Source organism: Pongo pygmaeus, chromosome 13, assembly GCF_028885625.2.
Source record: "Pongo pygmaeus isolate AG05252 chromosome 13, NHGRI_mPonPyg2-v2.0_pri, whole genome shotgun sequence".
NCBI classification, from domain to species: Eukaryota; Metazoa; Chordata; class Mammalia; order Primates; family Hominidae; genus Pongo; species Pongo pygmaeus.
In genome coordinates this window covers 103,419,430-103,563,608 of record NC_072386.2, presented here as the reverse complement: position 1 = coordinate 103,563,608, position 144,179 = coordinate 103,419,430, and the positions used below count along the sequence as shown (strand labels likewise).

General features: G+C 45.9%; 2 protein-coding genes across 7 annotated transcripts; both read left to right on the top strand.

Annotated features, from left to right (window-relative positions):
- The first annotated feature begins 50,067 nt into the window (after positions 1 to 50,067).
- Positions 50,068 to 65,164, top strand: ZFP37 (ZFP37 zinc finger protein). 5 transcript variants are annotated; one of them, XM_054500886.2, is made up of 4 exons: positions 50,068 to 50,347; positions 57,037 to 57,121; positions 57,416 to 57,550; positions 62,564 to 65,164. In XM_054500886.2, exons 1-4 carry the CDS (start codon positions 50,216 to 50,218, stop codon positions 64,111 to 64,113), a joined length of 1,902 nt encoding a protein of 633 aa, XP_054356861.1. In that variant the 5' UTR covers positions 50,068 to 50,215; the 3' UTR covers positions 64,114 to 65,164. The 5 variants fall into 5 exon arrangements, with proteins under 5 accessions (XP_054356861.1, XP_054356862.1, XP_054356860.1 ...); XM_054500887.2 differs by having other exon boundaries at positions 50,097 to 50,347; positions 57,040 to 57,121; XM_054500885.2 differs by having other exon boundaries at positions 50,140 to 50,347; positions 56,995 to 57,121.
- Positions 57,444 to 118,768, top strand: ZNF883 (zinc finger protein 883). Of its 2 annotated transcripts, XM_063649801.1 has the most exons (8): positions 57,444 to 57,550; positions 70,370 to 70,478; positions 75,001 to 75,067; positions 79,454 to 79,539; positions 93,883 to 94,103; positions 94,982 to 95,068; positions 105,731 to 105,797; positions 108,655 to 118,768. In XM_063649801.1, the coding sequence occupies exon 8, from the start codon at positions 109,534 to 109,536 to the stop codon at positions 110,569 to 110,571; it is 1,038 nt and encodes a 345-aa protein (XP_063505871.1). In that variant the 5' UTR covers positions 57,444 to 57,550; positions 70,370 to 70,478; positions 75,001 to 75,067; positions 79,454 to 79,539; positions 93,883 to 94,103; positions 94,982 to 95,068; positions 105,731 to 105,797; positions 108,655 to 109,533; the 3' UTR covers positions 110,572 to 118,768. The 2 variants fall into 2 exon arrangements, with proteins under 2 accessions (XP_063505871.1, XP_054356864.1); XM_054500889.2 differs by lacking the exons at positions 70,370 to 70,478; positions 79,454 to 79,539 and having other exon boundaries at positions 57,453 to 57,550; positions 105,690 to 105,797.
- The last annotated feature ends 25,411 nt before the right edge of the window (positions 118,769 to 144,179 follow it).

Genomic DNA, 144,179 nt, shown 5'->3' with positions numbered 1-144,179 from the left:
TGCGCCCAACCCGCCATTTCCCCGCTTGCGCTGCTCAGGCTGCCAGAGGGTAGAGCCTCCTCGCCGGGAACACAGAGCTCTTTCCTGGATGGGGAACCTGCCCTTTGAAGAGAAGGGAGAAGACAGACCTCCCTGTGGAAAGCAGGGGAAGATGGAGACCCGCGAGAACCGGGAGGGCTGTGAGAGAGGACGAGGTGAGTGAGGGTCGAGTGTCTTGTCTGCGCGGATTGGTGTGCGGAGGGGGTGGCAGGGGGCCAGGGGGGCAGGAGAGTTAGAGCTGGGGTGACAAAGGCAGCGGCCCCCGCCCCGCGGGCCCTGATGCGGCAGGTGGTGGGGAAACGTAAGGTCAAAGAAAGGCAGACTTTTTGTGCGGTGGGTGGCTCCGCCAGCCGGGCCACCCTCTGGGTGCGCCCGCGCAGGAGGGTTTGCTGGAGGGTGCTAGGCAGCTGGGGAACAGCCAGAGTCAGGAGACAGGAAGGGACCTGCGGTGTGGGGACTGCAGGTCTTGGGCAGCTGCAGAAAGAGGAGGGGGTGGGGGGCACCTGGGAGCAGAGCCATTCCTGCCTTGAAGTCACTCTGGGAGCTTGGCCCTTGCAACCCTCCCGCAGCCGTCTACGGACGGGGTCATGGCCCACTCACTGTCGACCTCCTCTTCCCCCGCAGCTTTCAGCGGGCACAGCCGGGAGGCCTCTGCGTCCAGGCACAAACGGTGGAGAAGCCCGGATGGCTCCCCTCGCAGTCCCGGCAGAGAAACCGGAAACCGAGGGCGGAAGGTCAAGCCACGACCAGCCCCAGCCCCAGCCGGAGAGAGAGGCCACGACAAGCCCGAGTCCAGCAGAGCGCGACGGCCCCACGAGCGCAGAGGAGGCAGGTTTAGGTGCTGGGAGCTTGGAGGGGTGGGGAGGAGGGCGCAGGGCCCCGGGAAGGGGAGCGGGGAGTGGGGGGCCCCGAGGGGGCCGAGGAAGCCCTCAGTGCGCCAGGAAGCCGGGCCCCCGGTGGCCCCAGATGAGACGTGCTTCAAGTTTGAAAGGGCGGAGAGGAAGGCACCCCGGACGGGGCCCCGGAGTCCCCAGGATGCAGGAAGGGGCCAAGAGGATGGGGCGCGGAGGCCAGCTGCGGAGGGGTGGGGGATGGAGGGCAGGGGGAGGCGGGGTCGGGAGGGGCTTTGGGACCTTGGAAATGGGTCCCCTAGCGCTGCGCGCAGTCCCTCTGACACCTCCCGCTCTGTGTCCCGCGCAGGTTCTGTTCCCAGCCCGAGGCGCCTGGAGGAGCCAAAGCACCGGCCTAGATCGCCAGGGACGACGAGCGGCCCGCAACGCCGCGTTGACCTCCGGGAGGAGCGACCCACTTCCCCAAAGCGCCGCCGACGCCACTCCCCAGAAGCCTGGCTCTCCCTCCCGTGCCCGCTCTCGCGAGTCGTCAACCACCTGGGCGGGCTGGAGGTGGCCCTGGGCGAGCTTCGGGCCCCGGGGGGCGCCTTCCTCCCGGGGCCCGCCGGCGGCACGCAGCCCAGCGCCTCGCAGCGCGCCTGGCTCACCTGGCAGCTGGCGCACGCCGGGGCCGCCCTGCACTGGGCGCTGGCCACGCTCGACCACCTGCTGGCTGCGGGGCCCTGGCCCGCGGGCCCGCCGCCCTTTGCGCCCGCGGGCCCGCCGCCCTTTGCGCCCGCGGGCCCGCCGCCCTTTGCGCCCACTCCTGGGCGGCCTTAGGTGCGCACGGGAGCCAGCACCCTCGCCTTGGAAAAGCTCGAACCCTCTGCCCCAGAGACGATCCCGGACTCTGCCCCGCAAACTCTACGGCGCCCTGCAGGACGGCGGCCTCCTGCGCTTGGACGCCGGGAGCTCCCCGGCAGCAGCAGAGCAGAAAGAAGCACGGCTCCGCCCCAGTTCCCCTCCCGGCAGTCTCCCTCCCGCCGGCTCACGGAGATAGATGGCTGCCTAGCTCCGGAAGCCTAGCTCTTGTTCCGGGCATCCTAAGGAAGACACGGTTTTTCCTTCCGGGGGCTCACCACATCTGGGACTTTGACCACTCGGGACCTCTCTCCCATTGAATGTTTGCGCGTTTTCTGGGAAAGTGAAATGCCTAACCTTCTTTTTGCTCTAACTCGCCACTTTGAATCTTCCCTGTTCGTCTCTTTAATCACCTAGCCTTGCTTCTCGTGTAAATAAGGCTCTCTCTAGCTGGGAATGCTGGACAAACTCCAATTGACCCCTTAATTTACAAGACACTGAGGGCTCCTTACCCAACCCCCTTCCGCAAGGAGTTGACCTGTGTAAGCAGCTACTCAGCATTTCAAGGGAGCCCAATCAACTGATAAGGTACTGGCACAAACAGTGTATCAAGTTCCCAGGATTTTTCTCAAAGAGATAACAACGTAAAGCCTTGAGTTGGTGTCCGGCATAGCACCTATATCTAAGTGTAATGAAGGATTTAGAGCCCTGCGCCTGGTACAAAGAACGGTTACATTTTGTAACCATTTGTCTTTTAAATTGTTTATCTCTCTGGAACCATTTGCTTCTTTTGATTCCTGCATGTTTTTACTTCTGTAGAATCCCTGCATTTGGGTTCCCCTCCCCTTCCTAAACCAAGCTATAAAAGTTAATCAAGCCCCTTCCTCGGGGCCGAGAGAATTTTGAGCGTTAGCCATTTCTTTGGCCGCCGGCTTAAATAAAGGACTCTTAATTTGTCTCAAAGTATGGCGTTTTCTCTAACTTCTGTGGGTATAACAAAAGGAAGGGGTGTGGGCTTTGGGGTCGGACCTGTGATTGTCCTTCTTTGAGCCGAGAGCGTTGAGAAGCCTACCCGGAGTGACACCCGGATAGAGGCCGAGCCATGTCGATTCGCGGAAGTGGGGGTGGGGGCTTGGGGAGGTACCTCGCCATAGGTGATTTGCAGGGGAAAGTGAAATGCCCCCGCCATGGGTCATTCGCGGTGGAAAGGAAAATGCCTGGTCCGTCAGCTTCTTCGTGTGTCCCAAGAAATGTCCTCAATGTTTCCAACCTCCGCCCCCAGGGTCAGGAAAATATTCCTGAGAGGGTTTGGTGAGCCTCTGGGATCTCTCCACCATTCCGTGTTTGCACCCTCGGCTTTGGCATGGATGAACTGCATCCACGTTTTTGGAAAACAGTCGTCAAGTGTTTAATGACACTTGTGGCTACCTCTTCGAGTGGGGTGTGTGTGTGTGTGTGTGTGTGTGCGCGCGGGCGCGCCTGTGTCTCTGTGTGTGAGTGCCCGCGCGCACGTTGTTGTGTGTGTGTGTGTGTGTGTGTGTGTGTGTGTGTGTGTGTGTTCATGCCAGCGTCCTATGCCTTGTAACTGAAACCCGGGAGCTTCTCTCCCTAACCTGTGATGAACACCTGGGCAACTCTGGAGAAGGAGGTGGAAGGGGAATGTCCCACTGGGTGTCTTGGAACGGTGGCTTGTTTCTTGGGAAGAGGGGGGATGGAGAGAATCCACCCGAGCTCTTCAGAAAGGCCCTGCACCGATGGGTGATAGGCAGCATGGGCTCAGGAGAGCAGGGAGAGTTAGGGGAGACACCCACGTGCCTGGAATAGTGGAGGGCCATTTGGAGCAAGCCTCAGATGGAGAGCGACGTATCCTGGTGTTCGGTCAATCCTTGTGAACCCGAGAGCGTTCCTACGGACGTTAGACTCTCTTAGAAGTGATCTCTCCTTGAAGTTCTGTCTTGCGATTTAATATTTCCTTCCCCCGCCGGTGCCTTCAAGCATGAATGACAATAAATAGGATACACATTTACCGTGTGTGACGTCTTCATTAGGGAATTCACTAGAATCGGCCGAATTCACACACTTATCGCCCCACAGGCGTCCCCTGTCCCTGTCGGGAGAATTTTCAGCTCTACTCCCGTGGGTGTATTCAAGAGAACCTTACATTCTGCTCCACCGTACTCACGTTGCCCTGCCATGGATATCCAGGAAGCACTCCACCTGTCTCTCGGAAACTTTGTGCCCTTTGACCCACGTCTCGCATTGGCATCGTTTCCCCGCCCCTACACCTGCCCCTACCCCGGCCCCAGGCCCAGACACCCACCTTTCTCCTCTCTACTTTCGTGATCCTCACCGCTTCCCATCCCACATCCCAAGGAGATCATGCAATACGGGTCGGATGGGCCTGGCTGATTTCACTGGGTACCATGACTTTTGGGTCCATGCATGACGTCTCAGATGACAGGCTTTCCTTTCCTTTCCCTGACGTGTTTCTTCTGCGAACCCTACTCCTTTGTCCTTCTCTAGTCATCTGCTGATGGGTACTTAGGTCGATTCCACGTCTTGGTTACATGCAGCGTGCCGACAACCAACGCGGCAGGACACACATTGGCTCCACACCCCGATTTTGTGTCCTTAGGCGATACGTCCAGAAGTGGGATGGCTGGATCCCAGTTCCAGCGGCGATTTCTTGAGCAACCCCCGTATCGCTCTCTGCCACCCCTTGACCAGCCCTTACTGTGCTGGCGCCTCCCACACCCAGCTGGCCACGCAGCCCTGTCCTCAGGCCTCACTCCTCTCTGCGCCAGGTCCAAGGTGGAGAGAGAGCGAGCCCTAGATGTCCATGAAAGCCGTCAGGGCGAGACCGGATCCCATGGCACCGGCCCTGCGGACATCCCATTTGCTTTCGCCTGCTTCCTTTCTGGCGGACTTCTCCGCGCGCACGGTTTCTAAGACTCGCCCGGGACAGCCTGCGCCTGGCACGTCTGACTCTCCCTGTCTTCTCTTACCGAGTTGCTCCTCCCCACACCCCGCCGGGTCCCGCCTAGAGTTGTGCCCCTTCCTTCATTCGCGTGCTCACCGAGCGAGCGAGCGAGCGAGCGAGGCGGAGGGCTGCGGCGACACACACACGATGATCCCATCCGCAGCCCGCTGGGATGGATGGTCCTGATCTCGGAGCAACACCCGTCGGGTACAGAAAGGGGAGGAGAAAATCAGACCGTGAGGCCTAGGAGGAACGAACTCAAACCTGGCTGGTCGTGGGCAAAATGTGGCCCTCCGGCCCACTCTCCTCTGCTGCCTCTTTCTCCATAGAAAAATCTAATTTGGGACGAAAGCACACCCTGTCCTTTCCTAACGTCCGTAGATGGATTCCTGCCGCCCTGGCAGAAAGGAGTTTTTCCTCCGCAGACTGCAGGAGCAAGGGAACCTGCGGGACGCGGTCTCCCTTCACTCGAAATTTGCCCGACTCTCGGCATAGTGTGCACACACCCAAACACACGCACGCGGGCACGCACGCTCACGCACACACGCAGGTGCACACCAGGAAGTGGAGAAATCGCCCAACGCACAGGTAGAGAGGACTTCGAAATGGGCAACGAAGTAGGGCACTTTCTTTGAAATTACCGTGAAGCCCACAGCTACCTTTGTCTCTGTTCCGCCACTCCGCAAAATTGCTCATCACTTGCTGGAGAGAGCGTGGCAGGGACCCAGGGAGAAAGCAGAACTCCTCCAACCCGCCTAACCTAATCAAGGTAGCCTGCCACTGTGGGCGTGTCCGCAGCCAACCCTCCTGGGCCCACCCAGCAGGGGGTCCTGGCTCCCTATAAAAGCCCGCGGGATGCGCCCAACCCGCCATTTCCCCGCTTGCGCTGCTCAGGCTGCCAGAGGGTAGAGCCTCCTCGCCGGGAACACAGAGCTCTTTCCTGGATGGGGAACCTGCCCTTTGAAGAGAAGGGAGAAGACAGACCTCCCTGTGGAAAGCAGGGGAAGATGGAGACCCGCGAGAACCGGGAGGGCTGTGAGAGAGGACGAGGTGAGTGAGGGTCGAGTGTCTTGTCTGCGCGGATTGGTGTGCGGAGGGGGTGGCAGGGGGCCAGGGGGGCAGGAGAGTTAGAGCTGGGGTGACAAAGGCAGCGGCCCCCGCCCCGCGGGCCCTGATGCGGCAGGTGGTGGGGAAACGTAAGGTCAAAGAAAGGCAGACTTTTTGTGCGGTGGGTGGCTCCGCCAGCCGGGCCACCCTCTGGGTGCGCCCGCGCAGGAGGGTTTGCTGGAGGGTGCTAGGCAGCTGGGGAACAGCCAGAGTCAGGAGACAGGAAGGGACCTGCGGTGTGGGGACTGCAGGTCTTGGGCAGCTGCAGAAAGAGGAGGGGGTGGGGGGCACCTGGGAGCAGAGCCATTCCTGCCTTGAAGTCACTCTGGGAGCTTGGCCCTTGCAACCCTCCCGCAGCCGTCTACGGACGGGGTCATGGCCCACTCACTGTCGACCTCCTCTTCCTCCGCAGCTTTCAGCGGGCACAGCCGGGAGGCCTCTGCGTCCAGGCACAAACGGTGGAGAAGCCCGGATGGCTCCCCTCGCAGTCCCGGCAGAGAAACCGGAAACCGAGGGCGGAAGGTCAAGCCACGACCAGCCCCAGCCCCAGCCGGAGAGAGAGGCCACGACAAGCCCGAGTCCAGCAGAGCGCGACGGCCCCACGAGCGCAGAGGAGGCAGGTTTAGGTGCTGGGAGCTTGGAGGGGTGGGGAGGAGGGCGCAGGGCCCCGGGAAGGGGAGCGGGGAGTGGGGGGCCCCGAGGGGGCCGAGGAAGCCCTCAGTGCGCCAGGAAGCCGGGCCCCCGGTGGCCCCAGATGAGACGTGCTTCAAGTTTGAAAGGGCGGAGAGGAAGGCACCCCGGACGGGGCCCCGGAGTCCCCAGGATGCAGGAAGGGGCCCAGAGGATGGGGCGCGGAGGCCAGCTGCAGAGGGGTGGGGGATGGAGGGCAGGGGGAGGCGGGGTCGGGAGGGGCTTTGGGACCTTGGAAATGGGTCCCCTAGCGCTGCGCGCAGTCCCTCTGACACCTCCCGCTCTGTGTCCCGCGCAGGTTCTGTTCCCAGCCCGAGGCGCCTGGAGGAGCCAAAGCACCGGCCTAGATCGCCAGGGACGACGAGCGGCCCGCAACGCCGCGTTGACCTCCGGGAGGAGCGACCCACTTCCCCAAAGCGCCGCCGACGCCACTCCCCAGAAGCCTGGCTCTCCCTCCCGTGCCCGCTCTCGCGAGTCGTCAACCACCTGGGCGGGCTGGAGGTGGCCCTGGGCGAGCTTCGGGCCCCGGGGGGCGCCTTCCTCCCGGGGCCCGCCGGCGGCACGCAGCCCAGCGCCTCGCAGCGCGCCTGGCTCACCTGGCAGCTGGCGCACGCCGGGGCCGCCCTGCACTGGGCGCTGGCCACGCTCGACCACCTGCTGGCTGCGGGGCCCTGGCCCGCGGGCCCGCCGCCCTTTGCGCCCGCGGGCCCGCCGCCCTTTGCGCCCGCTCCTGGGCGGCCTTAGGTGCGCACGGGAGCCAGCACCCTCGCCTTGGAAAAGCTCGAACCCTCTGCCCCAGAGACGATCCCGGACTCTGCCCCGCAAACTCTACGGCGCCCTGCAGGACGGCGGCCTCCTGCGCTTGGACGCCGGGAGCTCCCCGGCAGCAGCAGAGCAGAAAGAAGCACGGCTCCGCCCCAGTTCCCCTCCCGGCAGTCTCCCTCCCGCCGGCTCACGGAGATAGATGGCTGCCTAGCTCCGGAAGCCTAGCTCTTGTTCCGGGCATCCTAAGGAAGACACGGTTTTTCCTTCCGGGGGCTCACCACATCTGGGACTTTGACCACTCGGGACCTCTCTCCCATTGAATGTTTGCGCGTTTTCTGGGAAAGTGAAATGCCTAACCTTCTTTTTGCTCTAACTCGCCACTTTGAATCTTCCCTGTTCGTCTCTTTAATCACCTAGCCTTGCTTCTCGTGTAAATAAGGCTCTCTCTAGCTGGGAATGCTGGACAAACTCCAATTGACCCCTTAATTTACAAGACACTGAGGGCTCCTTACCCAACCCCCTTCCGCAAGGAGTTGACCTGTGTAAGCAGCTACTCAGCATTTCAAGGGAGCCCAATCAACTGATAAGGTACTGGCACAAACAGTGTATCAAGTTCCCAGGATTTTTCTCAAAGAGATAACAACGTAAAGCCTTGAGTTGGTGTCCGGCATAGCACCTATATCTAAGTGTAATGAAGGATTTAGAGCCCTGCGCCTGGTACAAAGAACGGTTACATTTTGTAACCATTTGTCTTTTAAATTGTTTATCTCTCTGGAACCATTTGCTTCTTTTGATTCCTGCATGTTTTTACTTCTGTAGAATCCCTGCATTTGGGTTCCCCTCCCCTTCCTAAACCAAGCTATAAAAGTTAATCAAGCCCCTTCCTCGGGGCCGAGAGAATTTTGAGCGTTAGCCATTTCTTTGGCCGCCGGCTTAAATAAAGGACTCTTAATTTGTCTCAAAGTGTGGCGTTTTCTCTAACTTCTGTGGGTATAACAAAAGGAAGGGGTGTGGGCTTTGGGGTCGGACCTGTGATTGTCCTTCTTTGAGCCGAGAGCGTTGAGAAGCCTACCCGGAGTGACACCCGGATAGAGGCCGAGCCATGTCGATTCGCGGAAGTGGGGGTGGGGGCTTGGGGAGGTACCTCGCCATAGGTGATTTGCAGGGGAAAGTGAAATGCCCCCGCCATGGGTCATTCGCGGTGGAAAGGAAAATGCCTGGTCCGTCAGCTTCTTCGTGTGTCCCAAGAAATGTCCTCAATGTTTCCAACCTCCGCCCCCAGGGTCAGGAAAATATTCCTGAGAGGGTTTGGTGAGCCTCTGGGATCTCTCCACCATTCCGTGTTTGCACCCTCGGCTTTGGCATGGATGAACTGCATCCACGTTTTTGGAAAACAGTCGTCAAGTGTTTAATGACACTTGTGGCTACCTCTTCGAGTGGGGTGTGTGTGTGTGTGTGTGTGTGTGCGCGCGGGCGCGCCTGTGTCTCTGTGTGTGAGTGCCCGCGCGCGCGTTGTTGTGTGTGTGTGTGTGTGTGTGTGTGTGTGTGTGTGTGTGTGTGTGTTCATGCCAGCGTCCTATGCCTTGTAACTGAAACCCGGGAGCTTCTCTCCCTAACCTGTGATGAACACCTGGGCAACTCTGGAGAAGGAGGTGGAAGGGGAATGTCCCACTGGGTGTCTTGGAACGGTGGCTTGTTTCTTGGGAAGAGGGGGGATGGAGAGAATCCACCCGAGCTCTTCAGAAAGGCCCTGCACCGATGGGTGATAGGCAGCATGGGCTCAGGAGAGCAGGGAGAGTTAGGGGAGACACCCACGTGCCTGGAATAGTGGAGGGCCATTTGGAGCAAGCCTCAGATGGAGAGCGACGTATCCTGGTGTTCGGTCAATCCTTGTGAACCCGAGAGCGTTCCTACGGACGTTAGACTCTCTTAGAAGTGATCTCTCCTTGAAGTTCTGTCTTGCGATTTAATATTTCCTTCCCCCGCCGGTGCCTTCAAGCATGAATGACAATAAATAGGATACACATTTACCGTGTGTGACGTCTTCATTAGGGAATTCACTAGAATCGGCCGAATTCACACACTTATCGCCCCACAGGCGTCCCCTGTCCCTGTCGGGAGAATTTTCAGCTCTACTCCCGTGGGTGTATTCAAGAGAACCTTACATTCTGCTCCACCGTACTCACGTTGCCCTGCCATGGATATCCAGGAAGCACTCCACCTGTCTCTCGGAAACTTTGTGCCCTTTGACCCACGTCTCGCATTGGCATCGTTTCCCCGCCCCTACACCTGCCCCTACCCCGGCCCCAGGCCCAGACACCCACCTTTCTCCTCTCTACTTTCGTGATCCTCACCGCTTCCCATCCCACATCCCAAGGAGATCATGCAATACGGGTCGGATGGGCCTGGCTGATTTCACTGGGTACCATGACTTTTGGGTCCATGCATGACGTCTCAGATGACAGGCTTTCCTTTCCTTTCCCTGACGTGTTTCTTCTGCGAACCCTACTCCTTTGTCCTTCTCTAGTCATCTGCTGATGGGTACTTAGGTCGATTCCACGTCTTGGTTACATGCAGCGTGCCGACAACCAACGCGGCAGGACACACATTGGCTCCACACCCCGATTTTGTGTCCTTAGGCGATACGTCCAGAAGTGGGATGGCTGGATCCCAGTTCCAGCGGCGATTTCTTGAGCAACCCCCGTATCGCTCTCTGCCACCCCTTGACCAGCCCTTACTGTGCTGGCGCCTCCCACACCCAGCTGGCCACGCAGCCCTGTCCTCAGGCCTCACTCCTCTCTGCGCCAGGTCCAAGGTGGAGAGAGAGCGAGCCCTAGATGTCCATGAAAGCCGTCAGGGCGAGACCGGATCCCATGGCACCGGCCCTGCGGACATCCCATTTGCTTTCGCCTGCTTCCTTTCTGGCGGACTTCTCCGCGCGCACGGTTTCTAAGACTCGCCCGGGACAGCCTGCGCCTGGCACGTCTGACTCTCCCTGTCTTCTCTTACCGAGTTGCTCCTCCCCACACCCCGCCGGGTCCCGCCTAGAGTTGTGCCCCTTCCTTCATTCGCGTGCTCACCGAGCGAGCGAGCGAGCGAGCGAGGCGGAGGGCTGCGGCGACACACACACGATGATCCCATCCGCAGCCCGCTGGGATGGATGGTCCTGATCTCGGAGCAACACCCGTCGGGTACAGAAAGGGGAGGAGAAAATCAGACCGTGAGGCCTAGGAGGAACGAACTCAAACCTGGCTGGTCGTGGGCAAAATGTGGCCCTCCGGCCCACTCTCCTCTGCTGCCTCTTTCTCCATAGAAAAATCTAATTTGGGACGAAAGCACACCCTGTCCTTTCCTAACGTCCGTAGATGGATTCCTGCCGCCCTGGCAGAAAGGAGTTTTTCCTCCGCAGACTGCAGGAGCAAGGGAACCTGCGGGACGCGGTCTCCCTTCACTCGAAATTTGCCCGACTCTCGGCATAGTGTGCACACACCCAAACACACGCACGCGGGCACGCACGCTCACGCACACACGCAGGTGCACACCAGGAAGTGGAGAAATCGCCCAACGCACAGGTAGAGAGGACTTCGAAATGGGCAACGAAGTAGGGCACTTTCTTTGAAATTACCGTGAAGCCCACAGCTACCTTTGTCTCTGTTCCGCCACTCCGCAAAATTGCTCATCACTTGCTGGAGAGAGCGTGGCAGGGACCCAGGGAGAAAGCAGAACTCCTCCAACCCGCCTAACCTAATCAAGGTAGCCTGCCACTGTGGGCGTGTCCGCAGCCAACCCTCCTGGGCCCACCCAGCAGGGGGTCCTGGCTCCCTATAAAAGCCCGCGGGCTGCGCCCAACCCGCCATTTCCCCGCTTGCGCTGCTCAGGCTGCCAGAGGGTAGAGCCTCCTCGCCGGGAACACAGAGCTCTTTCCTGGATGGGGAACCTGCCCTTTGAAGAGAAGGGAGAAGACAGACCTCCCTGTGGAAAGCAGGGGAAGATGGAGACCCGCGAGAACCGGGAGGGCTGTGAGAGAGGACGAGGTGAGTGAGGGTCGAGTGTCTTGTCTGCGCGGATTGGTGTGCGGAGGGGGTGGCAGGGGGCCAGGGGGGCAGGAGAGTTAGAGCTGGGGTGACAAAGGCAGCGGCCCCCGCCCCGCGGGCCCTGATGCGGCAGGTGGTGGGGAAACGTAAGGTCAAAGAAAGGCAGACTTTTTGTGCGGTGGGTGGCTCCGCCAGCCGGGCCACCCTCTGGGTGCGCCCGCGCAGGAGGGTTTGCTGGAGGGTGCTAGGCAGCTGGGGAACAGCCAGAGTCAGGAGACAGGAAGGGACCTGCGGTGTGGGGACTGCAGGTCTTGGGCAGCTGCAGAAAGAGGAGGGGGTGGGGAGCACCTGGGAGCAGAGCCATTCCTGCCTTGAAGTCACTCTGGGAGCTTGGCCCTTGCAACCCTCCCGCAGCCGTCTACGGACGGGGTCATGGCCCACTCACTGTCGACCTCCTCTTCCCCCGCAGCTTTCAGCGGGCACAGCCGGGAGGCCTCTGCGTCCAGGCACAAACGGTGGAGAAGCCCGGATGGCTCCCCTCGCAGTCCCGGCAGAGAAACCGGAAACCGAGGGCGGAAGGTCAAGCCACGACCAGCCCCAGCCCCAGCCGGAGAGAGAGGCCACGACAAGCCCGAGTCCAGCAGAGCGCGACGGCCCCACGAGCGCAGAGGAGGCAGGTTTAGGTGCTGGGAGCTTGGAGGGGTGGGGAGGAGGGCGCAGGGCCCCGGGAAGGGGAGCGGGGAGTGGGGGGCCCCGAGGGGGCCGAGGAAGCCCTCAGTGCGCCAGGAAGCCGGGCCCCCGGTGGCCCCAGATGAGACATGCTTCAAGTTTGAAAGGGCGGAGAGGAAGGCACCCCGGACGGGGCCCCGGAGTCCCCAGGATGCAGGAAGGGGCCAAGAGGATGGGGCGCGGAGGCCAGCTGCGGAGGGGTGGGGGATGGAGGGCAGGGGGAGGCGGGGTCGGGAGGGGCTTTGGGACCTTGGAAATGGGTCCCCTAGCGCTGCGCGCAGTCCCTCTGACACCTCCCGCTCTGTGTCCCGCGCAGGTTCTGTTCCCAGCCCGAGGCGCCTGGAGGAGCCAAAGCACCGGCCTAGATCGCCAGGGACGACGAGCGGCCCGCAACGCCGCGTTGACCTCCGGGAGGAGCGACCCACTTCCCCAAAGCGCCGCCGACGCCACTCCCCAGAAGCCTGGCTCTCCCTCCCGTGCCCGCTCTCGCGAGTCGTCAACCACCTGGGCGGGCTGGAGGTGGCCCTGGGCGAGCTTCGGGCCCCGGGGGGCGCCTTCCTCCCGGGGCCCGCCGGCGGCACGCAGCCCAGCGCCTCGCAGCGCGCCTGGCTCACCTGGCAGCTGGCGCACGCCGGGGCCGCCCTGCACTGGGCGCTGGCCACGCTCGACCACCTGCTGGCTGCGGGGCCCTGGCCCGCGGGCCCGCCGCCCTTTGCGCCCGCGGGCCCGCCGCCCTTTGCGCCCGCTCCTGGGCGGCCTTAGGTGCGCACCGGAGCCAGCACCCTCGCCTTGGAAAAGCTCGAACCCTCTGCCCCAGAGACGATCCCGGACTCTGCCCCGCAAACTCTACGGCGCCCTGCAGGACGGCGGCCTCCTGCGCTTGGACGCCGGGAGCTCCCCGGCAGCAGCAGAGCAGAAAGAAGCACGGCTCCGCCCCAGTTCCCCTCCCGGCAGTCTCCCTCCCGCCGGCTCACGGAGATAGATGGCTGCCTAGCTCCGGAAGCCTAGCTCTTGTTCCGGGCATCCTAAGGAAGACACGGTTTTTCCTTCCGGGGGCTCACCACATCTGGGACTTTGACCACTCGGGACCTCTCTCCCATTGAATGTTTGCGCGTTTTCTGGGAAAGTGAAATGCCTAACCTTCTTTTTGCTCTAACTCGCCACTTTGAATCTTCCCTGTTCGTCTCTTTAATCACCTAGCCTTGCTTCTCGTGTAAATAAGGCTCTCTCTAGCTGGGAATGCTGGACAAACTCCAATTGACCCCTTAATTTACAAGACACTGAGGGCTCCTTACCCAACCCCCTTCCGCAAGGAGTTGACCTGTGTAAGCAGCTACTCAGCATTTCAAGGGAGCCCAATCAACTGATAAGGTACTGGCACAAACAGTGTATCAAGTTCCCAGGATTTTTCTCAAAGAGATAACAACGTAAAGCCTTGAGTTGGTGTCCGGCATAGCACCTATATCTAAGTGTAATGAAGGATTTAGAGCCCTGCGCCTGGTACAAAGAACGGTTACATTTTGTAACCATTTGTCTTTTAAATTGTTTATCTCTCTGGAACCATTTGCTTCTTTTGATTCCTGCATGTTTTTACTTCTGTAGAATCCCTGCATTTGGGTTCCCCTCCCCTTCCTAAACCAAGCTATAAAAGTTAATCAAGCCCCTTCCTCGGGGCCGAGAGAATTTTGAGCGTTAGCCATTTCTTTGGCCGCCGGCTTAAATAAAGGACTCTTAATTTGTCTCAAAGTATGGCGTTTTCTCTAACTTCTGTGGGTATAACAAAAGGAAGGGGTGTGGGCTTTGGGGTCGGACCTGTGATTGTCCTTCTTTGAGCCGAGAGCGTTGAGAAGCCTACCCGGAGTGACACCCGGATAGAGGCCGAGCCATGTCGATTCGCGGAAGTGGGGGTGGGGGCTTGGGGAGGTACCTCGCCATAGGTGATTTGCAGGGGAAAGTGAAATGCCCCCGCCATGGGTCATTCGCGGTGGAAAGGAAAATGCCTGGTCCGTCAGCTTCTTCGTGTGTCCCAAGAAATGTCCTCAATGTTTCCAACCTCCGCCCCCAGGGTCAGGAAAATATTCCTGAGAGGGTTTGGTGAGCCTCTGGGATCTCTCCACCATTCCGTGTTTGCACCCTCGGCTTTGGCATGGATGAACTGCATCCACGTTTTTGGAAAACAGTCGTCAAGTGTTTAATGACACTTGTGGCTACCTCTTCGAGTGGGGTGTGTGTGTGTGTGTGTGTGTGTGCGCGCGGGCGCGCCTGTGTCTCTGTGTGTGAGTGCCCGCGCGCGCGTTGTTGTGTGTGTGTGTGTGTGTGTGTGTGTGTGTGTGTGTGTGTGTGTGTTCATGCCAGCGTCCTATGCCTTGTAACTGAAACCCGGGAGCTTCTCTCCCTAACCTGTGATGAACACCTGGGCAACTCTGGAGAAGGAGGTGGAAGGGGAATGTCCCACTGGGTGTCTTGGAACGGTGGCTTGTTTCTTGGGAAGAGGGGGGATGGAGAGAATCCACCCGAGCTCTTCAGAAAGGCCCTGCACCGATGGGTGATAGGCAGCATGGGCTCAGGAGAGCAGGGAGAGTTAGGGGAGACACCCACGTGCCTGGAATAGTGGAGGGCCATTTGGAGCAAGCCTCAGATGGAGAGCGACGTATCCTGGTGTTCGGTCAATCCTTGTGAACCCGAGAGCGTTCCTACGGACGTTAGACTCTCTTAGAAGTGATCTCTCCTTGAAGTTCTGTCTTGCGATTTAATATTTCCTTCCCCCGCCGGTGCCTTCAAGCATGAATGACAATAAATAGGATACACATTTACCGTGTGTGACGTCTTCATTAGGGAATTCACTAGAATCGGCCGAATTCACACACTTATCGCCCCACAGGCGTCCCCTGTCCCTGTCGGGAGAATTTTCAGCTCTACTCCCGTGGGTGTATTCAAGAGAACCTTACATTCTGCTCCACCGTACTCACGTTGCCCTGCCATGGATATCCAGGAAGCACTCCACCTGTCTCTCGGAAACTTTGTGCCCTTTGACCCACGTCTCGCATTGGCATCGTTTCCCCGCCCCTACACCTGCCCCTACCCCGGCCCCAGGCCCAGACACCCACCTTTCTCCTCTCTACTTTCGTGATCCTCACCGCTTCCCATCCCACATCCCAAGGAGATCATGCAATACGGGTCGGATGGGCCTGGCTGATTTCACTGGGTACCATGACTTTTGGGTCCATGCATGACGTCTCAGATGACAGGCTTTCCTTTCCTTTCCCTGACGTGTTTCTTCTGCGAACCCTACTCCTTTGTCCTTCTCTAGTCATCTGCTGATGGGTACTTAGGTCGATTCCACGTCTTGGTTACATGCAGCGTGCCGACAACCAACGCGGCAGGACACACATTGGCTCCACACCCCGATTTTGTGTCCTTAGGCGATACGTCCAGAAGTGGGATGGCTGGATCCCAGTTCCAGCGGCGATTTCTTGAGCAACCCCCGTATCGCTCTCTGCCACCCCTTGACCAGCCCTTACTGTGCTGGCGCCTCCCACACCCAGCTGGCCACGCAGCCCTGTCCTCAGGCCTCACTCCTCTCTGCGCCAGGTCCAAGGTGGAGAGAGAGCGAGCCCTAGATGTCCATGAAAGCCGTCAGGGCGAGACCGGATCCCATGGCACCGGCCCTGCGGACATCCCATTTGCTTTCGCCTGCTTCCTTTCTGGCGGACTTCTCCGCGCGCACGGTTTCTAAGACTCGCCCGGGACAGCCTGCGCCTGGCACGTCTGACTCTCCCTGTCTTCTCTTACCGAGTTGCTCCTCCCCACACCCCGCCGGGTCCCGCCTAGAGTTGTGCCCCTTCCTTCATTCGCGTGCTCACCGAGCGAGCGAGCGAGCGAGCGAGGCGGAGGGCTGCGGCGACACACACACGATGATCCCATCCGCAGCCCGCTGGGATGGATGGTCCTGATCTCGGAGCAACACCCGTCGGGTACAGAAAGGGGAGGAGAAAATCAGACCGTGAGGCCTAGGAGGAACGAACTCAAACCTGGCTGGTCGTGGGCAAAATGTGGCCCTCCGGCCCACTCTCCTCTGCTGCCTCTTTCTCCATAGAAAAATCTAATTTGGGACGAAAGCACACCCTGTCCTTTCCTAACGTCCGTAGATGGATTCCTGCCGCCCTGGCAGAAAGGAGTTTTTCCTCCGCAGACTGCAGGAGCAAGGGAACCTGCGGGACGCGGTCTCCCTTCACTCGAAATTTGCCCGACTCTCGGCATAGTGTGCACACACCCAAACACACGCGCGCGGGCACGCACGCTCACGCACACACGCAGGTGCACACCAGGAAGTGGAGAAATCGCCCAACGCACAGGTAGAGAGGACTTCGAAATGGGCAACGAAGTAGGGCACTTTCTTTGAAATTACCGTGAAGCCCACAGCTACCTTTGTCTCTGTTCCGCCACTCCGCAAAATTGCTCATCACTTGCTGGAGAGAGCGTGGCAGGGACCCAGGGAGAAAGCAGAACTCCTCCAACCCGCCTAACCTAATCAAGGTAGCCTGCCACTGTGGGCGTGTCCGCAGCCAACCCTCCTGGGCCCACCCAGCAGGGGGTCCTGGCTCCCTATAAAAGCCCGCGGGCTGCGCCCAACCCGCCATTTCCCCGCTTGCGCTGCTCAGGCTGCCAGAGGGTAGAGCCTCCTCGCCGGGAACACAGAGCTCTTTCCTGGATGGGGAACCTGCCCTTTGAAGAGAAGGGAGAAGACAGACCTCCCTGTGGAAAGCAGGGGAAGATGGAGACCCGCGAGAACCGGGAGGGCTGTGAGAGAGGACGAGGTGAGTGAGGGTCGAGTGTCTTGTCTGCGCGGATTGGTGTGCGGAGGGGGTGGCAGGGGGCCAGGGGGGCAGGAGAGTTAGAGCTGGGGTGACAAAGGCAGCGGCCCCCGCCCCGCGGGCCCTGATGCGGCAGGTGGTGGGGAAACGTAAGGTCAAAGAAAGGCAGACTTTTTGTGCGGTGGGTGGCTCCGCCAGCCGGGCCACCCTCTGGGTGCGCCCGCGCAGGAGGGTTTGCTGGAGGGTGCTAGGCAGCTGGGGAACAGCCAGAGTCAGGAGACAGGAAGGGACCTGCGGTGTGGGGACTGCAGGTCTTGGGCAGCTGCAGAAAGAGGAGGGGGTGGGGGGCACCTGGGAGCAGAGCCATTCCTGCCTTGAAGTCACTCTGGGAGCTTGGCCCTTGCAACCCTCCCGCAGCCGTCTACGGACGGGGTCATGGCCCACTCACTGTCGACCTCCTCTTCCTCCGCAGCTTTCAGCGGGCACAGCCGGGAGGCCTCTGCGTCCAGGCACAAACGGTGGAGAAGCCCGGATGGCTCCCCTCGCAGTCCCGGCAGAGAAACCGGAAACCGAGGGCGGAAGGTCAAGCCACGACCAGCCCCAGCCCCAGCCGGAGAGAGAGGCCACGACAAGCCCGAGTCCAGCAGAGCGCGACGGCCCCACGAGCGCAGAGGAGGCAGGTTTAGGTGCTGGGAGCTTGGAGGGGTGGGGAGGAGGGCGCAGGGCCCCGGGAAGGGGAGCGGGGAGTGGGGGGCCCCGAGGGGGCCGAGGAAGCCCTCAGTGCGCCAGGAAGCCGGGCCCCCGGTGGCCCCAGATGAGACGTGCTTCAAGTTTGAAAGGGCGGAGAGGAAGGCACCCCGGACGGGGCCCCGGAGTCCCCAGGATGCAGGAAGGGGCCCAGAGGATGGGGCGCGGAGGCCAGCTGCAGAGGGGTGGGGGATGGAGGGCAGGGGGAGGCGGGGTCGGGAGGGGCTTTGGGACCTTGGAAATGGGTCCCCTAGCGCTGCGCGCAGTCCCTCTGACACCTCCCGCTCTGTGTCCCGCGCAGGTTCTGTTCCCAGCCCGAGGCGCCTGGAGGAGCCAAAGCACCGGCCTAGATCGCCAGGGACGACGAGCGGCCCGCAACGCCGCGTTGACCTCCGGGAGGAGCGACCCACTTCCCCAAAGCGCCGCCGACGCCACTCCCCAGAAGCCTGGCTCTCCCTCCCGTGCCCGCTCTCGCGAGTCGTCAACCACCTGGGCGGGCTGGAGGTGGCCCTGGGCGAGCTTCGGGCCCCGGGGGGCGCCTTCCTCCCGGGGCCCGCCGGCGGCACGCAGCCCAGCGCCTCGCAGCGCGCCTGGCTCACCTGGCAGCTGGCGCACGCCGGGGCCGCCCTGCACTGGGCGCTGGCCACGCTCGACCACCTGCTGGCTGCGGGGCCCTGGCCCGCGGGCCCGCCGCCCTTTGCGCCCGCGGGCCCGCCGCCCTTTGCGCCCGCTCCTGGGCGGCCTTAGGTGCGCACGGGAGCCAGCACCCTCGCCTTGGAAAAGCTCGAACCCTCTGCCCCAGAGACGATCCCGGACTCTGCCCCGCAAACTCTACGGCGCCCTGCAGGACGGCGGCCTCCTGCGCTTGGACGCCGGGAGCTCCCCGGCAGCAGCAGAGCAGAAAGAAGCACGGCTCCGCCCCAGTTCCCCTCCCGGCAGTCTCCCTCCCGCCGGCTCACGGAGATAGATGGCTGCCTAGCTCCGGAAGCCTAGCTCTTGTTCCGGGCATCCTAAGGAAGACACGGTTTTTCCTTCCGGGGGCTCACCACATCTGGGACTTTGACCACTCGGGACCTCTCTCCCATTGAATGTTTGCGCGTTTTCTGGGAAAGTGAAATGCCTAACCTTCTTTTTGCTCTAACTCGCCACTTTGAATCTTCCCTGTTCGTCTCTTTAATCACCTAGCCTTGCTTCTCGTGTAAATAAGGCTCTCTCTAGCTGGGAATGCTGGACAAACTCCAATTGACCCCTTAATTTACAAGACACTGAGGGCTCCTTACCCAACCCCCTTCCGCAAGGAGTTGACCTGTGTAAGCAGCTACTCAGCATTTCAAGGGAGCCCAATCAACTGATAAGGTACTGGCACAAACAGTGTATCAAGTTCCCAGGATTTTTCTCAAAGAGATAACAACGTAAAGCCTTGAGTTGGTGTCCGGCATAGCACCTATATCTAAGTGTAATGAAGGATTTAGAGCCCTGCGCCTGGTACAAAGAACGGTTACATTTTGTAACCATTTGTCTTTTAAATTGTTTATCTCTCTGGAACCATTTGCTTCTTTTGATTCCTGCATGTTTTTACTTCTGTAGAATCCCTGCATTTGGGTTCCCCTCCCCTTCCTAAACCAAGCTATAAAAGTTAATCAAGCCCCTTCCTCGGGGCCGAGAGAATTTTGAGCGTTAGCCATTTCTTTGGCCGCCGGCTTAAATAAAGGACTCTTAATTTGTCTCAAAGTGTGGCGTTTTCTCTAACTTCTGTGGGTATAACAAAAGGAAGGGGTGTGGGCTTTGGGGTCGGACCTGTGATTGTCCTTCTTTGAGCCGAGAGCGTTGAGAAGCCTACCCGGAGTGACACCCGGATAGAGGCCGAGCCATGTCGATTCGCGGAAGTGGGGGTGGGGGCTTGGGGAGGTACCTCGCCATAGGTGATTTGCAGGGGAAAGTGAAATGCCCCCGCCATGGGTCATTCGCGGTGGAAAGGAAAATGCCTGGTCCGTCAGCTTCTTCGTGTGTCCCAAGAAATGTCCTCAATGTTTCCAACCTCCGCCCCCAGGGTCAGGAAAATATTCCTGAGAGGGTTTGGTGAGCCTCTGGGATCTCTCCACCATTCCGTGTTTGCACCCTCGGCTTTGGCATGGATGAACTGCATCCACGTTTTTGGAAAACAGTCGTCAAGTGTTTAATGACACTTGTGGCTACCTCTTCGAGTGGGGTGTGTGTGTGTGTGTGTGTGTGTGCGCGCGGGCGCGCCTGTGTCTCTGTGTGTGAGTGCCCGCGCGCGCGTTGTTGTGTGTGTGTGTGTGTGTGTGTGTGTGTGTGTGTGTGTTCATGCCAGCGTCCTATGCCTTGTAACTGAAACCCGGGAGCTTCTCTCCCTAACCTGTGATGAACACCTGGGCAACTCTGGAGAAGGAGGTGGAAGGGGAATGTCCCACTGGGTGTCTTGGAACGGTGGCTTGTTTCTTGGGAAGAGGGGGGATGGAGAGAATCCACCCGAGCTCTTCAGAAAGGCCCTGCACCGATGGGTGATAGGCAGCATGGGCTCAGGAGAGCAGGGAGAGTTAGGGGAGACACCCACGTGCCTGGAATAGTGGAGGGCCATTTGGAGCAAGCCTCAGATGGAGAGCGACGTATCCTGGTGTTCGGTCAATCCTTGTGAACCCGAGAGCGTTCCTACGGACGTTAGACTCTCTTAGAAGTGATCTCTCCTTGAAGTTCTGTCTTGCGATTTAATATTTCCTTCCCCCGCCGGTGCCTTCAAGCATGAATGACAATAAATAGGATACACATTTACCGTGTGTGACGTCTTCATTAGGGAATTCACTAGAATCGGCCGAATTCACACACTTATCGCCCCACAGGCGTCCCCTGTCCCTGTCGGGAGAATTTTCAGCTCTACTCCCGTGGGTGTATTCAAGAGAACCTTACATTCTGCTCCACCGTACTCACGTTGCCCTGCCATGGATATCCAGGAAGCACTCCACCTGTCTCTCGGAAACTTTGTGCCCTTTGACCCACGTCTCGCATTGGCATCGTTTCCCCGCCCCTACACCTGCCCCTACCCCGGCCCCAGGCCCAGACACCCACCTTTCTCCTCTCTACTTTCGTGATCCTCACCGCTTCCCATCCCACATCCCAAGGAGATCATGCAATACGGGTCGGATGGGCCTGGCTGATTTCACTGGGTACCATGACTTTTGGGTCCATGCATGACGTCTCAGATGACAGGCTTTCCTTTCCTTTCCCTGACGTGTTTCTTCTGCGAACCCTACTCCTTTGTCCTTCTCTAGTCATCTGCTGATGGGTACTTAGGTCGATTCCACGTCTTGGTTACATGCAGCGTGCCGACAACCAACGCGGCAGGACACACATTGGCTCCACACCCCGATTTTGTGTCCTTAGGCGATACGTCCAGAAGTGGGATGGCTGGATCCCAGTTCCAGCGGCGATTTCTTGAGCAACCCCCGTATCGCTCTCTGCCACCCCTTGACCAGCCCTTACTGTGCTGGCGCCTCCCACACCCAGCTGGCCACGCAGCCCTGTCCTCAGGCCTCACTCCTCTCTGCGCCAGGTCCAAGGTGGAGAGAGAGCGAGCCCTAGATGTCCATGAAAGCCGTCAGGGCGAGACCGGATCCCATGGCACCGGCCCTGCGGACATCCCATTTGCTTTCGCCTGCTTCCTTTCTGGCGGACTTCTCCGCGCGCACGGTTTCTAAGACTCGCCCGGGACAGCCTGCGCCTGGCACGTCTGACTCTCCCTGTCTTCTCTTACCGAGTTGCTCCTCCCCACACCCCGCCGGGTCCCGCCTAGAGTTGTGCCCCTTCCTTCATTCGCGTGCTCACCGAGCGAGCGAGCGAGCGAGCGAGGCGGAGGGCTGCGGCGACACACACACGATGATCCCATCCGCAGCCCGCTGGGATGGATGGTCCTGATCTCGGAGCAACACCCGTCGGGTACAGAAAGGGGAGGAGAAAATCAGACCGTGAGGCCTAGGAGGAACGAACTCAAACCTGGCTGGTCGTGGGCAAAATGTGGCCCTCCGGCCCACTCTCCTCTGCTGCCTCTTTCTCCATAGAAAAATCTAATTTGGGACGAAAGCACACCCTGTCCTTTCCTAACGTCCGTAGATGGATTCCTGCCGCCCTGGCAGAAAGGAGTTTTTCCTCCGCAGACTGCAGGAGCAAGGGAACCTGCGGGACGCGGTCTCCCTTCACTCGAAATTTGCCCGACTCTCGGCATAGTGTGCACACACCCAAACACACGCGCGCGGGCACGCACGCTCACGCACACACGCAGGTGCACACCAGGAAGTGGAGAAATCGCCCAACGCACAGGTAGAGAGGACTTCGAAATGGGCAACGAAGTAGGGCACTTTCTTTGAAATTACCGTGAAGCCCACAGCTACCTTTGTCTCTGTTCCGCCACTCCGCAAAATTGCTCATCACTTGCTGGAGAGAGCGTGGCAGGGACCCAGGGAGAAAGCAGAACTCCTCCAACCCGCCTAACCTAATCAAGGTAGCCTGCCACTGTGGGCGTGTCCGCAGCCAACCCTCCTGGGCCCACCCAGCAGGGGGTCCTGGCTCCCTATAAAAGCCCGCGGGCTGCGCCCAACCCGCCATTTCCCCGCTTGCGCTGCTCAGGCTGCCAGAGGGTAGAGCCTCCTCGCCGGGAACACAGAGCTCTTTCCTGGATGGGGAACCTGCCCTTTGAAGAGAAGGGAGAAGACAGACCTCCCTGTGGAAAGCAGGGGAAGATGGAGACCCGCGAGAACCGGGAGGGCTGTGAGAGAGGACGAGGTGAGTGAGGGTCGAGTGTCTTGTCTGCGCGGATTGGTGTGCGGAGGGGGTGGCAGGGGGCCAGGGGGGCAGGAGAGTTAGAGCTGGGGTGACAAAGGCAGCGGCCCCCGCCCCGCGGGCCCTGATGCGGCAGGTGGTGGGGAAACGTAAGGTCAAAGAAAGGCAGACTTTTTGTGCGGTGGGTGGCTCCGCCAGCCAGGCCACCCTCTGGGTGCGCCCGCGCAGGAGGGTTTGCTGGAGGGTGCTAGGCAGCTGGGGAACAGCCAGAGTCAGGAGACAGGAAGGGACCTGCGGTGTGGGGACTGCAGGTCTTGGGCAGCTGCAGAAAGAGGAGGGGGTGGGGGGCACCTGGGAGCAGAGCCATTCCTGCCTTGAAGTCACTCTGGGAGCTTGGCCCTTGCAACCCTCCCGCAGCCGTCTACGGACGGGGTCATGGCCCACTCACTGTCGACCTCCTCTTCCCCCGCAGCTTTCAGCGGGCACAGCCGGGAGGCCTCTGCGTCCAGGCACAAACGGTGGAGAAGCCCGGATGGCTCCCCTCGCAGTCCCGGCAGAGAAACCGGAAACCGAGGGCGGAAGGTCAAGCCACGACCAGCCCCAGCCCCAGCCGGAGAGAGAGGCCACGACAAGCCCGAGTCCAGCAGAGCGCGACGGCCCCACGAGCGCAGAGGAGGCAGGTTTAGGTGCTGGGAGCTTGGAGGGGTGGGGAGGAGGGCGCAGGGCCCCGGGAAGGGGAGCGGGGAGTGGGGGGCCCCGAGGGGGCCGAGGAAGCCCTCAGTGCGCCAGGAAGCCGGGCCCCCGGTGGCCCCAGATGAGACGTGCTTCAAGTTTGAAAGGGCGGAGAGGAAGGCACCCCGGACGGGGCCCCGGAGTCCCCAGGATGCAGGAAGGGGCCAAGAGGATGGGGCGCGGAGGCCAGCTGCGGAGGGGTGGGGGATGGAGGGCAGGGGGAGGCGGGGTCGGGAGGGGCTTTGGGACCTTGGAAATGGGTCCCCTAGCGCTGCGCGCAGTCCCTCTGACACCTCCCGCTCTGTGTCCCGCGCAGGTTCTGTTCCCAGCCCGAGGCGCCTGGAGGAGCCAAAGCACCGGCCTAGATCGCCAGGGACGACGAGCGGCCCGCAACGCCGCGTTGACCTCCGGGAGGAGCGACCCACTTCCCCAAAGCGCCGCCGACGCCACTCCCCAGAAGCCTGGCTCTCCCTCCCGTGCCCGCTCTCGCGAGTCGTCAACCACCTGGGCGGGCTGGAGGTGGCCCTGGGCGAGCTTCGGGCCCCGGGGGGCGCCTTCCTCCCGGGGCCCGCCGGCGGCACGCAGCCCAGCGCCTCGCAGCGCGCCTGGCTCACCTGGCAGCTGGCGCACGCCGGGGCCGCCCTGCACTGGGCGCTGGCCACGCTCGACCACCTGCTGGCTGCGGGGCCCTGGCCCGCGGGCCCGCCGCCCTTTGCGCCCGCGGGCCCGCCGCCCTTTGCGCCCGCGGGCCCGCCGCCCTTTGCGCCCGCGGGCCCGCCGCCCTTTGCGCCCGCTCCTGGGCGGCCTTAGGTGCGCACGGGAGCCAGCACCCTCGCCTTGGAAAAGCTCGAACCCTCTGCCCCAGAGACGATCCCGGACTCTGCCCCGCAAACTCTACGGCGCCCTGCAGGACGGCGGCCTCCTGCGCTTGGACGCCGGGAGCTCCCCGGCAGCAGCAGAGCAGAAAGAAGCACGGCTCCGCCCCAGTTCCCCTCCCGGCAGTCTCCCTCCCGCCGGCTCACGGAGATAGATGGCTGCCTAGCTCCGGAAGCCTAGCTCTTGTTCCGGGCATCCTAAGGAAGACACGGTTTTTCCTTCCGGGGGCTCACCACATCTGGGACTTTGACCACTCGGGACCTCTCTCCCATTGAATGTTTGCGCGTTTTCTGGGAAAGTGAAATGCCTAACCTTCTTTTTGCTCTAACTCGCCACTTTGAATCTTCCCTGTTCGTCTCTTTAATCACCTAGCCTTGCTTCTCGTGTAAATAAGGCTCTCTCTAGCTGGGAATGCTGGACAAACTCCAATTGACCCCTTAATTTACAAGACACTGAGGGCTCCTTACCCAACCCCCTTCCGCAAGGAGTTGACCTGTGTAAGCAGCTACTCAGCATTTCAAGGGAGCCCAATCAACTGATAAGGTACTGGCACAAACAGTGTATCAAGTTCCCAGGATTTTTCTCAAAGAGATAACAACGTAAAGCCTTGAGTTGGTGTCCGGCATAGCACCTATATCTAAGTGTAATGAAGGATTTAGAGCCCTGCGCCTGGTACAAAGAACGGTTACATTTTGTAACCATTTGTCTTTTAAATTGTTTATCTCTCTGGAACCATTTGCTTCTTTTGATTCCTGCATGTTTTTACTTCTGTAGAATCCCTGCATTTGGGTTCCCCTCCCCTTCCTAAACCAAGCTATAAAAGTTAATCAAGCCCCTTCCTCGGGGCCGAGAGAATTTTGAGCGTTAGCCATTTCTTTGGCCGCCGGCTTAAATAAAGGACTCTTAATTTGTCTCAAAGTGTGGCGTTTTCTCTAACTTCTGTGGGTATAACAAAAGGAAGGGGTGTGGGCTTTGGGGTCGGACCTGTGATTGTCCTTCTTTGAGCCGAGAGCGTTGAGAAGCCTACCCGGAGTGACACCCGGATAGAGGCCGAGCCATGTCGATTCGCGGAAGTGGGGGTGGGGGCTTGGGGAGGTACCTCGCCATAGGTGATTTGCAGGGGAAAGTGAAATGCCCCCGCCATGGGTCATTCGCGGTGGAAAGGAAAATGCCTGGTCCGTCAGCTTCTTCGTGTGTCCCAAGAAATGTCCTCAATGTTTCCAACCTCCGCCCCCAGGGTCAGGAAAATATTCCTGAGAGGGTTTGGTGAGCCTCTGGGATCTCTCCACCATTCCGTGTTTGCACCCTCGGCTTTGGCATGGATGAACTGCATCCACGTTTTTGGAAAACAGTCGTCAAGTGTTTAATGACACTTGTGGCTACCTCTTCGAGTGGGGTGTGTGTGTGTGTGTGTGTGTGTGCGCGCGGGCGCGCCTGTGTCTCTGTGTGTGAGTGCCCGCGCGCGCGTTGTTGTGTGTGTGTGTGTGTGTGTGTGTGTGTGTGTGTGTGTGTGTGTGTGTTCATGCCAGCGTCCTATGCCTTGTAACTGAAACCCGGGAGCTTCTCTCCCTAACCTGTGATGAACACCTGGGCAACTCTGGAGAAGGAGGTGGAAGGGGAATGTCCCACTGGGTGTCTTGGAACGGTGGCTTGTTTCTTGGGAAGAGGGGGGATGGAGAGAATCCACCCGAGCTCTTCAGAAAGGCCCTGCACCGATGGGTGATAGGCAGCATGGGCTCAGGAGAGCAGGGAGAGTTAGGGGAGACACCCACGTGCCTGGAATAGTGGAGGGCCATTTGGAGCAAGCCTCAGATGGAGAGCGACGTATCCTGGTGTTCGGTCAATCCTTGTGAACCCGAGAGCGTTCCTACGGACGTTAGACTCTCTTAGAAGTGATCTCTCCTTGAAGTTCTGTCTTGCGATTTAATATTTCCTTCCCCCGCCGGTGCCTTCAAGCATGAATGACAATAAATAGGATACACATTTACCGTGTGTGACGTCTTCATTAGGGAATTCACTAGAATCGGCCGAATTCACACACTTATCGCCCCACAGGCGTCCCCTGTCCCTGTCGGGAGAATTTTCAGCTCTACTCCCGTGGGTGTATTCAAGAGAACCTTACATTCTGCTCCACCGTACTCACGTTGCCCTGCCATGGATATCCAGGAAGCACTCCACCTGTCTCTCGGAAACTTTGTGCCCTTTGACCCACGTCTCGCATTGGCATCGTTTCCCCGCCCCTACACCTGCCCCTACCCCGGCCCCAGGCCCAGACACCCACCTTTCTCCTCTCTACTTTCGTGATCCTCACCGCTTCCCATCCCACATCCCAAGGAGATCATGCAATACGGGTCGGATGGGCCTGGCTGATTTCACTGGGTACCATGACTTTTGGGTCCATGCATGACGTCTCAGATGACAGGCTTTCCTTTCCTTTCCCTGACGTGTTTCTTCTGCGAACCCTACTCCTTTGTCCTTCTCTAGTCATCTGCTGATGGGTACTTAGGTCGATTCCACGTCTTGGTTACATGCAGCGTGCCGACAACCAACGCGGCAGGACACACATTGGCTCCACACCCCGATTTTGTGTCCTTAGGCGATACGTCCAGAAGTGGGATGGCTGGATCCCAGTTCCAGCGGCGATTTCTTGAGCAACCCCCGTATCGCTCTCTGCCACCCCTTGACCAGCCCTTACTGTGCTGGCGCCTCCCACACCCAGCTGGCCACGCAGCCCTGTCCTCAGGCCTCACTCCTCTCTGCGCCAGGTCCAAGGTGAAGAGAGAGCGAGCCCTAGATGTCCATGAAAGCCGTCAGGGCGAGACCGGATCCCATGGCACCGGCCCTGCGGACATCCCATTTGCTTTCGCCTGCTTCCTTTCTGGCGGACTTCTCCGCGCGCACGGTTTCTAAGACTCGCCCGGGACAGCCTGCGCCTGGCACGTCTGACTCTCCCTGTCTTCTCTTACCGAGTTGCTCCTCCCCACACCCCGCCGGGTCCCGCCTAGAGTTGTGCCCCTTCCTTCATTCGCGTGCTCACCGAGCGAGCGAGCGAGCGAGCGAGGCGGAGGGCTGCGGCGACACACACACGATGATCCCATCCGCAGCCCGCTGGGATGGATGGTCCTGATCTCGGAGCAACACCCGTCGGGTACAGAAAGGGGAGGAGAAAATCAGACCGTGAGGCCTAGGAGGAACGAACTCAAACCTGGCTGGTCGTGGGCAAAATGTGGCCCTCCGGCCCACTCTCCTCTGCTGCCTCTTTCTCCATAGAAAAATCTAATTTGGGACGAAAGCACACCCTGTCCTTTCCTAACGTCCGTAGATGGATTCCTGCCGCCCTGGCAGAAAGGAGTTTTTCCTCCGCAGACTGCAGGAGCAAGGGAACCTGCGGGACGCGGTCTCCCTTCACTCGAAATTTGCCCGACTCTCGGCATAGTGTGCACACACCCAAACACACGCGCGCGGGCACGCACGCTCACGCACACACGCAGGTGCACACCAGGAAGTGGAGAAATCGCCCAACGCACAGGTAGAGAGGACTTCGAAATGGGCAACGAAGTAGGGCACTTTCTTTGAAATTACCGTGAAGCCCACAGCTACCTTTGTCTCTGTTCCGCCACTCCGCAAAATTGCTCATCACTTGCTGGAGAGAGCGTGGCAGGGACCCAGGGAGAAAGCAGAACTCCTCCAACCCGCCTAACCTAATCAAGGTAGCCTGCCACTGTGGGCGTGTCCGCAGCCAACCCTCCTGGGCCCACCCAGCAGGGGGTCCTGGCTCCCTATAAAAGCCCGCGGGCTGCGCCCAACCCGCCATTTCCCCGCTTGCGCTGCTCAGGCTGCCAGAGGGTAGAGCCTCCTCGCCGGGAACACAGAGCTCTTTCCTGGATGGGGAACCTGCCCTTTGAAGAGAAGGGAGAAGACAGACCTCCCTGTGGAAAGCAGGGGAAGATGGAGACCCGCGAGAACCGGGAGGGCTGTGAGAGAGGACGAGGTGAGTGAGGGTCGAGTGTCTTGTCTGCGCGGATTGGTGTGCGGAGGGGGTGGCAGGGGGCCAGGGGGGCAGGAGAGTTAGAGCTGGGGTGACAAAGGCAGCGGCCCCCGCCCCGCGGGCCCTGATGCGGCAGGTGGTGGGGAAACGTAAGGTCAAAGAAAGGCAGACTTTTTGTGCGGTGGGTGGCTCCGCCAGCCGGGCCACCCTCTGGGTGCGCCCGCGCAGGAGGGTTTGCTGGAGGGTGCTAGGCAGCTGGGGAACAGCCAGAGTCAGGAGACAGGAAGGGACCTGCGGTGTGGGGACTGCAGGTCTTGGGCAGCTGCAGAAAGAGGAGGGGGTGGGGGGCACCTGGGAGCAGAGCCATTCCTGCCTTGAAGTCACTCTGGGAGCTTGGCCCTTGCAACCCTCCCGCAGCCGTCTACGGACGGGGTCATGGCCCACTCACTGTCGACCTCCTCTTCCCCCGCAGCTTTCAGCGGGCACAGCCGGGAGGCCTCTGCGTCCAGGCACAAACGGTGGAGAAGCCCGGATGGCTCCCCTCGCAGTCCCGGCAGAGAAACCGGAAACCGAGGGCGGAAGGTCAAGCCACGACCAGCCCCAGCCCCAGCCGGAGAGAGAGGCCACGACAAGCCCGAGTCCAGCAGAGCGCGACGGCCCCACGAGCGCAGAGGAGGCAGGTTTAGGTGCTGGGAGCTTGGAGGGGTGGGGAGGAGGGCGCAGGGCCCCGGGAAGGGGAGCGGGGAGTGGGGGGCCCCGAGGGGGCCGAGGAAGCCCTCAGTGCGCCAGGAAGCCGGGCCCCCGGTGGCCCCAGATGAGACGTGCTTCAAGTTTGAAAGGGCGGAGAGGAAGGCACCCCGGACGGGGCCCCGGAGTCCCCAGGATGCAGGAAGGGGCCAAGAGGATGGGGCGCGGAGGCCAGCTGCGGAGGGGTGGGGGATGGAGGGCAGGGGGAGGCGGGGTCGGGAGGGGCTTTGGGACCTTGGAAATGGGTCCCCTAGCGCTGCGCGCAGTCCCTCTGACACCTCCCGCTCTGTGTCCCGCGCAGGTTCTGTTCCCAGCCCGAGGCGCCTGGAGGAGCCAAAGCACCGGCCTAGATCGCCAGGGACGACGAGCGGCCCGCAACGCCGCGTTGACCTCCGGGAGGAGCGACCCACTTCCCCAAAGCGCCGCCGACGCCACTCCCCAGAAGCCTGGCTCTCCCTCCCGTGCCCGCTCTCGCGAGTCGTCAACCACCTGGGCGGGCTGGAGGTGGCCCTGGGCGAGCTTCGGGCCCCGGGGGGCGCCTTCCTCCCGGGGCCCGCCGGCGGCACGCAGCCCAGCGCCTCGCAGCGCGCCTGGCTCACCTGGCAGCTGGCGCACGCCGGGGCCGCCCTGCACTGGGCGCTGGCCACGCTCGACCACCTGCTGGCTGCGGGGCCCTGGCCCGCGGGCCCGCCGCCCTTTGCGCCCGCGGGCCCGCCGCCCTTTGCGCCCGCGGGCCCGCCGCCCTTTGCGCCCGCGGGCCCGCCGCCCTTTGCGCCCGCGGGCCCGCCGCCCTTTGCGCCCGCTCCTGGGCGGCCTTAGGTGCGCACGGGAGCCAGCACCCTCGCCTTGGAAAAGCTCGAACCCTCTGCCCCAGAGACGATCCCGGACTCTGCCCCGCAAACTCTACGGCGCCCTGCAGGACGGCGGCCTCCTGCGCTTGGACGCCGGGAGCTCCCCGGCAGCAGCAGAGCAGAAAGAAGCACGGCTCCGCCCCAGTTCCCCTCCCGGCAGTCTCCCTCCCGCCGGCTCACGGAGATAGATGGCTGCCTAGCTCCGGAAGCCTAGCTCTTGTTCCGGGCATCCTAAGGAAGACACGGTTTTTCCTTCCGGGGGCTCACCACATCTGGGACTTTGACCACTCGGGACCTCTCTCCCATTGAATGTTTGCGCGTTTTCTGGGAAAGTGAAATGCCTAACCTTCTTTTTGCTCTAACTCGCCACTTTGAATCTTCCCTGTTCGTCTCTTTAATCACCTAGCCTTGCTTCTCGTGTAAATAAGGCTCTCTCTAGCTGGGAATGCTGGACAAACTCCAATTGACCCCTTAATTTACAAGACACTGAGGGCTCCTTACCCAACCCCCTTCCGCAAGGAGTTGACCTGTGTAAGCAGCTACTCAGCATTTCAAGGGAGCCCAATCAACTGATAAGGTACTGGCACAAACAGTGTATCAAGTTCCCAGGATTTTTCTCAAAGAGATAACAACGTAAAGCCTTGAGTTGGTGTCCGGCATAGCACCTATATCTAAGTGTAATGAAGGATTTAGAGCCCTGCGCCTGGTACAAAGAACGGTTACATTTTGTAACCATTTGTCTTTTAAATTGTTTATCTCTCTGGAACCATTTGCTTCTTTTGATTCCTGCATGTTTTTACTTCTGTAGAATCCCTGCATTTGGGTTCCCCTCCCCTTCCTAAACCAAGCTATAAAAGTTAATCAAGCCCCTTCCTCGGGGCCGAGAGAATTTTGAGCGTTAGCCATTTCTTTGGCCGCCGGCTTAAATAAAGGACTCTTAATTTGTCTCAAAGTGTGGCGTTTTCTCTAACTTCTGTGGGTATAACAAAAGGAAGGGGTGTGGGCTTTGGGGTCGGACCTGTGATTGTCCTTCTTTGAGCCGAGAGCGTTGAGAAGCCTACCCGGAGTGACACCCGGATAGAGGCCGAGCCATGTCGATTCGCGGAAGTGGGGGTGGGGGCTTGGGGAGGTACCTCGCCATAGGTGATTTGCAGGGGAAAGTGAAATGCCCCCGCCATGGGTCATTCGCGGTGGAAAGGAAAATGCCTGGTCCGTCAGCTTCTTCGTGTGTCCCAAGAAATGTCCTCAATGTTTCCAACCTCCGCCCCCAGGGTCAGGAAAATATTCCTGAGAGGGTTTGGTGAGCCTCTGGGATCTCTCCACCATTCCGTGTTTGCACCCTCGGCTTTGGCATGGATGAACTGCATCCACGTTTTTGGAAAACAGTCGTCAAGTGTTTAATGACACTTGTGGCTACCTCTTCGAGTGGGGTGTGTGTGTGTGTGTGTGTGTGTGCGCGCGGGCGCGCCTGTGTCTCTGTGTGTGAGTGCCCGCGCGCGCGTTGTTGTGTGTGTGTGTGTGTGTGTGTGTGTGTGTGTGTGTGTGTGTGTGTGTTCATGCCAGCGTCCTATGCCTTGTAACTGAAACCCGGGAGCTTCTCTCCCTAACCTGTGATGAACACCTGGGCAACTCTGGAGAAGGAGGTGGAAGGGGAATGTCCCACTGGGTGTCTTGGAACGGTGGCTTGTTTCTTGGGAAGAGGGGGGATGGAGAGAATCCACCCGAGCTCTTCAGAAAGGCCCTGCACCGATGGGTGATAGGCAGCATGGGCTCAGGAGAGCAGGGAGAGTTAGGGGAGACACCCACGTGCCTGGAATAGTGGAGGGCCATTTGGAGCAAGCCTCAGATGGAGAGCGACGTATCCTGGTGTTCGGTCAATCCTTGTGAACCCGAGAGCGTTCCTACGGACGTTAGACTCTCTTAGAAGTGATCTCTCCTTGAAGTTCTGTCTTGCGATTTAATATTTCCTTCCCCCGCCGGTGCCTTCAAGCATGAATGACAATAAATAGGATACACATTTACCGTGTGTGACGTCTTCATTAGGGAATTCACTAGAATCGGCCGAATTCACACACTTATCGCCCCACAGGCGTCCCCTGTCCCTGTCGGGAGAATTTTCAGCTCTACTCCCGTGGGTGTATTCAAGAGAACCTTACATTCTGCTCCACCGTACTCACGTTGCCCTGCCATGGATATCCAGGAAGCACTCCACCTGTCTCTCGGAAACTTTGTGCCCTTTGACCCACGTCTCGCATTGGCATCGTTTCCCCGCCCCTACACCTGCCCCTACCCCGGCCCCAGGCCCAGACACCCACCTTTCTCCTCTCTACTTTCGTGATCCTCACCGCTTCCCATCCCACATCCCAAGGAGATCATGCAATACGGGTCGGATGGGCCTGGCTGATTTCACTGGGTACCATGACTTTTGGGTCCATGCATGACGTCTCAGATGACAGGCTTTCCTTTCCTTTCCCTGACGTGTTTCTTCTGCGAACCCTACTCCTTTGTCCTTCTCTAGTCATCTGCTGATGGGTACTTAGGTCGATTCCACGTCTTGGTTACATGCAGCGTGCCGACAACCAACGCGGCAGGACACACATTGGCTCCACACCCCGATTTTGTGTCCTTAGGCGATACGTCCAGAAGTGGGATGGCTGGATCCCAGTTCCAGCGGCGATTTCTTGAGCAACCCCCGTATCGCTCTCTGCCACCCCTTGACCAGCCCTTACTGTGCTGGCGCCTCCCACACCCAGCTGGCCACGCAGCCCTGTCCTCAGGCCTCACTCCTCTCTGCGCCAGGTCCAAGGTGGAGAGAGAGCGAGCCCTAGATGTCCATGAAAGCCGTCAGGGCGAGACCGGATCCCATGGCACCGGCCCTGCGGACATCCCATTTGCTTTCGCCTGCTTCCTTTCTGGCGGACTTCTCCGCGCGCACGGTTTCTAAGACTCGCCCGGGACAGCCTGCGCCTGGCACGTCTGACTCTCCCTGTCTTCTCTTACCGAGTTGCTCCTCCCCACACCCCGCCGGGTCCCGCCTAGAGTTGTGCCCCTTCCTTCATTCGCGTGCTCACCGAGCGAGCGAGCGAGCGAGGCGGAGGGCTGCGGCGACACACACACGATGATCCCATCCGCAGCCCGCTGGGATGGATGGTCCTGATCTCGGAGCAACACCCGTCGGGTACAGAAAGGGGAGGAGAAAATCAGACCGTGAGGCCTAGGAGGAACGAACTCAAACCTGGCTGGTCGTGGGCAAAATGTGGCCCTCCGGCCCACTCTCCTCTGCTGCCTCTTTCTCCATAGAAAAATCTAATTTGGGACGAAAGCACACCCTGTCCTTTCCTAACGTCCGTAGATGGATTCCTGCCGCCCTGGCAGAAAGGAGTTTTTCCTCCGCAGACTGCAGGAGCAAGGGAACCTGCGGGACGCGGTCTCCCTTCACTCGAAATTTGCCCGACTCTCGGCATAGTGTGCACACACCCAAACACACGCGCGCGGGCACGCACGCTCACGCACACACGCAGGTGCACACCAGGAAGTGGAGAAATCGCCCAACGCACAGGTAGAGAGGACTTCGAAATGGGCAACGAAGTAGGGCACTTTCTTTGAAATTACCGTGAAGCCCACAGCTACCTTTGTCTCTGTTCCGCCACTCCGCAAAATTGCTCATCACTTGCTGGAGAGAGCGTGGCAGGGACCCAGGGAGAAAGCAGAACTCCTCCAACCCGCCTAACCTAATCAAGGTAGCCTGCCACTGTGGGCGTGTCCGCAGCCAACCCTCCTGGGCCCACCCAGCAGGGGGTCCTGGCTCCCTATAAAAGCCCGCGGGCTGCGCCCAACCCGCCATTTCCCCGCTTGCGCTGCTCAGGCTGCCAGAGGGTAGAGCCTCCTCGCCGGGAACACAGAGCTCTTTCCTGGATGGGGAACCTGCCCTTTGAAGAGAAGGGAGAAGACAGACCTCCCTGTGGAAAGCAGGGGAAGATGGAGACCCGCGAGAACCGGGAGGGCTGTGAGAGAGGACGAGGTGAGTGAGGGTCGAGTGTCTTGTCTGCGCGGATTGGTGTGCGGAGGGGGTGGCAGGGGGCCAGGGGGGCAGGAGAGTTAGAGCTGGGGTGACAAAGGCAGCGGCCCCCGCCCCGCGGGCCCTGATGCGGCAGGTGGTGGGGAAACGTAAGGTCAAAGAAAGGCAGACTTTTTGTGCGGTGGGTGGCTCCGCCAGCCGGGCCACCCTCTGGGTGCGCCCGCGCAGGAGGGTTTGCTGGAGGGTGCTAGGCAGCTGGGGAACAGCCAGAGTCAGGAGACAGGAAGGGACCTGCGGTGTGGGGACTGCAGGTCTTGGGCAGCTGCAGAAAGAGGAGGGGGTGGGGGGCACCTGGGAGCAGAGCCATTCCTGCCTTGAAGTCACTCTGGGAGCTTGGCCCTTGCAACCCTCCCGCAGCCGTCTACGGACGGGGTCATGGCCCACTCACTGTCGACCTCCTCTTCCCCCGCAGCTTTCAGCGGGCACAGCCGGGAGGCCTCTGCGTCCAGGCACAAACGGTGGAGAAGCCCGGATGGCTCCCCTCGCAGTCCCGGCAGAGAAACCGGAAACCGAGGGCGGAAGGTCAAGCCACGACCAGCCCCAGCCCCAGCCGGAGAGAGAGGCCACGACAAGCCCGAGTCCAGCAGAGCGCGACGGCCCCACGAGCGCAGAGGAGGCAGGTTTAGGTGCTGGGAGCTTGGAGGGGTGGGGAGGAGGGCGCAGGGCCCCGGGAAGGGGAGCGGGGAGTGGGGGGCCCCGAGGGGGCCGAGGAAGCCCTCAGTGCGCCAGGAAGCCGGGCCCCCGGTGGCCCCAGATGAGACGTGCTTCAAGTTTGAAAGGGCGGAGAGGAAGGCACCCCGGACGGGGCCCCGGAGTCCCCAGGATGCAGGAAGGGGCCAAGAGGATGGGGCGCGGAGGCCAGCTGCGGAGGGGTGGGGGATGGAGGGCAGGGGGAGGCGGGGTCGGGAGGGGCTTTGGGACCTTGGAAATGGGTCCCCTAGCGCTGCGCGCAGTCCCTCTGACACCTCCCGCTCTGTGTCCCGCGCAGGTTCTGTTCCCAGCCCGAGGCGCCTGGAGGAGCCAAAGCACCGGCCTAGATCGCCAGGGACGACGAGCGGCCCGCAACGCCGCGTTGACCTCCGGGAGGAGCGACCCACTTCCCCAAAGCGCCGCCGACGCCACTCCCCAGAAGCCTGGCTCTCCCTCCCGTGCCCGCTCTCGCGAGTCGTCAACCACCTGGGCGGGCTGGAGGTGGCCCTGGGCGAGCTTCGGGCCCCGGGGGGCGCCTTCCTCCCGGGGCCCGCCGGCGGCACGCAGCCCAGCGCCTCGCAGCGCGCCTGGCTCACCTGGCAGCTGGCGCACGCCGGGGCCGCCCTGCACTGGGCGCTGGCCACGCTCGACCACCTGCTGGCTGCGGGGCCCTGGCCCGCGGGCCCGCCGCCCTTTGCGCCCGCGGGCCCGCCGCCCTTTGCGCCCGCGGGCCCGCCGCCCTTTGCGCCCGCGGGCCCGCCGCCCTTTGCGCCCGCTCCTGGGCGGCCTTAGGTGCGCACGGGAGCCAGCACCCTCGCCTTGGAAAAGCTCGAACCCTCTGCCCCAGAGACGATCCCGGACTCTGCCCCGCAAACTCTACGGCGCCCTGCAGGACGGCGGCCTCCTGCGCTTGGACGCCGGGAGCTCCCCGGCAGCAGCAGAGCAGAAAGAAGCACGGCTCCGCCCCAGTTCCCCTCCCGGCAGTCTCCCTCCCGCCGGCTCACGGAGATAGATGGCTGCCTAGCTCCGGAAGCCTAGCTCTTGTTCCGGGCATCCTAAGGAAGACACGGTTTTTCCTTCCGGGGGCTCACCACATCTGGGACTTTGACCACTCGGGACCTCTCTCCCATTGAATGTTTGCGCGTTTTCTGGGAAAGTGAAATGCCTAACCTTCTTTTTGCTCTAACTCGCCACTTTGAATCTTCCCTGTTCGTCTCTTTAATCACCTAGCCTTGCTTCTCGTGTAAATAAGGCTCTCTCTAGCTGGGAATGCTGGACAAACTCCAATTGACCCCTTAATTTACAAGACACTGAGGGCTCCTTACCCAACCCCCTTCCGCAAGGAGTTGACCTGTGTAAGCAGCTACTCAGCATTTCAAGGGAGCCCAATCAACTGATAAGGTACTGGCACAAACAGTGTATCAAGTTCCCAGGATTTTTCTCAAAGAGATAACAACGTAAAGCCTTGAGTTGGTGTCCGGCATAGCACCTATATCTAAGTGTAATGAAGGATTTAGAGCCCTGCGCCTGGTACAAAGAACGGTTACATTTTGTAACCATTTGTCTTTTAAATTGTTTATCTCTCTGGAACCATTTGCTTCTTTTGATTCCTGCATGTTTTTACTTCTGTAGAATCCCTGCATTTGGGTTCCCCTCCCCTTCCTAAACCAAGCTATAAAAGTTAATCAAGCCCCTTCCTCGGGGCCGAGAGAATTTTGAGCGTTAGCCATTTCTTTGGCCGCCGGCTTAAATAAAGGACTCTTAATTTGTCTCAAAGTGTGGCGTTTTCTCTAACTTCTGTGGGTATAACAAAAGGAAGGGGTGTGGGCTTTGGGGTCGGACCTGTGATTGTCCTTCTTTGAGCCGAGAGCGTTGAGAAGCCTACCCGGAGTGACACCCGGATAGAGGCCGAGCCATGTCGATTCGCGGAAGTGGGGGTGGGGGCTTGGGGAGGTACCTCGCCATAGGTGATTTGCAGGGGAAAGTGAAATGCCCCCGCCATGGGTCATTCGCGGTGGAAAGGAAAATGCCTGGTCCGTCAGCTTCTTCGTGTGTCCCAAGAAATGTCCTCAATGTTTCCAACCTCCGCCCCCAGGGTCAGGAAAATATTCCTGAGAGGGTTTGGTGAGCCTCTGGGATCTCTCCACCATTCCGTGTTTGCACCCTCGGCTTTGGCATGGATGAACTGCATCCACGTTTTTGGAAAACAGTCGTCAAGTGTTTAATGACACTTGTGGCTACCTCTTCGAGTGGGGTGTGTGTGTGTGTGTGTGTGTGTGCGCGCGGGCGCGCCTGTGTCTCTGTGTGTGAGTGCCCGCGCGCGCGTTGTTGTGTGTGTGTGTGTGTGTGTGTGTGTGTGTGTGTGTGTGTGTGTTCATGCCAGCGTCCTATGCCTTGTAACTGAAACCCGGGAGCTTCTCTCCCTAACCTGTGATGAACACCTGGGCAACTCTGGAGAAGGAGGTGGAAGGGGAATGTCCCACTGGGTGTCTTGGAACGGTGGCTTGTTTCTTGGGAAGAGGGGGGATGGAGAGAATCCACCCGAGCTCTTCAGAAAGGCCCTGCACCGATGGGTGATAGGCAGCATGGGCTCAGGAGAGCAGGGAGAGTTAGGGGAGACACCCACGTGCCTGGAATAGTGGAGGGCCATTTGGAGCAAGCCTCAGATGGAGAGCGACGTATCCTGGTGTTCGGTCAATCCTTGTGAACCCGAGAGCGTTCCTACGGACGTTAGACTCTCTTAGAAGTGATCTCTCCTTGAAGTTCTGTCTTGCGATTTAATATTTCCTTCCCCCGCCGGTGCCTTCAAGCATGAATGACAATAAATAGGATACACATTTACCGTGTGTGACGTCTTCATTAGGGAATTCACTAGAATCGGCCGAATTCACACACTTATCGCCCCACAGGCGTCCCCTGTCCCTGTCGGGAGAATTTTCAGCTCTACTCCCGTGGGTGTATTCAAGAGAACCTTACATTCTGCTCCACCGTACTCACGTTGCCCTGCCATGGATATCCAGGAAGCACTCCACCTGTCTCTCGGAAACTTTGTGCCCTTTGACCCACGTCTCGCATTGGCATCGTTTCCCCGCCCCTACACCTGCCCCTACCCCGGCCCCAGGCCCAGACACCCACCTTTCTCCTCTCTACTTTCGTGATCCTCACCGCTTCCCATCCCACATCCCAAGGAGATCATGCAATACGGGTCGGATGGGCCTGGCTGATTTCACTGGGTACCATGACTTTTGGGTCCATGCATGACGTCTCAGATGACAGGCTTTCCTTTCCTTTCCCTGACGTGTTTCTTCTGCGAACCCTACTCCTTTGTCCTTCTCTAGTCATCTGCTGATGGGTACTTAGGTCGATTCCACGTCTTGGTTACATGCAGCGTGCCGACAACCAACGCGGCAGGACACACATTGGCTCCACACCCCGATTTTGTGTCCTTAGGCGATACGTCCAGAAGTGGGATGGCTGGATCCCAGTTCCAGCGGCGATTTCTTGAGCAACCCCCGTATCGCTCTCTGCCACCCCTTGACCAGCCCTTACTGTGCTGGCGCCTCCCACACCCAGCTGGCCACGCAGCCCTGTCCTCAGGCCTCACTCCTCTCTGCGCCAGGTCCAAGGTGGAGAGAGAGCGAGCCCTAGATGTCCATGAAAGCCGTCAGGGCGAGACCGGATCCCATGGCACCGGCCCTGCGGACATCCCATTTGCTTTCGCCTGCTTCCTTTCTGGCGGACTTCTCCGCGCGCACGGTTTCTAAGACTCGCCCGGGACAGCCTGCGCCTGGCACGTCTGACTCTCCCTGTCTTCTCTTACCGAGTTGCTCCTCCCCACACCCCGCCGGGTCCCGCCTAGAGTTGTGCCCCTTCCTTCATTCGCGTGCTCACCGAGCGAGCGAGCGAGCGAGCGAGGCGGAGGGCTGCGGCGACACACACACGATGATCCCATCCGCAGCCCGCTGGGATGGATGGTCCTGATCTCGGAGCAACACCCGTCGGGTACAGAAAGGGGAGGAGAAAATCAGACCGTGAGGCCTAGGAGGAACGAACTCAAACCTGGCTGGTCGTGGGCAAAATGTGGCCCTCCGGCCCACTCTCCTCTGCTGCCTCTTTCTCCATAGAAAAATCTAATTTGGGACGAAAGCACACCCTGTCCTTTCCTAACGTCCGTAGATGGATTCCTGCCGCCCTGGCAGAAAGGAGTTTTTCCTCCGCAGACTGCAGGAGCAAGGGAACCTGCGGGACGCGGTCTCCCTTCACTCGAAATTTGCCCGACTCTCGGCATAGTGTGCACACACCCAAACACACGCACGCGGGCACGCACGCTCACGCACACACGCAGGTGCACACCAGGAAGTGGAGAAATCGCCCAACGCACAGGTAGAGAGGACTTCGAAATGGGCAACGAAGTAGGGCACTTTCTTTGAAATTACCGTGAAGCCCACAGCTACCTTTGTCTCTGTTCCGCCACTCCGCAAAATTGCTCATCACTTGCTGGAGAGAGCGTGGCAGGGACCCAGGGAGAAAGCAGAACTCCTCCAACCCGCCTAACCTAATCAAGGTAGCCTGCCACTGTGGGCGTGTCCGCAGCCAACCCTCCTGGGCCCACCCAGCAGGGGGTCCTGGCTCCCTATAAAAGCCCGCGGGATGCGCCCAACCCGCCATTTCCCCGCTTGCGCTGCTCAGGCTGCCAGAGGGTAGAGCCTCCTCGCCGGGAACACAGAGCTCTTTCCTGGATGGGGAACCTGCCCTTTGAAGAGAAGGGAGAAGACAGACCTCCCTGTGGAAAGCAGGGGAAGATGGAGACCCGCGAGAACCGGGAGGGCTGTGAGAGAGGACGAGGTGAGTGAGGGTCGAGTGTCTTGTCTGCGCGGATTGGTGTGCGGAGGGGGTGGCAGGGGGCCAGGGGGGCAGGAGAGTTAGAGCTGGGGTGACAAAGGCAGCGGCCCCCGCCCCGCGGGCCCTGATGCGGCAGGTGGTGGGGAAACGTAAGGTCAAAGAAAGGCAGACTTTTTGTGCGGTGGGTGGCTCCGCCAGCCGGGCCACCCTCTGGGTGCGCCCGCGCAGGAGGGTTTGCTGGAGGGTGCTAGGCAGCTGGGGAACAGCCAGAGTCAGGAGACAGGAAGGGACCTGCGGTGTGGGGACTGCAGGTCTTGGGCAGCTGCAGAAAGAGGAGGGGGTGGGGGGCACCTGGGAGCAGAGCCATTCCTGCCTTGAAGTCACTCTGGGAGCTTGGCCCTTGCAACCCTCCCGCAGCCGTCTACGGACGGGGTCATGGCCCACTCACTGTCGACCTCCTCTTCCCCCGCAGCTTTCAGCGGGCACAGCCGGGAGGCCTCTGCGTCCAGGCACAAACGGTGGAGAAGCCCGGATGGCTCCCCTCGCAGTCCCGGCAGAGAAACCGGAAACCGAGGGCGGAAGGTCAAGCCACGACCAGCCCCAGCCCCAGCCGGAGAGAGAGGCCACGACAAGCCCGAGTCCAGCAGAGCGCGACGGCCCCACGAGCGCAGAGGAGGCAGGTTTAGGTGCTGGGAGCTTGGAGGGGTGGGGAGGAGGGCGCAGGGCCCCGGGAAGGGGAGCGGGGAGTGGGGGGCCCCGAGGGGGCCGAGGAAGCCCTCAGTGCGCCAGGAAGCCGGGCCCCCGGTGGCCCCAGATGAGACGTGCTTCAAGTTTGAAAGGGCGGAGAGGAAGGCACCCCGGACGGGGCCCCGGAGTCCCCAGGATGCAGGAAGGGGCCAAGAGGATGGGGCGCGGAGGCCAGCTGCGGAGGGGTGGGGGATGGAGGGCAGGGGGAGGCGGGGTCGGGAGGGGCTTTGGGACCTTGGAAATGGGTCCCCTAGCGCTGCGCGCAGTCCCTCTGACACCTCCCGCTCTGTGTCCCGCGCAGGTTCTGTTCCCAGCCCGAGGCGCCTGGAGGAGCCAAAGCACCGGCCTAGATCGCCAGGGACGACGAGCGGCCCGCAACGCCGCGTTGACCTCCGGGAGGAGCGACCCACTTCCCCAAAGCGCCGCCGACGCCACTCCCCAGAAGCCTGGCTCTCCCTCCCGTGCCCGCTCTCGCGAGTCGTCAACCACCTGGGCGGGCTGGAGGTGGCCCTGGGCGAGCTTCGGGCCCCGGGGGGCGCCTTCCTCCCGGGGCCCGCCGGCGGCACGCAGCCCAGCGCCTCGCAGCGCGCCTGGCTCACCTGGCAGCTGGCGCACGCCGGGGCCGCCCTGCACTGGGCGCTGGCCACGCTCGACCACCTGCTGGCTGCGGGGCCCTGGCCCGCGGGCCCGCCGCCCTTTGCGCCCGCGGGCCCGCCGCCCTTTGCGCCCGCGGGCCCGCCGCCCTTTGCGCCCGCGGGCCCGCCGCCCTTTGCGCCCGCTCCTGGGCGGCCTTAGGTGCGCACGGGAGCCAGCACCCTCGCCTTGGAAAAGCTCGAACCCTCTGCCCCAGAGACGATCCCGGACTCTGCCCCGCAAACTCTACGGCGCCCTGCAGGACGGCGGCCTCCTGCGCTTGGACGCCGGGAGCTCCCCGGCAGCAGCAGAGCAGAAAGAAGCACGGCTCCGCCCCAGTTCCCCTCCCGGCAGTCTCCCTCCCGCCGGCTCACGGAGATAGATGGCTGCCTAGCTCCGGAAGCCTAGCTCTTGTTCCGGGCATCCTAAGGAAGACACGGTTTTTCCTTCCGGGGGCTCACCACATCTGGGACTTTGACCACTCGGGACCTCTCTCCCATTGAATGTTTGCGCGTTTTCTGGGAAAGTGAAATGCCTAACCTTCTTTTTGCTCTAACTCGCCACTTTGAATCTTCCCTGTTCGTCTCTTTAATCACCTAGCCTTGCTTCTCGTGTAAATAAGGCTCTCTCTAGCTGGGAATGCTGGACAAACTCCAATTGACCCCTTAATTTACAAGACACTGAGGGCTCCTTACCCAACCCCCTTCCGCAAGGAGTTGACCTGTGTAAGCAGCTACTCAGCATTTCAAGGGAGCCCAATCAACTGATAAGGTACTGGCACAAACAGTGTATCAAGTTCCCAGGATTTTTCTCAAAGAGATAACAACGTAAAGCCTTGAGTTGGTGTCCGGCATAGCACCTATATCTAAGTGTAATGAAGGATTTAGAGCCCTGCGCCTGGTACAAAGAACGGTTACATTTTGTAACCATTTGTCTTTTAAATTGTTTATCTCTCTGGAACCATTTGCTTCTTTTGATTCCTGCATGTTTTTACTTCTGTAGAATCCCTGCATTTGGGTTCCCCTCCCCTTCCTAAACCAAGCTATAAAAGTTAATCAAGCCCCTTCCTCGGGGCCGAGAGAATTTTGAGCGTTAGCCATTTCTTTGGCCGCCGGCTTAAATAAAGGACTCTTAATTTGTCTCAAAGTGTGGCGTTTTCTCTAACTTCTGTGGGTATAACAAAAGGAAGGGGTGTGGGCTTTGGGGTCGGACCTGTGATTGTCCTTCTTTGAGCCGAGAGCGTTGAGAAGCCTACCCGGAGTGACACCCGGATAGAGGCCGAGCCATGTCGATTCGCGGAAGTGGGGGTGGGGGCTTGGGGAGGTACCTCGCCATAGGTGATTTGCAGGGGAAAGTGAAATGCCCCCGCCATGGGTCATTCGCGGTGGAAAGGAAAATGCCTGGTCCGTCAGCTTCTTCGTGTGTCCCAAGAAATGTCCTCAATGTTTCCAACCTCCGCCCCCAGGGTCAGGAAAATATTCCTGAGAGGGTTTGGTGAGCCTCTGGGATCTCTCCACCATTCCCTGTTTGCACCCTCGGCTTTGGCATGGATGAACTGCATCCACGTTTTTGGAAAACAGTCGTCAAGTGTTTAATGACACTTGTGGCTACCTCTTCGAGTGGGGTGTGTGTGTGTGTGTGTGTGTGTGCGCGCGGGCGCGCCTGTGTCTCTGTGTGTGAGTGCCCGCGCGCGCGTTGTTGTGTGTGTGTGTGTGTGTGTGTGTGTGTGTGTGTGTGTGTGTGTGTGTTCATGCCAGCGTCCTATGCCTTGTAACTGAAACCCGGGAGCTTCTCTCCCTAACCTGTGATGAACACCTGGGCAACTCTGGAGAAGGAGGTGGAAGGGGAATGTCCCACTGGGTGTCTTGGAACGGTGGCTTGTTTCTTGGGAAGAGGGGGGATGGAGAGAATCCACCCGAGCTCTTCAGAAAGGCCCTGCACCGATGGGTGATAGGCAGCATGGGCTCAGGAGAGCAGGGAGAGTTAGGGGAGACACCCACGTGCCTGGAATAGTGGAGGGCCATTTGGAGCAAGCCTCAGATGGAGAGCGACGTATCCTGGTGTTCGGTCAATCCTTGTGAACCCGAGAGCGTTCCTACGGACGTTAGACTCTCTTAGAAGTGATCTCTCCTTGAAGTTCTGTCTTGCGATTTAATATTTCCTTCCCCCGCCGGTGCCTTCAAGCATGAATGACAATAAATAGGATACACATTTACCGTGTGTGACGTCTTCATTAGGGAATTCACTAGAATCGGCCGAATTCACACACTTATCGCCCCACAGGCGTCCCCTGTCCCTGTCGGGAGAATTTTCAGCTCTACTCCCGTGGGTGTATTCAAGAGAACCTTACATTCTGCTCCACCGTACTCACGTTGCCCTGCCATGGATATCCAGGAAGCACTCCACCTGTCTCTCGGAAACTTTGTGCCCTTTGACCCACGTCTCGCATTGGCATCGTTTCCCCGCCCCTACACCTGCCCCTACCCCGGCCCCAGGCCCAGACACCCACCTTTCTCCTCTCTACTTTCGTGATCCTCACCGCTTCCCATCCCACATCCCAAGGAGATCATGCAATACGGGTCGGATGGGCCTGGCTGATTTCACTGGGTACCATGACTTTTGGGTCCATGCATGACGTCTCAGATGACAGGCTTTCCTTTCCTTTCCCTGACGTGTTTCTTCTGCGAACCCTACTCCTTTGTCCTTCTCTAGTCATCTGCTGATGGGTACTTAGGTCGATTCCACGTCTTGGTTACATGCAGCGTGCCGACAACCAACGCGGCAGGACACACATTGGCTCCACACCCCGATTTTGTGTCCTTAGGCGATACGTCCAGAAGTGGGATGGCTGGATCCCAGTTCCAGCGGCGATTTCTTGAGCAACCCCCGTATCGCTCTCTGCCACCCCTTGACCAGCCCTTACTGTGCTGGCGCCTCCCACACCCAGCTGGCCACGCAGCCCTGTCCTCAGGCCTCACTCCTCTCTGCGCCAGGTCCAAGGTGGAGAGAGAGCGAGCCCTAGATGTCCATGAAAGCCGTCAGGGCGAGACCGGATCCCATGGCACCGGCCCTGCGGACATCCCATTTGCTTTCGCCTGCTTCCTTTCTGGCGGACTTCTCCGCGCGCACGGTTTCTAAGACTCGCCCGGGACAGCCTGCGCCTGGCACGTCTGACTCTCCCTGTCTTCTCTTACCGAGTTGCTCCTCCCCACACCCCGCCGGGTCCCGCCTAGAGTTGTGCCCCTTCCTTCATTCGCGTGCTCACCGAGCGAGCGAGCGAGCGAGCGAGGCGGAGGGCTGCGGCGACACACACACGATGATCCCATCCGCAGCCCGCTGGGATGGATGGTCCTGATCTCGGAGCAACACCCGTCGGGTACAGAAAGGGGAGGAGAAAATCAGACCGTGAGGCCTAGGAGGAACGAACTCAAACCTGGCTGGTCGTGGGCAAAATGTGGCCCTCCGGCCCACTCTCCTCTGCTGCCTCTTTCTCCATAGAAAAATCTAATTTGGGACGAAAGCACACCCTGTCCTTTCCTAACGTCCGTAGATGGATTCCTGCCGCCCTGGCAGAAAGGAGTTTTTCCTCCGCAGACTGCAGGAGCAAGGGAACCTGCGGGACGCGGTCTCCCTTCACTCGAAATTTGCCCGACTCTCGGCATAGTGTGCACACACCCAAACACACGCGCGCGGGCACGCACGCTCACGCACACACGCAGGTGCACACCAGGAAGTGGAGAAATCGCCCAACGCACAGGTAGAGAGGACTTCGAAATGGGCAACGAAGTAGGGCACTTTCTTTGAAATTACCGTGAAGCCCACAGCTACCTTTGTCTCTGTTCCGCCACTCCGCAAAATTGCTCATCACTTGCTGGAGAGAGCGTGGCAGGGACCCAGGGAGAAAGCAGAACTCCTCCAACCCGCCTAACCTAATCAAGGTAGCCTGCCACTGTGGGCGTGTCCGCAGCCAACCCTCCTGGGCCCACCCAGCAGGGGGTCCTGGCTCCCTATAAAAGCCCGCGGGCTGCGCCCAACCCGCCATTTCCCCGCTTGCGCTGCTCAGGCTGCCAGAGGGTAGAGCCTCCTCGCCGGGAACACAGAGCTCTTTCCTGGATGGGGAACCTGCCCTTTGAAGAGAAGGGAGAAGACAGACCTCCCTGTGGAAAGCAGGGGAAGATGGAGACCCGCGAGAACCGGGAGGGCTGTGAGAGAGGACGAGGTGAGTGAGGGTCGAGTGTCTTGTCTGCGCGGATTGGTGTGCGGAGGGGGTGGCAGGGGGCCAGGGGGGCAGGAGAGTTAGAGCTGGGGTGACAAAGGCAGCGGCCCCCGCCCCGCGGGCCCTGATGCGGCAGGTGGTGGGGAAACGTAAGGTCAAAGAAAGGCAGACTTTTTGTGCGGTGGGTGGCTCCGCCAGCCGGGCCACCCTCTGGGTGCGCCCGCGCAGGAGGGTTTGCTGGAGGGTGCTAGGCAGCTGGGGAACAGCCAGAGTCAGGAGACAGGAAGGGACCTGCGGTGTGGGGACTGCAGGTCTTGGGCAGCTGCAGAAAGAGGAGGGGGTGGGGGGCACCTGGGAGCAGAGCCATTCCTGCCTTGAAGTCACTCTGGGAGCTTGGCCCTTGCAACCCTCCCGCAGCCGTCTACGGACGGGGTCATGGCCCACTCACTGTCGACCTCCTCTTCCCCCGCAGCTTTCAGCGGGCACAGCCGGGAGGCCTCTGCGTCCAGGCACAAACGGTGGAGAAGCCCGGATGGCTCCCCTCGCAGTCCCGGCAGAGAAACCGGAAACCGAGGGCGGAAGGTCAAGCCACGACCAGCCCCAGCCCCAGCCGGAGAGAGAGGCCACGACAAGCCCGAGTCCAGCAGAGCGCGACGGCCCCACGAGCGCAGAGGAGGCAGGTTTAGGTGCTGGGAGCTTGGAGGGGTGGGGAGGAGGGCGCAGGGCCCCGGGAAGGGGAGCGGGGAGTGGGGGGCCCCGAGGGGGCCGAGGAAGCCCTCAGTGCGCCAGGAAGCCGGGCCCCCGGTGGCCCCAGATGAGACATGCTTCAAGTTTGAAAGGGCGGAGAGGAAGGCACCCCGGACGGGGCCCCGGAGTCCCCAGGATGCAGGAAGGGGCCAAGAGGATGGGGCGCGGAGGCCAGCTGCGGAGGGGTGGGGGATGGAGGGCAGGGGGAGGCGGGGTCGGGAGGGGCTTTGGGACCTTGGAAATGGGTCCCCTAGCGCTGCGCGCAGTCCCTCTGACACCTCCCGCTCTGTGTCCCGCGCAGGTTCTGTTCCCAGCCCGAGGCGCCTGGAGGAGCCAAAGCACCGGCCTAGATCGCCAGGGACGACGAGCGGCCCGCAACGCCGCGTTGACCTCCGGGAGGAGCGACCCACTTCCCCAAAGCGCCGCCGACGCCACTCCCCAGAAGCCTGGCTCTCCCTCCCGTGCCCGCTCTCGCGAGTCGTCAACCACCTGGGCGGGCTGGAGGTGGCCCTGGGCGAGCTTCGGGCCCCGGGGGGCGCCTTCCTCCCGGGGCCCGCCGGCGGCACGCAGCCCAGCGCCTCGCAGCGCGCCTGGCTCACCTGGCAGCTGGCGCACGCCGGGGCCGCCCTGCACTGGGCGCTGGCCACGCTCGACCACCTGCTGGCTGCGGGGCCCTGGCCCGCGGGCCCGCCGCCCTTTGCGCCCGCGGGCCCGCCGCCCTTTGCGCCCGCTCCTGGGCGGCCTTAGGTGCGCACGGGAGCCAGCACCCTCGCCTTGGAAAAGCTCGAACCCTCTGCCCCAGAGACGATCCCGGACTCTGCCCCGCAAACTCTACGGCGCCCTGCAGGACGGCGGCCTCCTGCGCTTGGACGCCGGGAGCTCCCCGGCAGCAGCAGAGCAGAAAGAAGCACGGCTCCGCCCCAGTTCCCCTCCCGGCAGTCTCCCTCCCGCCGGCTCACGGAGATAGATGGCTGCCTAGCTCCGGAAGCCTAGCTCTTGTTCCGGGCATCCTAAGGAAGACACGGTTTTTCCTTCCGGGGGCTCACCACATCTGGGACTTTGACCACTCGGGACCTCTCTCCCATTGAATGTTTGCGCGTTTTCTGGGAAAGTGAAATGCCTAACCTTCTTTTTGCTCTAACTCGCCACTTTGAATCTTCCCTGTTCGTCTCTTTAATCACCTAGCCTTGCTTCTCGTGTAAATAAGGCTCTCTCTAGCTGGGAATGCTGGACAAACTCCAATTGACCCCTTAATTTACAAGACACTGAGGGCTCCTTACCCAACCCCCTTCCGCAAGGAGTTGACCTGTGTAAGCAGCTACTCAGCATTTCAAGGGAGCCCAATCAACTGATAAGGTACTGGCACAAACAGTGTATCAAGTTCCCAGGATTTTTCTCAAAGAGATAACAACGTAAAGCCTTGAGTTGGTGTCCGGCATAGCACCTATATCTAAGTGTAATGAAGGATTTAGAGCCCTGCGCCTGGTACAAAGAACGGTTACATTTTGTAACCATTTGTCTTTTAAATTGTTTATCTCTCTGGAACCATTTGCTTCTTTTGATTCCTGCATGTTTTTACTTCTGTAGAATCCCTGCATTTGGGTTCCCCTCCCCTTCCTAAACCAAGCTATAAAAGTTAATCAAGCCCCTTCCTCGGGGCCGAGAGAATTTTGAGCGTTAGCCATTTCTTTGGCCGCCGGCTTAAATAAAGGACTCTTAATTTGTCTCAAAGTATGGCGTTTTCTCTAACTTCTGTGGGTATAACAAAAGGAAGGGGTGTGGGCTTTGGGGTCGGACCTGTGATTGTCCTTCTTTGAGCCGAGAGCGTTGAGAAGCCTACCCGGAGTGACACCCGGATAGAGGCCGAGCCATGTCGATTCGCGGAAGTGGGGGTTGGGGGCTTGGGGAGGTACCTCGCCATAGGTGATTTACAGGGGAAAGTGAAATGCCCCCGCCATGGGTCATTCGCGGTGGAAAGGAAAATGCCTGGTCCGTCAGCTTCTTCGTGTGTCCCAAGAAATGTCCTCAATGTTTCCAACCTCTGCCCCCAGGGTCAGGAAAATATTCCTGAGAGGGTTTGGTGAGCCTCTGGGATCTCTCCACCATTCCGTGTTTGCACCCTCGGCTTTGGCATGAATGAACTGCATCCACGTTTTTGGAAAACAGTCGTCAAGTGTTTAATGACCCTTGTGGCTACCTCTTCGAGTGGGGTGTGTTTGTGTTTGTGTGCGCCTGTGTGTCTGTGTGTGAGTGCGCGCGCGCGCGTTGTTCTGTGTGTGTGTGTGTGTGTGTGTGTGTGTGTGTGTGTGTGTGTGTATTCATGCCAGCGTCCTATGCCTTGTAACTGAAACCTGGGAGCTTCTCTCCCTAACCTGTGATGGAATACCTCGGCAACTTTGGAGAAGGAGGTGGAAGGGGAATGTCCCACTGGGTGTCTTGGAACGGTGGCTTGTTTCTTGGGAAGAGGTGGGATGGAGAGAATCCACCCGAGCTCTTCAGAAAGGATCTGCTCCTATGGGTGATAGGCAGCATGGGCTCAGGAGAGCAGGGAGAGTTAGGGGAGACACCCACGTGCCTGGAATAGTGGACGGCCATTTGAAGCAAACCTCAGATGGAGTGTCACATATCGAGGTGTTCGGTCAATCCTTGTGAAGCAGAGAGTGTTCCTAGGAATGCTATACTGTCATAGGAGTAATGTCTCTTTGAAGTTTTGTTTCCTGATTTAGTATTTCCTTCCCCTCCCGGTGCCTTGAAGTATAAATGACAATAAATATGATACATATTTACTGTGTGTGACGTCTTTATTAGGGAATTCACACAGTTATTGCCGCACATGCTTCCCTTGTCCATGTTGGGAGAAGTTTCAGGTCTACTAACATGAATATATTCAAGAGTACAGCATTACGTTCTGATCCACCGTACTCACTCATCCCTAGCACGTATATATATATATATGCTGTGTTTAAGAAAATCCTGGAGGAACTGAACAGCCTCTCTTTCTGATTTGTGAGGAAGAAAGGAAAGGAGAGGTATTTAAAATTTTTTTTTACCTTTTTAGGACTCTAATATCAGGAACAATTAAAGTCAGGACCATATCTGAGGCAGAGACAAAGCAATTGCCTACCCCTACAAAGGTGACAGTCAAAGAATACTCTGTCAGGAACACAGTGTAGGGGGCTGTGTCTTAAGTAGGTGAAGAGGAATTTCAAGCCATCAATTATTTTTCAATCTTCACTGAGTCCTTAGTTTAGTATTGCTGGATAACAAATTATCACCAGTTTTAGTGGATTAAAGTATCACAAACCTATTATCTCACAGATACTGTAACCTGGAAGTCTGTGTATGGCATGGTTAGGGTGATGGTTAATTTTATGTGTCAACTTGACTGGGCTAAAAGATGCCCAGAAAACTGGTGAAACATTATTTCTGGGTTTGTTAGTGTGTTTCTGGGAAAAGATAAGCATTTGAATTAGAAAACTGAGTAAAGAAGCCCCCACCAATGTGGGTGGCCACCACCTAATCCACTGAGGGCCTGATAGGACAAAAAGGAAGAGGAAGGGTGAATCCTCTCTTCTATTTTTTTTAATCTTTAACTTTTGTGGGTACATAGTAGGTGTGTATATTTATGGGGTACATGAAATAGTTTGATACAGGCAGGCAGTGTAATAATCACATCATGGAAAATGGGGTATCTATCCCCTCAAGCATTTATCTTCTGTGTTACAATCCAATTATACTTTGTTATTTTGAAATGTACAACTAAATTATTATTGGATATATACACCTGTAGTGCTATCAAATACTAGGTCTTATTCATTCTTTTCTTTTTTTAAAAAAACCCGTTAAGTATCCCTACTTCCCTCCCACCTTCTCTTTTTTCTTGAGCTGGGACATTCATCTCCTGCCCTTTGACATTGGAGCTCCTGGTTTTCTGGCCTTTGGACTCTGGACTTACATCATCCTTACCCCTCTCCACTCTTTTTCCAGTACCTTGCATAGCGCAGCACCTAAGCTGCACATATTCAATGAATGCAATTAATGCATGAAATGGCGCATTGAGGAATTATTTCTCCAAGTGATTGATTATTCTGGTGAAATATCTTCACCAAACCCGGGCTCTCACGGAGGAGTGGTGTGTTTACTTAACTTTCTGTTTCAGTTTTTCTTATTGTTCTTATATTATATATGAAAAGATTTATCGTATATCTCAAAATTAACGTCCTCTCCCTATAAAATAATGTTATTTGTTCGATCAGGCTTTTCTCCGTTCTGCTTCCAATTTCTCGCATCCCACCTTTCTGAAGTCCGCACTAAGCATTGTGATTCCCAGACTTCTAGCCGCTGGCCGCACTGACATGTATTCGGAAAAGCAATTCCAAATTCTGTAAAATATCTTCCGGCAGTGATGCGACCGGAACGCCGGCGGTGGGTTGTCAGGCCCAGGTCACTCCTGTAGTGCGTAACGGAACCGGGTTCCGGCTCGCTCTGATCGCATCACTCCTGCACCCTGCAAGTAACGCCCTCGCCATCTTCCACCTCCCGATCTAATTGTCGCAGAAGTCCCCGCACTTCCGCTGTACGGCTGGGTCTTTGCCAATATGGCCGCGCCCGTGCGCAATTAACGAAGGGCGCCGCCATCGCAGCTGCCGGACCCGCTAAGGCCGCCCTCCGGGTAGCCGCCATGTCGGTCTCCAGCGGCGACCAGATTCTGACAAAGCCAGAGACCGTGGACCGGAGGAGAAGTGCGGGAACGACCAAAGAGGCCGGGCGACCACTGGAGATGGCTGTGTCCGAGCCCGAGGCCAGCGCCGCGGTGAGAGCTGTGATGAGGCAGGGTGTTTTGACGGTCAGAGATGGTGTACTTGCGGGGCAGTGATTGGAGTAGTCTGTGACGATAGGTGATTTGGGAATTGGTGGAATCGATGCTAGATGGTCTCTTGGGAGGTCGGTGTTCTGAGTTATCTGTGGGGTTAATGATTTGGCTTTAGGATATCAGTATTTGGAGGGATCTGCAGAGACAATGATGGGGAGGCGTCTGTGGCAGTCACTGAATGTCAGAGTTTGGAAGGAGATCAGAAATGGAGGCTTTGTGATGTGTCAGAGATAGGGAAGGACCGTGGGGGTTGGCGGTTTGGGATGTCTATGGGAGCCAGCGATTATGGGTGCCTGTGGTGGTTAGAGCCTGGATTATCAAAGAGGGTCAGTGTTAGGATTTGGGAAATTCAGTGATTGGGAGCATCTGGGAGCATCAGAGATTGGGGCTTGGGAGCCAGTGACGTTGATGTCTGTGGAAGTTTGATTAGCAGTATCTTTGAGGGTCAGTGGGTAATGGAGGAATCGGGGGGCCAGTGAGGGGGGAATATGACTGTTGGAGTTTGGGGAGTCAATGTTGAGGTGTCTCTGGGGATGGTAGATGACTTGTATGTCATCTGGGGAGAAAAGGTAATTGGGGATGTATGCAGGTCAATAATTAAGTGGTGTCTAGCAGTAATAACTGTGCTTTGAGTAATGAGGTGATTAGTAGGAATTAATGATTGAAGATCCTCTATGATTCCGTGACTAGAAGCCTAAGGGGGTCAGGAGTTTGAGGGGATTGCTGCATTTAATGATTGAGGGTTCTTTGGTGGTCAGTGATTGGAGGTCTGTGGAAGTTAATGATTGTTCTGTGGAGAGTGATAGTTGGGAACTTGCAGAGATCCATAATTGGGAGAAGTTTGTGAAGGTTAGTGATTGGGGAGTATTTGGGCGTCAGTGATTGAAAACTTGCAGGAACAGTAGGAACAGACAGTCTGTAAGATGAGCATTTCTTTTATGCCAGGGAGTATTTTTTATTTTGTTTGTTGTTGTTTTGCAGTCCCTGCTTTGTCCTCAAAACCAGGGAATGTTTTAAATGCTGGAGAGACACCAGGAAACAAAACCAGAATCCCTCCCTCAATGACTTACATTCTAGAAATATGAAAGATATCATAAAATATAAACAAATAAAATTATTCCAGACACTAATAAGTGCTGAAGTAAGTAAAAGAGGATGATGTGGTACAGAGTGATTGAGGGTAGGGAGTGCATGACTTTAGCCAGATTAGTCATGGAAAGCTTTCCTTAGCAAATGACAGTTGGGTTGAGGCATAAATCATCACAAGGAGGCAGCCATGCAGAGATCTGAAGAAAGAGTGTTCCAGGAAGAAAAAAACATCAACTGCAAAGGACCTGAGGTAGGAGTGAACTTGGTGTGCTTAAAAAAGAGAAGGAAGATTAGTGCAGTTGGGGCACAGTCAGAGGGAAAGTAGAAAGCTGTGAATCATAGTGGTAGGAAGGTATCAGATAATGTAGGATTTTATTGGCTAGTGTAAGGATTTGGATTTTATTCTAGATGCAGTGAGAAGCCATTGAGTTTAAGCAGGAGAGTGATTTGTTATGACTGACACCTTGAAAAGATCACCATGGCTACCTCATGGAAGATTGACTGCAGAGGGGCAAGAGTAGGTAGGTATAGGGAGGTCAGTTAGGAACTTTTTGCAGTAGTCAAAGACAAGAGATTATGGTGATTTAGAATAGAGCTGTAGCAGCAAAATGAAATCAAATTCAGAATACATCTGGAGATAAGCAATAGAACTTATTAATGTACTGATATATGGAGTATGAGGGAAGAGAAGAATCGAGATTTACATCTAGACTTTTAACCTGAAGAACCGGATGGATAGTGATTCCATTTTCTGAATGGAAAGGGTTATGGTGGAAAAGACTAGATTTGGTGGATGGAAATGGGATCTGGGGTGATGTCAGTGGCTCTATTTTGGCCATGTCAAAATGCTCATTGCACATCTACCTAGAGATATTGGGTAGCCACTATATATATGAATCTGGAACTTAGGAAAGGGGTGAGCTAGGGAACCATTTTTGAAATGCATCACAATAAAGATGGTACTTAAAGCTTTAAGATTGGCTTGGGTCGCCTAGGAAGAGAAGACAGATAGGGAAGAGAAGAGAGCCAGGGACAGAGGGCTGGGTCACTCTGACATTTAAAAGTCTGGTAGAAGACAAAAAACAACAGAGAGAATAAGGGGTGCCCATTGAAGTAAGAGGAAAACTGTGCAAGGGAGTGTCAAAGTAGCATAGAGAAGAAAGCCTTTCAAGATAATAGAAGTAATGAATTGTCATATATGCTTTTGAGTCCTAAAGCAGGACTATAGATCATTTGATTTGGTCAGTATGTAGCTCAACGGTTATTTTGATTTATTAGAACTCCTTTATTGGAGTTAAGGGGATAATATCCTGTTAGAGTGAGTTGAAAGAATGAGAGGTAATGAAGTGGAAACAGCAAGTACAGGCAACAGTTATGAGGAGTTTTGCTGGTAAAGGAAGCAGAGAAATGGACATTGTATAGGATATGAAATCAAGAGGGGGTTTTCCTTAGATGAATGATATTAAGGCAACTCTGTGTATCAATAGGAATGATTCAAATAAAAGGGAGACATAGATGTTACAAAAGAGAAAGAGGTATTTGCAGGAGTGAAGTCTTTGGGACGGCAGTTGGGGATGGGATTGAGAGCACAAATGGAGAAACTGGCCTTAGGTGAGAGAAGGAAGACTTTCCATTTTAACAGAAGAGAAGGTATATTATATATGAGTTTGGAAACAGGTTGGTGGAATTGGTGGTAACAAGACAGGGTAATTCTTGTCCATTTGGATTTATTTTCTCTTGAAAGCATAAAGCAAATTCATCAGCCAAGAGTGGGAAAGGAGTTTAACTCTGAAAACTCTGGAGTTTTCAGAGTTAAAAAGGAGAATGTTTAAAATAATCATCTAGGAAAAAGGAAAGATGTATTTTCTAGGGTTAGGTAGTAGGACTACTGACAGGATTAGATGTCCATTTGGCATATGTGTTATAAATTTGAAGTTAGTCCACTCAGCACAGTTTGATTTTTCTCTTGCAATGTTCAGTTGCAAGGTTTCAGGCAGAGATTAAGAGGAGAGTTGGATTTAACCAAGGTTGAGGCTTTGATAGGTGAGTACAGTGGAGAAGAAGAGGAGCAAGGAAGTTAAAACTTTATAGTTTTCAATTGATTGTGTATGGTGCTAGAACAAGGAATCTGAACAAGAAAGAAAGGCTAGGTAAAGGTGGAAGATTGTGAAAAAGTGGTTAGGATCAGAGGGCTCAATAAGTTTGGAGAATTATTGGAGTGAAAGTACTAGAAAAAGTAGCAGGATAGGAAATGATGGTCAGAGGGTGGAATGTCTTGGAGATTTTTGCAGGTGGTATAGTGATGGCAAGGTGTAAGTGCAGATGATTGATGAATAGGTGGCTGAATTTGAGTGGAAGAAGAGGTTGTTGACCTCATGAAAAAGAGAGGCAAGGGTGTTGAATGGCTCTTCCACATTGATACGGAGGTAGTGCAGCATTATGGCAGGAATTTAGCTGGTGCTAAAGTTTTCAGTGAATGGGGTGGGATGACTGCAGAACAGAGTTAACATAGAAGTGAAAAACTGCTATCCTTAGACAGGCCTGCTGCAAGGTCTGCTTTTTGCTGGCATCTGGGAAATTAGATTTCAGGAAGGATCCCACCATTCCCGGAACTGATTAAGAGTAGTTCCCAGTGCTTAAAGAATACACAGTGTGGTTTATGCTGAACACCTGCTTTCTTCTGGGAGTCTGGAATTTTTGTACATGCAGGCAGAGTGCCTACCTGACCAGCCCCCAGTGAAACCCTTAGGCAGTACTGGTCTCTAATGAGCTTCCCTAGTAGACAACATTTCATACATGTTATTATAACTCATTTCCAGTTAAATTAAGCATGTTTTATATGACTTCACTGGGAGAGGACTCATGGATGCTAGTGCCTGGTGTCCTCTGGACTTTACCTCATGCTGATTAACTGACTTTGTACACTTTTGCTACAATAAATAATAGCTATGAGTACAATTATGTACTGAGTCATGTGAGTCCTCTTAGCAAATCACTGGACCCAGAAGGGTTAATGGCTGAAAACCTGGTGATACTATAAATAAGCTATGAATTTTGAAAGAAGAATGAGAAATTGTTGAAAGTCATCATTTACCTCATCTTTAGACCCTGAGGTACACGGGTCATGGCAGGGAGGTGGGTGGTGCAGGAAAGACAGCCTCCACTCCTCTGAGGCTCCTGTAAGGAAGCAGGATCCTCAGGAGACAGGTAGATTTCAGGTAAAGCATGCAAATGAAGGGAGTGGCTAAAGAGGTTGAGGGAGGAGTGGAATTTGCTGGCATAGTTTCTATAAAGGCCACTGCTTGAGAATTCTATTGGTGTCAGTGATTGGGGATTGATAAGATGAGGGAATTGGGGTAATGGGGGATAGATTACCATGTGTCCTGTGGGTATCATTGGTTGAGGAACCTGTGAGAATATGTGATTGGAGTGTCTGTGGGGGCAAGTGACTGGGGAGATCTGCTGCTGCTACTGATTGGGAGGTCTGCTTTACCCAGTCATTTTGGAACTATAGGCCCAGTAATTAGGCAAGGCTGTCTGTATCAGCTCAGTGATTGGAAGGCCAGTGACAATCAATGATGGGAGATTATTGGTAGTCAGTGACTAGAGGTCTGTGGGGTTAAATTGATGACTTTTGCAGGTAATTGAATGGTGGTCTGGCCAGGCACAGTGGCTGACATCTGTAATCTCAGCACTTTGGGAAGCTGAGGTGGAAGGATTGCTTGAGCCCAGGAGTTTGAGCCCAGCCTGGGCAACATAGCGAGAACCTGTCTCTACAAAAAAATTTAAAAGTCAGTCAGGCATGGGTGGTGCATGCCTGTAGTCCCAGCCACTTGGGAGGCTGAGGTGGGAGAATTGCTTGAGTCCAGGAATTCAAGGTGTCGGTGAGCTATGATTACGCTATTGCACTTCGGCCTGGGCAACAGAGTAAGACTTTATCTGCCCCCCCACCGCACTGCAAAAAAAAGAAGGAAAAAAAATTTGGTTGTCTGTAAGGATAAGGGATTATCTTTAAATGTTAGACAAACATGTTTGAATGTATATTTATTAGTATCAAAATTCTCCAATAGCTGTGCCATCCTCCCCCACCTGCCTAATAAGAGGACGTCAACATACTTTAATTTCTTCCCTACTCTCACCCCCCTAGTTAGGGTTCTGCTTATTTTTTAATATCATACCTCTTGATTTTAAGGATATTTTCATAACAGTTGTACAAGCACATTATCAAGTTACTTAGATTTAACTAGACATTTTACTGGTTGTATTTTTCATAGCTCTCTCTTGCATATTAAGTCTTTCCCAATTTTGAAATCTTTATTCTGATCCATTTTTACTTCTTTTAAAAATCATTCATTCTCTTTTTCTGATTCTTTTCCTCTTTCTCCTCCCCTTCCCCCTTCCTCTATTTCTCCCCAACTTTCTCCTTTATTTCTAAAGAACATTGGTAGTGTACTTTTGGCATTCTTACATGCCTAAAATATCTTACTTTTGCTGCCAAACATAAATGACTTTTTTTTTTTGAGATGGAGTCTCTGTTGCCTAGGCTGGAGAGCAATGGCTTGACGTTGGCTCACTGTAACCTCCACCTCCTGGGTTCAAGCAGTTCTCCTCCCTCTGCCTCCCAAGTAGCCGGAATTACAGGTGCCTGCCACCATGCCTGGCTCATTTTTGTATTTTTAATAGAGACCATGTTGGCCAGGCTGGTCTCAAACTCCTGACCTCACATGATCCACCTGCCTTGGCCTCCCAAATTGCTGGGACTACAGGCATGAGCCACTGCACCTGGCCCATAAATGATTTTTTTGACTGGTTATAAAAATCAAGGGTCTCAATTCTTCTACCTCAGAACTATAAATACTGCTCAATAGCCTTTTAGCATCCCCTGTTATAGAAGAGAAGACAAAGATTGATTCTGTTCCTTTTTTCTTTTTTCTTTTTTCTTTTTTTTTTGGCTGTTTTTCTTTCCGATATGCACGTGATTCTATCCTCTTGAATAAAGAAATTCACAATAGGGACATTTCTGTTTGCCGAGACAGGGTCTCACTCTCTCAGCCAGGCTGGAGTGCAGTGGTGTGATCTCAGCTCCCTGTAGCCTTGACCTCCTGGGCTCAGGGTGATCCTCCTGCTTCAGCCTCCTGAGTAGCTGGAACTACAGGCATGCACCACCATGCCCAGCTAAGTTTTGTATTTTCTTGTAGAGATGGAGTTTTGCCATGTTGCCCAGGCTGGTCTCAAACTCCTGAGCTCAAGCAATCCTCCTGCTTTAGCCTCCCAAAGTGCTGGGATTACAGGCATGAGCCACTGTGCCTAGCTCAGTAGGGGCATTTCTTAATATGGTTTTTGTTTCTCAAAATAATGAAAAACTGAGTAGAGAATAGGTATCCTTTATAATATCATAATCAACAGTGAGTAGTCAAGGTAAGAACAAATTATTATCTTGTCCAAATTGCTCACCAAATGTGGATAACATTAGCGTGAACAGGAATATGCTATCACAGGTATCAGTAACATTCAAACATGTGACTATGGCCTTTACACAGAAGGAATGGAAGCAACTGGATCCTGCTCAGAGGAACCTGTATAATGATGTGATGCTGGAGAACTACAGCAACCAAGCCTCAATGGGTAAGAACAATTCCTTTGTAATTCAAAATGTGTCCACTGTGATACCTTCTCTCTGGAGTCCTTGATAAGTTTGGCCTTCATTTTTGTGGGTCAAAGGGGTTTCTTCTCTTTTGGGTACTAGGCAGGATATTTGTGCCCCTGCCTCCAAAATGGAAGATCTATTTAGTTGACCTGGCATTCACATTGTGAAACTCCAGAAGCCATGTATTCTTTAGGCCATGAAGTACAAATGCTGGGGCTTCATTTCTGGGATGGTTGTTCTAACACTCAGTTTCTGCTATTTCTCATGAGCAGGGTGTCAAGCTCCCAAACCAGACATGATCTCCAAGTTGGAAAAAGGAGAAGCACCATGGTTGGGGAAGGGGAAAAGACCCAGTCAAGGTTGTCCAAGTAAAATAGCAAGATCCAAGCAAAAAGAAACTGATGGAAGTAAGTTGTAACTTTGAAATTTTTCAGCGAATAATTTATTCTGAAATTCTTCTTAAAGGTCCTAGACTTTTCTTTCTTAACTAGAAAATAGCAGTAGAAAAAATCAGGATTTCCTGAGGAAAGAATATTTCAAACTACAAAGATTCTGTAACCTGAGAGATTCTAATATCTCTTCCTTTTATGAACTTGTTCACATGAGAGGTTCTTTGTGAGGTTCGCTATAGTAGTGAGCTAGTGTTAACCACGGGAGTTTGGTTATATCACCGGTATCAGTCAGTTTCCACTCAGTTTTGCTCCATGAAGGAATAAGCCCCTGAAATCTTAGTTACTTACAAAAAGAAAAATTGATTGCTTGCTCAAGCCACAGCCCTATTCCATATTATCTTTATTTGGGGACCTATGCTGAAAGAGCATTCTCCATTTAGCAAATTCTGGTCTCACGGCAGAGGCAAAAAAAAAAAAAAGGGTGAGGGGAACCACATGGTAACTCTTAAATAAGTCACTCTTGGAAGTTGTAGGTATCCCTTTCAGCTCATATTTTATTGGTCAAAGCAGGCCATCTGGCCACTCCTGAGTTCAACATGGTAGGAATGTATAATCCTTCCACTGGGAAGGGTGCTATAATTCCAAAAGGCTATGCATTTGGAAGGGGCTGGGAGGTATAATCTTGCCACAGGAAGCAATAATACTATCTGTCACACCACTCAGGTTGTGGTAGGATAAAAGGTGAAAATCAAGGCTCCGAAACTTGGTACCAGCCCCTCAGATGCCTAACTGACCCTTCCATATAGGCACATATCCTTATTCCTGTGCTCAATTGCTCAATCTTCAGAAGGAGCAGTGACCCTCTTAGCTGTTCTTGATCCCACTCCTGCTTACCTTATATAAATCAGTGCTTTTTAAAAAAAGCATCCTCCCTTTTCCTAATATCCTTAGCCTTTCTCCTTTTCTCCACCCATACTCCGAGACCCTAGGGTATCAAATTTTCTCGTATGTATTTGGACATTCTTAGATCTGCCCTCTTTCCAAATCTCTTGGCATGATGCTCCTGCCCTGAGTTATTTCCGTTTCTCTCCTTTCACTATGAAATTCTCTAGACCCGTGCTCTATAGCACATCATCATTTCCATTTTCTCCTTAACCCCTGTAGTCAAATCCCACAGAATTCATGCCTCTATCTAAATTTCTGACTTTAAGGTCACCACTGCTTACTTTTCAGTGCATACTTTAATCGTTTTTGTTAGCTTGAAGTTCTCACTTACCCAGTTTGAACTGTACAACTTGAATCAGATCTTATCCTCTAAGTGCTTCTTTATCATTTACTTACTAGCTTCTCTTCCTTCTCATTTTGCTGAGGTGTCCCTAAGGTTTTGTCTTCTACCATCTGTTCTTCTTTAAAATTGTATTGATTATTCATTGTGCAAATAAAAGCTATTTATTCTACACTTGTGACTTCCAAATGGACATCTCCAGTTCCTTTGTCTTATACTCATATTTGACCTACTTACACAACAGCTTATTCTTACGATATCAGAAATGGAAAGCTTTGTCTTTCTCTCTAAATTAGAGGTTCTTTTCATCTTCCCTGTTTTTATCAGGGTGTGCTCTGATTATAGGACTGTCTCCCATAGACTTACTATCCTGTCTTCAGTTTCTGGTTCTTTTTCTCAATTTTCAGTGTCATCACACAAATCACGTTCATATTATCTCATACTTAATTTTTCCAATTCTTAGGTAAATTTGCTAAATCCACTTTTTTTCCTAATTTTTTCTCTTTTTTTTTCATAGAGACAGGGTCTTGCTATGTTGCCTAGGCTGGTCTTGAACTGCTGGTCTCAAGCAGTTCTCCCTCCTCAGCTTCCCAGTGTTGGGATTACAGGTGTGAGCCACCATGCCCAGCTTTAATTGATCTTAGATGTTACCACCAAACATTAAAATATTCAGTTATTATTTATGTTACCATAGTCCCCAAATTATTAATAGCAGAATATCTGCTATGTCTTTTAAGTTTCTTTTGACCCCAAATTGTCCAAGACTGTATGAATTCCCTGAGACCAGAGGAACAAGTCTTTCAAATAACAAATGAAGAGACTAAATGGAGTTTCTGATTCATCCATAAATGGCTCCAGTTTTGGCTATCCTTACTTTTCTTGTTGACATTTTAATTTACAGCTAAAAAACAATCCTGAGTCATTTAATACATCTTTATCATTGCTACAATGACTCTCTTCTTGGTTCAGGTTCTTTTTTTTTTTTAGACAGAGTCTGGCTCTGTAGCCCAGGATGGAGTGCAGTGGCATAATCTCGGCTCACTGCAAGCTCCTCCTCCCGGGTTCACACCATTCTTCTGCCTCAGCCTCCCAAGTAGCTGGGACTACAGGTGCCCACCACCACGCCCAGCTAATTTTTTTGTATTTTTGGTAGAGACGGGGTTTCACCGTGTTAGCTAGGATGGTCTCGATTCCTGACCTCGTGATCCACCCGCCTCGGCCTCCCAAAGTGCTGGGATTACAGGCTGAAGCCACTGCGCCCGGCCAGTTCAGGTTCTTATATACTACTTAGGAGGCTCTTCAAAGAAGGACTGTTCTATTCTCTCCAATAATTTGCTGGGCCAAGTGAGCTCCGTATTTGTTTCTGAAGTTACAGTTGTTTTAGCTTAGCATTTATGTTTTAGTTACTGTCTCAAATTCAAGAAAAACTTCCAGCCTTAGTCAATTGCTTTTCCAGACCCAACTCTTCTCTGGTATTACCATACTACTATACCAATTTACTTGTTCAAATTCTCCTCCTTTCCTTCATGGTGATATTTTCTTGTACTATCTTATATCTTTTCCTGATGGCAGATATCAGTTGGGACCAGTCGAATTCATCATTGTAGAGGTTCTTATAATATTACATGTCAAGGGGAAAGTTTTCAGTTTTGATTCCTTTCTTTCCAGAAGGAAATTTTTCCTCAATGTTTTCCATCATCCTTGGGCATTGAAAGACACAGCCTTGTCATGGTACCTAAAAGTTTATTGTACTCTCTGCATGACTTAAAATTTCCTAAATGAAAAAGCAGCCAGCAACTGCACTTCTCTAGACTCCCTAATATATATATAGATATATATCTGTCTATATATATAGAGATATGTATCTGTCTATATATATGTTTTATTTTTCAAAAACTGATCTTCTGCAACATGGGAATTAATCTCTCTAATGTCCTTTATAAAAGTAATAATATTTCCTTTCTATCCATTCAGATACCATAACTCTTTTCGGATTGAGTCCAGTTTTCACTTTCTCAGTGTAATGTTTCTTTACCATCAAGGTGGCTATTCACTTCCTGCTTCTTTCTCTCTGAAGTCATGGGGATTTTTATATCTGCTTCTCTCTAAGAGTGTTTAATTCTCACTCTGAAGCTTTTTCTGCTATTTCATGCATATAGCATGTAGCTGAAAAATAACACCCCTAAATGGTGGCCCCAGCTCTTAAGATTATAGGTTTTTATACATGTAGTATCCATAGCTAGCTAACAGAAGTCTATAAATTTCAATTTCAGGTTCTTAGGCAAAAGAATATTATTGCACTACCTGGTGTTTACCACTGTCCAATCAATTGTTTTTAGCCAGAATTTGGATTATGTAGTACAAACATAGTGGCCCACAGCTTTCAGTGTGGGTAATGGTCTCAGAGAAGGGAAGCAGGGATTAAGGAGACATCTCAAAATGTGTAAGTTTATAATGTATGGCAGAAAGAATGTGAGCAACCACTTAGAGCTGGGAATAAACTTAAAATTTAAAATTGACAATTAGAATGACCTGAAAAGAACAAATATATATTCCATAGCAAACTATTGGAAAACAAAACAAGCTTGGATGTACACTACAAATCAGATTGAGTAAAGTTTGTTTGCTACGCTAATTACTATGAATTTTATCATTTGATGAAAGCATCAGGTAATTTAGAGAAACTAGTGATTTTTAAAGTACAAGAATATCATTTTAGGGGTCATTTCAGCAGTAGCAATGGAAAGGAAAAGATATATCAGCAGGAAAAGATCTAAGCACTGCAAGAAAAATTCACCATGAGTAGTATAAAGTGGATAACCTTTCCTATTTATTCTCTCAGCCACTTATCGGCCCATCAGTACTTCTTGATGGACTCACTTTATTTTTCTTTTCTGGCTCTTTTGGATATAACAACAAAAGTTTATGTTAGCTAGCTTCAGTAAATACAGGAATTTGTGATAAGGACATGGGTACATCTCTTACAAGCTAAGGGCAAGATAGTTCAGCCAGTCCTCACCAGGGACTAGAAATAGGAACTAGGAAGGAACTAGGAAGCCACTGGGAATTGAAATTGTGCAAGTGATCTCTTTAAAGACACAGTTCTTATGTCTCTGCTTTTCTGTGTGTGGATGTTTCATACTTTGACCTGACAAGCTTTCTGTTTACGTAGAGAAAATATGGCTTACTAGTACCTGCTGTATATAATTTCTAAATTTAAGTACCAAGTGGAGACTAACTGGAGTCCAATTTGTTAGAAGAAAGAATCTTGTTGGACATCTTGGTTTGAGTCAGATTTGTCTCCAACTGTGCCCATGGAGAATTGGGGTAATATAGTATAGGCTGCAGGAGCAATATACTATGGCCAGCTTGGGAGTTATCAGAACTGGGCAGCTTGGGCTTATAAGAAACCTCAAAAAGTATCAGCTACAATCATAAGCTCTTTTAACTCCATCTGTTCCCTGTTCATTTCTCCCTGTGTTTATTTCATCTTCTGTCCCAGGTGGCACACTCATATTTTTAAGCAGCAAAAACTTTAAAAAATCACTATTGTCACTTTTCCCACCTCTTTTTACTACAACATTTTCCCCCTCAAGTCCATTCACCCTAGTTGTCTCATTCACATTGGTATACCAGGATTGAATAAAAATTTAACCCTACAACAGGTCATTTCTTTACAAGTTTTATTCCAAAATATAAGAGTACAAAGATTCACAAGAATATCTCACTGAATTCCATTTTAGAAGTCCAGCAAGATGATGACCAGCTTGAAAATAACCAGAAATCTCAAAACAAACTCCTCAGGGAAGTTGTAGTCAAGAAGAAAACTCAAGCTAAGAAGAATGGCAGTGACTGTGGTTCACTGGGGAAAAAATATAATTTGCATACAAAACATGTTCCTTCAAAGAAAAGGCTTCTTAAATTTGAGTCACGTGGAAAAATTTTGAAACAGAATTTAGATTTACCTGATCACTCAAGAAACTGTGTAAAAGGGAAATCTGATGCAGCTAAAGAACACAAGAAGTCATTCAACCATAGCTTATCTGATACAAGGAAAGGCAAAAAGCAAACTGGAAAGAAACATGAGAAATTATCCAACCATAGCTCATCTGATAAGTGTAACAAAACTGGCAAAAAACATGACAAATTATGCTGTCATAGCTCATCCCATATTAAACAGGACAAAATTCAAACTGGAGAGAAACATGAGAAATCATCCAGCCTCAGCTCATCTACTAAGCATGAAAAACCTCAAGTTTGTGTGAAACCCTATGAATGTAATCAATGTGGAAAGGTTCTCAGCCATAAACAAGGACTCATTGACCATCAGAGAGTTCATACTGGGGAGAAACCATATGAATGTAATGAATGTGGGATAGCCTTTAGCCAAAAGTCACACCTTGTTGTACATCAGAGAACTCACACCGGAGAAAAACCATATGAATGTATTCAGTGTGGCAAAGCCCATGGTCATAAACATGCACTCACTGACCATCTAAGAATTCATACTGGAGAAAAGCCCTATGAATGTGCTGAATGTGGGAAAACCTTCAGACACAGCTCAAACCTTATTCAACATGTGAGATCTCACACAGGTGAGAAGCCATATGAATGTAAGGAATGTGGGAAGTCCTTTAGGTATAACTCATCTCTTACCGAACATGTGAGAACACATACAGGTGAAATACCATATGAATGCAATGAATGTGGAAAAGCCTTTAAGTATAGCTCATCCCTTACTAAACACATGAGAATTCATACAGGTGAGAAACCCTTTGAATGTAATGAATGTGGGAAAGCTTTCAGCAAGAAGTCACACCTCATTATACATCAAAGAACTCATACTAAGGAGAAACCATATAAATGTAATGAGTGTGGAAAAGCCTTTGGACATAGCTCATCTCTTACTTACCATATGAGAACTCATACAGGTGAAAGTCCCTTTGAATGTAATCAATGTGGGAAAGGCTTTAAACAAATTGAAGGCCTTACTCAACATCAGAGAATTCATACTGGAGAGAAACCGTATGAGTGTAATGAATGTGGGAAAGCCTTTAGCCAAAAGTCTCACCTCATTGTACATCAGAGAACTCATACTGGAGAGAAACCTTATGAATGTAACGAATGTGAAAAAGCCTTTAATGCAAAGTCACAGCTTGTTATACATCAGCGATCCCACACTGGAGAAAAACCCTATGAATGTAATGAATGCGGGAAAACTTTCAAACAAAATGCATCCCTAACCAAACATGTGAAAACTCATTCAGAAGAGAAATCTCATGAGTGTAGTTAATGTGGGAAATCTGTTAACTAAATTTAAGGTTTTGTTGAACCTTGGAAATATGCTGAATTTAAAGAGTGTTAGAAAGCCTTTAGCAAGATGTCACACCCTGTTGTACATGAGAAACTTTGAAAATGGATCTTCATATAGAATCAGTGGATGGAAACAAGGGTTTAAACTTGATACAAAACCTTTTATAAAAAATATTGTTTTAACAATGCTCAATTATTATAAATGATCTACATGTTCAGATTGAAATTGAAAGCTTTAAAAATTGTGAATAATTTGAATATTCAAAGCAATGGAGAAACAAGTTATATATGCTGACAGTTCCTGTGTTTCTTCTTGTTTTGTACCTAAGCACCATATATTAGAGTTGAATTTGCATATCTGTTTATTGCCTTATGTAAATGAGTGTGGCCATTTGTATAAGCCTCTTTGACATTTTCACCCAGCTCTTTCTTAATGTCTGTGTTGGCTTCTGCATCAGCAGAAATCTTTTTAAAAGGGTTGTTATATATGTAAAAACTGTTAACAGGAAAATGAGAGAAAATAAAGCAACTGAGGATACAAATGTGCTGGTAGGGAGTGATATTCAAGATATATTGTGAAGTGTGAAAAATTAGGTTGCTGAACCATGTATATAGTATGTTTCCCTTTGTGTACAAAAGGGTATGTTTGTTTAACCTCTGTCTCTTATCTCTGTATGTGTATGTATCTTTGTATGCATATATACATGTATTTGTATGTGCATAGACTTTGAAAAAATACAGAATAAACTCCATGGTGGTTGCCATTGGGCACAGGAGTATAGGATTGGGGTCTAGGATAGGAGCAAGACTTCCTTGTATATTTGGATTTTTAAATCATGCACATGTATTATTTTTATAATTAAAATATTTTAATATGCATAAATCAACATTATTTAAGGTTGTCACTGAGCCCCTCCACAATGTTGTTTGACAGAGTTAAAATATTTTTATGCTTATTCATGAATGATGATGTATCTAAAGTATATAGTATGAAACTTGATGTTGAATTCATAAAGACTTTTTCTATCAAACACAAGTTCTTTCATTAACATAGTGAATTATAACACCACTGTTTCTATATTTGCCATTTTTTGATGTTGAATTGTGATTGCAGGTGAATGAAAGTGATTTTCTGAATAATCACCCCGTTTTATCTCATATTCAAAGAACTAGCACACAAACACCTCAATCAGGGAATTCAAATGAAACAAATGTCACCCCTCCTTGTTCTCGCTCAATATTGGGCATTATTTACTGGATCACTGTACTCTTTCTGAGTGAACCCAGAGTTGGCCTCAGAATCATTGTGCAGCGTGCATTCCAGAAGGTACTATGCATCAACTTGGACTGTCACAGGAGACCTATTTGCCATTGCACACCTGGATTTTTTTTACTCTTGAGCCATAGATTAAAAATACTTCTGGCTGGGCATGGTGGATGCCTGTAATCTCCAGCACTGTGGGAGGCCAAGGTGGGTGGATCACTTGAGGCCAGGAGTTTGAGACCAGACTAGCCAACACAATGAAACCCCATCTCTACTAAAAATACAAAAAATTAGCTGGGCATGCTGTAATCCCTGTAATCCCAGCCACTCAGGAGGCTGAGGCAAGAGAGTTGCTTGCACCAAGGAGACGGAGGTTACAGTGCACTCCAGCCTGGGCAGCATAGTGAGGCTCTGTCTCAAAAAAAAGAAATAGAAAAAATGCACAAAACTTCTGAACTATTTTGAAATCTAAGTTGTTACACTAAAAGCAGAGACATAAGTACAGAAATGGTTTTCAAAAACATCATACCTTTATTTTAATACAATATTAATTTACATAAAATATTGTAATTTAGCATGTTATCGTTTACATTTTTTAAAGCACAATCCCTACATTATTTCATTTATTCCTCAGAACTAACATATGAGCAGTAATCAGGACTTGTCTAGTCATGTTCAATTCTGTTGAGTAAATATTTCACCTAGACAGTAATTTAGCACAATAATGGGCCCTAAAGAAATATGTGCTTAAATGCCATCTTTACAAATATTTATCATTCAAGCTCCTTCCTTCCTGACCTCATTTCAGAGAATTATAATGTGTTAATATAACACATTGAGAATGGAATATGTGTTCGTGTGTGTGCATATGCACACATGCATACACATGCATGGGTTGAAAGCTCAACTCATGAATATATCCCCTCATTTCCAAGTAACTTATCACATGGGAAGAAAATGCAATATGAAAGCCATTTCTACCAGTAATTTCTTAACAAGTGGAAATATAGCACTATGCACAGAATGAGTCATCACTGTCTAGAGCTGTAGAAAGCCTGCACTTTTTAGATGGATGAAACAGTTGCAGGTTATGGCTATGTTGAATTTCCACATGTCTTGGGGAACCCATAGTATTGCCACACCTGAGACAGTGAGAATTATAGGTATGCCTGAATGGTATAAATGAATGCTGAAAGCCACTTTGTGCAGTAATAAAATGAATTAAAAGTTAGGATTGATGAACGAGGAAAGGATGTCTAAATACAGTTGGGGGTTAGTATAGGAAAACAGACACACAGTGGTAAGTCTGAATCAATGATACGTAAACTTTAGTGTGCATAAAAATTGCCTGAATGATTTGTTAAAACACAGACTTTAGAGTGCAAATTCTTGGGCCTCGTCACAGACATATTGGATCAGAAACCCTGTGGGTGGGGCTTGAGAATTTGCATTTTAATAAGTTTCCAGTGGATTCCTGTGCTGTTGGTCTGGGGACCACCCTTTGAGAACCACTAATCTAAATCATGGTGTAAGTAAGTTTAAAAAATTATTTTTAAACTGTTTTTGAGATCCTCTTTAAGAAAATGAAGGGGCATAAAGTAAATTATTATTAACAGTTTTGAAACATTTATTTATTCAAGTGATATGATCATCTAAGTGCCTGAGATACAGCAGTCTACAAAACAAAAAGAAAGCAAACAAACAAAACAAAACCCTGTTCTCATAGACCTTAATTCTAGAGGAGGACATAGGTAATAAATAAACAACTACAATGTAAAGTATAACAGATCACCAGATGGCAAAAAGCAAACCAAGGAAGGGGAGGGAAGTGTTGGGGAATGTAATTTTAAATATAGTGATGGGAAGCAGGCAGTAAGCTTACTTAGATGGTGACAAAAGCAAAGACCCAGAGAGAGTAAAAGAGCAACTCATGTATATATATATGATGGAAGAGCATTCCAGGCATATATCTTTTAGAATCTGAGGGTGTGGGAAGAGAAAGATGCTAAACTCCTCTGACATAAAGAAGAGGAAAAAAAGTGGAAACATTTTTTTTAAATCAAGATTTAAAAAAATATTACATTTGTGAGAGGTAGAAAACAATCTGTCACACACTGCTTTTGGTAGTTGTGTAAGTTTGTACCACCTACCAAAATGTAAATCTGACAGTATACATCAAAGCCTTATGATGGTCGGCAGTCCATCGAGGAATCTATTCTATGTTGCACAATCAAGGCGTACTATAATATTTATTGCAGAACAGAGAGAAATAGCATATACATTGCTAGTTAATTGATTAAATAAAGCATGATACCTTCAAAAATTGAGTAATATGACATTAAAAACCACAATTTCAAACTATATTTAAGAAGATACAAATAATTCTATATTATTACTTTTACTCTCAGGTATGTGTTTGAGTGATGCATCCCCAAGCATCAAGTGAGTAATCCAATATTGAAGAAAATTAAAATTTTCCACAAAGTCCCCCTTCTAGAAGAATGTGCTCACATCTTTTGACCAGAAATGAGTCACATGACCACACCTAGTTTCAGGTGGCTTGAGGAAATTGAATCTTTCTTTTTTTGCTTTATTTTGTTTTGAGACAAGGTCTCTGTTACCCAGACTGGAGTGGGCAGTAGTGCAATCTTGGCTCATTGCAATCTCTACCTCCCAGGCTTAAGCGCTTCTCCCATCTTAGTCTTCCTAGTAGCTGGGACTACAGGTGCATGCCACCAAGCTAATTTTTTCTTTTTTTTTTTTTTTGGTAGAAACAGAGTTTTGCCATGTTACTCAGGCTGGTCTCAAACTCCTGGGCTCAAGTGATCTGCCCACCTTGGCCTCCCAAAGTGCTGTGATTAAAAGTGTGAGCCACCACATTTGGCCAAATCTTTAATTTCTTAACCTTTATAGTAAAGGAAGCAAAGAGACATGGGCTTTGAAAAATGGATGTTGTACAAACCAACCTGCAGCATCTAAAATACTAAATAAAAAACAGGTTACAAAACTATATGCACATTAGGATTTTAATTTAAATATAGATATTGTTTATACACACAAATACATATGATGAAAAATGCATATTATCATTATGTGGATAGTGGTTCTTCTGGGATCGTGGGTTTAAGAGTAAGTTTTGTGTTTTTCTAAACAATTTTTATATTTTCATGAATCAATTTTTTTTTAAGTAATAACATTTCTGATATGGCCAAGTAGATTCCTACTGGGCATGGCCCTCCCACAGATAATTATAAACTCTGGACAAAACACAAACACACACACACACACGCACACACACACACACACACCCCCCAATGATCCAGTGGTACTGAAGAATGAACAAAAGCAGGCATATTATGTGAAAGACTTGAATCTTGGAAGAAAGGAATGGAAGGGGGTTAGATCACATTTTTAAGACTGTTTGCTTGAAGATAGGCTGAATTTAGTGTAACAGAGGGGGATAATTTGATAGAAAAAATATTTTTGACATGAAAAACCATAGAACAAAGTTCAGGGCAACCACAGTCACTGGAAAGTGAGGGAAGAGTCTCAGAAAAGAGGAACTCAAAGAGTGGACATCCCAAATTCTGTGTATAAGCTGCCCAAGTCTCTGGATGACACCTGAGCTATGCATGCATAGGATACGCTAAGGACAAAAGAACTGAGCTTTCATTTGTGCTGCTGGCCTAGAGACAGCATTTGAAGTTTGAGTTTAACTAAGTTCATTACTTAATGAAGCAAAAACATTAGCACTCTGCAGAGGAGCAAAACAGAGTCCAGAATCTCCACATCTTAACCATTCATGTTATGTAAGACACAACTTTTAAAAATTGCCTGACATTCAAAGAATTAAGAACATATGACCTCCCATTTCAAGAAAATAGACAATCAACCCAGGTGATGGAATGAGCATATGAGAATATTAAGGTAGATATTTTAACTATGCTTAATAAATTTAAAAAATATTCTCACAAGGAATGTAGTTTTTATAAAACTCAATGAAACAAATAGAAACTACAAAAAATACAAATGAAAATTCTACAACTGTAAATACACTGAAATTTAAAAATCACTGAATAAATTTGCCTGCAGAATAAAAATGACAGGGGAGCCAGTTAACTTGAAATAGATCAGTAGAAATTACCCAAACAAATGAGTAAAAAAAATAAGAAGAAATGAACAGAACCTCAGTGACCTTTGGGACAATAACAAAATGTCTTATATAAGTGTAGTTGAAATCCCATGAGGAGAGAATGGGACACACAAAATATTTTAAGATATAGTGGTTGAAATTTCCCCAAATTTGGTGAATAATATAAATGTACAGATTTGAGAATCTCAGTGAATTCCAATCAGGATAAATGTGGAAAAAAAAAAAAAAAAAAAAACCCTGTAAGGCACATCCTAGTCAATCTTCTGAAACACAAAGATAAAAAGAAAATCCTTGGGCTGGGTGCAGTGGCTCACACCTGAAATCCCAGCACTTTGGGAGATCAAGATGGGTGGATCACTTGAGCTCATGAGTTCAAGACCAGCCTGGGCAACATAGTGAAACCCCATCTCTACCAAAAATACAAAAAAATTAACCAGGCATGGTGGTGCATACCTGTGGTTCCAGCTATTTGGGAGGTTGATGTGGGAGGATCACTTGAGCCTGGGAGGCAGGGAGTCAAAATCACACCACTGCACTCCAACCTGGATGACAGAGTGCGGCCCTGTCTTAAAACAAACCAACAAAATACCCAAAGAAAATCATCAAGGACAGAGAAAAATTACACATTAAATGTATTTCAAAACACAATAAAAACGACTGGTGACTTACCATCAAAGACTACAAGGGCCAGAAGACAGTGTATCTGTTTCCTTCTTATAGGAAAGAAACAAAACTGAATTTAAAAACCTTCACCCTCAAAATTTATATCCAGCAAAAAGTATTATTCATGAATGACTGTGAAATAATCACATTTTTCAGATAAAAGAAAACTAAAACAATGTATACCCAGAGAACTCTATGGTTCTTCAAGTTGAAAGGAAATCATAGTAGATGGAACCTCAGAAAGCAATGATGAGTATCAGAAAAGGTAAATATGTTGATAAATATAAAAGACTGGTTTTTGTTTTTAAATTCTTTAAAATATTTTGGATTATTTATAACAAAACTTATTATCTTATATGGAATGTAAGGTATTAAATGCAATACATATGACAAGTTTACATAATGAAAGGAGGGCACACCTATATTATAGTAAGTTTACAATAAATTTCATGTGATATGGTACAATATTAATTTCAAGTAGACTGTGAAAGCCTAGGATGTATAAAGCAATCTACAGAGAAACCACTAAGGAGTAATGCAAAGAGGTATAGCCAAAACACAACAAATAAATTAAAATAAACCTCTACAAATATTCAAAAATTCCTAATGGAAGTATGAAGAGAGATATGGAGGAACAAAATCTGAGGGGACAAACAATACAAATAATAAGATGTTAGAGCTAAATCCAACCCTAACAATAATTACATTAAAAGTGAATGGACTAAACATTTCAATTAAAAGACAAAAATTTTCACAATGGCTAAGAGAGTGAGACCCAATCTCTACAACGTCCAGACTTTAAAAACCACAGATATGTTAAAAGTAAATGAATTGAAAAAGATATACCATAGAAATAGTAAGCATAAGATGTCTGAAATGTCTATATTCATATCAGACAAAACAGATTTCTTGATAATTAGTATGAGCAGAGATAAAAAGGAACACTTTAAAAAGATAAAGGGATCAACTCAACAGAAAGACATAACATTCATAAGTGTCTACGCACCTAAACAGAGCTCCAAAGTACATGAAGCAGATATTGGAAGAATTAAAGGGAGATACTAACAATTCTACAATCATAGTTGGAGATTTTAATATCCCTCTTTAAGAAATTGATAGAACAGTTAGAAAAATCAGTAAGGACAATGATTATCTGAAGAACGCTATCAACAACCTTGATCTTGACCTAATTGATGTTTATAGAACCTGCAACTGCAGAATATACCTTTTTTTCCAAGTGCTCAAGGCATGTGCACTAAGATAGGAAATACGTTGGGGCACAAGACAAGTCTCAATATATTTAAAATAATTGGAATCATACAGAGTATGTTTTCTGACCACAATAAAATTGTGTTTGAGTTCCCTGGAGGCAGGTGTTGAAATGGAGTTTGTCTTACTACTTTTTATGTTGCTGTAAAAGAATGTGTGAGACTGGGTATATAGAAAGAAAAGAACTTCTTATAAAGAGAAGTTTATTTAGCTCATGGTTCTGCTGGCTGAGAAGTTCCAGGACATGGCCCTGGCTTCTGGCAAGTGCTTTTGTGCTGTGTCACAACATGGCAGAGAAGGTCAAAGGAGAAGTGCATACATGAAAAGGGGAAAACCTGAGGGGTGTCCTGGCTTTAAAACAACCCACTCTCATGGGAACTAATTCATTGCTGTGAGACCTAATCCAGTCTCATGAGAGTGAGGACTCACCACTCTGAGAACAGCACCAAGCCATTCATGAGGGATCCATCCCCCATAACCCATACAACTACTATTCTAGCCTGCATCTCTCAACACCACAACATTGAGAATCAAATGTCAACATGAGTTTTGGTGGGGACAAATTATATCCAAATCATAACAGAGTTGGAGGTATCAGATATTTATTAGAGATCGACACCCATGAAAGGAATGGACAGAAAGAGGATTGGGCAGAGGAAGAAGTTGAAATTTTATTGCAAGCCTAACGAAGCCTTGCCAACCTGGAGAGGAGCTCTGGAGTAAATGTTTCCCCCAGCTGAGTGTCCTGCCTTGAGCCTTTATACCTCCACCTTGCTCATTCACATGATGTAGGCTGTCTTGCAAAGGGCATGACTTTAGGTAAGGGAGCTCTCTGTAGATGAGGCCCACCGTGAAGTAGCTGATAGCTAGAAGTTGTCTTCTGATGGCACTCCTGTCATCTAGGCAACAAGTCCTTCCTTAAAGGAGAATCTGGGCATGCAACTCTGTGTCTATTACAGTCCATTCCTTGCTCAGCTCAGATATAATTATCCATATATATCTGGAAAGTACTTCCTCCAGGATTTCTGTATGCCTCTATGCCTGAGGAGGAATTAGAAAAGGGAGATTAGTGGGATGAACCATGGCCCCTGCTGCTACACTGATCTCAGGGTCACAGTAGGTAACTCATCATCTCCCTTCTTCATTATTCATTCTCAGCTATCAACTCTGCTGACCTGAGACATTGGTCATTATGCCCTTCTCAGTCCAGAGCTGCTGGGCCAGTGCATTCATATCACAATTAGACGAGAGATACTAATCACTAGATTTCACATGTTTTTCTCCCTGCCCACATTGTGCGATAGCAGTCCATTTCCTACCGATATCAGTGTTATTTACCTGTACCAAGAGAGTGACTCCTCCTCTTTCCTCCTGGTCCCTGAACACAAAGAGCTCAAAGTATCCAGGGAGTAGCCATAGTTTATAATTTACTGAGACTAACAATGTGTCCTCTGGTGAAAATGTGCCCCCTTTAGGGACTAGTGCCTCTTAGTAGAATTGGCATTGGCAGTGATGGTAAATAGGCTCCACTCCCACTCTCATCTCTTGGTTAGTGGACTGATGTATTCTTCCCAGTGGATGCACACCACCATATAAAGTCTTTGATTCAATGCATACATTGTGCAGGAAGGTTTTTGTAGGGAAAAGAAAAAGAGATCAGATTGTTACTGTGTCTATGTAGAAAAGGAAGACATAAAAAACTCCATTTTGATCTGTACTAAGGAAATTGTTTTGCCTTGAGATGCTATTAATCTGTAACTTTAGCCCCAACCCTGTGCTCACAGAAACATGTGCTGTATGGAATCAAGGTTTAAGGGATCTAGGGTTGTGCAGGATGTGCCTTGTTAACAAAATGTTTACAGGCAGTATGCTTGGTAAAAGTCATCACCATTCTCCATTCTCAATTAACCAGGAGCACAGTGCATGGTGGAAAGCCTCAGGGACCTCTTGGGCTTTCTTGGTCCTTTTTTCTATTGGGTTTTTGATCAATGCCTTTATAATTTTCTGAAGAAATGTGTTTCTTCGATAATAATTTAAAATTTCACTTTGTTTTTGGTTCCATTGTGAATTTAAAATTTGTTTATGTCATCAGTTTTTGTTTTCTTGATTTCTCTTGTTTTTGATCTCTTGAGTAGCTTGGAACCTTCCTCCTTTATACCCAGGGGTCACTGTCCACTAGGAATTCACTCTCTTATAGGCCTTTTACTTCTCCTTTTCTTCTGTAGTTTTCTTTGCTTAATCTCTGACCTGTTCAAATCATCTTGAGCTTTCCCACCTCAGTCTTTGACCTGCTTAAATTCTCTGAAATTAAAAATACCGTCTTGTAACCTGCATTCTCATCTTTCTTTCCCTTAACACACAAGCTTTTGAAAACTGATATTATCTTGGTGTTTCTCCTTCCTCAGTTCACATACACACTTTAGTATCATGCAGTAGAGCTTCTGTGTTCATCATTACTCTGAAACAACTTCTATAATACAAAGTCCATCTTGGTGTTATCAAATCCAGGGGATATTTTCTTGTCCTTAACTTAGTAGATTTTTTTGTTACATCTAACATTTAATCCTCCACTCTTCCTTGAAATATTTTACCATTTGTTCTTTTGACACAGCCTTCCTTCATCTTCTGCTCCTTCTGTTTCTCCTTTATTTCTTTCATCAGCTCCTCTTTCTCTTCTTATCCCTTGCCAGTTGGTATTTTCCAGGGCTTCATCTTTTGTGCCTTGCATTTCCTTGTCTGTGTGGTTTTCCTGATTGATTACATCCCTTGTTTATAATAATCTATAAGAATCACCTCCTTTAGATGTGTCTTGATTGTATTTGACTCACTGGAGACAATATTTGGATTCTAAATTTGTATTGCAGTAAGTAGCATAATAAAATACATTTGTGTTGCAGTAAGTGCACATATGCACACGTCTACAGCACGTAAGATTTGTTAAAGCAAACTAAATATGGCCTGAGAAGGATTCTGTACTTCTATGTTTGAGTCCTTGTGGATAAACTGTAACCTAGCTTAATAGGCAGACAAGATTGAAAACCTAACTTAGAAGTGTGGGCCTGTAACAATAGCTGAGTCTTGGCCAATCCCAGCAGCCGTACTTCAACCACTCATAGACTGCTAAGTGTTCAAACTGTGTTCAAATAAGGCAAATGCCAACCTGTAACCAATCCAGCTATTTTTGTACTGCTATTGGCAGTACAGAAATTGTACTGCCAATTTCTGTATGTCCCTTCCCTTTTTTTTACCTGTAAATTTGTTCTGACCACGAGACATCCCTGGAGTCTCTCTGAATCTGCTGTGATTCGGGGGGCTGCTTGATTTGTGAACCATTTACTGCTCAATTAAACTCCTTTTAAATTTAATTCAGCTGTTTTCTTTTAACAGATTTGATACATATTTTTTCCTCATATGCATAATACCATTTTCATGTAATGGAATTTCCATTTAATACATTTTCCATGTAATACCATTTTCATGTAATGTCTGACTCTTGCCTCCTCTCACCTTATATCTAGCTGGGAGTGGAAGGAAACATTGAACAGAACATCCACCACACCGTGATCATCCTGGAGTTTTTGGACAGTAAGAATTACTTTCATTGTTTAAAGTAAGGTAGACATCATACACTAGTGGGGGTAACATTTAAAAGTTCACCAGAATGCATTTGTTTATTTCCAATTTTTTATGTGGTAAAATACACATAATATAGAATTTACTATCTTCATCATTTTTAACAGTACAGTTCAGTGTTATTAAATGTATTCACAAAGTACAACCATCACCATTCTCCATCTCCATTACTCTTTTCCTCTTATAAAACTGAAACTCTATACCCATTAAAAAATAACTCCTCATCCTCCCCCTACTCTCCTGCTCCTGGAAACAACCATTCTACTTTGTCTTTATGCTTTTGCCTAATCTAAGTGTTATATTTTGAATGTGTCCCCCAAAATTCATGTGTTGGAATTTCGGTCCCTGGGTAGAGGTGTTGGGAGATGGAGCCTTTAAGAGGTGATTAGGTTGTTAAGAGGAATTAATGCCACTCTCCCAGGACTGGGTTAATTCTTGCTGAAGTGAGTAAGTTCTCACTCTTACAGGACTGAATTACTAACCACTAAAGCCAATTGTTATGGAGCAAGACTTCTCCTTGTGGTTTGCGCCTTTCACATGCACTCATTTCCTCTTCCACACCTCTGCCATGTTATGACGCAGCACAAGATCTCCCCAGAAACTGACCAGGTGCTGACACCCAATATTGGACTTCCCAGCTGCTAGAACCAGAACCCCTTGTCATAGTTTGCTGAGAATGATGGTTTCCAGCTTCATCCATGTCCCAACAAAGGACATGAACTCATCCTTTTCTATGGCTGCATAGTATTCCATGGTGTATATGTACCACATTTTCTTAATCCAGTCTATCACTGATGGACATTTGGGTCTTTGCTATTGTGAATAGTGCTGCAGTAAACATACGTGTGCATGTATCTTCATAGCAGCATGATTTATAATCCTTTGGGTATATACCCAGTAATGGGATGGCTGGGTCAAGTGGTATTCCTAGTTCTAGATCCTTGAGGAATCGCCACACTGTCTTCCACAATGGTTGAACTGGTTTACAGTCCCACCAACAGTGTAAAAGTGTTCCTATTTCTCCACATCCTCTCCAGCACCTGTTGTTTACTGACTTTTTAATAATCACCATTCTAACTGGTGTGAGATGGTATCTCATTGTGATTTTGATTTGCATTTCTCTGATGGCCAGTGATGATGAGCATTTTTTCATGTGTCTGTTGGCTGCATAAATGTCTTCTTTTGAGAAGTGTCTGTTCATATCCTTCACCCACTTTTTGATGGGGTTGATTTTTTCTTGTAAATTTGTTTAGGTTCTTTGTAAATTCTGGATATTAGCCCTTTGTCAGATGGGTAGATTGTAAAAATTTTCTCCCATTCTGTAGGTTGCCTGTTCACTCTGAAGGTAGTTTCTTTTGCTGTGCAGAAACTCTTTAGTTTAATTAGATCCCGTTTGTCAATTTTGGCTTTTGTTGCCATTGCTTTTGGTGTTTTAGTCATGAAGTCCTTGCCCATGCCTATGTCCTGAATGGTATTGCCTAGGTTTTCTTCTAGGGTTTTTATGGTTTTAGGTCTAACATTTAAGTCTTTAATCCATCTTGAATTAATTTTTGTATAAAGTGTAAGGAAGGGATCCAGTTTCAGCTTTCTATGTATGGCTAGCCAGTTTTCCCAGTACCATTTATTAAACAGGGAATCCTTTCCCCCATTTCTTGTTTTTGTCAGGTTTGTCAGAGATCAGATGGTTGTAGATGTGTGGTATTATTTCTGAGGGCTCTGTTCTGTTCCATTGGTCTATATCTCTGTTTTGGTTCCAGTACCATGCTGTTTTGGTTACTGTAGCCTTGTAGTATAGTTTGAAGTCAGGTAGTGTGATGCCTCCAGCTTTGTTCTTTCGGCTTAGGATTGTCTTGGCAATGTGGGCTCTTTTTTGGTTCCATATGAACTTTAAAGTAGTTTTTTTCCAATTCTGTGAAGAAAGTCATTGGTAGCTTGATGGGGATGGCATTGAATCTATAAATTACCTTGGGCAGTATGGCCATTTTCATGATATTGATTCTTCCTATCCATGAACATAGAATGTTCTTCCATTCGTTTGTGTCCTCTTTTATTTCATTGAGCAGTGGTTTGTAGTTTTCCTTGAAGAGGTCCTTCATATCCCTTGTAAGTTGGATTCCTAGGTATTTTATTCTCTTTGAAGCAATTGTGAATGGGAGTTCACTCATGATTTGGCTGTTTGTCTGTTAAATTTAATGTATTTCTATGTAATCCAAAGTCATTTGTAGGCTTTAAAAGTGTAGTTTTCTATAAAGTGGTAAGAAGGGCACCAGAATAACACAAAAGAGGGCAGCAAAGTGGCAGCTGACAGGCTTGGCATGCTACACACTTGAGTAGTTCTGCACATGGAACTCCTGTTTACACACTTCTGTTAGTTTTAACTCAGTATAGTATTGAGACAAATACTGTTATGCATAGCATAAGTTCTTTGTTTCCTTGTGGTGATCACAGTGAATTTTTTAAAGCTTTTATTGGATGTTTCTGCCACACAGGAATTTTGTTAAGCAATTTAGCATATACTTTTTTAATTTTAAAAACAGGGTCTTGCTCTGCCACCCAGGCTGGAATGTGGTGGCACAATCATAGCTCACTGCTGCCTCAGCCTCCTGGGCTCAAGCCTCAGATTGTGAAATAGCTGGGGCCACAGGTGTGCATCACTGCACCCAGCTATTTTTTTTTTAATTTTTTTGTAAAGATGGGGTCGCACTTTGTTGCCCAGACTGATCTCAAACACCTGGGCTCAAGCAGTCCTCCTGCCTCATCCTCCCAAAGTACTGGGATCATAGGTGTGAGCCACTGCACGTGACCTATACTTCTTAATTATTACAAATCTGTGGTCTGTGAGGTACAGCAAATCTGTGAGACTGGCATTTTCTCCATTTTGTAGATGAAGCAAGTGGAGCCCAGGAAGGGTCCCTGCCCCCGCTAAGGCCACATGGCTAGTAAGTGTAAGACGGTGCTTCAGACCAAGTTTTTAGCCCCGACACTGTTCTGTTCCACTGGGCACATGGAAGGATAGGTGCCACATCACCTCAACTCCAAACATTATTGAATTTAATTTGATCAGGCATCATGGCATTTTGTATCCTCTCCCTGCATTTTGTTCAACAAGTTAACAAGAAACATTCATTTTAAAAACATTATTAGATTCGTATTCCTTATATGTAGGAGGTATTAGAAATGTTATATTTTGGGGGCTATTGCTTCAGGTATGTCAGTTTCACTGCCCTATAAATTTCCTTTTGACCAGCCTGAACATTGGAAGTTATACCATTATTTTTTAGTTTGAAAAAATTAATCTTTCCTTCATTGAGCTGTCATTTTATTTTCAGAACTTTTCCTACAAATTCTGTCATTATCTAAGGCATGATTGCCTTTTGAAGCATAACTTAATCTTACATGTTATAAATGTTCATTGTCAAGTAATACGAAAAGGATTGGTATCAAAAAACCTTTTAAGCTTTTTCTTGAGTGAAGATGAAATTAATATACCCTATTGAACTTGAACCCAGTTTTTCTTACATCAAATTTTTCTTTTGTAGGTTTATAAATTAAAAATAGTGTTTTTAAATTGAACATAGTGAATAATAACTATGATTTTTAATTTAAATTAAAAAAATTAAAATTTCAAGTAATGATTTTTAACTAAGTCCATTGCAGTCATGATCTGGGTAATGGTTGTATTAGTCATTTTTGAAGATGAAATGTTGAGGTGGGACTGTAAATCACGAGACTGGTTTTCTAAACATGGCAGACTAAAATACCTATATCTGTCTTGCCCTTCAACATTGTCATTTTTGGAAAATAAATAATAATGCAGGTTATGCAGTGTCACCAATAATTTGTGGAACACCTGTCTTTTAGAATTTCGTGCAGATCCAGTTTACTATTATGTTTCAGATGAAACCAAGTAATATTTTCAGAAAGCAATTATTATTAGAATTTATTGTCTTTCTTGTCTTTATCCTGCCCACATAGTCATCACCACCATTTCTATTAATTCTGTGCATGACTTCAGCAAGAAGAAAGGCCATGCCCCTTCTATAGTCATTTCTGGTCTTAGAATATCCAATATCTTTATTTCACCATTTTGCCTTCTACTTCATGGTCTCTTGCTAGTATTGCAATGAACATCAAATAGGTAGGAAATTCTTGTGCTTCTCCTCTTTACTTTTCTCCCCAAATATTTGACATCTAAGCCTTATTTACGTTTTTTCTCTTTAAAATACTGCCTCCTTCCTACTTCAGTAATTTTACTATTACTAATTGTCTTAGCCCATTTTCTCTGGTATAATAGAATACCACAGACTGTGTAATTGATAAAGTTTATTTGGCTCATAGTTCTGGAGGCTGGGAAGTCCAAGATTGAGGGTCCACATCTGGTGAAGACCTTCTTGCTGCATCCTAACTTGGAAAAGTATCACATGGTGAGAAGGAAGGAGCATGAAAGATAGACGAAAGTGAGGGCAAAATGTATCCTTTTATTGGGAGTTGACTTCTCATAAACTATCCCACTTCTATAGTAATGGCATCAGTCCGTTCATGAGAGCAGAGCCATTATGAGCTAATCACCTCTTATCCCTTTTCCCATTTGCCCCAAGAATACTCATCAGCAGTGCTTGCAGCTGCAGCATTTACCCCAAGATAACATTGCCATGAAATATCTCACTTTTATTATATTTTCACATTGCCCTCATATATGAACTTTGGAAACAAAAGACATTATTTTATTTATAGCCTTCTGTTTTTAGTAGTGCTATTTCCATTTACAAAATATAGTAATTCTCAATCGCTGAAAAGGTCAAATCCTAGAAAATGTAGCATTCCTATGTGTGATGTTAACATTGCTCTCAAACAGTTGTTAGCTGGAGATATATTTGATGAATCTGATTTTTCCAAAATAGATGATTCTGATGATTCAGAAGATTCTGCTGTTAGTTCTGTTTAGAAGTGACTCCAATAACAGTTCTGTATTTTATTTTCACATTGAAAATCAGTCAGATTTGCTTTAGCTTGAAAGAGTATATTTATGTAAAATTAAGCAAGCACTGGCAGTGAGCTGCACTTTTTTTTTTCCAAATAGGAAAGGAGCTAAAGGCTCTACTTCCCAATACCACTATATTGGCAATTAAATTTGAACATGAATTTTGTAGAGGTTGTTCAAATTATAGCACTTATATATACTGGGCTCTGAGTCAGTTACCATTCTCATTTTAAACAACTGAGATTTGAGTCACAAAGAAAATAACTTGTTAAAGTCACACAAGAAAGCACAGCTCATACCTAGAGACTCTGAAACATTGCACTATACGTAAACTCTTACAGATATTTCAAAAATTTCAGGCAGAATTAAAAGTTGTAACAAATGGGACTACCTTAGTGCTAAAAATATGGTAAAAATTGTTTGCAAATTAAATGACTAAATAGTTAATTATGCCTTCCAATGAGATGCTAATGTTTATTTTAAATGTATGTACTGAAGTGTATAGATATGCTGATGCTTAGGTGTTACATTTATTTAAAATTCTAGTTGAAAGTCTTACCATTTTCACAGTTGAATCTACCCTATTTCAGACATTCTTAGGGTATAACAGATTGAAATGGAATTATGCAAGTGTGTGGTGAATGCGATAGGAGGGAGTCACACTGCAGACTATTTTTTTTCTGACAAGGTGCAGAAAATGGAATTTCAAAACCCCTTTGGTAGCTTAGGTAGGGATTAGTCAAGACAGTATGGCTCTTGCAGAATAGCTTCTGAGCTGGACGGAGGAATTACAAACAGCCTATTTCATTTTTAAAGTTCTTACTAACCAAACTGAGTACTCAAATCCTGGAACTTAAAAAGGAACAAAGAAGTGTATTCATTGTCATGAACAGTAAAGTAGAACCAACAGTTCCCCTTTGCTTGCATTCTGATTGCAGGGCATATTGTATTATCCAAAGGCAAAAGACGGATAAGCAAGACATCCACGAATATTTTAGGCTTTACCAAGGCTCCTTTTTGGAGGACATTAGATTAGAATTGGGTCTGGGCAGCATCTTAAAAACAAAAAGCATGCCAACCTCATCACCAAGACTCAATCACTTTGTGGTGTTGACACACACACTCTTAATTGCTATCTTCTTTAGCACTAGATATTCAAGGTTTGGAGATTTTCTATGGAGAAGATTCATTTTTGTTGTCTTATATACCACTAAGACACAGAGAAATAGGTATTTCATCATTATTTGCTTAATTGCTTTACCTTATCTACGGAAACAAAGTTTAACAAATAAAGAAGTGAAAATGTCTTGTGGCTACATCATGCTGTTTAAAACTTTACTAAAAGCAATATTTGCTTAAAACAGCACATTCTAAATAAAAATGTATACACAAAATGACTTTTATCAATATTTTATCTAGGGTGAAACAGCCAAGCAATAGTCTGTAGAAAATTTTTGTACATTAGCAGAAAGTTGGGGGGAGGGGTGGGTGTCAAACAATAAAGCAGTAAAACAATCATGGTTCCTGATTTTGCGGGTTAACTGCAATTGCTTGGGGGAGACAGAGGAAGAAAGATCTGTAGAACCTGGCTGAGACTGTTTCCCTTGTTTAACTAAAAAAAACAATTGAATTCAAATGTAACTATGCAAGGTATCTTTTTAATATGGTTATAGTGTTTTAAAAATACTAGTTTGTGATGTAAAGGAAATGAAGATATTTCAAATCATAGAATAAATTAATACCACGTAATAGGATTAAAGTGGAAAGGGAAATGCCAAGACTGAAATGTTGACCATATAAGAATAGCTTTATTTAAAGATATGTCTTAAAAGACATTCTTGCTCTCATCATTCCTATCAGTCATTGTTTCTTCCTCCTTCCCTGAGTTTTCTGTCCTCTCTGGTCTAATATAGCTGCAAGCTGTCAGAGCTGCCCCAAAATGCCTTGAGGAATATTCATGAAGACCATCAGAAGAGATGTGGAATTTTGTCAGCTGGGGCAGAGACCTTAAAAAAAATAGCCACAAATCCACTTCCAGAATGGTGGTAGGAGGTCTGAGTTCCTTTTTCCCAGTAAAGCAAACATAACTCATGACATTTGTAATATTATAATTTAAAGACACTCAAAATTGTCCTAAGGGAACACAGCAAAGGAAAAAACATTTATTCAAGAAAATCTAAATCTCATTAAAGATAGTGGGAATCTGTAGCATGTGTGCCATGACCCATCTTTTCCCTCCCACTTTCCTACTTCATCTATCATGGAAGCTCCACTCTAGGAAGTGGCTAAGAAGATAGGGCTCCTCCAGTTTCCAATCAAGTAATAGTACATCCTTCCCCACCCCATAAGGGGCAGGCCACCAAAATTTCTCATCCCCTCACCACCAGGTCCACACTGTGAAAGCTAAATTTCAGGCAAATACAGCTGAGAGGTCAAGCGCTTCTTTCTTCCACTGACCCCTTTACACAAGCCAGAGGTTTTACCCCATCTGTGACAGGTATTGAATACTGGGGCACCAGTCACCCTTGCTTCAGCTTACTCATCCAGGAAATTCCGTGGCAGGAGAAGCAAGCTGAGAACAGAAACTACCACACCCATACAGTACCTTCTCACAAAACAGGAGTGTTACTGCAGGAGAAGTGGGCCACTGTCCTCCAACCCTAGCTCTAAAGCAACGACTCAGAGATTCTGTCCAGAGGACAGGCAGACCATAAGAACAGACAGCACTCAAGCTGACCTTTCCCCACCCCCAAAATTGACTTCATTTAGAACAGAGTGAAAGGAAATTCAAGCCTAAGGGTGCTCTCAAACACAACAGAGATTTTGGCAGTAAGTATTTAAGAGGAATCCAGTAGCTCCATGAAGACAATAAGCCCAAACTATAACCCATTTAGTTTACCAGACAGAACGAGGGAAAGAGATACCTAGAAGGGCCCTCCTGGAGTGTGAAAAAAACCTTAAAGATAGGCCTCAAAAGCTACCTCTAAAAAGACTGGAGCAACTTATGCTTCAGGGTATTGCTGAAAACAATAGAACAGCAGCTGGCAACTTGTGGAGCCTAACAGCTGGATGTGATACCAACTGAGGCAGATGGCTTAACAGAGAGATTTGATTAAGACAGAGACAACTCTGCTAAATCCATTTTCATCCCAGAGTGACTGTACTTTTGCCCAAGGCTGAACCCTCTGATAAGGTACATCAGAGACTTCACACTATGGGGGAAATATTTTGACTAAAATTGTCTAGCCAAGTTGTTAAACAAGTAAACAAGCAAACAGCAAACCCTGGAGGAATCCATATCTAAACTTGCTAAGATATATTATCTAAATCATCTACTTTTTGACAAAAATGATGAGACATAAAAATAATCAGAATGATGTAACCCATACACAGGGGAAAAGCAAACTATAGAAACTGTGAGAAGACACATATGTCAGACAATACACAAAGACTTCAAATCAGCCATTATAAATGTGCTCAAATAGTTAAAGGAAATTATACCTAAAGAAGTGAAGGATGTTATGACAACCTCATCAAATACAGTATATCAACAGAGACAAAAATGATAAATAAGCAGAATATTTCAGAGTTGAAAAGTATAATTTAAATGAAAAAAATCACTAGTTGTGATTACAGTAGATTTCAACTGGCAGAGGAAAGTATCAGCGAACTTGAAGATGGAGTGACAGAGATCATAAAATTCGAAAACAGAGGGAGAAAAGAGTGAAGGTAAATGAACACAGCCTCAGAGAAGAGTGGGATGTCATTTAGCACATCAACATATATATAATGAAAATTTCAGGACAAGAGAAAATAAAGAAAAATATATGAAAAAAATGATGGTTGAAAACTTCCCAAATTTGATGAAAAACATTAAAATACATACCTAAGAAACTCAATGTCCTCCAAAAGAACTACACCCATTGATATGGTTTGGCTTGCCCAAATCTCAACTTGAATTGTAATCCCCATGTGTCAAGGGTGGGACCTGGTAGGAGGTGATTGGATCATGGGGGTGGATTTCCCCTATGCTGTTCTCGTGATAGTGAGTTCTCATAAGATCTGATGGTTTAAAAGTGTGGCACTTACCCCCTCACTCTCTCTCTCTCCTGCCACCATGTAAGACATGCCTTGCTTCCCCTTCACTTCTTTTTTTTTTTTTTTTTTTTGAGACAGAGTCTTGCTCTGTCACCCAGGCTGGAGTGCAGTGGTGTGATCTCGGCTCACTGCAACCTCTGCCTCCCGGGTTCAAGCAATTCTCCTGCCTCAGCCTCCCGAGTAACTGGGATTACAGGCATCCACCGCTATACCTGGCTAATTTTTGTATTTTTAGTAGAGACAGGGTTTCACCATGTTGGCCAGGCTGGTCTTGAACTCCTGACCTCATGATCTGCCCACCTCAGCCTCTCAAAGTGCTGGGATTACAGGCATGAGCTACCGCACCTTGACCCCCTCTACCTTTTTGCCATGATTGTAAGTTTTCTGAGTCTTCCCCAGCTATGCAGAACTGTGAGTCAATTCAATCTCTTCTCTTTATAAATTACCCAGTCTCAGGTAGTTCTTTATAGCAGTGTGAAAACTGACTAATACGCCCAGATACCTTATATTAAAATGTTGAAATACAGAGAAAATATTGAAAGCAACAAGAGAAAAACAACTTGTCATTAAAAGGGAGCCCTTATAAAATCAACAGCTGACTCATCATCAGAAAAAAAAAATGGAGGCTACGATGCAGTGGGATGGCACATTTAAAGTCCTAAAAGAATTGTTGGCCAAGAACGGTGGCTCATGCATATAATCCCAACAATTTTGGAGGCTGAGGTGGGAGGATTGCTTGAGCCTAGGAGTTTGAATCCTGGGCAACATAGCGAGATCCTGTTTCTACCCAAATTTTAAAAATTAACCAGGTGTGGTGGTGTGCACCTGTAGTCTCAGCTACTTGAGAGGCTGAGGTGAGAGGATTTCTTGAGCCTGGGAAATTGAGACTGCAGTGAGCCATGAATATGTCACTGCTCTCCAGCCTGGCAACAGAGCAAGACCCTGCCTCATAAAGAAAATTGTCAACTAAGAATTTTATATCCAGCAAAACATAAAACATTTATCTTTCAAAAATGAATGCAAGAGATAATTCATTGCTAACTGAGCCACCTTACAAGAAATAATAAAGAAAGTTCTTCAGGCTGAAAGCAAGCGACCCAAAACACTAATCTGAAAATTTGAATCTATATGCATACATTCGTGCATATGCACACACACACGCACACACACACACACCCAAACACAGAGAGAGAGAGACAGAGAGAGACAGAGAGAGAGAGCAATAATAAAGGTAATTATTTTTTTTTAAAAAAATCTATATTACCAGGGACAAAAACAGACAATGGTTAATTCATAAAAACATAGCTAGCAATCCTAACTAAGGGTGATTACACCTAATTAAAAAGGTTCAAAATAAAGAGAAAAAACTGACAGAATAGAAAGGAGAGTCAGACAGACTTACAGTTATAGAGCTCAGCACTTCTTTCCCAATAGTGATAGAACAAGTAGACAAAAAGTCAGCAGGAAGGTGATAGACATGACCAATCCTATCAAATTCATTTAATTGACATTTATAGAACATTCCACTCAACATCTGCATACTATACATTATTTCAAGTGCACATGAGATATTCAACAAGTAAGACCATTTTCTGAATGACTTTTTAAAAGTCACAATACATTTTAAAGTATTGAAAGGATTCAGAATATATTCTGTGAACAAACAGGATTAAGCTGAAAACCAGTATCCCAAAGATAACTGAAGTGCCCTCAAATATGTGGAAATTAAACATCACAAATTTGAATCACTCATGAGTCAAAAGATTACAAGACAATCAGAAAATGTTTGGATAATACTGAAATGAAATAAAAAAACAAAAAAAAATTGGGATGCCCTGGTGCACAGCTTAGAAAAACAATTATAGCTTTATATGTTTTGTTAGAAGAGAATAAAAGTCTAAAATCAATAATGTAAGCTTCCACCATATGAAGAAAGAAAAATGCAAACAAATTAAACCAAAATTAAGTAGGAGGATATCAGTAATAAATATAAGAGCACAAATGAGTGAAGTAGAACAGGGGTCAGACAACTGGCCCAATTGGTCCAGTGACCTGTTTTCATAGAGGTCTTAAATTAAGAATCATGTTTGCATTTTTTGAAGGCATGTAAAACAAAGCAAACAATATAGACTATGAAATTTGACAGCTTAGATGAAATGGAAGATTTTCTTTAAAAATATTTTACCAAAACAGAGTATAGAAGAAATAGAATGCCTAAGTGGCCCAATAACAATTAAATAAATTGAAGTAGTAATTTTAAATCTTCCCCAAAAGAAAACCAGGTCTAGATGGCTTCACGAGTGTATTCTGTCAAATACTTAAGGAAGAAATAATACCAATCCTATAAAAACTCTTTGAGAAAGTAGAAGAGAATTAAGTACTTTTCATCTCATTTTAGTGGATCAGTATTATCCTGAAAGCAACACCAAAGACATCATAAATAGGAAAACCTCCAAATCAATACCCTGGATGACTATAGATTTAAAAATTCTTCAGAATTTAGTATATTAATTAGTATATTGAATCCAGCAATTTCTACATAAAATGTAGAAATTTGTTCTGATTAATTGGAACGGCATTTCAGAAATGCAAGTTTTTAATTTAATTGTGAAAATAAATCAATGTAATTCAGCATAATAAAGTAATGCAAAAACTCACACAATTATTTCCGTAGAGGCATACAAACATTTTACAAAATTCAACATCTATTCATGATGAAAACTCTGAACAAATGAACAATAGACAGTAAGTTTTTTTTCTACCCCTATCAGTTTTTTGGTTACTGCTTTGTATGTAAGATCAAAAACAGAAAAAAATTATCTGTTCTCATTTTTATTCAACAATATGAATCCTGGCCAGTGTAGTAAGACAAGAAAAATAAATAAAAAGCAGACAAGTTGAGAAGAAGTAACACTTACTTATTCACATCAATGTGATCATAGACATATAAAATCCTAAGGAATCTACAAATATTAACTAAAACTAATAAATGAATATATCAAGTCCCCAGGGTAAAAGGCCAATATACAAAAAGCAATTGTAAGCCAGGCACAGTGGCTCATACCTGTAATTCCAGCACTTTGGGAGGCTGAGGCAGACAGATTGCTTTGAGTTCAGGAGTTCTAGACCAGCCTGGGCAACATGGCAAAACCCCATGTCTACAAAAAAATAGAAAAATTAGCCAGACATTGGTGGCTTGCACCTGTAGTGCCAGCTACTCAGGGGGTTAAGACTGGAGAGTCGCTGGGCGCAGTGGCTCACACCTGTAATCCCAGCACTTTGGGAGGCCAAGGAGGGCAGATCATGAGGTCAAGAGATCGAGAACATCCTGGCCAACATGGTGAAACCCCATCTGTAGTAATAATACAAAAATTAGCTAAGCTTGGTGGTGTGTGCCTGTCATCTCAGCTACTTGGGAGGCTGAGGCAGGAGAATCACTTGAACCCAGGAGGCGGAGGTTGCAGTGAGCCAAGATCGTGCCACTGTACTCCAGCCTAGCGACAGAGTGAGACTGTCTCAAAACAAAAAAGACTGGAGAGTCACTTGAGCCCGGGAAGGGGAGGTTGCGGTGAGCTGTGATCATACCACTGCACTCCAGCCTGAACAACAGAGCAAGACTCTGTCTCAAAAAAATAAGAAAGTAATTGTATTCTACATATTAAAAATAAAATATTAAAAAATAAAATTTAACAATCCAATTACAACAGCATGTTAGACCATAAAATACTTAGGAGTAAATTAATGACGATAAGCTCTGAAAACTATAAAACATTGCTGAGAGAAATTTTTTAACTTTTAAGTTCAGGGGTACATGTGCAGGCTTGTTATACAGGTAAACTCATGTCATCGAGGTTTGTTGTACAGATCATTTCATCACCCAGATATTAAGCCTAGTATCCATAAGTCATTTTTCTTGATCCTCTCCCTCCTCCCACCCTCCACTCTGCAGTAGGCCCCAATATGTGTTGCTTCCCTCTATGTGTTCATGTGTTCTGATTATTTAGTTTCCACTTAAAGGTGAGAACATGCAACGTTTATTTTTTTTTGTTTCTGCATTAGTTTGCTAAGGATGATAGCCTCCAGCTCCATCAGTGTTCCTGTAAAGGACATAACCTCATTCTTTTTCATGGCTGCATAGTATTTCATGGCATATATGTACCACATTTTCTTTATCCAGTCTACTGTTGATGGGCACTTAGGTTGATTCCATGTCTTTTGCTATTATAGTGCTGAAATGAACATATGCATGCATGCATCTTTATGATAGAACAATTTCTTTTCTTTTCTTTTTGAGACAGAGTTTTGCTCTTGTTGCCCAGGCTGGAATGCAATGGTGTGATCTCAGCTCACTGCAACTTCCACCTCCTGGGTTCCTGCCTCAGCCTCCTGAGAAGCTGGGATTACAGGCATGCACTCTGGCAACTAGGTTCATTGTCACTGAGCAGTAATATTTTGAAAGGAATCTTTCTCTGAGCAACAGTTCTCAACAATGGGCTTAATATATTTAGTAAACCATGCTGTAAACCAGTGTCATCCTGGCTTTCTTGCTTCATTTGTAGAGCACAGAGTATATTTAGCAAAATTCTTAAAGGCCCTAGGATTTTTAGAATGCTAAATGAGCATCGGCTTCAACTTAGAGTTACCAGCTACATTAACCTGTAACAAGAGAGTAAGCCTGTCCTTTGTAGCTTTAAAACCAGGTATTGACTTCTCTCTAGCTAAGAAAGTCCTAGATGGCATCTTCTTCCAGTATAAGGTTATTTCATCCACACTGAAAATCTATAGTTCGGTGTAGCGACCTCCTTCAATCATTTTAGCTAGATCTCCTGGATAACTTTCTGTAGCTTCTAAATCAGCATTTGCTGCTTCATCTTGCACATTTATGTTATAGAGAACACTGCTTTCTTTAAACCTCATGAACTAATCTCCACTAGCTTCTAAATTTTCTTCTGCAGCTTCCTCACCTCTCTCAGGCTTCATAGACTTGAAGAGAGATAGAGCCTAGCTCTGGATTAGACTTTAGCATAAGGGGATGTTGTGAATGGTTTAATCTTCTATGCAGACCACTAAAACTTCCTCTATATCAGCAATAAGGCTTTTTTGTTTTTTTGTCATTTGTGTGTTCACTGGAGGAGCGCCTTTAATTTCCTTCAAGAGCTTTTCCTTGGCATTCACAGCTTGACTAATGGCTTGGCACAAGAGGCCTAGCTTTTGGCTGATCTTGGCTTTTTATATACCTTCCTCACCAAGCTTAATCATTTCTAGCTTTTAAAAAAATTGTTGGCCAGGCGCGGTGGCTTATGCCTGTAATCCCAGCACTTTGAGAGGCCGAGGTGGGTGCATCATGAGGTCAGGAGACTGAGACCATCCTGGCTAACATGGTGAAACCCCGTCTCTACTAAAAATACAAAAAAAAAATTAGCCGGGCATGGTGGCGGTCACCTGTAGTCCCAGCTACTTGGGAGGCTGAGGCAGGAGAATGATGTGAACCTGGGAGGCGGAGCTTGCAGTGAGTCTAGATCGTGCCACTGCACTCCAGCCTGGGCGACAGAGTGAGACTCCGTCTCAAAAAAAAAAAATTGTTAACAATTTTTGTAGACAGGATATTACTATGTTGCTCAGGCTGGTCTCAAACTCCTTGACTCAAGTGACCTTCCTGCCTCTGACTCCCAAAGTGCTGGGATTATAGGCATGAGCTACCACACCTGGCTTAGCTTTTGATTTAAAGTGAGAGATGTGTGACTTTTCCTTTCACTTGAACACTTACAGGCCTTTATAGAGTTATTAATTGGCTTAATTAATCAATATTGTTTTATCTCAGGGAATAGAAAGGCCCAAGGAGACAGAAAGAGATGGCAGAATGGCCAGTAGGTGAAGCAGTCAGAACACACACAACATTGATTAGGCTGGCTGTCTTATATGTGCATGGTCTGTGGCACTCCAAAACAATCACAATAATAACATCCATAATTGCTGACCAGAGATCACCATAACAGATATAATAATAATGAAGAACTTTGAAATATTGTGAGAATTACCCAAATGCGACACAGAGACATCAAGCAAGCACATGCTCTTGGAATAATGGTACCGATAGCCTTGCTCAGTGCAGGTTGCCACAAACCTTCAATTTGTAAAAATGCATTACCTGCTAAGTGTAATAAAGTAAAGCACAATAAATAAGGCATGCCCACATATAGAAAACTCTAAGGAGTCTACAAAAAATTCTTAGAATTAACAAGCAAATTCTTTACTGAATTTGCAGGATACAAAAAAACTTGCAGGATACAAAATCAACATATAAAAATCAGTTGCATTTCTTTACACTAACAATAATCTATTCAAAAAGGAAATTAAGAAAACAATTCAATTTACAGTAACATCAAAAAGAATAAAATACTTATGAATAAACTTAACCAAGGAAATAAAAGACGTAGACATGGACAACTACAAAACATTGGTGAAAGAAACTTTGAAAGACACATAAATGGAAAGACATCCTGTATTTGTGGATTGGAAGAATTACTATTGTTAAAACATCTGTCTTAGTCTATTTTGTGCTACTATAACAGAATACCATAGACTTGGTCATTTATAATGAACAGGTATTTGTTGTCTCGCAGTTCTGGAAAATGGAAAGTCCAATATCCAAGTTTCAGCATCTGGATAGGCCCTTTTTGCTACATCATTATATGATGGAAGGCATCACATGATAGAAGGGCAAAGAGAGAGAGAGAAGAACAAAAGGGAGGCAACCGCATTTTCTTGATAGATAAAGGCATTAGTCCATTCATGAGGGCACAGCTCTCATGACCTAACCAGCTCTTTAAAGTCCCACCTCTCAATACTGTCACAATGGCAATTAAATTTCAATATGAGTTTTGAAGAGGACAAAGATTCAAAGCATAGTAATGTCCATACTTCCAGTAGTGCCCTATAGATATAGTGCAATCACTATCAAAATCCCAATGGCATTCTTTTTTACAGAAAAAATCCTGAGATTCATTTGGAACCACAAAAGACTCAAATAACCAAGGAAAATTTGAGCCAGACTAACAAAGCTGGAAGTATCACACTCCCTAATTTCAAAATATATTATAAAACGACATTAATCAAAACAGTATATGACTAGCATAAAAACAGACATCTAGATTAATGGAACGGAATAGAGAGCTCAGAAATAAACCCACAATGATGAAAAGATAGTCTCTTCAATAAATAATGTTGGAAAAATTGGATAGCCACATGAATGAAACTGTACCCTTATGTTACACTACATGCAAACATTAACTCAAAATGGATTAAAGACTTAAACATAAAACCTGAAGCAATAAAACGTTTAGAAGAAAACATAGGGGAAAATATTCTAGACATTGTACTGGCCAATGATTTATTGGATATGACACCAAAGCGGGATTACATCAAACTAAAAATCTCCTGCACTGGCCGGGTGCAGTGGTTCACGCCTGTAATCCCAGCACTTTGGAAGGCTGAGGCGGGTGGATCATGAGGTCAGGAGTTTCAGACCAGCTTGACCAACATGGTGAAACACCATCTCTACTAAAAATACAAAAATTAGCCGGGTGTGGTGGTATGCACCTGTAATGCCGGCTACTCAGGTGGCTGAGGCAGGAGAATCGCTTCAAAACGGGAGGCAGATGTTGCAGTGAGCCAAGATCATCACACCACTGTACTCCAGCCTGGGTGACAGAGCAAGACTCTGTAAAAAAAACAAAACAAAACAAAAAAAACCTTCCTGAGCCCCAAGAAACAACAAAATAAAAAGATAAAAAAGCAACCAACAGAATTGGAGAAAATATTTTCAGACCATATATCTGATAAGAGGTTAATATCCAGAGGATTAATATCCACCTGATAAAGGAATTCCTACACATCAATGGCAAAAAACAAATAACCCAATTAAAATTGGGTGAAGCATCTACATAGTCATTTTTCCAAAGAAGACATACAAATGGCCAACAGGTATATGAACAAGTGCTCACTATCACTAGTAATCAGGGAAATGCAAATCAAAACCATAATGAGATATCACCATACTTCTGTTAAAATAGCTATTATAAAAATAAATACATAACAGATGATGTAGAGAAAACAAATCCTGTACTATTAGTAGGAATGTAAATTGGTCCAGCTACTATGGAAACAATATAAATGTACCTCTAAATATAGAATTACCCTTTGATCCAGCAATTTCACTTTTGGGTATATATCCGGAGGAATGGAAATTTGGATCTCAAAGAGATGTCTGCACTTCCATGTTTATTGCAGCAGTATTCACAATAGCCAAGATATGAAAACAACCTAAATATCTACTGGTGGACAAGTAAAGAAAATGTGGTATATACATATAATGGAATATTATTCAGCCTTATTAATAATGAAATCCTGTCATTTATGACACCATGGATGAAACTGGAGGATATTATGCTAAGTGAAATAAGTTAGGTGCAGAAAGACAAATATTGCATAATCTCACTTATACGTGGAATCAAAAATAGGGAAATACATAGAAACAGAAAGTAAAATGGTGGAGGGGCTGGGTGAGGGAGAAATGGATAGGTTTTGGTCAAAGAGTACAAAGTTTCAGTATTTATTTATACAAAATAAATAAGATCCGGATGTCTTCTGTACCATAAAGAGCCTACAATTCACAACAGTGTATTACATACTTAAACATAATTAAAGAGGGTAGATCTTACATTAAATGTTCTTACCACAAAAGGTGGGGGAAGACCAAAGGGGTGGAAACTTTTGGAAGTGATAGATGAATTTATGGGATTGATGGCATGATGGCTTGATGGTTTCACAGGTATATACTTATCTCCAAACACATCAAGTTGTGTATAACTGTGCACAGTTATATCAATCATAGCTCAATAAAGCAATTTTTTAAAGTATGTATAGTTTTATACTTGAGAATATGTAATTATACAGAATTTGTATATATATGCATAGAAATTACATATTTAAATATATAATAGGGAGTATCTTGGAGTGAACTTTTATCTGACTTTAATTTTGTTCTTTTTCCTTATCTCTATTCTCTGTTATCTATAATCTATCTATATTCGTTTGTTTAGGAAAAAAGTTAGATATGCACATTCCCTCTTCATTATATTCGTTTCTTGGACGTTTTTGTCAAGAATAGATGTGCAGGAGGGAACAGATTACTCTACAAGGATGTTCATCAGTATACTATTTTTGGTAGCACCGAAGTGATCATAACCTAAGTTCCTAATAGAAAGAAAAAAAGCTAGAAAAAAATTTACCCCAAAAGTATGACCTCATTCTTGGATGGAATGTCTCTGGGGCTTGCTTGCTCTCTCTCTCTCTGCCCTCTGTCTCTGCCCCCACCCCCCACTCCACCCCCCGGCCCCTCAACACACACTCATAACAAAGACGCTAGCTATAAATCAGAGATTTACTTTTAGAATGCTAAAAAATATTAATCACTGCTTTAATAAATATTTCCGCAATGAATCCATCTGGGTAGTTTGGTTTATCTGTTGAATAAAGGGTTATTTATAAATCATCTATTAATATAGTGAATAGGTATTACTTTTGTTTCAGGGGTGTTAACGCAACCTTTGCATCTCTTTGGATTTACAGTTGTTTATAGCAAAAGAAAAAATCTTGTTTTTTTGTTCTTTTCATTTAAACAACGAAGGAAAAGACGCACGTTCGCAGCCCGCCAAGCATTAGAAAGACACTGGTGGAAGACGTAGCTCGCGGGCGCCCTTTGCAGAAGATGCTGGGAAATGTAGTTCCTGTCGGCCGCGTGCGCAGGCGTACTTCCTCGCTTGGGAACCACATCGCCAGACCGTGCTCTTTATTTTTCCGTGGAGCAGATGAGCTTTTTCTTTCCCGACACTTGCACTCGTGTGGGAGGTGAGGAGCGAGGTCCGCTTCAAACACAACCATTCGGGCGGGTCGGGAGAGGCCTGAGAATGCATTGGCCGGGCCCGGGGGCGGAGGAAAGGCGATTAGGTCGGGCTGGGTATTTGGTTCGCATTGCAGTGGAGGGGTGGTGGTGACCTGGGCCAGCATCCCGCTTCGGAGTGAGGAGGAGGCAAAGCCCTGTCTGCTCATCCCAGCCTTAACAGTCAGGGGCTTGGGTTCTCTTCTGGGTTGGAGGGTCATGAGAACAGAGCTCAGAGCTTTTGGGCCTTGCTTTGACTGTGATGGGGGGCAGTTTATCTGGGGAGGGGCAACCACCCCAGACCTTGGTGGTAGACCTGGGAATTGCAAGAAAACCGTGATATGGGTATTTAGTGCCAAATAGAATTTAGATTTCCCGACATCCAGTTCTTGCTCTTTCCTCAGAAACTCACCTTCTCTCTAGAGATAGTTTGTTTCGTTTTACTGGTAAATTTCTGAAGTCTCTTCTGTAAAGAACTGTGGAATTGATTCCCTACACTCTGCGGGCGATGAAGAGCAATTGTTTGTTCTTTGAGATGGCATTTGTGAATGCACTTCGAAAAATTGTATATGCTTTACAAGTATTATTAACAAACAAAGAGGGGGCTGGTGTACTTGGTGCCACCCATCATGGGAGGATAAAGTTAGCCCTGTTTCTGGTTTGTCAGATTGGACCAGTGACCAGAGATAGGAAGGTAAGTGGCCTTTCACTTTGTACTCTGCAGGGAAAGAATCTGTTCCTAGACTCATTCTGACATTTTTACAGAGGGTGTGGGTTATATCCAGGCAGTCAGACAGGCTTCCCATAAAGACAATCCTGATTCCTCAGGGCCCCTTTCCTTTTTCAGCTCTGCTTTCTCAGGTCTCTACTTACTTACATAAGATGGCATCAAGAAGAAGGACCTGACCACTGGCCACTGACTACATGGTTTTTGGTGAGCAAAACTTTTCAAAGCATTTGTACCTTAAGCTGGGTTTAATTTCTAAAGTTCCATCTTGCAGTGTGGAAAAATCGTATGCAATTAAATGTATCTTGATAATCTCTTTTATTGCTCATTATTTGCTTTCAATTTTTTTTTTTTTTTTTTGAGACGGGGTCTCGCCCAGTTGCCCAGGCTGGAGTGCAGTGCACGATCTTGGCTCACTGCAACCTCTGCCTCCTGGGTTCAAGCGATTCTCCTGCTTCAGCCTCCTGAGTAGCTGGGATTTCAGGCGTGCACCACCACGCCTGGCTAATTTTTGTATTTTTAGTTGAGACGGGGTTTCACCATGTTGGGCAACCTGGTCTCAAACTCCCGACCTCGTGATCTGCCTGCCTCAGCCCCCCAAAATGCTGGGATTACAGGTGTGAGCCACCGTGCCCGGCCTAATTTTTCTTTATAACTGACAAATAAAAATTGTATATATTTATCATGTGTAACATGTTGTTTTGAAATATGTATACATAGCAGAATAGCTAAATCAAGCTAATGAACGTGCATCACCTCACGTACTTTTCATTTTTTTTGTGGTGAGAGCACTTAAACTGCTCTCATAACAATTTTCAAGAATACAATACATTGTTATGAACGATAGTTCATAATGTGTATGTACATGTAATGTGTATAGAACCATGCAATAATATACATGTATAAATGTACCCCAACTATGTTCTTTAAACATTAAAGTAACTCAGCATAGCAAGATGCTCACTTACAAGAGGGCTGTGAGAAGTGAGACAGGAAACAGGAGATTCTCCCATCTCGCTCTTACCTTTAGATAACATACTTTCTTGAGCCTGTTGGGCAGATTTGTACAAATAAAATATACATATGTGTCTGTAATGCAGCTCTGCTGAATTTTTTATTTCCTGAAATATCACCTCTGTCCAGAGGGAGGGAAAATTTTCTTTCTTTCACTCACTGAATAAATACTCATTGAGCGCCTACTTTTTGCCAGCTAATGTTCTAAGCATTGGGATATAACAGTAAATAACACAAAGTCCCTGCCTATGTGGAGCTGACAGTCTTGGATGGGCACACAGACAATAATGTAAACACAGATGTTCCTCAACTGAGCATGAGATTACATTCCAGTAAATGTGTAAGTTGAAAATATTAATTCAAAAATGTACTAATTCACCTAACCTACTGAACATCATTCATAGTGATGAATAGAGGAAACTATACCAGAGTAATGGGGCTAGGGAAGGCATAGGACAGCTGTTATTTAATGTAGGGGAGTGAAAGAAGGCTTCACTGGTAGATGACATTATAGAAAATGAGAATATGGGCCGGGCGCGATGGCTCACGCCTGTAATCCCAGCACTTTGGGAGGCTGAGGCAGGCGGATCACGACGTCAAGAGATTGAGACCATCCTGGCCAACATGATGAAACCCTGTCTGTACTAAAAATACAAAAATTAGCTGGGTGTGGCAGCACATGCCTGTAGTCCCAGCTACTCGGGAGGCTGAGGCAGGAGAATCGCTTGAACCTGGGAGGCGGAGATTGCATTGGGCCGAGATCACGCTGCTGCATTCTAGCCTGGGCTACAGAGCAAGACTCCATCTCCAAAAAAAAAAAAAAAAAAAAAAGGAATATGAGCCTTGTAGATACTTGGGGAGGGGAGGGGGATTAGGGGGATTAAGTTCCTCAGCAGAAGCAACAGCAAATGCAAAGCCTCAGGGCGTAGATGTGCTTAACCTTTGTGGGAGCATCAGGAAGGCCACGTGGCCAGAGAGAGGTGAGTGATAGCAGCACAGTAGGAGTTGAGATGAGAGAGGTAAGGCGTGCAGACCACACAGCACACAGGCTAGTATGGCCACAGCCAATTTGGCTTTTATGCTGAATGAGAAGAGAAAACGTAGGAGGCGATGGTGTTCAGTGTTACTGTTTATTCAGCTCTATTGAGAGTTACATATAATTTACCAATTTTCATAGGACGATTTTGAATAGAGAAGTGACATAACTTGACTTAGTTTAAAGGAACCATTTTGGATGCTCTGTTGAGAATAGAGTATAGGGTACCAAGGTCAGACATGGATACTGGCTAGGAAGCTAAAGCAATCATCCAGGTGAAAGATGGATTTTTCTGTTTCCTTCATTGTCTGACTTTTTAAGCCAACCAACACTTCAGCCACCCCAAACTTCCAATTCCTCTCCCCATCTCCCCTCTCATGCTTCCTGTTTCACTAAGAGAACTAGAAAAGAACTTCCAAATGCTCTCACCACCACATCCCCTAACCTTCCAGGAAGTATTCCCATTATACTCCATAGTAACAGGAGGGAACCTGTCTTCCCTCCTGTTACTATGGAGAAATGGCCTGGACTCTAATTTATGGCCAACTCCTCTACCAGTGCACTAGATCCCACTTTCTCTCACTTACCCAGGACAGTGCCTGGGACAATCATTGGGCAAAATTCCTGATAGTTTTGTCATTTATATATATTTTGCTTATTTAGCTGTATAGACATAATTTTTCAGAAAAATAGAAAAATCCAAATAAAATGCTGGATTTTTAAATCATAAATGATCTAATATCCATCAACACTTAATTTGCTGTGAGAGAAATCCACAAATACATAATGTTTCTATCATTCTTGAGTTGAAAGGAACTTCTGTTAAGAGTTCAACTGTAATTCCATTGGATCAAAACTATTCATAAATCCATAGAATTTCCTTCCTTTTCATAAATATTTCTTCCTGTTACTCTATGCACCATTCCCTCCTAAACCCTTGTCTCATTTTCAGTTTCATTACTTAGAATGTTAAGAAAGGACATCTTAGCCAATTCTCAAAGCCCTGGTATCTGTATTTTCTATTTGAGTTTAGGCCATTCACATGTGTCTTGATTTCACTTCAGTTTCTTACATTTTCTTGTGTCATTAGTAAATTAAAGAGAATATGCTTTATAGGCAGTAATTTGCATGTGTAACCATGAGGCTTTCCACTTAAAATGTTTACACTTAACTACCTGATTAAAAACTAATACGTTCTTATGATATCATTAAAATTTTAATTTATGAAGAATTTATGTCTTTAGAAGGACTCAGGGTGATTTGAATGGCTCATTGCCAAGAAAATCTTTGTACAAAATTCTGACCCAGTGATGCAGAAAAATTTTTCCCTCTATGAATTTGACTAATAATTTGAAATTTTTCTCCTTTTCATTCTTTTTCTTTTCAGAAATAGTGTTTGGACCATTTTTAAATGGAGAGAAATAATGCTGAACTCAAGAATAGGGGAGAGGCTATAGTCCTAGCTCTGCCAGTGGCTAATTGGGTGACCTTAGGCAAGTCAGTTCATTACTGTTGGCTTGAGATGTGTCCTGGGCAAACTAAAGAAATTTGCCTTAATGTTTCCTGAACCTCTTTCCAACCCAAATGCACTGACATTATGACATCATTTGTGAGGTTTAGAGAGCAAGAAGCTCTAGCATCTGGCACTCGTTTTTATTTTCTGTCTTTACTGTTCTAACAACATCAGAGTCCGCCTTGAAAGAGCAAGGAACTCACAGTTGGATGGCCTGAGGGATGTGGCAAAGATTAGGATATTCACAGCTAATTTTGCCTGGCTGATTACAGGGATCATTATGAGTTGAGAACGTAGTGACCACAGGGTTTTTTAATAACAACTGTCAGGTCACCAGTATACTAAGAAGTAGGTAAGACAGGGTCTACAGTCATATTTTGGGGAGTGAGTCATGAGCTCTATCTGGCTACTGTGACCCAGAAACCTCACAGATTCAGCAATGCTAGCAGAAGTGTAGTTTAGAATTCTGACAGGCAGGCTGCTGAAACTAAACTGATGAAAGAATAAATAGCCTGAAGAACATTAATCGTCAAGTGTTCATTAAAACATCTACCCTGTCAGGGGTACCCTACTAAGTACATGGAGATTTTTTTCTTTTGAGACGGAGTCTTGCTCTGTCGCCCAGGCTGGAGTGCAGTGGCATGATCTCAGCTCACTGCAACCTCCGCCTCCCAGTTTCAAGCGATTCTCCTGCCTCAGCCTCCTGAGTAGCTAGGACTACAGACACGCACCACCACGCCCGGCTAATTTTTGTATTTTTAGTAGAGACAGGGTTTCACCATATTGCACAGGCTGGTCTTGAACTCCAGACCTCGTGATCTGCCTGCCTCAGCCTCCCAAAATGCTGGGATTACAGGCGTGAGCCACCATGCCCAGCCAAGATTTTTTTTTTAAAAAAAGACCATAGTCTTTGCTCAGAAAGATAAAATCTAGCCACAAGAAGCATTAACCTTACTTTGCAGTTAGAAGGTATTCAATAAATTTTGATTTGAAAAATATAGTTAATAATGGCTTAGCTGTAGGTAGGTCTGTGTAGAAGAAGAGAGACAGATTAGATGGTATTTTGGGATCCCAAATCCTATCAAATTCTGAAGTTTATATGGCAATAAGGTAATTTGGACAGATTCATGGACTGTTGAGACAGGAAAAACACTAATGACTTGAATCCTACTTCAAGATAGCAGGTTTAACTGAAAGCATGTTACAGCTATATCACAAGGTGAACTCCAAAACTGAGGCTTAGCCCGGGAGGCCAAGTGGGGTCTTGGCTTTGTGCAGGAAAGAATTCCAGAGCAAGCCGACAGAGTAAAGTGTAAGCAAGTTTATTAAAAAGTAAAATAAAAGGGTGGCTACTCCATAGGCAGAGCAGGGCCACCCCATATGTATAGTAGCATGGGGAGCAGGGGTTGTTAGCTGGCTATTTTATGACTATTTCATGATTATATGCTAAACAAGGGGTTGATTACTCATGAGTTTTCTGGGAAGAGGGGGTGCTCCCGGAACTGGGAGTTTCCTTGTCCAAACCATACAGGGTAACTTTGGGCATTGCCATGACAATTGTAAACTGTCATGGCTCTGGTGGGCATGTTTTTTAGCATGCTAATATATTATAATTAGTGTATAATGAGCAGGGAAGGTCGCTTTTGTTGCCATCTTGATTCTAGCTCGTTTAGGCTGGTTTCTTTTTTTTTTTTTTAATTTTTCATGCTTGAACTTTTAGAGAAATAGGCTGGTTTCTTTACTGTATGCCTCTTATTGGCAGGATCTTGTTACCTGTTGTTTACTTTCTCCTGTCTTATCAGTAGTGTCATATGACTCATTGTCTTGTAAACTAGTCCTGCTGAATTCCTATCTCAGATACAAAGACTACAGAATTGGGAATCAAGAGAAGTCTATTCATGCACTCATTCAAGTAATATTTACTGGATGCATAGTGAATACCAGGTTCTGTGGGTGGCACTGAGGACAGAAGAGTAACTGTCAGGACAGAAGAGGACTGTTCTGTTCTCAAGAAGCTAATAGTCTAGGAAGGCAGACAGACATTGGAAGTAGAACATTGACGTACAATGAATGTAATGATGTAATGAGAGGAAAAGTACAAGGTTCTGTGAGTTCATTTTTGCAGGTAATATAACTATTATTAACAATGTTTATGACTCAAAGGTAATTTGTCATGAACCTGGTCTGATTGTAATGTGACTTTACAATAAATAAATACAAATAAATAAACCTTTTCCACTAAGAGTATATGAGAGCAGCCATTTTCCCAATACTTAAAACAGTACTGAATACTGCCTGTTTTTAACATTTTTGCCAATCTGATGAATGAAAATTGATATCTTAATTTGTATTTCTGGGATTAGAAGTGAGCTTGAAAATCTTTTTGTATATTGATCGTTTGTATTTCTTTTGTGAATTTCCTGTTCATATCTTTTGCCCAGATTTGTATTGCATTATACATTTTTCCTATTTGATTTGTAGAAACTCTATATAATACAGAAAATGGTCCTTTTTGCTTTATTAGTTGCAAATATTTACTCCCAATATGTCTTTTGTCTTTTAATTTAGTTGATTGCCTTCTATGTTTGTATAGTCAAATCTGTGAATCTTTTTCTATATAGCCTCTAGATTTTATATTTTATTAAGGATTTCCCCATTGCAAGATTATAAAAAATATTCTTGCAATAGTTTTCCTGGCTCTTTTATAGTTCTAGTTTTAAGTTTTTAATTCACCTATAATTATTTTTCATAAGGCAGCAGCTTTGAATTTATTTTTTCCCTAAGTGGATAAACCAGTTGTCCTAAGATTATTTATTAAATTTTTATCCTTCCTCAAATAATTTGAAATTATACCTTTATTATATATTAAATCCCCACAAAATAAAGGGCCTATTTCTAGACTCAGTTTTATTATTCTTTCAGTCTATCCCTGTGCCACTACCACCCTGTTTTAAAATTAATGTAGCTGTAGAATATGTTTGGATATCTAGTATGGGCAAGTCCCCACCCTCAATCCTCATCTTTTTTCTATGTATTATATAGGTGTTTTAGACAGTTTGGGCTACTGTAACAGAATACTGTAGACTGGGTGGCTTAAACAACAAACATTTCTTTCTCATAGTTCTGGAGTCTGGAAATCCAAAATCAGAGTGCCATCATTGTCAGGTTCTTGTTGAAAGCCCTCTTCCCGGTTTACAGATGGCCATCTTATTGTTTCCTCACATGGCAAAGAGAAAGATCATTTCTCTCATGTTTCCTCTTATAAGGGCACTAATCCCATTGGTGAGGCCTCCATCCTCGTGACCTAATTACCTCCCAAAGGCCTCACCTAATACTATCACCTGAGGGGTTAAAATTTCAACATATGAATTTTGAGAGGACACAAACATTTAGTTCTTAGCTAAAGTTTAGTCAGTTAAGTTGGGGTATGCATTTGTCTCCTAGCACTGCACTAGCAATGTACCACAAATTGAGTAACTTAAAACAATATAAATTTATTATCTCACAGTTCTGAGGCTAGAATTCCAAAATCAATCTGTCAGCAAGGTCATCCTCCCTCTGAAACCTGTAGGGAAATCATTCTTTGCCTCTTCCTAGCTTCAGGTGGTTTGCTGGAAATCTTTGGTATTCCTCAGCTTGCAGCTGCATAACTCTGTTCTCTGCTCTTTCATCACATGACTTTCTCTCTGTGTGTCTGTGGGTCTTCCCATGACCGTCTTCTTAAAAGGGCACCAGCCATACTGGATTAGGAGCCCACCCCATTCCAGTGTGAACTCACCTTAACTAATTACATCTGCAGTGATCTTGTTTCTAAATAAGGTCACATTCTGAGGTACTGAGGTTAGGATTACAACATACCTTTTTTGGAGGGACACAATTCAACCCACAACAGGGGAGAATTGACATCTTTACAATATTAAGTCTTCTCATCCAGAAGCATGGCTTTTCAGTTGATTCTCTTGAACTGCTGAGGAGTCAGCAGTCTTATTGTTTCTGCTTTGAAGTTACTCTGCCCTTTTGTTAAATTACTTTTAAGATTGTTCTCCTTTTCTCTGATTTTCAGGAGTTTGACTATTCTATTCCTGGGTGTAGCTTTCTTTGTATTTAGCTTGCTTATGGTTTGAGGGCAGTGGAATCTGTGAGTCATTGGTTGGGAAAAATCTATGCTTATTCCCTTAAATATAGCATCATTTCCATTTTTTTTTAAGATTCCACTTATATGTTAGACTCTTAAGTCACATAAACCCCTATACTCATTTTTAAGAGATAAGCTTTTATTGAATATCTGATACATGAAAAGGACTACATAAACTGCACCATCAGGAAGTAAAACATAAAACAAGGTGTATTAGTCCATTCTCGTGCTGCTAATAAAAACATAGCCAAGACTGGGTAATTTATAAACGAAAGAGGTTTAATGGACTCACAGTTCAGCAAGCTGGGAAGGCCTCATAATCATGGCAGAAGACGAAGGAAGAGCAAAGAGACTTCTTAGGTGGTGGTGGGCAAGAGAGAGCTTATGCAGGCAGAGGAACTCCCATTTATAAAACCATCAGATCTCATAAGAGTTATTCACTACCATGAGAAGAGTATGGGGGAAACTGCCCCCCGGGAAACTGCGCCCATGATTCAGTTATCTCCACCTGGCCCAATCCTTGACGTGTGGGGACAGTTCCAGGTGAGATTTGGGTGGGGACACAGCCAAATCATATCACAAGGTGTCTTAGTTTGTGCTGCTATAGCAAAATACCTGAGACAGGGCAATTTTTAAAGAAGAGAAATTTATTTATCACAGTTCTGGAGGCTTGAAGTTCAGGATCATGGTCCCAAAAGGTTTGCTATCTAGTGAAGGCTCAGTCTATGCTTCAGGATGGTGCCTTGTTGCAGTGAACACTGTATCCTTACATGGCAGAAAACATGGAAGGGAACAAACCCACTCCCTCAAGCCTTTTTATAAGATCCTTAATCCCTTCCATGAAGGCTCTACACTCATGACTTAATCGCCTCCCAAAGGCCTCCACCTCTTAATATTATCGCATTGGCAATTAAGTTTCAACATGTGGCTTTTGGGAGATTCATTTAGAATATAGCACATGGCTAAATGATGACTAAAAGAAAAACAAGCTGTAAGAAAATAGTTGAAATAGGAGATTAACTTAAAAATAAGGTATCTTTTGCTTTTATTAATAAACTTATTTTAGAATAGTTTTAGATTTGCATAAAATTTACAAATATATTACAGAGAGTTCCCACATCCCCATAGCCAGTTTTCCCTACTGTCAACATCTTATGTTAGTTTGGTACATTTGTCACAGTTAGCCAAGGTTGGTACATTATTATTAACTGTAGTATTTCATTAAAATTTTTTTAGTATTTATGTAGTATCATTTTTCTACTCTCTGATCTCATTCAAGATACCATGTTATATTTAGTTATATTTTCTCCTTAGGCTTCTATTGGCTGCAATATTTTCTTAGCTTTTTAAATTACCATTATTCTTTTAGCTCTCTATACTTCATTTTGTGTATTTTTATTGATCTGTGTTTCCTTTAGGCTGAATCTGTTATTAAACCCATCCTTTGAGTTCCTAATTTCAAGCATTCTGTTCTAGAATACTAATCTGGTTCCTTTTGGTTGATTCCAAATTGGTATTGAAATCTTCCAGTCTTTTCTCTATTTTGTCTATCCTTCTATTTTGTTTTCTCTTATCTGTCCCGTAGTATTGACTCTGTATGTCTAGTAAGTTTTGATTGAAGACACATTATATATGGAAATACAGCACCACATATTTATCTTTTGTGAATATCATGTTTGAACACACATGATACATGTATAACATATATAATGTATTGTCATCATGTGTGAATGCATCATAGAGGTTCAATTTGATGGCATCTTTCACCAGGAAAGGTTCTCTTTTTTCTAAGAAGATATACTCCCTTAGCCCAGCTGAGTTGGGGCTGGGCTGCAGTTTTGATAAGACTTATTCTGCCTCTCCACTGCTTCTTTTCCTATGGGTGGCTCTCCTGGGCATTCAGTTGAGAATGTGGCAAGTCTTTGTCTCCTTAACCTTGAAAAACTGTGGAAGATTTGCTTCTGCCATTCACAGGTTTTCAGCTTAGCTTTTCAGACTCCCAACCGAGCTTCAAAATTCAGCCAATTCCTTGGGAAGAGTCTGGTCATGTGTTTGGAACCCCTTCAGTTCCCAGTTTTGTTACTCTAGTCACTTACAAATGCCAAAATCTATGTTAATTTCTCTGCTCTTGAGTGACCTTCTGCAAGAGGTCAAGCTTGGATTCTCAGCCTCTAGCTTAAGCCAGAATGGTAAGAATGTAGTCCCCCAAGGTGAGGTGAAAAGAGGCTGTACTTCCCCAGTGTCATTTCACCATTTAACACTTTCTTTTGCTTGTTTTTATGCTCCCTCATCTTCCTGCTAAGTTTCTATAAGACTTTTCTTTCCAAATAGAGTACATATCTTTTAGTCGCAAGTTCTGTTTCTGTTATTCGTTTTCTATCAACCATAGAGTGTAACACAAGGAAGGTTCTATTGTGATTATTTAAAAAATGGCAGACAGTGATAACAAAGTTTTCTGGGGAAGTCGGTTGCCTGGTTGACATCCAAGGAATCTCATATTATGGCATTTATCTTGGTGAATTCGTCATCTGGGATCTTATCCTTTTTATATTTGCAGTCCTAGAAACTTGAAATCAGTATATACATGGATTCACACCACACAAGCTTGCAGAGGATGGACGAGTTAAACAGAAAGTGGATTATTTTATATTGATGTGTTAGTTGGTGTTCTCCAGAAAAACAGAACCAATAGTATATCTACATCTCTGTCTGTTTCTCTCTCTTTAGCTCCTTATTTTTCTATGCCCTATTATAATTGCTTTACTTGAATAATCAATTTTTCCTTTATGTGTATTGTTGCCATTAATAGGGTTATAACCAAGTACCTTCTTGCACTACCCACTTACAATATCTCCATATTTTCTGTTATCTCTTGAGATCATAGTTTACCTATATTTTGTATATATATACATACATATACACATATATATTTTTTAATTTTAGGTGTCTTTATAGGGAAACTTCAGTATTGCTTGTGTATATCCTAAACAGGTAAGTAGTAGACATCAAATAATAAACTTTTGGCCACTCTTGAACCTAGAACTCTGAACCCTTTTTGAACAACTTAATAGTCCTCCACTTTGTCATTTTTAATTGTTAGCTTTACTCTTTCTTTCGTATATGTCTGCAGGACTGATCCCTTAATGAGCAGGTACTTGTTTGGTGTTTTAGGAACCAGTGTCAGAGACATGGCACATGGATGTGATCTTCAAAAACTGTTACAGCCTCATCTCATTGGGTGAGTACAGTGTCTCCAATGCCAAAATATGTAGGATCATGAGATTTACAGGCGTTCATCTGAGACTGAGCTTTGAGTTTAGGGACCAGAGACAAGATATTTTTGTACTAAACAGATGATAGTCCTTTTCTTTAAAACTTTGTAAATAGATAGTCTTACTTTGTTACCTTAGAAGTATCAACATTTCTCTATCGCAGAATTCCTGAATACTACTTAGGACATAATTCTAGGATCCATTTATATTATCTTCCAACTAAGAAGAACCATATAGATAACAAAGGAAAAATGGAGAAATGTCACAAAATATCAGCCAGGAAAGAATCAGTTAACTAAAACAACCAAGACAGGAATCCTTGTAAATAAGAGTCCATTTATCCATTATGGTGGTGCTAGTAACAATAGTGATACTAGGAGATAGCTTTTGAAATGTTGGTTAGGGTCCTCTATGCAGAGCCCCTCATCTGTATTTTAAAAACCTGCATTCATCTAGTAGAAGCAACAACAACTTCATTTCTATATATCTTTATCTATCTTCTCATGTATCTCTTGATCTCAGAGGAAGATTGGCCCCTTCCATTGTTAATCTTTCCATTCCGTACTTCAGATTCCATTATTTTATACTTGTTTTAGGGCCTGATTTAATGACTGTTTTATGATTCATTCTCTCCCGTTCACCAGGCTCCTTTCCTTCTACTTTCAGACATTAAAAAGGTTTTCTTGCTTTTAAAATAACATGTTGCCTAAAAATTTTTTATCTGCCTTTCAAAATTATTCTGTCATTACCAAATGTTTCAGACTTGTAGCGAATATCCTAAGTTCCTATTCTCTTTTAATCTTTGGAGTTAGATTCTTGTCTTCTGCTAAAATTATTTTGAAGAGATTCTTGAATTCTTTCTTGATAGCAACCTGTTCTTAGTCCTTTCTGTGTTCAGACTTTCTGCTGTGTTTGGTATTTTGTCTTACCTTGTGTGACATCACCAGATTCTTTTCCATTCTAATCTCTTTCCAAATGCTTTTTTGTTAACTTCACTTGCTCCCTAACATAAATGCATGTGCCTTTATGGTTTATTTTCTACTTGTTTATTTTTATCTCAAAAAATTAGTGCATTCTGATATCCTCAAATAGTCCTTCCATATTAACTTTCTTATATATTTTTTTTCAACTTAAGTGTTTCACTTACATTCTATCCCCATATATTCCCCTGCTTAGAGTTTATCTCCATTAGAATGTCCTACTTCACTTTAAATCACTTTAACCTCAATATGGTGAAAGCAAAATCACCAACTTCCCCTGGGTAGCCTCTCTTTCTTTCTTTTTCTATCATTAATACCACTATTCTTCCAGCCTCCTTGGCTAGAAAACATTGTATCTTTATGAATCTTGTTTTGTAAAAATTCCCTATAATCTATTTCAGCATTTTTTGTTTCTTCTTTTTTATGTCTTATCTACACTTACACCAAGTTCTTACTAGTATTCTCCCAATCCAGGCTCATATCTTTCATATTATGCTTTCTTGCTAAGTTTGACCATTGTTCTTTTATTCATTTTAGACAGAATTAACAAGCTTTTAATCTAAAACATCACATCTAAGATATATTTATCCTGTTAATGTTCTGACAGAAAACTTCAGTTTTCTTGTCTCCTGCTAGATGACATTGAATCTCTCTGTTTAAAGTGTGAGAGTTTTTTATTATCTGATCCCATTTCACTTTTCTGGTTTTTGGCCTCTGGTTTCCAAAAACATACATACATTTGAATTAGTTTCATTGTCTTTTATTTTACTGAATCTTTACCTTTGATTTTATTATGCACTTTGTCTCAAAGTTACCATTTCTTTTATCACACCTATTGTGATATCATACAAAACATATCAGGTCTTTGTTTCTAATTCTTGTCACAGAGCTTTGAAAGCCCTCCAAATTTCATGAGTGATAGGAATATCTTTTGTTGTTCATAATACACCTTTTTAAAAAATCATACTTGAGTTTATGTTGATGAGGTGAAATAGGGTAGGGCCCCTAGATAGCCTCAATAGTGGATCTGATCACTAAAAAGACCAAGCAACTAGAGGGTTAGAACTTTCAACTCCACCCACTAACCTCTGGGAAGGAAGGTATGGGGATGGAGATTAAGCTCTATACAAACTCTTAAACAGTGATATTTGATGAGCTTCTAGATTGGCCTACACATCAAGGTGCTAGAAGTGTAGCATGCCCAGAGATGATGTGGAAGCTCTACACCCGTTTCCCTTCTGCCCACCTTGCCCTGTGCATCTCCCCTTGAATGGCTTTTCCTGAATTGTATCCTTTATAATAAACTGGTAAATGTAAGTAAAGTGTTTTCCTGAGTTCTGTGAGCCATTCTAGCAAATTATTGAACCAGAGGAGGAGGGGTTATAGGAACCCTCAACTTGTAGCCAGTTGGTCAGAAGTATGGGAGGACCAGCTTGTGATCATCATCTGAAGTGGAGGCAGTCTTGTGGGACTGAGCCCTTTAACTTGAGGGATATGATGCTTACTCCAGGTAGGTAGTGTTGGAATTAGAGTAAATTGTAGGATATCTAGTTGGTGTCCAGAGAGTTGGAGAATTGGTCAGAATGGAAAAAACCCCACACATTTGCACACAGAAGTGTGTTAAGTATGAGTTATAGAGAAGAATAGGCTGTGGCTATACAATTTGTCAGAAATATTGTGAGTAGAGAAACAGTGTTTTCCAGACATATATATATTGATCCATTTCACCTTTAAACTTCCCTATTAATCAGCACTTATATTGAAAGATTTTACATTTTATCATAGCACTATTTTATTTTCTGTAACTGATGACTGAGCCTTGTTTTCTGCCTTTGTATTTCAGAAGAAAAAGATAATATCTTCTACTTAATCCTGGATACTATATCCAAAGTCAGAGCATCCACTCGAAAGCAGAGAATTTCTGAAAAACAAAATAATGTCATCATATGATGTTAGAATTTTTTTTCAAATGATGGTTCCTAATACTTCACATTAGAAGAACTCGAATTTGATGACCAGTTTGAGAAACACCAGTATAACCAGATTACAAGAAAGAGCAAGTCAAAAGGATGATCATGAATATAACAACTTCGAGGAAACATTTAATCAAAAACCAAAGCTTTTTAAACAACTGAGAGTTTTTATAAGAAAAAGACCTCATACAGTAGTCCCCACTTATTCATGGGGGATACATTTCAAGATCCCCAGAGAATGCCTGAAATCACTGATGTACCAAACCCTAACCAGGTTCTTAGTATGAGCTACTAAATGACAAATGGGTAGGTAGTACATACAGTATAGATATACTGGACAAAGAAATGATTCACAGCCCAGGCAGGACAGAGCAGATCACACAAGATTTCATCACAGTACTCAGAAAACCACACCATTTAAAAGTTATGAATTGTTTATTTCTGGAATTTTCCATATAATATTTTTGACCACAATTGCCCATGGATAACTGAAACCATGGAAAGTGGAACTGTGGATAAGGCAGGACTACTGTAACTATGACATCAATGGTAGGAACCTGAAGCATAATTCTGCTGTAGTGGATTTTTTCAAAAGAAACTCATGAATGAAAAATAATTTATTAGATATAAGAAAGGATGCATTTGTATCTCAAACTTTACTTATTCTGGAAATGAATGAAAAGCCAACACCTATTACATACCCACAAAAATGAAAAAATAAATAAATGTAAAGCCATAGTTCAGTACTGATGGAATCTGAGAAAATTTATATGACAGTGAACCCACACGTCTGTATTGAATGTGGGAAAGGCTACACTTGTATTGCATCCCTGACCCAGCATCAGAAAACACATATCAGAGAGAAACCTTATGAATGTAAAATATGTGGTAAGTCCTTTACCCGGAACACTAATCTTATTCAACATCAAGGAATACACACTGGAGAGAAACCTTATGAATGTAATGAATGTGGGAAAGCTTTTAGTCAGAGCACTAATCTTATTCAGCATCAAAGAGTCCATACTGGGGAGAAACCTTATGAGTGTAATGAATGTGAAAAAACCTTTAGTCATAGGTCATCCCTTAGAAATCATGAGAGAATCCATACTGGAGAAAAACCCTATCCTTGTAATGAATGTGGGAAAGCTTTCAGCCATATCTCTGCCCTTACTCAACATCATAGAATTCATACTGGAAAGAAACCATATGAATGTACTGAATGTGGAAAAACCTTCAGCCGCAGCACACACCTAATTGAACATCAGGGAATTCATTCTGAGGAAAAATCCTACCAGTGTAAGGAATGTCGGAAAGTTTTTTGCCACAGTACATCACTAATCCGACATCAGAGAACCCACACAGGAGAGAAACCATATGAATGTAATGAATGTGGGAAAGCTTTCAGCCATACCCCAGCCTTCATTCAACATCAAAGAATTCATACTGGAGAAAAACCCTATGAGTGTAATGCATGTGGAAAGGCCTTCAATCGGAGTGCACATCTTACTGAACACCAGAGAACTCATACTGGAGAGAAGCCCTATGTTTGTAAAGAATGTGGAAAAACCTTCAGTCGAAGTACACACCTTACTGAACATCTAAAAATTCACTCTGGTGTGAAACCCTATCGATGTAATGAATGTCAGAAACTGTTTTGCTATAGAACCTCACTAATTCGACATCAGAGGACGCATACAGGAGAGAAACCCTACCAGTGTAATGAATGTGGGAAATCCTTCAGCTTAAGCTCAGCTCTGACTAAACATAAGCGAATACATACAAGGTAGAGACTCTATCAATGTAATAAGTGTGGTAATGTCTTTTGTCATAGTACATCCTTAATTCGACATCGGAAAACTCATTTCAGAAAGGAAACCTTAGCAGAGTAATGAGTGTGGGAAAGCCTGCAGTCAGTCGTAGGTTATTGTTTACACCTGAGCACTCAGTACAAGCAACCCTAGGATTGTTATGTGAGGAAAATCTTCAGGCAAAACACTCATTTACTTAATATGCTATTTGTACTGGGAAGAAAGACTATGCTTATAATCTAAAAAAGGTGTTATTGAAAGAGAAAGTTATAATGGAAGTGTTCATCCAAAACTGAGGGTTTTTTTTAAAGACATATTTAGAAAGTTATTTTCAGAGATAATTTATTAAAATGTATATATTTGCTTATAAAGAAGCCTTTGGAATTACACAGAAATCTTAGTAAGATAATGAAAATTGTTCACTCTATATATAATCCCTTTTTTGGTTATTAAGTCCTATGTTATATTTCAGCATTCAAGAAACACTTTTATGGAGGGTTTGAAAATAAAATTGACAGATTTCATTAATAGCCATAGACAAATAATGTTTTCTCCCACAAAGATACTATGCGTTATTTTCTAAGATTTATGTAATATTTTTTAATGGACTATATATATGGTTACAAAGAAAATTGCAATAAATTCCCAGAGGGAAATATTCAGGCCCTCCCTAATTGTTTTCAGTGCAATGCAGTAAAAATAGAAATGAAAACAACTAAAAGTAGCACTCCAACATGATTTAGAAATTTAAAATAAGTTTCTAAGTAATTTTGGAGTTAAAGAATAAATCTGTACAGAAAAAGTGATTCTTAGAAGACAATAAAACTAGAACAAAAATTATACATTGAATTCAGACAGGAAAAATAATAATATAAACCCAAAGAAAAGAAAATAAATGCTTTAATAAAGATAAAACCACACCTCAATGAAATAGTTAAAAAAGGTAGATTTCGTAAGGCAATAGACAAACTTCTAGCAAGTAGGAACGATGGGAAAAGGACAAAAAATCCAAGAGTAAGAAAATGATTAGAAATATATATGGAAGGAAACTTAAATACTCGAAGTCAATCATTAAGAAATCTAGCAGTTTAGTAAAGTCAGTACTAAGGTTTATTTTAGAACTTATAGACTATTTCAAAAATAGAAATCTACATTAATAAAGAAAGCCCTATCTTAATAGATGCTGTAAAAATCATTTAATAAAATTCTATATACATTGGTGACTTTTAAGTTAGAAAGAAAATTCCTTATATTGTATATTGATGATGAACATGTATTAGTGTGTGTTCTCCAGAGAGAGAAGAAAGAAGGAAGAGAATGGAGAGAGAGAGGAAGGAAAGGAGAGAGAGAGAAAGGAAGGAAAGGAGAGAGAGGGAAAGAAGGGAGAGAGAGAGAGGGAAAGAAGGAAGGGAGAGAGAGGGAAAGAAGGAAGGGAGAGAGAGGGAAAGAAGGAAGGGAGAGAGGGAAAGAAGGAAGGGAGAGAGAGGGAAAGAAGGAAGGGAGAGAGAGGGAAAGAAGGAAGGGAGAGAGAGGGAAGGAAGGGAGAGGGGGAAAGAAGGAAGGGAGAGAGGGAAAGAAGGAAGGGAGAGAGAGGGAAAGAAGGAAGGGAGAGAGAGGGAAAGAAGGAAGGGAGAGAGAGGGAAAGAAGGAAGGGAGAGAGAGGGAAAGAAGGAAGGGAGAGAGAGGGAAAGAAGGAAGGGAGAGAGAGGGAAAGAAGGAAGGGAGAGAGGGAAAGAAGGAAGAGAGAGAAAGGAAGGAAGGAGATGTGCATGGACATTAATGGATGATAAGAAGCCCAAGATCTGCAGTCAGCAAGCTGGAGACTCAGGAGAGCTGATGGTAAGTTCTAGTCTTGAGTTTGAAGGCCTGAGTCTTCTGAAGGGCAGGAAAACTGAAGGTGTATGTTCCAGTCTGACTTGGCAGGCAGGCAGAAGACTAGTGTCCCAGCTTGAAGACAGGCAGGGAGAGAAGTCTTTTACTCAGCCTTTTATTCTATTTGGGCCTACAATGGATTGGATGAGGTCTACAGCCACATTGAATAGGGAAATCTGCTTTACTTAGTCTACTGGTTCAAATGTTAACCTCTTCTTTGAAACACATTCAAAGACACCTAGAAAAATGTTTATTCAGATATCTGAGCACCACATATTTGGACTGTCAAGTTGACACATAAAATTAACCATCATGGGCTGTTTACTATAAACCTACAAAAAAACCCATGAATAACCCAAAGCATTCTTACCAGAGATAGGAATGAGATAAATGATGTTTGATGCCACCATTATTAGTCAATATTATGCTAAAGATCCCAGGTAATCCAATTAGAGAAAAAAATAAGATAGCAGTAATTTAAAGGAAGAGAAAAACTGTGATAATTTGAAATACATTCAGTATTAGAAAATCCAATTAGTAGAACTACTAAAATGATATATGTATAAAACAATATACTAATTTAAAAAGTAGAAATAGAAAAGGTAGTAGAAAGAAGTGACATTTACAATTTTGACAAGCTAAAAATACCAGGAATTTAGAAAATCCAAGATGTGATTATAGGATAAACCTTTTCTAAAAAATATAGATTATAATAAATGAAAATAACTGATTGGGAAAATTGGAAAAATAAGGTAAAGATTCCAGTTTGTATTTATCTTTGATTTGTAAATTTAATTGAATCACGATATAAATGGAATTTTTAAAATAACATCTATATTAAGATATAATTCACAAGAAACAGCTGCAGACAGAGGCTCACACTGAGAAGAATGAAAACAGCAAGTAAATCCTGCACTGGTGACTGAGGTATCCAGGTTCTCCTATTGGGACTGACTAGGCAATTGGCATGACCCACAGAGAGTGAGGAAAAGCAGGGTGGTGCGATGGCCCACCTGGAAGCCACACAAGGCAAAGGGAGCTCCCACCTGCAGCCAAGGGAGGCAATGAGTGATTGTGCTACCCTGCCCAGGAAACCAGTTTTCTCATGGATCTGTACAAACCACAGATCAGGAGATCCCCTTCGTGAGCCCACACCAGCAGGGCCTTGGTGTGTATCCACGAGGCTGGAGAGAGCCTACCACAGAGCTGTGCAGATTCTCAGCAGACACTAGGCTGGAGACTGCCTAAGGCTGCTGAGTTCCCGGAGGAAGGAGTGGCCACCATCACTGTGGCTTACTGCTGCCTAAGCTGACTTGAGTTCCTGGTGAGAGGAGTGGCAGCCATCACTGCAACTCCAATCTGCCATTTTTACCCTGCCAGTGCTGGGGAGACTGAGCGGTTTGGACCCAGGAGGAATTGCCCACAGCACAGCACAGCAGCTATAAAAGGTTATGACCAGGCTGTCTCTTTAGGCCAGATCCTGATCAGTCCTCACTGGGTGGGGTCTCCCTGCAGGAACTTCAGCAATTCCTGCCAGGGGTTTAGAAACAGAACACTGATCTCTCTGAGACTGAGCTCTTGTGGGGAGGTGTGGCTGTGGTCTCCATGGATCAACAGACTTAGTCTTTTCCCCCTGGTGGCTCTGAGGAATCCGGGCAGTCTGGATGAGTGGGATTCCACCCAGCATAGCACACCCCCTCTGCCAAGGGGCAGCTACAGTGATTTGCTAGGTGGGTCCTGGATCCCATGCCTCCTGACTGGGGAGATCTCCCCAACAGAGGTCACCAGACACCGTATACAGGAGCATTCCTGCTGGCCTTAGGTTGGTGCCCCTCTGAGACAGAAATCCCAGAGGAAGGAGCAGGCAGCCATCTTTGCTGTTTTCCAGCCTCCACTGGTGACACCTCCAAGCATGGGAGGGACCCCTAGCAAACTGCAGCAGCCCTATGGAAGAGGAGCCTGACTGTTAAAAGAAAAACAAACAGCAACAGCAACAACAGCATCAACAAAAGAGTCCCACAAAAAACGTATCCAAAGGTCAGCAGCCTCAAAGATCAAAGCTAGATAAACTCATGAAATGAGAAAGAATCAACAAAAAAATAACCCCACTGAAAACTCAAAAAGCCAGAGTGCCTCTTCTCCTCCAATTGATTGCAACACCTCTCCAGCAAGGACACAGAACTGGGCAGAGGCTGAGATGGATGAATTGACAGAAGTAGGCTTCAGAAGGTGGGTAATAACGAACATTGCTGAGCTAAAGGAGCATGTTCTAATCCAATGGAAAGAAGCTAAGACTCATGATAAAACATTACAGAAGCTATTAACCAGAAAAACCAGTTTAGAGAGGAACATAAATGACCTGATGGAGCAGAAAAATACAATACAAGAACCTCACAATGAAGCCACAAATATCAATAACCAAATAGACTGGAGAAAAGAATTTCAGAGCTTGAAGACTATCTTGCTGAAATAAGACGGGCAGACAAGATTAGGGAAAAAAAGAATGAAAAGGAATTAACAAAACCTCTGAGAACTATGGGATTATGTATAAAAGACCAAACCTATGACTGATTGGGGTACCTGAGAGAGAATGGAACCAAGTTGGAAACCATACTTCAGGATGTCATCCAGGAGAACTTCCCCAACCTAACAAGACAAGCCAACATTCGTATTCAGGAAATCTAGAGAACCCCAGTAAGACACTCCATGAGAAGATCAACCTGAAAACATAATCATCAGATTCTCCAAGGTCTAAATGAAGCAAAAAATGTTAAGGTCAGCCAGAAAGAAAGGCCAGGTGACCTACAAAGGGAAGCCCATGAGAATAACAATGGACCTCTCAGCAGAAACCCTATAAGCTAGAAGAGGGGCCAATATTCAACATTCTTAAAGGAAAGAACTTCCAACCCAGAATTTTACATACAACCAAACTAAGCTTCATAAGCAAAGAAGTAAAATCCTCTTCAGACAAGCAAATGCTGAGGGAATTCATTGCTACCAGGCCTCCCTTGCAAGAGCTCCTGAAGGAAGCACTAAATGTAGAAAGGAAAATTTATTTCCAGCCACTCCTAAAACACACTGAAACATAAAGACCAGTGACACTATGAAACAACTACATCAACAAGTCTGCAAAATAACCAGCTAGCATGATGATGACAGGATCAAATTCACACATAACAATATTAACTTTAAATGTAAATGGGCTAAATGCCCCAATTAAAAGACACAGAATGGCAAGCTGGATAAAGAGTCAAGACCTGTCAGTGTGTTGTATTCAGGAGACTCATCTCGTGTGCAAAGAGACATATAGGCTGAAAATAAAGGGATGGCAGAAAATTTACCAAACAAATGGAAAGCAGAAAAAAGCAGAGGTTGCAATACTAGTTTCTGACAAAACAGACTTTAAACCAACAAAGAGCAAAAAACACAAAGAAGGGCATTACATAATGGTAAAGGATTCAATTCAAGAAGAAGAGCTAACTATTCTAAGTATATATGCGCCCTATACCAGAGCACCCAGACTCATAAAACAAGTTCTTAGAGACCTACAAAGAGACTTAGATTCCCACCCAATAACAGTGGGAGACTTTAACATGCCACTGTCAATATTAGATCATCAAGACAGAAAATTAACAAGAATATTCAGGACTTGAACTCACTTCTGGATCAAGCAGACCTGATAATTATCTACAGAACTCTCCACCAAAACACAACAGAATGTACATTCTTCTCGGTGCCACAACGCACTTACTCTAAAATTGATCACATAATTGGAAGTAAAACACTCTTCAGTAAATGCAGAAGAACTGAAATCATAAATCACAGTCTCTCAGACCACAGCACAATCAAATTAGAACTCAAGATTAAGAAATTCACTCAAAATCACACAACTACATGGAAATTGAACAGCCTTCTCCTGAATGACTCCTGGGTAAATAATGAAATTAAGACAGAAATCAAGTTGTTTTTTGAAACAAAGGAGAACAAAGAGTCAACATGCCAGAATCTCTGGGATGCAGCTAAAGCAATGTTAAAAGGGAAATTTATAGCACTAAATGCCCACGTCAGAAAGCTAGAAAGATCTCAAATAGACACCCAGCATCACAACTGAAAAAACGAGAACCAAGAGCAAACAAACCCAAAGCTAGCAGAAGACAAGAAATAACCAAGATCAGAGTGGATAGACACACAAATAACCCTTCAAAAAAATCAATGAATCCAGGAGCTGGTTTTGGTAAAAACTAATAAAATAGATTGCTAACTGGACTAATGAAGAAAAGAGGGAAGAATCAAATAGACACAATAAAAAATGATAAAGGGGATATCACCCCTGACCCCACAGAAATACAAACAACCATCAAAGACTACTATAAACACTTGTATGCAAATAAACTAGAAAATATAGAAGAAATGGATACATTCCTGGACACATACACCCTCCCAAGACTGAACCAGGAAGTTGAACCCCTGAATAGACCAATAACAAGTTCTGAAATTGAGGCCGTAATAAATAAACTACCAACCAAAAAAAAAAAAAAAAAAAAGCCCAGGACCAGATGGATTTACAGCTGAATTCTACCTGAGGTACAAAGAGAAGCTAGTACCATTTCTTCTGAATCTATTCCAAACAACTGAAAAGGAGGGACTCCTCCCTAACTCATTTTATGAGGCCAGCATCATCCTGATATGAAACCTGGCAGAGATAAAACAAAAGGAAACTTCAGGGCAATATCTGTGATGAACATCGTTGCAAAAATTTTTGATAAAAGACTGGCAAACTGAATCCAGGAACACATCAAAATGCTTATCCAGTAATATCAAATCAGCTTCCTCCCTGGGATGCAAGGTTGGTTCAACATATACAAGTCAATAAATGTAATTCATCACATAAACAGAACTAAAGACAAAAACCACATGATTATCTCAATAGATGCAGAAAAGATCTTAGATAAAATTCAACATTGCTTCATGTTAAAAACTCTCAATAAACTAGGTTTTGATGGAACATACCTCAAAATAATAAGAGCCACATGACAAACCCACAGCCAATATCAGACTGAATGGGCAAAACCTGGAATCTTTCCCCTTGAAAACCAGCACAAGACAAGGATGTCCTCTATCACGACTTCTATTCAACGTGGTATTGGAAGTTCCAGCCAGGGCAATCAGTCAAGAGAAAGAAATAAAGCGTATTCAAATAGGAAGAGAGGAAGTCAAACTGTCTCTTTTTGCAGATGACATGACCCTATATCTAGAAAACTCCATTGTCTCAGCCCAAAAGCTTCTTAAGCTGATAAGCAACTTCAGCAAAGTCTCAGCATACAAAAATGACAAGAGTTCCTATACACCAACAATAGGCAAGCAGAAAGCCAAATCATGAACTCCCATTCACAAATGCTACAAAAAGAATAAAATACCTAGGAATACAGATAACAAGGGAAGTGAAGGACCTCTTCAAGGAGAATACAAACCACTGCTCAAGTAAATAAGAGAGGACACAAACAAATGGAAAAACATTCCATGATCATGGATAGGAAGAATCAATATCATGAAAATGGCCATGCTGCTCAAAGTAATTTCTAGATTCAGTGCTATTCCCATTAAACTACCATTGACATTCTTCACAGAATTAGAAAAAAATACTTTAATGTTCATATGGAACCAAAAAAAGCCCAAATAGCCAAGACAATCCTATGCAAAAAGAACAAAGCTGGAGGCATCACACTACCCAACTCCAAACTATACTACGAGGCAACAGTAACTAAAAGAGCATGGTACTGGTCCAAAAATGACACACAGACCAATGGAACAGAATAGAAATCTCAGAAATAAGACCACACAGCTGGAACCATCTGACCTTCAACAAACCTGAAAAAACAAGCAATGGGGAAAGGATTTCCTATTTAATAAGTGGTGCTGGGAGAACTGGCTAGCAATATGCAGAAAATTGAAACTGGACCCCTTCCCTACACCTTATAGAAAAATGAACTCAAAATGGATTAAAGACTTAAATCTAAAACCCAAAACTATAAATATCCTAGAAGAAAAGATAGGCAATACCATTCAGGACATAGGCACAGGCAAAGATTTCATGATGAAAATGCCAAAAGCTATTGCAACAGAAGCAAAAATTGACAAACAGGATCTAATTAAACTAAAGAGCTTCTGTACAGCAAAAGAAACTATCATCAGAGTGAACAGAAAATCTACAAAATGAGGGAAAATTTTGTAACCTATCCATCTGACAAAGGTCTAATATCCAGAGTCTGCAAGGAACCCAAACAAATTTACAAGAACAAACAAATAACCACATTAAAAAGTAGGCAAAGGACATGAACGGACACTTCTCAAAAGAAGACATTTATGTGGTGAACAAACATGAAAAAAAAATCAGTGATCATTAGAGAAATGCAAATCAAAACCACAATGAGATGCCATCTCATGCCAGTCAGAATAGTGATTATTAAAAAGGCAAGAAACAACAGATGCTGTGGAGAAATAGGAACAGTTTCACACTGTTGGTAGGAATATAAATTAGTTCAATCATTGTGTAAGACAGTGTGGCGATTCCTCAAAGACCTCAGACCAGAAATATCATTTGACTCAGCAATCCCATTACTGAGTATATACCCAAAGGAATATGAATCATTCTACTATGAAGATACATGCACACATATGTTTATTGCAGCACTATTCACAATAGCAAAGACAAGGAATCAACCCAAATGCTCATCAATGATAGAATGGATAAAGAAAATGTGGTACATATACACCATGGAATATTATGCAGCCATAAAAAGGAAAGAGATCGTGTCCTTTGCAGGGCCATGGATGGAGCTGGAAGCCATTATCCTCAGCAAACTAACACAGGAACAGAAAACTAAACACTATGTGTTCTCACTTATAAGTGGGAGATGAACAATGAGAACACATGGACACAGGGAGAGGAAAAACACACACTGTTGGGGGTGTGGCAGGAGGAGAGGATCAGGATCAATAGCTAATACATGTGGGACTTAATACCTAGGTGAGGGGTTGATAGATGCAGCAAACCACCATGGCACATGTTTACTTATGTAACAAACCTGCATGTCCTGCACATGTATCCTGGAACTTAAATTTTTTTAAAGATATAATTCACATACCCTTTAAAAGTATACAATTCATTGGATTTTAGTATATTCACAGCCATGCAACCATCACCACCATGTGATTTCAGAACATTTTTATCATCCAAAAATAAATAAATAAAAAATAAACCCAGCTGGGTGTAGTGGCTTATTCCTGTAATCCCAGCACTTTGGGAAGCCAAGGTGGGTGGATCATTTGAGGTCAGGAGTTTGAGACCAGTCTGGCCAACATGGTGAAACTCTGTCTCTACTAAAAATACAAAAATTTTCCGGGCGTGTTGGTGGGCACCTGTAATCCCAGCTACTGAGGAGGCTGAGGTGGGAGAATTGCTTGAACCTGGGAGGCAGAGGTTGCAGTGAGCTGAGATCGTGCCACTGAACTCCAGCCTGGGTGACAGACCAAGACTCTGTCTGAAAAAAAAAAAATTATCCCCATTGCCCCTCTCTCTTAGCCCCTGGCAACCACTAATCTACTTTCTCTGTCTATGAATGTGTCTATTCTGACCATTTCATTTAAATGGAATCAGAATATGTGGCTATTTGTGGCTGGCTTCTTTTACTTCACATAATGTTTTCAAGGTTTGTCTGTGTTATAGCATGTTTCAGTACTTCACTTTTAACAGGCAAATAATATTCTACAATATGGACATATCACATTTTGTTTATTCATCCATCAACTGATAAACGTTTGGGCTGTTTCCTCTTTTTGGTTGTGAATAATGATGCTCTGAATATTCATGCACAAATTTTGTGTGGACATGTTTTCAGTTCTCTTGGGTACAGCTAGGAATGAAATTGCTGGGGTCATATGTTATCTCTATTTTTCCTTCTTTTGAGAAACTTTCAACAGTTTTCGAAAGCATGTGCACCATTTTACAATGTAAGAGTACTTACAATGTACTTACAATGTACAGAGTACTTACAATGTAAGAGTACAATGTAAGAGTGATGTGCAAGTACTCTAATTTCTCCACATCCTCAACAGCACTTGCAGTTTTTTTCCATTTAAAAATAATTATAGCCATCCTAGTGGATGTGAAGTGGTATCGTAATGTGGTTTTGATTTACATTTCCCTGATGACTGAGGTCGAACATCTTTTCATGTGCTTATTATTAATGTATATATTTTCTTTGAGAAATGTCTATTTAGATTCTTTGATTATTTTAAATTTGTTAATTTTTTATCGTTGAATGCTAAGATTTCTTTGTATATTCTGGATTTGGGGCCCTTATTTATATGATTTGCAAATGTTTTTTTCTATTCTGTGGGTTGGTTGTCTTTTCACTTCTTGATGGTTGTTCTTTGATGTAGTCCAGTTTATTTTTTTCTTTTGTTAGTTTTTCCTTTTGCTATAACACCAGGTCATAAAGATTTACTCCTATATTTTTTCTTAGAGTTTTTATAGTTTTAGCTTTTACTTTTAGGTCTGTGATCCATTTTAAGTTAATTATTTTGTGTATGGTGTGAAGTAGGGATTAATTTCATTCTTTTGCATGTGGAGATACAGTTGGTCCCAGCACCGTTTGTTGAAAAGACTATTCTTTCCCACATTTGTCTTGATACCCTTGTCCTCAATGAGATTTTAAAATGTAATTTAGCACACTAAAATTTAATATGTAAGAATAACCAAAAGAATCTTAAAAGTTAGAAACAACAAAGGGAATTGTCCTCTAAGTAATTCAAATGTCAATCTTTAGGAAATAGTTTGTATACCACAGATGAAATAAATGGATCAATAAAGTAGAAAACAAAGAGAAATGTGTATGTATATGAGAACTTAATATATGATAACAATAACATCTCAAAACAGTAGAGAAGGAATAAACTAGTCAGTAAGTGATACTGGGAAAATTAGCTATTTATTTGGAAAAAAATTACCTCATAACATATAAATTCCAGAGGGAAATAAGTGACTACCATTTTTTTGAGACAAGATCTCACTCTGTTGCCCAGGCTGGAGTGCAGTGGTACAATCAGGGCTCACTGTACCTTTGATCTCCCAGGGTCAAGCATCCTCCCACCTCAGCCTCAAAAGTAGCTGGGACCACAGTTGCATACTACCATGCCTAGCGAATTTTTTTATTTTTTATTTTGTGGAGATGGGGGGCTCACTATGTTGCCCAGGCTGGTCTTGAACTCCTGAGCTCAAGCTATCCTCCCCACCATGGCTTCCCAAAGTGCTGGGATTACAGGCATGAATCAATGAGCCCAGCCATGACTACCATTCTGTGGTAGTTTACCAAGAGGCAAGAGCTAGGCACACAAATCTGAGGTTTTCTTCAGATCCTTCCATAAGTACTATTTAATAAACACAAGTTTAAAAAGAGTTTTGAAAAAGTTATATTATTACAATTGACAGAATTGTAATAGCATAGCTCTCTTCAAATCATTACCGAAAAAAGAAAACTACATGGCTTTGGGTGAAAAACATAAAAAAGAAATAAACCTAAAACAAAGTAACAAGTAAGAGTAAGTATAACTATTATAAAGATGAAATCCTCTTTAAAAAGTTATAACTTTTAGATTAGATTCACAAGGAGGAGAACATTTATTGGTTGCTAAATTAAATAATATAAGAACTTAAGATTCTAAGATTATCTAACTCATCCATGGCCACCTAGCTTCTAAATGGCAGAACTGGGATTAAAAAACAAAATATATCTAAAATAAAATTGTGCAAAAAGTTTCATAACAAAGGTAAATATGTAGCACTGTAATTACAAAGCTTGTATAAAATGTTGCAGTGATACTGTACACAAGGGCTTATGCCATCGAGTAGAGCCCAAGACTGGGCAGAACACGGACAGAGGAACCTAAACGAATATATATTTCCTAGGACTGCTGTAACCGGTTACCATGAACCTGGTAGCTTAAACAGAAATTTATTCTCTCGCAGTTTTGGAGGGCTGAAGTCTGAAGTCAGGGTGTCAGCCAAGCCACACTCCCTTTGGAGGCTGTAGGGGAGAATGCTTTCTTGCCTCTTCCAGATTCTTGTGGCTCTCAGCCTTCCTTTTGGCTGCATCACTCCAATCTCCACTTCCATTTCTACATGGCCTCCAGTGTCTGTCTTCTCTTCTTTCTCTTAAAGTGTCTCTTAAAGACACTTGTGATTGAATTTAGGGCACACAGGGGGTAATCCAGGATGATCTCATCTCTAGACCCTTAATTATATTTACAAAGACCCTTTTTCCAAGTAAGAACCTGACATTCGCAGATTCAAGGGATTTAGACCAATATTTGGAGCGGGGAGGGCATGTTTCAACTCACTATAGTATTTAAAACTAGAGGGAAATATTAATCACAATTGAGGCAGAATGCAAACAGGTGAAGCCATTCTGAATGTTAGGTATAAAAGGTGAGGCAAATCTTGAGGTCAAAAATCCTGGATGATTGTTCACAGGTTAGAACATGGAATGTAAAGTTAGGCTAGGCCAGTGGTCTGCAAACAGGAATCTCTGGGGGTACATGGAAACACAAGTAGATATGGTTTGAAGATAGTCAATTTCTAGACCCTCTTTCCTAAAATGTATTTGTCTTAAAATGGACCTGTATTCACAATAACTCTTTTCCAGTATCCCATAAGAAAATTCCTCACCTGTCCCAAGCTTTACTTCTGGATTGCCAAACAAAAGGAAAGAGTTTAGTGATTGATGAAGACACCATAAGTCCCTATGGCTTCCTTCTATCAAGGATGAAGTATGGGATTCAAAATAGGGTATTTTGGCCAGTGTTAGGATATTCTACAATGAGATTATGATAGAAGGCATAGTGGAAGCAATGAAAAATTTTAAAAACTTCTTTTATCTCCACAACTGTTGCTAAAAAATGTCTTGCTCTTAAGGGAGGGTCCCTTGAGAATACAAAAAAGAACATTAGAAATATTAAAAGATAAACATGGCGTTTATGTAGTTAAACATAAGCAATTATGTCATCTATATGAATCTCCCATCCCTAGGTGCATGCTTAGCTTAAAAGAAAAGCATCTTTAACAGGAGCACTCGAGGTCTATAGCACTATACTTGATCTTCCACTTCACATGCAGGAAGAGGTGGTCTGATATGAGGCTTTACAAGGATTCCTAAGCAGGGCTGCTATGGTTTGAATGTTTGAATGGGCCGGGCATGGTGGCTCATGCCTGTAATCCCAGCACTTTGGGAGGCCAAGACAGGTGGATCACTTGAGGTCAGGAGTTCGAGACCAGCCTGGGCAACATGGTGAAACCCCATGTCTACTAAAAATACAAAAATCAGCCAGACATGGTGGCACACACCTGTGATTCCAGCTACTTGGGAGGCTGAGGCACAAGAATTGCATGAATCCAAGAGGAGGAGGTTGCAGTGAGCCGAGATTGCACACTGCACTCCAGACTGAGTGACAGAGAAAGACTGTCTCAAAAAAAAAAAAAAAGAATGTTTCAACTCGTGTTGAAACTTAATCCCCAATGCAAAAGTGTTGGGAGGTGAGGCCTAATAGGATGTGTTTTGGTCATGAGGACTGAGGACTTCCCCCTTCATGAATGGAATGCCACTATTAAATGGAATGGATTTGCTTTTTTCTGCCTTTCTGCCATGTAAGGAACAGTGTTCCTCCCACTCCTGAAGAGGATGCAGTGTTCAAGATGCCATCTTAGAAGCAGAGACTGGGCCCTTTCCAGACACCAAAACCTGCCATCACCTTGGACTTCTCAGCCTCTAGAACTGTGTAAAATAAATTTCTGTTCCTTATAAATTACCCAGTCTCAGGTATTCTGTTATAGCAGCACAAAATGGACTAAGACCATGGCAAATGGCTTGGCTGGTTGGGCAGAGACATGAAAGGATTAATAATTGGGATACTGTAGATAAGGAAGTCTAGGCAAGAGGCATATAAATGGATCTATGGGATTGTGCACAGACTGAAAAATTTTGTGTTGTAGAAAGAATCTCCTGAAAAATAGGCATTAAACAAGTATACAAGGAGCCAGTCTCTGTCTTTTGCTACCATGGTTCTGTGCAATGGGCTCATGAATTAAGAAACCATGATTGCAGGGATGTAGGTTTTACATGGGCCCAACAACAAGGTCTCTTCATCACCAAGGCTGATTCAGCTATTGTTATTGTTGAATGACTGAAGCTTCAGCTGCAGAAACTCACTGCAAGCCTCTGTGTGGTAACATCCTTTAGGAGATCAGCCAGCCATATGGTGGCAAGTTGATTAAAATGGACACTTTTTATTTTGGAAGAAGCACTAATTTGTTCTTACTGGAACTGGCAACTACCTTGGAGGTGGGTTTACTTTCACCTTCTTCAGTGACTGACTGTATCACTATTTGAGGAGCTTACTGAGTGGCTAATTTATGAATGTGGGAACCTGCAAAACATTGCTTCAGACCAACGTACACATTTTACAGTGAAGGATGTGTGACAGTGTATGTATGATCATGAGATCATACACATGAGCGGATCATGAGATCTACAGGTCTTACCATATGCCGTATCACCTAGAAGTTGACATACTAATTTTGAAATGGCTTCTTTAAGACTAAGCTAAAGGCCAGTGCCTCATACCTGTAATTCCTGCACTTTGGGAGGCTGAGGTAGGAGGATCGCTTGAGCTCAGGAATTCAAGACCAGCCTGAGAACACAATGAAACCCCATCTCCACAAAAGATACCCAAATTAGCTGGCTTGCTAGCATGTGCCTGTAGTACCAGTTACTTGGGAGGCTGACGTGAGAGGATCACATTAGCCCAGAAGGTCGAGGCTGCAGTGAGCTGTGATTGCACCACTGCCCTCCAGCCTGGGCAACACAATGAGACCCTGTCTCAAAAAAATGAAGACTCACCTAAGGTACCAGTTTAGGAATGACACCATTCAGGGTTAGGGTGCTCTCGTCCAAGTTGTGGTACATATACTGAAGCTATTGCCTAACAAATTGTTCTCTATCCCCAGTAGTTATTATACGCAGGTCCAGTAACCAAGGGTGAAAGTAGAATTGGCTCTTCTCACCATTATTCCCAGAGTCCCACTAATCTTTCTTTTCCCATAAACTTAGGCTGTGCTAGTTTAAAAGTTCTGTTTCTTAGGGCAGGAGTTCCACTGACCATGAAGCTATGACTACTGCCTGGTCTTTGGGTCCCTCATTTTAATAGATCGACAGGTTAAACATACATACATATATATGTGGGTAGATGCCATTTGTGAGATTGAGGAAGTTTTTCTATTTCTACTTTGCTGAGAATTTCATGTTAAATTTCCTCAAGTGCTTTGTCTATATCTATTGAAATAATCATATGGATTTTCACCTTTATTTTTAACTTTTTAAAATTATACTTTAAGTTCTGGCATACATGTGCAGAACATGCAGGTTACATAGGTATACATGTGCCATGGTGGTTTGCTGCACCCGTCAACCTGTCATCTACATTAGGTATTTCTCCTAATGCTATCCCTCCCCCTGTCCCCCACCCCCCGACAGGCCCTGTTGTGTGATGTTCCCCTCCCTGTGCCCATATGTTCTCATTGTTCAACTCCCACTTATGAGTGAGAACATATGGTGTTTGGTCTTCTGCTCCTGTGTTAGTTTGCTGAGAGTGATGGTTTCCAGCTCTATCCATGTCCCTGCAAAGGAAATGAACTTTCTTTTTTATGGCTGCATAGTGTTCCGTGGTGTATATGTGCCACATTTTCTTTATCCAGTCTGTCATTGATGGGCATTTGGGTTGGTTCCAAGTCTTTGCTATTGTAAATACTACTGCAATAAATGTATGTGTGAATGTGTCTTTATAGTAGAATGATTTATAATCATTTGGGTGTATATCCAGTAATGGGATTGCTGGGTCAAATGGTATTTCTAGTTCTAGATGCTTGAGGAATCGCCACACTGTCTTCCACAATGGTTGAACTGATTTACACTCCCACCAACAGTGTAAAAGCGATCCTATTTCTCCACATCCTCTCCAGCATCTGTTGTTTTCTGACTTTTTAATGATTGCCATTCTAACTGGCATGAGATGGTATCTCGTGGTTTTGATTTGCATTTCTCTAATGACCAGTGGTGACGAGCTTTTTTTCATATGTTTGTTAGCCACATAAATATCTTCTTTTGAAAAGTGTCTGTTCAGAACCTTTGCCCACTTTTTGATGGGGTTGCTTTTTTTTCTTATAAATTTGTTTAAATTCCTTGTAGATTCTGGACATTAGCCCTTTGTCAGATGGATAGATTGCAAAAATTTTCTCCCACTCTGTAGATTGCCTGTTCACTCTGATGATAGTTTCTTTTGCTGTGCAGAAGCTCTTTAATTGGATCCTATTTGTCAATTTTGGCTTTCGTTGCAATTGCTTCTTGTGTTTTAGTCATGAAGTTTTTGCCCATACCTATGTCCTGAATGGTATTGCCTAGGTTTTCTTCTAGGGTTTTTATGGTTTTAGGTCTTGTGTTTAAATCTTTAATCTATGTTGAGTTAATTTTTGTATAAGGTGTAAGGAAGGGGTCCAGTTTCAGTTTTCTGCATATGGCTAGCCAGTTTTCCCAACACCATTTATTAAATAGGGAATTCTTTCCCCATAGCTTGTTTTTGTAAGGTTTGTTGAAGATCAGATGGTTGTAGATGTGTGGTGTTATTTCTGACGCCTCTGTTCTGTTCCATTGGTCTATATATCTGTTTTGGTACCAGTACCATGCTGTTTTGGTCACTGTAGCCTTGTAATATAGTTTGAAGTCAGGTAGTGTGATGCCTCCAGCTTTGTTGTTTTTGCTTAGGATTGTCTTGGCTATATGGGCTCTTTTTTGGTTCCATATGAAATTTAAAGTAGTTTTTCCTAGTTCTGTGAAGAAAGTCAGTGGTAGCTTGATGGGAATAGCATTGAATCTATAAATTACTTTGGGCAGTATGGCCATTATCACAATATTGATTCTTCCTATCCATTAGCATGGAATGTTTTTCCATTTGTTTGTATTCTCTCTTATTTCCTTGAGCAGTGGTTTGAAGTTCTCCTTGAAGTGGTCCTTCACATCCCTTGTAAGTTGTATTCCTAGGTATTTTATTCTCTTTGTAGCACTTGTGAATGGGAGTTTACTCATGATTTGGCTATTATTGGTGTATAAGAATGGTTGTGATTTTTGCACATTGATTTTGTATCCTGAGATTTTGCTTATCAGCTTTAGGAGTTTTTGGGCTGAGACTATGGGGTTTTCTAAATATACAATTATGCCATCTGCAAACAGAGATAATTTGACTTCCTCTCTTCCTATTTGAATATGCTTTATTTCTTTCTCTTGCCTGATTGCCCTGGCCAGGACTCCCAATACTATGTTGAATAGGAGTGGTAAGAGAGGGCATCCTTGTGCCAGTTTTCAAAGGGAATGCTTCCAGCTTTTGCCCATTCAGTATGATATTGGCTGTGGGTTTGTCATAAATAGCTCTTATTATTTTGAGATACGTTCCATCAATACCTAGTTCATTGTTTTTAGGATGAAGGGGTGTTGAATTTTATCGAAGGCCTTTTCTGCATCTATTGAGATAATCATGTGGTTTTTGTCATTGGTTCTGTTTATGTGATGGATTACATTTATTGATCTGCATATGTTGAAACAGCCTTGCATCCCAGGGATGAAGCCGACTTGATCATGGTGGATTAGCTTTTTAATCTGCTGTTATATTTGGCTTGCCAGTATTTCATTGAGGATTTTTGCGTTGATGTTCATTGGGGATATTGGCCTGAAATTTTCTTTTTTTGTTGTGTCTCTGCCAGGTTTTGGTATCAGGATGATGCTGGTCTTATAAAATGGGTTATGGAGGAGTCCCTCTTTTTCTATTGTTTGGAATAGTTTTAGAAGGAATGGTACCAGCTCATCTTTGTACCTCTGGTAGAATTTGGCTGTGAATCCATCTGGTCCTGGGCTTTTTTTTAGTTGGTAGGCCATTAGTTACTGCCTCAATTTCAGAACTTGTTATTGGTCTATTCAGGGATTTGATTTCTTCCTGGTTTAGCCTTGGGAGGGTGCATGTGTCCAGGAATTTATCCATTTCTTCTAGATTTTCTAGTTTATTTGTGTAGAGGTGTTTGTAGTATTCTCTGATGTTAGTTTGTATTTCTGTGGGATCAGTGGTGATATCCTTCTTATCATTTTTTATTGTGTCTATTTGATTCTTCTCTCCTTATTAGTCTAGCTAGCGGTCTATTTTGTTAATGTTTTCAAAAAACCAGCTCCTGGATTCATTGATTTTTTGAAGGGTTTTTCATGTCTCTATCTCCTTCAGTTCTGCTCTGATCTTAGTTATTTCTTGTCTTCTGCTAGAAGTGGGGTGCAGAGAGAGGGACAGAAAAGAGTGAGTGGGATGCTGACCTCACTATCTTAGTTTGGTGAAATAATTAGACCAGGCTTCAAGTCACACCAGAAGCCAACTATGGCCCCACTTACAAGTGTTCTGGCTCCACCTAACAGCCACCAACCTTCAACTCCAGCTTCCCAGAGCCCTGCCTTTTACTGCAACTGCTGATTTGCCTGGCAGTTTTTTGCCTCTCATTTTTGCATGCATAGAACCTGGGGCCATCGAGAGCTCTGCTAGTCTGACAGGGGGCTGAAGGGAGTCAGCATTCAGACGCCAGGGAATTTCCATTAAAATGGAAGAAAATTAAGAAATGAATTAAATTCTCAACTCCAAAAACTAGTAAAAACATTAATATAAAACAAAAGAAACAAAATAATAAAGACAAAAGCAGATATTGGTGATATATATTAGTTCTACTGCCTTTTGGTTTTATATAAGTAAAAATCCTCATTTATTTATTTACTTGTAATTTCTTTCCCTCCTCTTTATTCCTCCATCTCCTTCTTTTCAACAGGATGACACAATCAACTGGAGAGGGAGCGCTTCACCTTCTTCAGTCAGCTATTTGTGCTTGTGCTCACTTTCATGTTGGGACTTTCCTTTTCTTTGTTTTTTGTTTGTTTTTTGTTTTTGAGATGGAGTCTCCCTCTGTCACTCAGACTGGAGTGCAATGGCACGACCTCAGCTCACTGCAACATCCGCCTCCCAAGTTCAAGCGATTCTCATGCCTCAGCCTCCTTGCTGGGACTACAGGCGTGCACCCACCACACCCAGCTAATTTTTTTTGTATTTTTAGTAGAGATGGGGTTTCACCATGTTGGTCAGGCTGGTCTTGAACTCCTGACCTCAAATAATGCACCCACCTTGGCCTCCCAAAGTGCTGGGATTACAGACATAAGCCACCTCACCCGGCCCCAGGACTTTCCTTTCATGTTATCCTAGGAGTTCCCTTTACTTCTCTCTTGTGTATAATCTCCTATTTCCTGGATCCCAGATCTTTCTTAGTTTCTTCCCTCATTTCATGAATTTCTTCCTCCAGCAACTTCCCAAGAAAGAATACATGGAGGTAAAATTTTCAGCTTCTCATATGTAAAACCATTACACTCTTACACGTGATTGATAGTTTGACTGGATATAGAACTGTAAGTTAAATACAGATATTGGCAGGGTATAAAAAAAAGAAAAACAAAATAAAAAAAGAACTCTAGGTTAAAAATCATTTTTCCTCAGAAATTTGAAGGCATTTCTCTATAATTTTCTAGCTTCCAGTGTTCCTGTTAAAAATGTCATTCTGATTTAGCACGTGACCTGTTTTTCTTTCCTTTTTTGTTCGTTTCAGAGGGAATTTTGCTCTGTTGCCCAGGCTGGAATGCAGTGGTGCAATCTCAGCTCACTGCAACCTCCCTTCTCCTGGGTTCAGACAATTCTCCTGTATCAGCCTCCTGAGTAGCTGGGATTACAGGCGCACACCATTACGCCCATGTAATTTTTATATTTTCAGTAGAGATGAAGTTCTCCATGTTGGCCAGGCTGGTCTCGAACTCCTGACCTCAGGTGATCCTCTGCCTCAGCCTCCCACAGAGCTGAGATTACAGGCATGAGCCACCAGCCCAGCTGGTTCTTTTTCTTGAATGTTCTAAATTTAAGTGTGCTATGCCTTGCTTTTGGCTTTTTCATTCAACTAGTATAGAAATCAGTGGTTGTATCATTTTACATTCCATCAACAATGTATGACAATTCTGGTTGCTCCACATTCTTCTAATATATCATGTTTTGAGGTTTTTGTGTGTTTTTGTCATTCTGGTTAGTGTGCAGAGATATATAATAGTTTTAATTTAAAAGTATAAATAATAAAATATCATTTAAACTTTCCCCCCTCCTAAAAGACAGTAATATTCTTTTTGGTTTAGGAATTTGCAAACCAGACTTTTATATGCTATTGCTGAAGGTGTAAGTTTGTGCAGACTTTTTAGTGGGGAAATTGTATTAGACCATTCTTGCATTGCTATGACGAAATACCTGAGACTGGGTAATTTATAAAGAAAGAGGTTTAATTGGTTTGTGATTCTACAGGCTGTATAGGAAAACAGTGCTGGCATCAGCTTCTGGGGAAGCCTCAGGGAGCTTTTATGCATGGCAGAAGGAGAAGCAAGAGCAGGCACATCATATGGCAAAAACAGGAGCAAGAAAGAGAGAGAGAGAGAGTGAGGGGGAGGTGCCACACACTTTAAATCACCAGATCTGGTGTGAACTGAGTGAGAGCTCACTTCTCACCAAGGGGATGGCCCAAGTCATTCATGAGGGATCTGTCCTCATGATCCAATCACCTCCCACCAAACCTCACCTCCAACACTGAGGATTACAATTGAACATGAGATTTTGGTGGGGACAAATACACAAACTATACCAGAAATTATTTCTTCAACATCTCTTTTTTTTGAGACAGGGTCTCACTCTGTTGCCCAGGCTTGAGTGCAGTGGTGCCATCATGGAGTGGAAAGAGCTCACTGAATCTTCTGGGCTCAAGTGGTCCTCCCACTTCAGCCTCCTGAGTAGCTAAGACTACAGGTGCCCATCACAACACAGGGCTAATTTTTAAGTTTTTCATAGAGGTAGGGTCTCACTATGTTTCCCAGGCTGGTCTCCAACTCCTAGCCTCAAGCAATCTTCCCTACCCAACCTTCCAAAGTGCTGAGATTACAGATGTGAGCCACCACACCTGGCCCAGATCTTCATTTAGTGCCTACTATGTCATGAGTATAATGGGAAATAAGACAAGGTCATGCCTCCACCAAAAAGACAGACAATATAAAAATAAGTAAGCACAAAATCTTACACATTATTATCAGTTCTAGGAAGAAAATAAATAGAGTGCCACAAAGTAAAGAACAGATATGCAAACCTGGATGGCAGGGTCATGGAAGGCTCTTCAAGGAGGTAATACTTAAGCAGTTTGGATATATATTTAAAGGTAAAATGTGCTTACCTTTTGACAAGAAAATTCACCTTCTAGGAATCTGGATTACAGAAATACACACACATACAAAAATTTATATCAAAGATGTTTGCTAGTTCTTCCTCCCTTGCCCCATCACAATCCATTCTTGCTTGTAGCATACACTGTGATCTAAAAACTCAAATCTGATCGTTACTTCTTTGCTTAAAACCCTTCAGTTACTTGCACTTTAAATACAATTCAAACTCCTTACTTTATTTTTTTTTTTTTTGAGATGGAGTCTTGCTCTGTCGCCCAGGCTGGAGTGCAGTGGCACAATCTCGGCTCACTGCAAGCTCCGCCTCCTGGGTTCACGCCATTCTCCTGTCTCAGTCTCCCTAGTACCTGGGGCTACAGGCGCCCGCCACCACACGTGGCTACTGTTTTGTATTTTCTTTAGTAGAGATGGGGTTTCACCATGTTAGCCAGGGTAGTCTCGATCTCCTGACCTTGTGATCCACCCGCCTCGGCCTCCCAGAGTGCTGGGATTACAGGTGTGAGCCTGCGCGCCCGGCCACAAACTCCTTACTTTATAAGGCTCCACACAATCTAGCCACTCTCCCTATATAGCTTATTTCATACCATTTTCCCTTTCTCCTTATGACCCAGCCACCCTGGTCTGTTTTCTGTCACATAAGCCAAGCCTTTGCACTCACTGTTCCCTGTCTGAAAGCCTTTCCCACATGCTTTACATGGTTAAAAAATTGTCATACTTTGGGTCTCAGCTTAAGTCTGCCAAGAGTGATCCTCTTGACCACATAGGTGGTTTATGTTCTGCTAACTTGGTTAAGCTGGGAACTATACTTCTCAGAATTACTTTCTGTATGGTTCCAGGTTTGAGTTATTAAAAAAAGGGACTTGCATGAAAAATAGAAAATATAAGTAAAGCTATGACCATTACTCTGATAGTCATCAGAAAGAATGTGATGTTTGGTTTTCTGTTCCTGTATTAGTTTGCTGAGGATAATGGCTTCCAGCTCCATCTATGTCCCTGCAAAGGACATGATCTCATTCCTTTTTATGGCTGCATAGTATTCCATAGTGTATATGTACCACAGTTTCTTTATCCAGTCTATCATTGATGGACATTTAGGTTGATTCTATGTCTTTGCTATTGTGAATAGCTGCAATGAACATACGTGTACATGTATCTTTATAAGAGAATGATTTATATTCCTTTGGGTATATACCCAGTAATAGGATTATTTGGTCAAATAGTATTTCTGGTTCTAGGTCTTTGAGAAATCACCACACCATCTTTCACAATAGTTGAACTAATTTACACTCCCACCAACAATGTAAAGGCTTTCCTTTTTCTCAACAACCTCACCAGCATCTGTTGTTTCTTGACTTTTTAATAATTGCCATTCTGGCTGGCGTGAGATGGTATCTCATTGTAGTTTTGATTTGCATTTCTCTAATGATCAGTGATGTTGAGCTTTTTTTCATATGTTTGTTGGCCATATAAATGTCTTCTTCTGAGAAGTGTCTGTTCATGTCCTTTGTCCACTTTTTAATGGGGTTGTTTGCTTTTTCTTGTAAATTTAAGTTCCTTGTAGACTCTGGATATTAGACCTTTGTCAGACAGATAGATTGAAAAAATTTTCTTCCATTCTGTAGGTTGATAGTTTCTTTTGCTGTGCAGAAGCTCTTTAGTTTAATTAGATCCCATTTGTCGATTTTTGCTTTTGTTGCTATTGCTTTTGGCATTTTCATCATGAAATCTTTGCCCATGCCTATGTCCTGAATGGTATTGCCTAGATTTCCTTCTAGGTTTTTTATGGTTTGGGATTTTACATTTAAGTCTTATTTAATCCATGTTGAGTTAATTTTTGTAGAGGGTGAGCCTACTTCCATCAATTCATTCCTCTCAGCCTCAGCCCAGTTCTATACCCTTGCTGGAGAGGTGTTGTGGCCATTGGAGGAGAAGAGACACTCTGTCTTTTTGAGTTTTCAGTGTTTTTATGTTGATTCTTTTTCATCTTTGTGGGCCTATCTACCTTTGATCTTTGAGGTTGCTGATATTTAAATAGGGCTTTTGTGGGGTCTTTTTTGTTGATGTGGTTGTTGCTTTCTGTTTTTCTTTAAACAGTCAGGCCACTCTCCCATAGGGCTGCTGCAGTTTGCTGGGAGTCCACTCCAGACTCTAATCACCTAAATCCCTTCTGCACACGGAGGTATCACCAGTGAAGCTTGAGAAACACCAAAGATGGCAGTCTGCTCCTTCCTCAAGACTGTATATCTACCCAATAGGATACTATAAAATCACTGCATGTCCACACAAGGAATGCTGCACCATCAAATACTACACAATGAAACAAGTCTATACATTCTGATATAGAAATTTCTCTTAAGACATACTGATATATAAAAAACAAATTGTACATCAATACATACAATACAGTCCAATTCACATAAAACAAACTACGTGTATATACATATATGTGAACTAAAAAAAATTGAGGCATATAGACCAAATTGTTAATGATAGTTATATTTGTGGAGGTGAATAAAATTGGGGTTTAAGAAAGGAGTTAGGATTGCTCCACATACATCTGTTTGCTTGCATTTTTAAGTAAAATATATGTATGTATACCTTGTGTAATTAACAAACCAACATAAAAAGAAAAATTATCATGACCAGTAGAGGTTGTCTTTACAGTACAATAAATTCCTCTTTACAAAAAATATTACACAAGAAACTTGTAATAATTATGCTTAAAAAGTATATTCACCCAAAACAAACATTACCCATGATCTCAATGTTCAGAGAGAACAACTGCAGAGATACTGAATTCTTTTCCAAATAGCATGACACAGTACAAAACATTTGAAACATGTTTCCCCCCCCAACCCTACACTCAACAATATATAATTTATCTTTAAAGGTCAGTAAACATACAACCTCCAAATACCGCCCTTCACAGATCCCCCACCACTGAGCCATGCTGGCTCCCATTCATTGATGCTTGAAAAACTCTCAAATCACATACTTCCAGTTAACACTCCCCCATATGAAATCATTGAAACCATAGATCCCTGATTCAACAGAAATACCCTGATTGCAGGCTTTCCTACACCCCTAAATCACAGCATCCACAGAAGCCTCTCAGCTGAATCCTGAACTCCCCTTCACCACTGATTTCCAGTGATCACCAAATTGATCCTGACAGGCTAACAAAACTAATATCCAGCAATTCTCCAATTATTGACTTCTACAGCCATCAGTCAAGAGCAAATCACAGTGGACCCTCAACTCACATCACTAACTTCACGGTACCTCTTGTAAATTCCTGATTGTCATAGCTTCCACCAAAAAAGAAATATCCCAAGCATAGACCCCACAAATCCTAATCACCATTACCCACAGGCAACCCCAATCACTAATTCCCAGAAGTATCTATTCACTGACCACCACTGGCCCCTCCAAACACAACTTCCTTCAATCCCTGAATTCTGTATATCCCAACCAATCCACAAACAGCAAATCACTGACCTCTATAGACTATCAACACTGACTCCCTAAAAATATCCCCCAAACCTGAGGCTCTGGCTCCCACAATCACTAAAACATATGGTTCTCTAATTTACTAATGTCTCATAAGTCTTCCCATTCATTTATCTCCTAACAACACCCTCCCCTATAGGCCTCAGATTTTTCAGCTCCAGAGACGCTGTCAATCATTGATCTTCACCAAACTTCAGTAGATTCCTCATCCAACCTTTTCACAGACCTTCCTCCCAAAGGTACCACCTGAAATCTCAGCATCCCCAAATTTAAGACACCCATTTTCAGATCTCCCTCCTTCTCAGAATCCCCAGGAAAGCCCATCAACCCCAAATCTCCAGAGTGATGGGAAGATGCTGGAGATTTTGAGCAGTGGAGTGAAGTGATCTCACTCATTTCCACTCTTATAAGTTTGCTCTGGAAGCTGTGTAGAAGACAGTTTTCCCTTGTGAATGGAAATCAATGAAATGAAGATTAGAGCCAATAGCCATTGCTACGTTTCTCAAAGTTGTCAAAATAACAGACTTTTCCATTTTTAAAAGGGACCATAATGTGTACCAGTCCTGTAATTTGTACTGCAAATTCTATTTATATATAAATAACAAAAATAAACCAACATCTAATACCCCTGATCACGGAAACCTTTTCACAATACACAGAAGAAGAAAGGAAGTACCACCCGCATTAGGTGGCTGTGGGATGCAGCTCAGATTCTGGCTGACCTGTTGGGGGCGATCCTGCGCCTTGCTCCACTTGCAGCCTCTGGTCCCATCAGCCAAGCATCAAATCAGTCTGTCTTCCTCTTTGCTACCCTCAACCAGCTTCAACTGCATCCCAAGCTGCTGATAGAAAATGGAGTTATGAATTCTTCCCCTCTCATCTGTAGATGAGCAGGAACAGATAAAAGCACAGACAATTGCAGAGATCTTGGCAAGCCTGCACCCCATAGGTACAGGTCTTTCTAAGGCCACCTGTTATCTCCAGGATACGAAATCAGATGGACATATTTTCGGTCCTTATTTTACTTGACTTTTCAGCAGCATTTGACCTGCCTCCCTCTTTCCTTCAATTTTTTATATACTAAGTTTCAATACATCACAACAGGCGACTTCCTAAGACAATACCATTCCACACATTTCCTCATCAATGATCCTGCAGGAAAATAAAATCTCTCCTATTCTGCCACCTTGTGGCTACTTCGTTTTCCTGCTTTGCTAGTTTTTAATATAAAGAATCTGTGGTTTTATGAAGACTGCTTTCCCAGAAGAAAAATGGTTTGGTGTCTTAGCTTAAAGGACTTGCTTCTTTTTATGGTAAAGGACTTGCTTTCTTTTCACTTTTCAAGGCAAAAGAGGGAGCTGATAGGGAAACTAGATTTGGTTTAAAAATGTGTAAGTACCCAGGAGGAAGCCAGAACCAGAGAATGTGAACCAGCTGTTTGAAGGGACAGTGTCCAGTGGAGAGGGATATGGATGCAAGGCCATGAGCAAAAGAATGGAGAAAAGAGGAGCTGTTTGAAAGGAACTCAGAATGCAACTAGCTGACCGATATGGTTTGGCTCTGTGTCCCCACCCAAATCACATGTTGAACTGTGATCCCAAGTGTTGGAGGTGGGGCCTGGTGGGAGGTCATTTGATCATGGGGGTTGTCTTGCCCCTTGCTGTTCTCACGATAGTGAGTTCTCACAAGATCTAGATGTTTAAAAGTGTATAGCTCTTTGTTTCTTTCTTTTCTTCTCTCTCTGTCTCTCTCTCTCTCTTTTCTCCATTCTTTTGCTCATGGCCTTGCATCCATATCGCCCCTCCACTGGACACTGTCCCTTCAAACAGCTGGTTCACATTCTCTGGTTCTGGCTTCCTCCTGGGTACTTACACATTTTTAAACCAAATCTAGTTTCCCTATCAGCTCCCCCTTTTGTCTTGAAAATGGAAAAGAAAGCAAGTCCTTTACCCTAAAAAGAAGCAAGTCCTTTAAGCCAAGGCACCAAATCATTTTTCTTCTGGGAAAGCAGTCTTCATAAAACCACAAGATTCTTTTTATTAAAAACTCTCTCTCTCTCCTGCTGTCATGTGAAGATATATTTGCTTCCCCTTCATCCTTCCTCCATAATTGTTAGTTTCCTGGGGCTTTCCAAGCCACGGTTTCTGTCAAGCCTGTGGAACTGTGAGTCAATTAAACCTATTTTATTTATACATTACCCAGTCTCAGGTAGTTGTTTATAGCAATGTGAGAACAGACTAATACACTGACCTCAGCTTTCTCCTGGAATGCGGGGTTACCCACGTTGGTGCTCTAGGCAGAAGAATGCTTGTGTTTTTCCTTCCTGATGGCAGATACTTTGTCTTCTACTTCCTACTATTTTCTGCACTAGGCCTGTCACTCAGCAAAGACTAGCTGGTTCCTGATAAGGGGTCCCCAATCTTCTTCTGCAATTCACTGTGGCTGGCAGCAGCCGAAAGCAAGAGCTATTCTTCAGACAAGAATGAGTCAACAAAATGAGGCTGCACTTGAGGAATAGAATAATCTGAGGAATTGCTAAAATGTGTGAAGGCAAAATATACTTTTCTTTAACCAAAGTAGGCCATTGTAGTGCAGATGGCAGTGTGTATCTGCCATCCTTTAAAGAAAACACCAGAGAAGCATCAATTTGTTGTCAGAAGGTGAAATTTGCAAAGGCCTGTAGAGAAGCACTCAATGTTTCTCAGTGGGGATGTTATGGATGTGTTGGATGAAACAGTTCCACCTTGGAGGGGACTGGCCTGCGTACTTTCAGGGGGGTTTATCACCTCTGGATCCAGGATACCAAATGTCATTCATTCTCTCCAGTTACTGTAAACACCAAAAATGCTCCCCCTACCCCATTTCCAAAACCTCTTCTAGAACTAGTGCTGTCCTCAGTTAAGAAACTCTGAATCTTTTCATTTTTATCAATAGGTAAATTGAAGGCCAGAGACAGGAATTTGCCTAAATCACAGGTAAGACATAATATATATAAAACAGTAAAAGATGATTTGATTTATTGAAAACCCACTACACAGAGCTCCGGGACACAAGGAGTACAATATCTAGTCTCTATGTTCAAAAGAAGAGAGGAAAACTGTGAAGGAACCAATATTTATTGGGAATCGATTGCTTTCTAGCCCTTTCCAAACCTTTTCACATGTTATCTTTGCAAGAACTCTGAGGAAACTGAAGCTCACAGAGGTCGAATTGTGAAGTGAGAATTTGAACCCAGGTTTTAATGATCTTTTCACTGTTACCTTTCCAATGTATGCGCGACCATAGAAACTAGTGTTTTGAAGAATTATACAAAAATTGAAAAAATGTAAAAAGATAATTGTGTGTCCTTTTAAAGACTTACTAGAGCACTATTTTTTTTTTTTTATATAGAGTCTCACATTGTCATCCAGTCTGGAGTGCAATGGCATGACCTCAGCTCACTGCAGCCTCCGTCTCTTGGGTTCAAGCAATTCTCCTGCCTCACCCTCTCTAGTAGCTGGGATTACAGAGGTGAGCCACCGCGCCTAGCCTAGAGCACTACCTAATAAGCCTTCATAGGCTCATCTGGATCTCCTGGCAAATGTGACTATGTTTAACTTATTATTTGCTATTTTTTAAGAGCCAGACTCTGAAATTAGAAATTAACTTTAAAAACTGAGAAAGTGCAAATCATTTGGTTTGGTAGATATGTAAATAATTTCTGTGCAATCAAGAAGATAACCACAAAGTTGTACATTTATTGTCTTTACGACATTAACCTCTCTGTATTTAACTTAGCAATTTTATTCCAGAATTTTTTTCTTTTACTGATTTACATCAGCTTCTCATCCACTTCTCATAGCCTCCTTTGAACAAGCTGTCATTCTTCTGGTTCCTCAAATAATGAGTTAAATAATTAAATCTCTGACACATGCTCCTATAGAGCATGGTTGTATGAGTTCTGTTTCTTAACTCTTTGTGAATTGTATTTTGATACTAACATGAGCCAGTAAGTCATTGGCTGCTGTTGTGTGAGAATAAACCTCTACATGCTATGGAGACTATTAAAAGAAAAACTTCAGACAAATTAAATTTAACAGAGTTTAACTGAGCAAATATGTATTTATAAGTTGGGCAGTCCTCAGAACCAGAAGTTCAGAGGGCTCCACTCCTCAAGATCCACAGGCAACATTTATGGACAGAAAATGGAAGTGAGGTACAGAAATAGCTTGATTGGTTACAGCTCTGCCTTTCCCTGATTTCAACATGGTCTGATCAGTTGCTGCCTGTGATTGACAAGCTTGGCTGCTGTGATTGGCTGAGATTAAGCTATTTGTTACAAAATATCCTCCTACTTAGGTTTTCAGTTAGTTGCATACTAAGTTAGGTTCCAGTTTATGATGTAGGAACTCTTAAGTGTGGAGGCAGCCTCAGGCCAAATTTAACTTAACGGGTCATACAAAGGATGAAAAAGGTGAGTGCTGAGAGAAGCAAAGAGGAGGAATTCTTGGCCAGTTGCAGTAGCTAACATCTGTAATCCCAGCACTCTGGGAGGACAAGGTGTGTGGATCTCTTCAGCCCAGGGGTTCAAGACCAGCCTGGGCAACATGGTGAAATTTCATCTCCACAAAAAAATACAAAAATTAGACAGGCAGAGTGGCGTGTGCCTACTTGGGAGTCTGAGGTGCGAGGATCGCTTGAGCCCAGGAGGTTGAGGCTGCAGTGAGCTGTGACTGTGCCACTGCACTGTAGCCTGGGCAGCAGAGTAAACCCCATCTCAGAAAAAAAAAAAAAAGGGAGTCTTGAGCTGGGCTTTGGAGAAAGGGTAATATTTGAACAGGCAGAGAAGGAAAGCCTTTCCAGGAGGAATTACAGTATGAGCAAAAGAAGAAAGAAATTAGGGGCTTTTGTAAAGACTGTAATTAGAAGAGAGATACTTAGCTTAGTCTTTTTCCTCAGATCATGCTTTTGACCTTATAGGGTACAGAATATGCAGATTTAAAAAAACACTATAGAAGCTCAGTGAAGGCAAGGATTGTAGCTATTTTGATCAACAGTGTATTCTCAGTGCTTGGATATATAGGCCTGCAATAGCTGTTGAATGAATAAGTTGGTCACAATGATATAATATGATTAGCCTCCATTAATTGAACACTTACTATGTGCTAAGCAGTGTCCCAAGCTCTTAACATAGATAATTGCATCAAATCCTCACAATGACAGTATGAAGCAAAATTTTCTTGTTTTTAAAATTAAGTCCAACCTGTGGCAAAACTCTAACGTGAATAATGTTCATCTTTGGTGCTCCTTGACCCTTTCCCTCAAGAATCCAAGATCCAAGACTTAGGATTGTTCTTCACACTGCCAAACTCTCTCCCCATCCCCAAAACTGGGATGTCAGGGTCATTGGACTAACATCCCGGCTAAACGATATACTATTGAGAAAGACCAAGATGGTGCCCTGGGTAACCTGGGGCCACATGTAAGTAAGTACTTGCTGAATGTTATTGAGTGGATCTGGGGGTAGGCATCACTGGGGTTCTTGATTTTCTTACCTGCCAGTAACCCTCATATTGTGATGGAAATATCGAACTACAAAAGAGGGAAAAGAATTCTGCTTTCACCCCTGCTCCTACCCCATGTGGGAAGAGAACGCTGAACCTCTTACAAGATTACCACCTATTCCAGATACTAGGATGGTGTGTTAGACATAGAGACATGTTGCTTAGATTCCTCCTTCAAGAAAGGACTCATTGCCCAGCTGTGAGGAGTGTGGTTTGCTGACAGCCTTCAACCCTTAACTCATTCAGATTTGCCTCAACTCTTGAGCTGAGGTACTGGTTTTCTCCGGTGGCCCCAGCCAATGACTGGGCAAAACTGTGGTAAAAAGGCCTATCCATTTCTACCTAACACGGGACTCCTCTCACATACTCCAGAGATGCCCATTGGGCTGACAGAGGCTTTATCAGACTTACACAATTGTCTGGCAATTCCCCTTCCCTAATTCTGCTTTCTCTTTTTTCCTTTCACAAGTGTTATTCCCCAATAAACTCTTTGCATTCCTAAGTCTCTCCCAGCTTCTGTTATGTGGGGCTGGCATCCAGCTGATGCAGATGGAGTGTTGGTGGCTCCAAGCAATCTTCTATTGGTAAAGGGAGTAGATATTTTAAAGCAGGTTTTGAGCCAATACCAGCAGAATGAGTAATCATCCTGGATGCTAGGAGACCAAGGAATACTTCCACTCTGGCACATGAATCAAATAAGCTTGTGCTTCTTGCTATTCTTCTTGGAACTGAATATGCCTTGGTATTATATAACAGGACTTGAATATTCCCATTGACTTTCTCAATGAATGAATTGTTCAATTAATCAAAAGTGTGACTGAGGACAAGGTCATTATGTCCATTTCCAGTCAGCTAGTTAGTTTCAGTCCAGTTACTTGGTTATAAATGGACTGTCATTTGGTCATATACGGACCCCATAAACTCCTTACCCACACACTGAGTCATTACTTGGGCCTGTCATTTTTCAACTGCCTGGCTGTCACCTTTCCCTTAGGTCACATATAAAATGCCCTATATTGGGCAGAAGCATAGTCAGAAGTCACTGTGCTCCATGACTCTATTTGACAGATCAAAGTTGGGTAGGGGAGTCATAATGTGGCTGATGACCAGATACTTAACTTGACATCATAAATGGAAGGGAATAGTTCTTATTTTTTGCTATGAAGACATCTTCTAATTCCTTATTAGGAGAGCAATACTCCCTCTTCATCCATCAAATATTTGTTGACCAGGAGAGAGTTATTACTCTGCCTTCACTTGATCAAACTCTTGCAGCTACCCTCATAGTACCACATTTTTTGTTTGTTTTTGAGATGGAGTCTTGCTCTTGTCACTCAGGCTTGAGTCCAATGGCATGACCTCGGTTCACTGCAACCTCCACCTCCCGGGTTCAAGCGATTCTTCTGCCTCAGCCTCCTGAGTACCTGGGATTACAGGTGCCCACCACCATGCCTAATTTTTGTATTTTTAGTAGAGATGGGGTTTTGCCATGTTGTCCAGGCTGGTCTCGAACTCCTGACCTCGTGATCCACCAGCCTCTGCCTCCCAAAGTGCTGGGATTACAGGCGTGAGCCACAGTATCATGTTTTTAAGAAATCTGCATGCAGTTTTTTTGGTACCAGGCAGATTCCTCTTAGGGTCTACAGGGTTATTTATTCCTGTTCCTTATATTCAACCATCTGCCCTTCATGTTAGCAACATTAAGCCCTGACCTGTGTAGTGGAATCAATAAGAGTAGGGGCTTTGAAATCAGTCTTGGGTTCACACATGGGCTCTCTCTATTAGCTATGTGACTTTGGTAAGATTACTTCCCCTCTTTCTGATTCTTAGTTCATACCACTGTAAAACAGGATATTGATACCTACCATGTCAAGCTATTATGAGGATTAAAGAAGATAATGTTTGTAGAACACTCATCAATACTTACTAAGTTCTTTTATTTCCAGCATCAAAATATTATTTTTGTTTATGTGGCCCCAGGACAGATAAAACTTGTACTGGTGCAAAAATACATCCCAGTCATAACCATTAGTCATGGTAAGTAGACTCTGGCACAATTCTGGGCTTGGAGCTCCTTGAGCAAATATGACTTTGAACAAGACCTTCTTTCTTTTATTACCAGATTATTTCTAAGTCTGTTGAAGTCTAAAGGCCACAAATATAAAACTAGCTGATGCAACTTGACTGTTAATACAGCAGTTTGGATTCAGCTGTCAATGCCATGTTCTTAAAAGATTGATGGGTTTTAGGGGCCTGGGCAGCTCAACCTTGGAATGACCTTTTTTTGTAATCTTTTTGAAAAATTCTTAATTGACAAGTAAAAATTTGTATATATTTGTGGTATACAACATGATGTTGTGACATATGTATACATTGTAGAATTCAGCCCTGGAATTAATCTTGACAAGAGTTAGGACCCTACTCAGTTGGTCTCATAAAAGAGAAGATCCAAAGGCCACCTCTCTAGGATGGTGACAGATAACCAGTGTACACTTGGTCCATCTGGTACTGTTGTACAGACCGAGACTCATTCATCAGAAGCATCGTTCCTCACCTGGCAGAAAGGAAGGAGTCGCTTCCTTGGGGCCCCCAGGCTTGTAGGACAACTCAACTCACTCCTTTCTCCCTGCTGGAAAGCACAGAACCTTTACTCCCCAGAGAACCTCCACTGTTTCCCTCTCCACTGTATCAGGAGAGGTCCATTAAAGCTTGCTGGCTAGGCGCGGTGGCTCATGCCTGTAATCTCAGCACTTTGGGAGGCCGAGGCGGGCAGATCACTTGAGCTCAGGAGTTCAAGACCAACCTGGCAACATGGTGAAACCCCACCTCTCCTAAAAATACGAAAAAAATTAGCCGGGTATGGTGGTGCATGCCTGTGCTCCCAGCTACTTTCAGGGCTGAGGTGGGAAGATCACTTGAACCCAGGAGGCGAAGGTTGCAGTGAGCTGAGATGGCACCAATGCACTCCAGCCTGGGTGACAGAGTGAGACACCTCTCAAAAAAAAAAAAAAAAAAAGCTTGCTATGTTCCACTCTTACCTTGTAAATTTGTGTGTCTTAGATAAAGTCCTGCTTATCTGTAGGAAAAAAATTTTCTGGCTTCATACCTAGAATTAGATGGTCAGTCTTTCTCCTGTTACTCCTCTTGTTGATTACTATTGGCACCTCTGTTTTCCTAATTTTTTTCACTTTAGACCTTGTAGTTTATTTGTTTTTAAATCATCCCC

Bases quoted from the DNA above. Each gene is read 5' to 3' on its own strand.
- ZNF883 (XM_063649801.1), top strand. From the start codon at position 109,534: ATGGAATCTGAGAAAATTTATATGACAGTGAACCCACACGTCTGTATT.
- ZFP37 (XM_054500885.2), top strand. From the start codon at position 50,216: ATGTCGGTCTCCAGCGGCGACCAGATTCTGACAAAGCCAGAGACCGTG. The intron at 50,348-56,994 runs GTGAGAGCTGTG...ATGCTATCACAG, and splicing joins AGCCCGAGGCCAGCGCCGCG to GTATCAGTAACATTCAAACA. The intron at 57,122-57,415 runs GTAAGAACAATT...TCTCATGAGCAG, and splicing joins CAGCAACCAAGCCTCAATGG to GGTGTCAAGCTCCCAAACCA.